This window comes from Hoplias malabaricus, chromosome 14 (assembly GCF_029633855.1).
Source record: "Hoplias malabaricus isolate fHopMal1 chromosome 14, fHopMal1.hap1, whole genome shotgun sequence".
In the NCBI taxonomy this organism is placed as follows: Eukaryota; Metazoa; Chordata; class Actinopteri; order Characiformes; family Erythrinidae; genus Hoplias; species Hoplias malabaricus.
Genome location: NC_089813.1, coordinates 40,059,841 through 40,169,906, shown reverse-complemented (window position 1 = coordinate 40,169,906; position 110,066 = coordinate 40,059,841). Strand labels below are relative to the sequence as shown.

At 41.2% G+C, this 110,066-nt stretch overlaps 3 protein-coding genes and 1 pseudogene across 5 annotated transcripts; all 4 read right to left on the bottom strand.

Annotated features, from left to right (window-relative positions):
• Nucleotides 1–1,264: 1,264 nt before the first annotated feature.
• LOC136666092 (guanylate-binding protein 1-like) lies at nucleotides 1,265–20,869 on the bottom strand. Of its 2 annotated transcripts, none has more exons than XM_066644090.1 (11): nucleotides 20,730–20,869; nucleotides 17,025–17,231; nucleotides 15,396–15,523; nucleotides 13,164–13,273; nucleotides 12,691–12,893; nucleotides 10,793–11,032; nucleotides 3,600–3,880; nucleotides 3,283–3,495; nucleotides 2,941–3,043; nucleotides 2,662–2,855; nucleotides 1,265–2,418 (listed from the first exon to the last, which is right to left on the bottom strand). In XM_066644090.1, the coding sequence occupies exons 2-11, from the start codon at nucleotides 17,224–17,226 to the stop codon at nucleotides 2,239–2,241; spliced, it is 1,854 nt and encodes a 617-aa protein (XP_066500187.1). In that variant the 5' UTR covers nucleotides 17,227–17,231; nucleotides 20,730–20,869; the 3' UTR covers nucleotides 1,265–2,238. The 2 variants fall into 2 exon arrangements, with proteins under 2 accessions (XP_066500187.1, XP_066500188.1); XM_066644091.1 differs by lacking the exons at nucleotides 1,265–2,418; nucleotides 2,662–2,855; nucleotides 2,941–3,043; nucleotides 3,283–3,495; nucleotides 3,600–3,880 and adding exons at nucleotides 4,270–5,404; nucleotides 5,580–5,773; nucleotides 5,857–5,959; nucleotides 7,128–7,340; nucleotides 7,440–7,720.
• Nucleotides 20,870–24,429: 3,560 nt separating this feature from the next.
• LOC136665944 (guanylate-binding protein 1-like) lies at nucleotides 24,430–45,292 on the bottom strand. The gene is made up of 11 exons (XM_066643831.1): nucleotides 45,179–45,292; nucleotides 42,185–42,391; nucleotides 39,628–39,755; nucleotides 36,933–37,042; nucleotides 36,464–36,666; nucleotides 34,086–34,325; nucleotides 28,593–28,873; nucleotides 28,293–28,505; nucleotides 27,204–27,306; nucleotides 26,926–27,119; nucleotides 24,430–25,851 (listed from the first exon to the last, which is right to left on the bottom strand). Exons 2-11 carry the CDS (start codon nucleotides 42,384–42,386, stop codon nucleotides 25,705–25,707), a joined length of 1,821 nt encoding a protein of 606 aa, XP_066499928.1. The 5' UTR covers nucleotides 42,387–42,391; nucleotides 45,179–45,292; the 3' UTR covers nucleotides 24,430–25,704.
• A 27,375-nt stretch (nucleotides 45,293–72,667) lies between these two features.
• LOC136665632 (guanylate-binding protein 1-like) lies at nucleotides 72,668–77,623 on the bottom strand (annotated as a pseudogene).
• On the bottom strand, nucleotides 77,195–106,304 carry LOC136665932 (guanylate-binding protein 1-like). 2 transcript variants are annotated; one of them, XM_066643811.1, is made up of 11 exons: nucleotides 106,217–106,304; nucleotides 103,727–103,933; nucleotides 101,911–102,038; nucleotides 94,225–94,334; nucleotides 93,594–93,796; nucleotides 91,865–92,104; nucleotides 85,177–85,457; nucleotides 84,707–84,919; nucleotides 78,478–78,580; nucleotides 78,197–78,390; nucleotides 77,195–77,818 (listed from the first exon to the last, which is right to left on the bottom strand). In XM_066643811.1, the coding sequence occupies exons 2-11, from the start codon at nucleotides 103,926–103,928 to the stop codon at nucleotides 77,702–77,704; spliced, it is 1,791 nt and encodes a 596-aa protein (XP_066499908.1). In that variant the 5' UTR covers nucleotides 103,929–103,933; nucleotides 106,217–106,304; the 3' UTR covers nucleotides 77,195–77,701. The 2 variants fall into 2 exon arrangements, with proteins under 2 accessions (XP_066499908.1, XP_066499909.1); XM_066643812.1 differs by having other exon boundaries at nucleotides 103,727–103,864.
• Between the last annotated feature and the right edge of the window lie 3,762 nt (nucleotides 106,305–110,066).

The following is a 110,066-nucleotide window of genomic DNA, read 5'->3' as shown; positions in this document are numbered from 1 at the left end:
AAAACCACGCACATGTTACAGGTGGTTTGGAAAAATAAACAGCCACACTGGCTCCTTGTGGAAGGTTTTTCAGTTCACACAAGAACACCTACTATACACCAAAATGTTTCCTCAACTCATTTTCAATGATAATGTATATTTCTCATTGTCTCATTTATTTTCTGTTGGCCTCATACATATATGTTTATCTATATTAACTTTAATAATTAACAAGAATTACTAACAGAAACTGAAAGGGCTCTTATGGGTCACAGTGTTGAGCTACAGGCTGCAATAATTTCTTACAGCCACCCGATGTCACTGTGTAATGCCTGAAATCTTTTTGGCACAAACAGGAAGATCTTAAGATTTGAACAAGGCTTTATCTACCCTTCACTACTGTTTAGTGTCATATTGAAATGAATACAATATATTTAACCTCTCTTCTCAGAGCTCTATCTTAGCAACTCTCTCTCTCTCTCTCTCTCTCTCTCTCTCTCTCTCTCTCTCTCTCCACACACAGGACAGTAAAAGAAAGAATAAACACACAGTTCAGCAGTCACTACTGGGATTTCATCATCATTATCTGTTCCCCTTGTCCTCTGTATAGCCGTCTTTTTGTGTAGCTCTATTATGGCTCCCATGTTTATCTCTGCTTGTTTTCCATATTTCACTTTGTCCATAAACCTCCTGCATTTACCTCCTTCCCTGCTCCTCATTCCTTGTCCCACAACCCAACCCCAACGTGACACCACCAGCTGAACGATGTTTTCCTGACAAATTTTATCTGAGTATTTTGTAAAATAATACAATAAGAATGTACGTATATTTAGTTCTACCTTATTGTAGACATTTTTGTTTTCAAAAAATGTTGCCAGGTTTGGAAACATTGAGTTGAGATAGATGTCTGATCTACTTAATTAGTTGATGGGGACAATTTAGGGTGAGTATTGAGATAAATAATAATAATAATAATAATAATAATAATAATAATAATAATATTAATAATGTGATTTTATGGAATATCTGGGGTATATTCTGTCTGCAGTTAAATAAAAGTCAATGGAATTTCCATACGGTCTTAACTGTTAATCTGATTTGATGTTTTTTAGTCATTTTGTAATGAAAGGCATGATACTGTACACATTTCTCTGGGTGTATATATATATATATATATATATAATTATCTACTATGTCTTTCCCAAAACATGTCATACATTAATCAGAGAATTTCAAAACAACAAAAAAGACAACTCTATGCATTAACAACACTTATGTTCACTGAGTGAATCTAATCTATTAATACATTTTGGGTCTAATTGCTTTATTTATTCTATTTTTGAAATGACTCTACCGCCTTCTTTAAATAAAAGAAAACCTGCCTCCAAACAAATGGGGTTTATATTTATGTAGTACACAAGGCTTTATCGGGGAAAGGATCACACAAGATACTTACAGCTGACTCCTCCCACCAACCCCATGTTCGAATACAGTCCACTATATACTCATCTTTGATTTTTTAAAACATAAACACTTTTAAAATATTTATGTGGAATACAAGATTTAATGTAAATTTTAATTTGTATATTTTTTGAGAATCACGGCTCTGGACCCACCGCGACCCTGAACTGGATAAGCGGTTACAGATAATGAATGAATGAATGAACTTTATAATGAATTAGAGCTGGATGATCAGGCCAAAATTTATATCACAATATAACATGACATCAAACATCAAACATAAACCTCTTGGATTTGTCTGTATTAACATTTTCAAAGTAACTTTGAAATTGAAGGCAGTGAAATGGGCAGCACCCTGTAATGGATGTCAGTTAGTGACAGATGCTTTACATATTAATGTAATTTGAAAAATGTTTTTAAAAATCATATCGTTGTTATTGAAACATCTGTTATATATATATTATGTAGTTATCAATGTAGAATAAACATTTATTCATTAAACTTTCACACTTCATCCTGATCAGGGTCTGGAGCCCAGCTGGAATCATTGGGTACAAAGCATCTAATAACCCAGGCAAGTTGATAGTTAAGTTGATAATAATGAGGTGCGTCTAAAAACACACACATCTTACCTCAGAAAATTAATAAATGTTTAATTTTTAATGTCAATATCTCAAATTCATAGCCTAATCATTCACTTATAATAATAATAATAATAATAATAATAATAATAACATTAATATTAATAATAATTATTATTATTTTTGTGTGTGTGTGTGATTCCTTTTGGCTTTGGTTCTAACTAAAGATGCTTGTAATCAGTCTTTCAGGCAGGTCTAGAATATCTAGAAAAACCCCCCCAATGGTCCCAAAGAAACCCTTTGATTTTTTTTTCTGTTCTTTTCTGAGCTGGTCCATCTGCTTCTGCATCTCCAAACTTTTCTGCTTGTATCCCTCCTCCACTCTCTGCATCTGCTCCTGAAAACGATAAAGAAATAGATTTTATCAAATAACAAAAAAATCCTGTGAGCTTCTAATAGATTGTTATTTAAGATAATTATTTGGCTGTATATTAACCAATCCAAATCGATTAAAAATGCTCAGAGATTATGTCTTGATTTTTGTGATCAACTTATCCACATTTGGTTTTAATTTTGGAAACTGGAAGGGAAGGTGTAATACAGGGCATTTTAATAATCCATAAATATTTCACATTATTACCTTATGTTGAGCATCTAGAGTTCTCTGAATCTCTTCTCTACTGCGTTCGTTCTCTTCTTCCATTTTCATCTTCAGCTGCTGAACGTGTTCCTCGTGGGATTTCTGCTGATCCACAATCAGCTGTTCCTGGATTGTTTTCTGTTCTTCTAGATATTTATTCTGTTGCTCCACAACATCTCTCTTAAGTTTTTCCTCTACAGGGAACAGAAAGTTTTACCATTACAAAAAAGCAACAGAATCTTACTTCTGTGTTTCTTTATCATTTTCTCTCTGTTTTACCGTGTATCTTCTGCTCAGCTTCACTAAGGGAGCGGTCAGCGGCCAGAATACTGCTCCTAACCTCACTCTTCTCCTTCAGATAAGCTGCCAGAACCTCTTCACTCTGAGAAAAACACAGGAAGATTATAACTTCAGTTCTAAACATATCCACAACTCATCTTGTAGCCAGGCTAGAAGCCTGTTTCAATTGTACAGTTTCCCTAATAAACGTATCCTTTCACCCTAAATTTGTATTTATTTACTTCAACATTACATTCACACAACAGGATTTTTAATTCCATTCCACTTCTTTTTTTATTTCTTTTTTTTTTGTCTGTAAATGTAGTAAGTATGAAGACTCACCATAAGACCTAGTCCTTTCTCCTGTTTGTACTGTTGAACTGCTGCCTCCAGGGCACAGCAGAAAGTGGAGTATCCTCCTGGGCGCAAGTAAGTTCCATGACTCAGCTCCTCCTCCAAAGGACCAAACACTCGAGCGATTACACTCCTGCTCAGTTTACGAGATTCCTCAATATTCTGTTTAACCAGCTCCCCGTACTCATGATCCAGCTGTGTCTGAAAACCACAGAAATGAGGAATGTTTGCAGATCATTCTCTTTCCTGCATTAGTCATCACTGACATTTAAATTAATAAAAAAGATCCCCATCTCATTTATTACCTTCAGCTCCTTCTGGTATTTCTGGTCCAGATCATTGAAGGAGTCTCTGATGAAGATGCTGATGGCCTCTTTCTCTACGACTGAGTGAAGGTCAGAAAGCTCCTGCTGAGTCTCTGTGGGGAACTTGACTTTTTTGATCATCTCACTGCGGTAAAAGTCTACGGCTTCAGTTATTGCTCGACTGTTCTGGATCTGAGTCAAAGACTCAACGGCGTTGTCCAGAGATGGAACCTGACCACTGCTGATCGCCTCCACGTACGTCTGAGCCAGAGTGGCCAACACTGAAACACAGATCATATGCATTAACAAGTGAGTTGCAGTTCTACAAATACAATCATTTAATACGCTACTTAGTTTCTGAAATCCTGTGATGGGAACTTCCTTTTCCATTTCCATTTCCAGTGGAAACCACAGATGTAATGTAATATTTCACCATTAAACACTCGGAGACCAAATTTAATACATGACTGTTTTTATTTGACATCGCTGGCGATAATCCCCAACTGTGTTGAATCACACATATTATTTGTTGATTGATTCGTTTTAGTGAATTCAGTCTTTGGTTAGTTTAAATTAATATTTTAAAGTCTGTACCTGTAATAACAATTCATCATTTTTAATATGTTGGATCTTGTGATGGGAAAAAATTTACATGGAAGCAATTTGGTTTGTAAATGAAAGCCACTTTATTGTTTAAGCAACTGTAACACACATTCGTATTTTCTCCATTAGCTTTACAGCATGACATTATCTCTACCTTTTCAACACAACTACATACTGAATTTCACAGTGTACCCAACTCATTTCCAACACTTTAAGCTTTGATACATTACCTCACACCTCCAAAAATAAGATGTTTAGAAGATAAACTCTGAAAGCCCAAACATGTCTGTGGGGTAGTAAAGAGGACATCAGGAATCTTGCTAAAACATGAATATTAGTAAGTGTCACACTTCCTGGTCTCCCTTCTGCCTCTGACAACTACATCTCCCAAAATTTCCTTCTGTTCGAAGACTGTCACAGTCTGTTTGAAGGTGTCAAAGCCTCCCAATCACAAACCCTTTTGCAGATCCTCCTCACCTGAATTCTGATTGTACAAACCTGTGACTCATTATCTCTTTTGTGTGTATTACCCTGTCCATGAGACTCTAAATTTGTTAATTACGTAGCCAACAGAGAGGTCCTTTCATATTGGTTTTCCTGTGCATGGATTCTTGCTAGTTGTATTGTTTCTCTTTCTTGGTTTTGTCGCTGGGGTTAGTTTGCTCATTCTTTGGTTCATCTGACCTCTGACTCTGGTTGTCTACTTGATTAAGCAACTGTCTCTGCCCGTGTCTGTCGTGGTCGCTCTTGTGACTGTATTATTATTGACAACTGTTTCTGTTAATCCTTTTATGTGCCTATATATTAAATTCCCCTTTTGTTCTATATCAGCAAGTGTGTGGTTTGTGGATCCACTGTTACAGTTTAATTTCTGTTCTGAATCAGTGCTAAAGCAGAATGGAAAAACATTCTACAAAACCTTCATGACAAATGGACAAGTAGAGGTAATTATAGTAGTAAAAATAAAAGGCTATTACATTGATGGCAGTTAAAAACTGTAATTTCTTTCACCTGAAAATTTAGGACACTAATGATAGTGTGACACTTAGATGAAAGCAGAACAATCTCCTGATTATTGAACAACAAGGTTAGAGAATAACACAAGGATCGTTATTATGATTCTGCTGTTGGATTCTGTACATCTCCATCTGCATCATTCGAATTTCCTCCTGGCGTCTTTGCTCCATGATCCTCATTTGTTCCTGAAAATATTAAACATCAAACACATAAGAGTCAGCCTGAGAGTGTAAAAAACATTTATTTAATGAACATAATTAATTCTTCTTTCACTCTTTTTGAATCACAAAATATAATAGTGTTTCAAAAACTGTATCAAAAACACACAGTATGCAGTTGACAGGGTGAAAAACTCATTACCTCATGTTCAGCCGCTATCCTTCTCTGCATCTCTGCCCTCCTGCGTGCATTCTCTTCTTCCGTTTTCTTCCTCAGCTGCTCGGCGTATTCCTGCTGGGCTCTTTGCTGATCCCGAATCCGCTGTTCCTGGATTTTCCTCTGTTCTTCTAGGTATCTATTCTGACGCTCCAGAGCTTCTCTCCTGAGTTCTTCGTCTACAGGAAAATGAACTGTTACAAAAATAGCCGTAAACTGTAACTCTAATTTTCCCCTCAGTTTTGCCACAATGTGTTTATACCCTTTTTCCTTTGCAGGGCTTCAGTTAGGGAGCGGTCAGTAGCCAGAATATTGCGTCCAACTTCATTCTTCTCTGACAGACAGGTTTTCAAAACCTCTTCACTCTGTTAACAAAGTGTGAATGTAATTTACTGGGAATACAGTCAAACATGCTCCGATTTCTTGGCATGCATGCAGAATTTGGAGTACACATATGTCTAAAACTTTGGCATATTTTCATAAGACTGTAAATCTCATCCCTGTTGATGCCACAAAAATCAGAATTGGCCATAATCTATAAATGGGTATGATGGCCCTAAGTGAACAGACATTTAGTAGTGCAACTTTTTAGACCTGGTTAGATTGCTAATCATAATTGCCATTACTCACATGCCTCAGGCTACAGTAATCAGTAATCATTCTTAACTTATGTTGTACTATTTCACCTTCTGAATCGGTTATGATTTTGATATTGAAAGTCATGCCACCAGCTTGTGGTAGGAACTGGAATGCAAAATTGACACAGAGCATTGGTTCCAGCATGTTAGATCTGAGCAGTCCTTGACTGTTCTGCAATATCTCATTAACCTCCTCAGTTCTGTCTCTTCGTGACTGGTGATGGAGAGCTATGGTGACTGACATTACCAGTGTTAGGTGCGAGTTTTCCCTGTGAGTTATTTCATAGAGCAGATTATCTGTAAGCATTTATGTTTAATTGTTGTTAGGTTAAAGCTGGTCAGGACATTTACAAAATATTTAAAATGTTTCTATGAAATTCACTTTTTGATGGCCACAGCCTGTAAAAAAAAAAATATTTAGATCCTGCAGTTTGCTGAAAGGTCCACATCTCTTTCGCCCAGTTGGTCTAGAGATGAACACTTCAGGAGGGGACAACTCAAAATATCAACCTGCCAATTGAATTCTTGCTTCTGAGTTTCACTGTTGTCTGTAAATATTACTACATGGTATAACTTCACAGAGTAACATGAGCAGAGCAAAATGATGAGAGTCCCCGTTCAGGAGTGTTTCAGATTCTAATGTCAGCATGAGTAGCATACTGGTGGCTAAAATCTTTAGATTGCTGTTTGCCAAAGAGGCTAGCATGCCAGTGGCTAACACAAAAGCTTGTTGTTAATATAGCCAGCAACCCAGCGACCAGCATGGTGAAATCTGTTCTCTCTCAGAAACATGTTTTTATCATCAACACGTGTCTGTGTGCACTGTTGGACTGTGCTGAACCTTATAAAACAGTGTTACTGTAATAATATTTCTGCTCTCTAAATCAAGACTCACCATAAGTCCTAGTCCTTTCTCCAGATTGTACTGTTGAACTGCTGCCTCCAGGGCTCTGCAGAAGTCTGAGTGCCCTCCTGGCCGCTGGTAAGTCCCCACTCGGATCTGCTCATTCAGGGGTCCAAACACTCGAGAGATAACACTCTGGCTCAGCTTAAGTGATTCTTCCTTATTTTGTGTAACCTGCTTCTCATATTCGTGATCCAGATGTGTCTGCACACCAAGGAACCAGAGGAATGTTCACAGCTCAATCTCCCTCCTACATCAGTCATCTCTAAGCTTTAACTTAAGATAAAACATCAAATTTAGTACCTTCAGCTCCTTCTGGTATTTCTGATCCAGATCATTGAAGGACCCTCTGATGAAGACACTGATGGCCTCCTTCTCTACGACTGAGTGGATGTCAGAAAGCTCCTGCTGAGTCATCGTGGGGAACTTGACTTTTTTGGTCATTTCACTGCGGTAAAAGTCTACGGCTTCAGTTATTGCTCGACTGTTCTGAATCTGAGTCAAAGACTCAATGGCATTATCCAGAGACAGAAACTGACCACTGTTGATCGCGTCCACGTACGTCTGAGCCAGAGTGACCAACACTGAAATACAGTTCAGCTTCATTAACCTGTGATTGGCAGGTGATATATTCATGGGAATAGCTGATGTCATATTGTAAATGACAGTTTTACAATAATATCCAGATCTGTCTCCTATGGTCATCATGAACAGGAGAATCAGATGACGGTGAGCACGCACAGTTGAGCAGGTGAATTTTTATATCAAGTGAGAACTCGACTCTCAAACTTCACTCACAAACCTGCAGCACTGAATCTCTACAGTTCCCAAACGCTTAATCAAAGTCAGTAAAGCAAAAGTGATGGAGCTCAGCAGGAAACTCTATCCTGTTGTCTTTGGAAGGCATTGGAGGCGTCAGATTCTAAATTTTTACAGATTTTCTGAAATGAGGCTTTAGTGTATATTTATTATTTCACCATTCATCATAATATTGAACTGACACTAGTTAGTGATAAAGTAAATCTAACTACAGCACAGAAGTGTATATAAGATTATGATTCATATAAGTAACAAAATAAAGACCTGTCAATCAGTAGTAAAACTAAACCCCATTTCTTTTCTAATCTCTTCAAATATTTCCTAAAATGTGTTCCTTCATTCCATCCAGCTCCTTCAGTTCCAGCCTCTTCTCATGTGAAATCTCATATTTATTAGTCTTAATAAAAAAGCAGTAGAACCTGGATTGATCTCTACATTTTGGTATTAATGAGGTTTATGGAAATGTTCTGGCTTCGAGATTTCTCCTGATCACTCTTGCTTTAGTTCTGCTCATTTACAAGAGCTTTCCTGTGTCCAAGGTACACTACAAGTACAAAAGTCTGTATCCAACCATTATTTTATTCAGCTACTTTAAGGTTCGGCCACTGCACACACACTTATCTCACACTGGAGTGCCTCACATCACCCAAACAAGGTTCTATTTCACATTCCATTAGAAGAAAAATTACTTTACTAACCAGAATTTCTCTATTAAATATGTTAGGCCATTGTGATAAAACTCACAGGTGCATGTCTTTATGCCTCATTATACATGTTCTGTCAGTGTAGTCTAGTACAGTTGATTTTTTTCCCATTTGTCTAAGACACAAGTGTTCTTATTCTTGCCTTCTTTGTTTGCTGTGTATATACAAACCTGATTCCAAAAAAATTGGGACACTAAAATTGTGAATAAAAACTGAATGCAATGATGTGGAGGTTCCAACATCTAATATTTTATTCAGAATAGTACACAAATCACAGATCAAAAGTTTAAACTGAGAGAATGTATAATTTTAAGGGAAAAAATATGTTGTTTCAAAATTTCATGGTGTCAACAAATCCCAAAAAAGTTGGGACAAGGCCATTTTTACCACTGTGTGGCATCCCCCCTTTCTTCTTACAACACTCAACAGACGTCTGGGGACAGATGAGACCAGTTTCTCAAGTTTAGAAATAGGAATGCTCTCCCATTCATGTCTAATACAGGTCTCTAACTGTTCAATCATCTTGGGCCTTCTTTGTTGCACCTTCCTATTTATGATGTGCCAAATGTTCTCTATAGGTAATAGAAATGGACTGCAGGCTGCCATTTCAGTACCCGGATCCTTCTCCTACGTAGCCATGATGTTGTGATTGCTGCAGAATGTCTGGCATTATCTTGTTGAAAAATGCAGGGTCTTCCCTGAAAGAGATGACGTCTAGATGGGAGCATATGTTGTTCTAGAACCTGAACATAGTTCTCTGCATTAATGGTGCCTTTCCAGACATGCAAGCTGCCCATGCCACAAGCACTCATGCAACCCCATACCATCAGTGATGCAGGCTTCTGAACGGAGCGTCGATAACAACTTGGGTTATCCTTGTCCTCTCTGGTCCGGATGACATGGTGTCCCAGTGTTCCATAAAGAACTTCAAATCGTGACTCATCTGACCACAGAACAGATCACCAGCATCCAGTAGAGTTTTACGGCCTTGACCCTTACGCACAGCAATTGTTCCAGATTCTCTGAATCTTTTGATGATGTTATGCACGGTTGATGATGATAACTTAAAAGTCTTTGCTATTTTTTTTTATCTTTCTGCACAACAATGGTGGAATTGGTGATCCTCTTACCATCTTGGCTTCAGAGAGACACTGACACTCTGAGAAGCTCTTTTTATACCCAAGCATGTTGTCAATTGACCTAATTAGTGTTAATTGGTCTTCCAGCTGTTTGTTATATGCTCAATTTCCTTTTTCCAGCCACTTATTGCTACTTGTCCCAACTTTTTGGGGATTTGTTGACACTGTGAAATTTTGAATCAACATATTTTTCCTTTAAAATGTTACATTTACTCAGAATAAACTTTTGATCTGTCATCTATGTTCTATTACGAATAAAATATTGACATTTGCCATCTCCACATCATTGTATTCAGTTTTTATTCACAATTTGTTTAGTGTCCCAACTTTTTTGGAATCCAGTTTGTATCTAATTAAGGTTATTTTCTGTGTTTACTTTTATTAAATCTGTGTTTGCACCTCAGCACATGCTTTCACCTCCATATTCCCTCTCATTCACCTGCTAAGATGAGTAGGATGGGTACACTGTGATTTTTTTGTTGCTCCAAAATGTACTTCCTCTTGCTTTTCTTGACACTGTCACTATTAGCTGCTCACAGTGGGTTATTCATTCAGTTCTTGTTTTAATTTTGTATTTCTGTAAAGCTGCTTTATAACAACATAAGACATTTTAATAAGTGCTATACAAATACATTTGAGACAAAAGTCTGTGTCTGAAATGACTTCATTCAAATGTAAAAGAGTTGGAGCTGGGCTGAAATATTTGTCGACATGTGAGACACCTCATTCAGAGCAACCGAAATATATGATTCTCATGTAGTCCCTTAATTTTTGTCTGTACAAATTTTATATGGTTCATTATTATAAATATTTTCTTGAATCAAAGATCAAAAGCAATGTTTTATATTAAGTGTCTCAAGTGATTTCTGAGAAAACTGGGGGTTCTAATTTTTTCATGGGAGAATACTAACACATTTGTCCACATCTGTATGTGATGTGTATATTTGACATGTATTTTGTGTGAAATTTATGTGTTTTTAATTAATAAACTCACTTCTCCCGGTGACTCCCAGGCCTCCCCTCAGGGTTTTAGGGTTAGAGTTGCTGTAAATATATGAACAGAAAGTGTTCGCCTCCTTCACAAAGTCCTCTTCCAGGTCAGCGTCGGTCAGACTCTCCATATTCATCATCTTCTTTGAATTCGCTGGTCGCTCAAACACAAAACACTTACGAACAGCAAAGAACTCTCGCACACAGCTCCTCGTCTTGTTCCTTATCTCATTTAGGCTGTCTCCTTTAAATTAAACACAACAATAATTATAAACATATGTTAAGAGTCTTTCTATGACACTGATTTGAATCAAGTGACATTCTGAGTCATTTTATCTTTTATTTTATATTTATCTAGACTTGATGTAGGTAAGGGCAGCACGGTGGAGCAGCAGGGAGTGTGTCTTTCACAGCTCCAGGAACCTGGAGGTTGTGGGTTTGAGTCATGCAGATTAGTGATTACAGACATTGAATGAATGAATGCTATAGATAAATTGATCAGTACAATGGAAGATCATTTGGATGTTGATGGTTTCGTTCATCACAAAATTTATACCAAATTGTCACTAAATATTTCTCAGAGTCAGAAATATTAAGTAGCTAGATATAAGATTGTTTTTAATTTGCCAAGATTCTGCTGTAATCACAGTGATTCCCTTAACCCTCTGGAGGCTGTGATCCTGCCGGCGGGATACATTAGAACTAGTTTTTGTCCCTGAAACATAATAAACATAGACTTTAAAGAGTCTAATTTTCAAATACACATAGGTTGAAAAGAAATACATTTTTACCTGGTTGTTAGGGAAACAACAAGAGCAACAAGAGGCATGTCTCTCTCTGAGACTCATATAATGAATCTTATTGGAGGATTAAGATGTGTGAAAATGCCCTCTTTAGTCAAATAAACAAACGTACATGGCTGTGTTTTTGGAGTTCCAAGACGACACAGTCACACATTTCAGCTGCTTAAGGAGGAACAGCTTCATGTAGTGATGAGTAAGTGAAGTAAATTTGACTCTTTTGTCTGCTGCACATTTGGCGCTGATTAGCATCAATGCTATGCTAGTTCAGTATATATTTCAGAAGGATTTCGTGAAGCTGATGGTAAATGTTGTTTGGGTGCTCTCTGCTGCCTTCGTTTGAAGGTCATATTTATGGCTATGATCCTTAAAAGAAATTTTTGTTGAAGCTAAATAACTAAAATATTAACATTTATATCCAAATGATTCAGTTGTTATCACTGATGGGGTGGTGGGGCTAATGGGCCATTATCTCTGACCGTGGGGAGGGGATTTCTCACCTTTGTTTCACATCTATCTCATAAACAGTCAATGTGTGAGCCACAGGTTTAGAACAGTGTCTCATCAGATTCATATCAATATAGAAGAAATTTAATTAAAATATCAGAAAGCTGAGTTCAGAGCTTTAAAAAAACTTCATAAATGTTTACAGTGTGTTTTTTTGTTTTGTTTGTTTGTTTGTTTGTATTTCACTGTATATCAGCACCTTTGGGTTTTTGGAAAAAAACAGTTTTATGTAGGTGCAATTTGTTAAAATATCAAGGCATGTCAGATCACCTCAGACATGGCTGAAATCCCCAACTTTATTTGCTCAGATTCTTCAGCTTCAAAGTTGATCAGGTTGTAAGTGTTAAGGAGAAATGCTGAAGCTCAATGTGGGACGAGCACTGGACAACCTGCACTGAAGGTGCTGACACTGAAGGAGCACTCCAGAGCACTGGGTGGCACTATGAGACACAGTATTGGTTCTGTTTCTTACTGGAGCACACGCCCAAAACATGAATGAAAGTTATTTTCAACTTTACATAATTACCCGGTTTGAGTTTGAGAGCATTCTCCAAGTATTCATCAGCAGTGATGGGTTTTATATTTAAATAATTACCTGGTTTGAGTTTGAGAGCGTTCTCCAGGTACTCATCAGCAGTGATGGGTTTTCCGTTCAGCTCCAGCCGCAGAATGAAGTCTCTCACCGTCCAAATGAAGGAGGGAAAGACTCTCATGAACTCTGTGGATGTGTTGTATGTTTCTTCACCATTCTGGGTGTTTGACTTTAATTTAATATTCTCTGTCAGTTTTGCCACATAGCTGTGTAAAACCGTTTTCAGGAAAACAAATGATACACAAAGCAATGAATAATGGATCTAATGTAGTGGGGAAAATAAATGTATGAATATATAATACATTTCATTGATAAATGTCCAGTATTTGTTCAATAATCTATTGCAGTTTCATGTGAATTACAATATTTAAAATATATTCCAGTCTGAAAGTATCTATCATATCTAAGCTGTTGTACACAATAGTTCTGTGTGTGTGTGTGTGTGTGTGTGTGTGTGTGTGTGTGATTAAGGATACTGTAGTTTCTCCAGTGCTGTGTTATCAATCGTTCCTAAGCTGTTGTAGACCAGAGTGCTGCTGAGGAGAACAGCCATACAGAAGATCCAGACATCATGCTTCTCATCTCCCTAAAAACGCATATTTCATCAGTGGGTCACAAATATTAAACACCAGAAGCATCACTGAACATACTGTACTAGCAGAGAACACAGTTTACTCTTGTATCCTGGTATTTCTCTTCTGGATTTGTGTCCAAATTTGTAAAGTTAATGAAAACCGTCTTATTAGCCTTGATCTCTTGTTTAGATTTGCTTAAATTCAAATTCGAGTTGTGTGCTCATTAGCTGACTAATGTCATCGAGTTTGCACCCTGGCCAAAGAGAGTGGCTGAAATGAGGAGGCCCTAATGGCAATATTTCAGTATGGGCTCAGTCGCAGAATGAAGGATGAGCATGCCTATCATGACCTATCCCTGACCTAGTTGGATTGTGCAAGGTGAGTATTCACTTTGACACCCATATGCACCAGAGGGTCCAGGAGCAGGCAAACAACACTCATGCCTTTGGGCATAGTTCATCTGGACATGCTCCTCCCATTTTGTCAGCAACACCAAGGGATGTCCCTGAGCCTATGCAGTCAGGGGCACTCACCTGCCTGATACCCCACTGATACCCTCCCTTTTAGGAACCTGGCATTGTGTTAATCCCTGCAAGTCGGGAAATGACTGAGAGGATTAGACTAGGGCACTTTCATGCTTTCTGCTTTAACCCTCTCGACAATGCTTAAATGGGAACTTCACTAGACCTTTGTAGACTACAAGTAGCTTAATTTATACTAAGTTTGCCATGACCCTTGGGCACCGCATTGAACATCCTTTACCTGTCCTTGCCATTGAAGGGCGAGCAGTGGGTTTGGGGTATATCACACACCACACCCAACCACTAACCCTTCACTTCAACTCCCATGTGTAACAATAGAGATCTAGCCAACACAGGCCTAACACAGGCCATAGTTTTGAGCTATCCTTGGCTTAAACATCACAAGCCCTGAATTGACTGGTCAACATAGTCAGTACTTGTTGTAGTCATGCCCTTACCTGATAGACCCCAGGACCTTTCTACTGGACCACGGAGGCACAGGTGACTTTTCAGGACATCAAGACAAAACTAACAGTACCACTGGTACAGAGGCCTGATCCTGAAAAGCCATTTGTCATTGAGGTATACACATCCAATGTATGAGTTGGAGCTGTGCTGTCTCAATGCCAGTAACCCAATAAGAAGCTACACACCTGTTCCTTCTTCTCACGTAAAAACTATCCCCAGCAGAATGCAACTACATCATCAGGGGCAGGGAACGTCTGGCTGTGAAACTTTCACTGGAGGAATGGAGGCACTGGTTAGAGGGGGCTAAACACCCATTTGATGTAGGGACTGATCACTAGAACCAGGCCAAGTGGCCAAACCCTGTTTTATTGGCTGTTTCCACTTCATGCTGTCATACAGGCCAGGTTCCAAAAACACTAAGCATGATGCCCTGTCCCTGCAGTTGTCACTCCCTGGATGTCACCAGAGCCCATCCTTCCAGGCCCACAGATTCTGGCTCCTCTTCACTGGGGCATTGAATTTGGCATAAACCAGGAGCCTAATCCCAAGGGTGAGCCTCCAACCGACAATATGTGCCTGCAAGAGTCCACCAGCAGTTTCTGATGAAGAGATCTTGATGAAGACAACTAATGATATTAACTATAGGTTAGGTGCAGTGTCAGCAGTAATACAGACTGCGCACTGAAATGATGTAATATAAATCAAAATGGTTTCAAGGCAGAGACTAAATTCACCCAAAGCATTAGTAAAGTGCCACTTTTTATTGTTCTGAAAATTTCAAACACCACATTCATATTAGTCTTAGAGAAATTTGGAATATCTCATATAGCCATAAAGGTGGCCTTATTTCTCCCTCTGCGTCCTCAAAGCTTTAGTCTTGCTGGTAAACCTTCCACCAGCGCACAGATGTCTTCACTGACATCTTCAATATCTCCCTGAACAGTGCTGTGTAGAGCATATTCCCTCATGTGTGCCCACATTTACAATAGATTTCGTACAGAACCTCTGGTATGTCCTGGTCATTACGTGTAGATGTTATGGCCATTTTATGACTGAAAGTATAATCACTGGAAAAAAAGAACGTTCAAGGTTTTTTTCTGATAACCTTTCATCATTTTATAATTTTTATGATTTCTGTCCCCACCTTGTCCACATCCCCTAGCCCCTCAGTGTCCAGCAGCACCAGAGTGTGGTCTTTTTTCTGAGGGTGAGGCACACACCACATCCAGATTCCCTTTGTCTTAGACTCAATAGTGTTGCCCAGAGGAAAACCTGAAATTAAATATAAAGAGTAAATAATATTGTATTCATTCATTCTGTAAAATTTTACCCTGAACAGGGACCCGGAGGGACTAGGGCCTACCCAGAATCAGTGAGCACAAAACAGGAACACACCCTAGACACACCACACAGTTACCCAGTCACTCATACACTCATCCCGTCACTCACACCTGTAGAAACGTTCACTCTCTCACTCAGTCTCTCTCACAAACACACCTGTGGAGAATTTCACATGCTCACTTAGTCAACTCACTCACAGCTGAGGACAGTTTCACTCAATCAGCCACACACACCTGTGGAAAATTTTACAAGTTATGGAGCATTTGTAAACTGTGATTTGAAGTTGTACATCAGTTTTAGAATATAAGCTCATTAAAGTGACAATACATAAGCAACTATGTGAGTAATTACTGAGGTATTTTTCATTCATAATATAAAATAGATTCTCAGATCAGCTTCTACATTATTTTGGTCAGATTGCTATGTGACAAACATTGTTTTTGTTCTACTGCTCCAAGAATTCCAGTTGTAAAAGCTGGCATAAAATCGGTATCTTACCTATAAGCTTTATTGTACACTCTTAAAAAAAAGCGTTCTTCATGGTTCTCCATCTTTGCTAAAGGCAATGGTTCTATATAGAACCACAAATTCTCAAAGAACTCTCTGAATACCTAAATTAAATTGTTTATATGAATTAACTCAATAAATAAAATTATTAGTATAATATGGTCTCCCATTATTTCATGAAGTGGTCTATGCAGTAAAATATTAAGTTTGTATTTTTTAAAGAATTTTAAAGAATTTTTTAAAGAATTTGAATGATTTTCATAGGGTTCTATATAGAACCATTTATGATGCTATAAAGAACCACGTTTTCATATTTTTTTTTTTTTTATTTAATTGCAAATTCTTTAAAAAATACAAACCCTTTAAAAAGGGTTCCACTATTATTACAAGCCAAAGAACCATTTTTTGGTACTATACAGAACCATTTTTGCCAAGAGTGTAGAGATATTAAAGTTTGTGAATGTGAAACTAGAAAGGCAGTTTTGAACTCTAGATCTGATCAAACATATTTGTGTCTCCTCTTCTTTACTGAATTTAAGGCATCTCTTTTTGCCAGGAAATTAAAAACATACCAGTGGAAATGGAAAACTATTACTTGGGAATGCAATATGGATAATCATTTTTCCCTCCCTTTAAGGGCAAAATATAAAATAAAATACTGCATAAAAATCTAATAAAATTTACAGTAATATTTCTATTTTCCACATATAAATTGGGCAGTAAGAATGTAGCATGGATACTGATTCCAGGATAAAAGGTAGAAAGCAGAAAGGTCAAACCTCTGGTGCCATTTACAACACCTATGCAACAAATTGAGAACAACATTTCTACATTTAATTGTTTTTGAGTTATTGATCCTGGAAACAGCAGAAGAAGAAGAAATTGATTTCAATACAGTTCTTTGTAATACACTATGACCCCTCACCTGTCTGTGCTTGTGCCAGTCGGTTCATGAGGTAGGACTTTCCAGTTCGGTACAGACCCACCACTGCCACCACCACCACAGGCTGAGTGATCTGATCCAGGATCTTCATCGCTTCTTCACACACCACCAGCCCTCCATCTTTCGTGTTATTGATGAGACATATTGGTGCAGACATTTTAATTGTAGTATCTCCAAACGCCATTGTGTCTGGAACAGAAAACATAAATACATAGGGTTTAATTCCCCCATGTGAGTGAACATGCTACACAAGAAAAAGTCTATGGACCAGGCTCCTAACACTAAAGCTGCCTACCTCTGGAACTGGATTAGGCAAGGCAAGTTTATTTATAGAGCACCTTTCATACAAAAGCAATTCAAAGTGCTTTACAGAAAAAAAAAAAAAACAGTTAAATTAAAAGCAAGAATAAAAATTATAAAAATCAATAAAACAATTAAAATTGCAATAAAAGGAAATACATAAAAAGAGTAAAATAAAACAGATAAAAATTATTAAAACAATTTCAAATGATACAATAAAAGAACAGAAATACAGTATCGTTACTGACTAAAAGTGAAGAGTGTTTTAAACTTAGATGTAGCTGCTCAAACAGGAATGTATTAAGTCTTTATTCAAAAGTGTCTAAAGTCGGGACTCTTCTAATATTCTCAGTCAATCTAGAACTTTATGTCAATCTGGAGAGATCATGTAATTAATTATACACTGATCCACCTTATCATTATTGCCACCCCTTTATTTCTTCACTCACTGTCCATTCTCTCAGCTATACTGCCCACAGAGGAGCGCTGTGTAGTTCTACAATTACAGATTGCAGTCCAGCCACAACTCTGTATATTTTTATCATTTTTTTACCCTGTAATTTGATGTTCAAGACCCCCACATAGCAGTATAGTGTGTGTTGTGCTGGTGCGAGTGGATCAGACACAGCAGTGCTGCTGGAGTTTTTAAACCCTGTGTCCACTCTCTGTCCACTCTGTGAGACACTCCTCCCTCGTTGGTCCACCTTGTAGATGTAAAGTCAGAGACAGTAGCTCATCTGTCGCTGCACAGTGTGTGTGAAATAATGCTTCAGATTAACCACAGGCGTATTAAGGAGGATGTACAGAGAATGTTACAGAAGGTCAGGTTGGGTTTGTGGGGTGTGAACCCATGTGCCTAACTCTCTCTGAAAGAACCAGTGAGAAAGGGGATTATCTTTTAAAATAAACATGTATGGATGTAGGCATGAACAAAATATGAACACACTGTGTTTACTGTGAGCTGAGGAGGAGAGTGATAACAGACCTATGCTGTAAGTGCCATAGGAAACAACTCCTTTTAGGTCACAGACTACAAAATTACATAAAAGTAAAGAGTTGAAGGATATTGCAGTGAATTTTCCAAACACATTGGTACCACTTTTAAATACAGTTATAAATGTATATAAATGGTTTAAAAACCTTTTTGTACATTGTTATTAATCAGGTTGTAAACACTTTAGAGGTCATTAAATATTGTTTGTAGCACAGAGAAAGAAAGTACATACCACATTATCAATGTCTTATTAAAAGACTCTCTGTTTGTGTTTAATACATTACATGTTTAACTATTAATAAAGAGATTGTAATATATATATATACTTTTATAAGTGCAGTCTTATTCTAAATTGATAAACAAATAAATACATTGATCACAAAAAAGCATCTCCTCTTTTTTTAGAGACAATTTCACCTGCTTTATTTTCATTTTAAACTCTTTTCCTTTGTTTTGTTTCTTTTTTGTTGTTTTCATTTGAGTGTTCTCTTTTTCATTGCCATTTTTCAAGGTATGTCAGTTCAAGCAAATTTTATTTCCTTTCCAACCATCTACAGTTAAATGAAACAACGTTTTTAAAGACCTAGGTGCTACATAAAATGACTCACGTAGTGAGAAACTGAAACTTGTTTTTATGTCAACTGTTTTATGGTTCTTTGTGGTTTCTTCTTTTTCCTTTACTTGGTTTTGTTCTCTTTTCTTGTCTGGTTTCAGAGAAATATAATCCTCACAGGAGTGTCAGGTGTGTACTTTCCTGGTATTTACTGTGTAATTTCCCCACATTTTATTGTGTATTCAAAAGTGATTGCAGGTGTGAGTGTGTGAGTGAATGTGTGAGATTAATGAAATATTTTTGTATACTTTCTCTTGTGATCTCTTCGGAAAACATTTAAGAGAAGGCCATATAAAGAGTGGGAAAAGAGACACACAGTGCAACTTCTCAGCTTATCAGCCATGACCACCTGCTCACTCAAGGTCAGCTGCTCCCTCTTCCTGCTCACTTTACCCTTCCCTTTCTTTCTCTCTCTCTCCCTATCCCTCTCTGCGCATGGGAACAGAAATACATGATCCAGACTGCTCTCTGTTATTTCACTGTATTTACGGAATAAAAGGAGAGAACAGCACTGACTTTGTGATTTCTTTATTATTAGTGAATAAAACCTTTGTATAAACTTTGCATGTGCTATTATTGTGTTATTAATATGTATATTAAGTGAGTTAAGCTTGCTTGCAGAATAAATGCATAAAACAATAACTGTTAGGGGAAATTACACTCAAAGTCCCCAAGTGAAAGTGCCAGCCCACAGTTGAAAAATGTGGGGTACATATTTGTACCTTTAAATAGGTATTTTTCTATATTAACTGTAGATGTTAAAGTTGTGCTGATGTCATTCGCCCCGTTTCATCTCCAGGACTTTTATTGTGTTCTTTTATTCTCCACAGTTGTATAATGAAAGATTACAGAGATCCCCCTCTCCTTCTGGAGAAGAGAATGTAATGAACCTTTAGGGAACACAACTGGACTTCAACACCACTGCTGTACCTTTAAAGATACACTACACTGTCTGTAGCTTTAGTGACTGTAATATACCTCTATTGGACCTTTTTTACTGAGAGTGTAAGCACTAAGTATTTTATTTAAACTGATTTATATAAAGCAGTTTTTCCTTAAGTTATGGGAAGATACACTGTAGATACCAGGTAAATTCCCTTTAAAATGCCAGAATGTACACATTAAAATGCAAGAAGATGCCCTGTACGTTACAGGGAAGCACAATTTAAAGTACAGACTGGTAGGTATTTTAGAAGTACTGATGAATATAAGGAAGTTATGGGAGGTTACACTGTAAGTACTGGAAGAACAAACTTTAAAATGCCATGAAATACACCATCAAACTTGTGAAGATACACAGTAAATGCTGGATAAACACATGTTAAGGTACGACTTTATTACAAAGTGTAACAAAATATTTATTCATTCATTCATTATCTGTAACCGCTTATTCAGTTCAGGGTCGCGGTGGGTCCAGAGCCTACCTGGAATCATTGGGCGCAAGGCAGGAATACACCCTGCAGGGGGCGCGAGTCCTTCACAGGGCAACACACACACTCACACACATTCACTCACACACCCACACTTACAGACACTTTTGAGTCACCAATCCACCTATCAACGTGTGTTTTTGGACTGTGGGAGGAAACTAGAGCACCCGGAGGAAACCCACTCAGACACGGGGAGAACACACCAACTCCTCACAGACAGTCACCCGGAGCGGGAATCGAACCCACAACCCCCAGGCCCCTGGAGCTGTGTGACTGCGACTTTAACCTGCTGAGCCACCGTGCTGCCCCAACAAAATATTTAATAAAAATTAAATAATTTTAGAGTTTACCGTATGTTGTTTGTTGAGGTAGAAGGATCTCAGTCCCTTGGAGTGGAGAGAGAAAGCTATTCTGTTTACAAACAAGTCTGCTGTAAATAAAAGAGTTTCTGTCAGTGCAGAGGGTCTACTGTGAATAGTGTCGTTGCAGTGATGAGGAAGAATGTGTCCAGAGCCTGTGAATGTGAGCTGTATTTATACGGGGAGATCAGAAACAGGAGGTGGGAAATTCCCTTCAGATTCAATGGAAGTGAAACTGAAAGAGAACTGAGGGAGTAAAACTGACTGTTTATAGTGTGGAGAACCTGGAGCAGGGAAAGTTTAATTCTGTATTAAACAGGAACTAATCCTAGTGAAAGCATTCCTGCTCTGATTTTATAAAAAGTGCCTTTACTAATAAATGCACTGTGAATAACTACTTCATCAGTGCTTTATTAGTTCATTACATCAGCAGGAGTGACACTGAGCAGCAGGTCTGAATAATCCAGATTAAAGTGTATAACCCTTTCACTAGCATTTCCACCTGGACAGTGACAGTAACTGGGCTCATGATCCCATTTGAGTTTTCTCTTTTTCATTGCCATTTTTCAAGGTATGTCAGTTCAAGTAAATTTTATTTGCTTTCCAACCATCTACAGTTAAATGAAACAACGTTTTTTAAAGAACTAGGTGCTACATAAAATGACTCCCGTAGTGAGAAACTGAAACTTGTTTTTATGTCAACTGCATGGGTTTTATGGATCTTTGTGGTTTCTACTTTTTCCTTTTCTTGGTTTTGTTCTCTTTTCTTGTCTGGTTTCAGAGAAATATAATCATCACAGGAGTGTCAGGTGGATAGAGGTGTTAATTAACTCCATGTCCATAGATCTGTGAAGCTGAAGGTGTAGAGTTACAGCTATTCCATGGCTTATCACTTATGTTTCTTGGAAAGAAAGCCTGCTAGTCTCTGACTCTGAACAGTGAGAAGCTTTTAGGAGTGAATCTATAATCAGAGGGGAATTTTAAACAAGTTCATCATGTCAGGTTTAGGGGCATTTTGACATAAACTCCATCTTCCTCAATATTCAACAATATATCTTTGGGAAAACCAAAAAAATATTTGATAACATGTTATAATACAGCCTGTGTTTTACAGAGTACTTACAGTATATCTTCCTGCATTTTGGGGTGTACTTTCCTGGTATTTACTGTGTAATTTCCTGCATTTTAAAATGTAATTTCCCCACATTTTATAATGTATTCAAATGTGATTGTAGGTGTGAGTGTGTGAGTGAATGTGTGAGATTAATGAAATATTTTTGTATACTTTCTCTTGTGAGCTCTTTGGAAAACATTTTAGAGAAGGCCATATAAAGAGTGGGAAAAGAGACACACAATGCAACTTCTCAGCTTATCAGCCATGACCACCTGCTCACCCAAGGTCAGCTGCTCCCTCTTCCTGCTCACTTTACCCAGATTTGGATTTTAAAGTCACACTTCAGAGCTGAAGTATCCTTCTAATGTCTCTGCTCTCTCGCATCCTGTTAGTTTCTGTCACATTTCCTGGTCTTTCTCCTGCCTCTGACTATAACAACTCCCATAATTCCCTTCTGTTTGAAGACTGTCATATGTTCAAAGCCACCCAATCACACACATATTTCTGGATCTTTCTCACCTCAATTCTGATGGTATTGTCCATTACACTCTGTCTTTGCGAAGTATTGCCAACTTACAAAGTGTACCGAGCGGTCCTTATCGGTTTTCCTGTGCTGGTTTTCTCGTTAGTTGCCCGTGTCTGCTGTGGTCACTCTTGTGATTGTATTATTATTGACAACTGTTTCTGTTAACCCCTATAATCTTCTATATATTAAAATCTCTTTTCGCTTTATATCTGCAAGTGTCTGATCTGTGTTACACTGTCACTGTTACAGTTTCACACATAATATGGTTTTTGCCTGATTTATCTCTGCAGAAAATATCAGTGGCAGCTGGTGAAAAATATTCTAGATGGCGCTGTTTGTGCCACGCTGTCAGTTTCAACAACCATCCCAATACACACACACACACACACACACACTGCAGGACACACACACTCTGTGAATATCAGTCTTTTTTAAATGATACTGAAATAAATCAGTAGACTAATAGTTATAAAAATGACTATAAACTGCAGCTCTAATGCCCTCAGATACACAGTACATTACATGTTTCACTAGAGTAGAGTGAGCTCAGAAACACATAGATGTATCAGCACAAACACTAATAAGACAATATTAGGAGTTTATACAGTGAAGTATTTTGCTGGTTCATACTTTATCTATACAAAAGAAAAGCTGGGCTCTGTGTGTGTGTGTGTGCATGTGTGTGTGTTTGTTGTGTGTGTGTATGGACAGAAGGGTGGTGGATTTCAGAGCACCTGGAGAAAACCCACACAGACACAGCAAGAACACATTACACAGTACCATTCGTCCAGTTTCTGTACTGTTCTCTCCAATTGTGGAGGGAAAAAACGTGATGCATTTAAATTTTCATGGCCTTAAGCAAAATCCTTAGTATTTCTTCATCAAATGGTCAAATCCGGACCACTGTGACCAGCTAACCAAACAGATTTCAGTATGATAATCAAATATTTGACTGACATGTAAAACTACCAGTCATTTGACACTATGTTAGTGTCTCATGCAGATGAAGAAACAAGGAACTGGAAAATTAGAGAGGGAAGTTTTTTTAAATAATTAAAATGAGGAAAAAACCACATTGGCTTAAAAATAGTTTTACAACCTCAAACTGAGCCTGCAGTGCCACTGTGACACCTGTGAAGAACCCAAAACCTTTAAAAGAACAGCTGAAAGGCAAATAACTGGTCTCAGTTTGCTGGAAACTGGCCTAGTTTCTCTTTCAGTTTTCACTTGCCATGTGACTTTTCTTCATCCTCAGACCTGGCGTGACAGATCTACAGAGGGGTGTGTGTAGTGTGTGTGAATCTAGGGAACAACAGGGTTACATAAGAGTTCAGTTTGCTGTCAGTGGAAACAGGACCTGACTGGATTTAGTCGGGTTTTAAAGACCTCTGCTCTAGAATCAGAATATGTTCTTGAGAGTTTGATGGCAGTCATGAGAGCATTAATAAGTTCTGGTTCTAATGTTGGATTGTTTCTGGATACTAGCTCATCCCAAAGCTACTGGATGGATCGCCATCACTCAAAAGAACAAAGTTCTATTGCTCGACAACACAGTGCTGGGGGAGATTTAGACACTTCAGGTGGATGTTTGACTCTGGGTCATGTGCAGCTGCTGCTGTGTGTCCCAACGCAGTACATGTTCTATAGAGATTTCCACCCAGGAATGGACACATCTTGAAGTGGATCATATTTGGGTGCTAAAGGGTTAACAAGCAGCCAGACAGACATTATATATCTTCAGTAAAAGCTGGTGATGTTCAAATGTTAGTGACAGGAAATGGTCTTTGTATGCTGCCTGATTTCTGACCAGACCAGAGATTACCCCCACATCACCACCTGTTATTATCAGTGAGGAGGTGGGACCATCCCTGCAATGACCAGTGTATTCTTTCTATAAACAGGGGGTGCTTGTGGGTTTTGGCAGGAATTTATCTGGCTATACCATGTTTTATGTACTTAAATCACACACACACACACAGCTTTGCTCAGAAGAGCTTCTGTTCAACAAACTCAGTCTTTATCTACACAGTCATCCATTTTCAAACCAAAGAAATGTGAAATAGTACAAAGGAGAGTTTGCAAACCAAAAGAAATCAGAAGTGAGTCTGTAACAAAACACAGCTGGTATCAATTCTCAGACCATTTTTTAAACACAACCTTTACATGCATGCATCTATCTATCATAAATAGATCCCTGAACGAATGGATGCTGTCTGTTGCTACTGGACACAGGTTAATTTGCTGTACATGAAAAAATAACATTTTCTTACAGTGAAGAATGTAACTTTCTACCTCTTCATTATATAAAAAAGAGCAGTTTGCTTCCACACTGATAAAACCACATATCCTCACTGCTCTACTCTGGTCAAAGATTGGATCTGAATCTGAAGCACAAAGCATATAAACGAACATAGATTTATTGATGGAGCTCACTACAGGAAATTTACTGTACATTCTCTCAGCTAAAATGCTCTTTGTTGATGAAAGTAAACAATCTGAATAACTCTACTCTCACAGCCAGTGATTTATCTGTTGCTCAATGAATGTGATATTTCCACATCGCTGCTCTTCAGAGAAAGCCCTGAGACTACATTGTCTCTATGTTTAGTTTTCTCTGTGTTCTGTGTGTGATCCCCACATTGTGTGAGTTTCAACATAAAAGATCAAAAGAAAAAGCTCAAAAACATAGAATTCAGTTTCACATGACATTATTTATCTTCACAAGTATTAAATATTAGAAATGCTTTTAAACTCAACCAAACAATTACTCTTGAGGATATTTGTGTTCTCTCTCTCTCTCTCTCTCTCTCTCTCTCTCTCTCTCTCTCTCTCTCTCTCTCTCTCTCTCTCTCTCATATATCTGCAGTTAAATGGTTTAAACCCTAAATGTAATTATTACCTGATATGAATGAAAACAGTGTAAAACTATTGTACATCCTCTAAACATCTGAAGACATTTCCTCCACTGAGATTAAAACTGGCCTGTAGTAAAATGATGTATAACTTGATTACATATAACACAACCTTATATAACGTTACAACACAAAAATCACTCCACAGACTGTAGCCACCGCAGATATTTTGAGATGAGGACCTGAGCCCTGCATGTTCCATTGTCTTATGAAGGCATATTATAAAATGTATAATTGTTAGGTTAAAAATAATGAGGTGTAATAAACTCAGACCGAATGGGCTAAATCTAACCTCAGAAATGAAGTTATAAGTATATTATTCTTTTTTTATTGTTCAGAAGTCTTGGAGTCAAAGCCCTAGCACCATTCATTATTTATTTTGGTTTTGCATTTGTTTTGATATTGTTGTGACATCTATTTAAACCAACTGCAAAACTTGTCAATCGCACTCCGAAAAAAACCCTTTTCTACTTTGTTCTCTTCTTTTTTGAGTTTGTTGATCTCCTTCTCCATCTCCTGACTTTTCTTCAGAAACCCTTCCATCTTTATCCGTGTCTGCTCCTGAAAACAAAATAAAAAAGAAGGAAACAGTAGATTATTTTTCTGTGGGATATGATAGAACTCTATCTGAATACTGTATGTATCTCTACTGTGTATGATGCAGTATTTTCAGGATTCTGTCTCTGTGCCACAACTAGCTGCTGCTGTACAGAAGCTGATAGAGAAATATATTTGCTTTTCTAGTAACATTTATTCTGCATTTTGTACAACTCATTATTTTGTATATTTTTAAGTATATACTTAATATATATCACCACTGTCCAATGAAAAACATGAATCTTCAAAACAGTAACTTTACAGAAGGAAAAAAATGACTTCTTAATTTTCAGTGGAAGTGAATGTAAAAGGATTATATTCAGAGTAATTTTGGAGTGTTTTTATTGGTCATTCATTATGAGATTTACACACAGTGTGAAGGACAGCTGCTGTGTTCAAATGTTGCAGTAAACCATACACACACACACACACACACAAACACACACACACACACACACACACACACACACACACATGTTTTTATTTGGACAGTGATGATATTTTATTGGTTGCCCTGCATACATTGTTAGGCCCCTTTCCTCCTGTTCCTCAGCGTTCAGGACCCCCACAGAGCAGGTGTGATGTGGTGGTGGATCATTCTCAGCGCTGCAGTGACACTGACGTGGTGGTGGTGTGTTAGTGTGTGTTGTGCTGGTGCGAGTGGATCAGACACAGCAGTGCTGCTGGCGTTTTTAAACTGTGTCCACTCTCTGTCCACTCTGTGAGACACTCCTCCCTCGTTGGTCCACCTTGTAGATGTAAAGTCAGAGACAGTAGCTCATCTGTCGCTGCACAGTGTGTGTCGCTCGTCCTCTAGTCCTTCATCAGTGACACAGGACGCTGTCGGCTGGATGTTTTTGGTCGGTGGACTGTTCTCAGTCCAGACACTGAGGGGTTTAAAAACTCCAGCAGCACTGCTGTGTCTGATCCACTCTACACCAGCACAACACACACTAACACACCACCACCATCAGAGTCATCACCATCAGACACCATCAGAGTCACTGCAGTGCTGACAATGGACTAAAAGTACCTCACCTTAAACTGAGCGTCTATTGTTCTCTGAATCTCTTCTCTGTGGCGTTCACGCTCTTCTTCCAGTTTCTTCATCAGCTGCGCTGTATGTTCCTCATAGGATTTCTGCCTATCCCGAATCTGCTGTTCCTGGATTTTCTTCTGTTCTTCTAAACATTTATTCTTCTGCTCCAGAACATCTCTCTGAAGTTTTTCCACTACAGGAAACAGAAAGTGGTACAGTTACAAAAAAGCCATACAATCTTTCTTCTAAGTTCTCTCTCATTTTCCCTCTGTTTTACCCTGTATCTTCTGCTCAGCTTCACTAAGGGAGCAGTCAGTGGCCAGAATACTGCTCCCAACCTCACTCTTCTCCATCAGATAAGCTGCCAGAACCTCTTCACTCTGAGAGAAACACAAGAAGAATATGAATCAACACTGGCTTTAGATCTGAACCCTTCCACAGCTGTCTGTGTCCATCCTTCCACTTTAAGAAAAATAACTCTGGGTCTGAAAGGATGTGGAGCTGGAGAGAAGAAACCAGCACTCTGAAAAGCAGACACACACAAAAGAAACTGAACTTAAACTGGACGGAGGGGGTATTTCAGTGATTCCTGAAAAGTTTACAATCTGGAATTAAGGTGAGGAGAGGAACAGGTAATAATCTAAGTGGTAATGTGATGTCATAATTAACACATTAATGCACTCAGAAATTTAAAACATTATTAATTAGCTTTTAAAAAAAGTAAAGTTACCAAATTTGGCCATAACACTGTTGCATTGACGTATTAGTGATACAAACTACTGATTTATTTTACTTTACACTGAAATATCCATTTTTAAAACCTTTAGCCTCCTCACAGAGAGTCACCCAGAGGAAACCCACACAGACACAAGGAGAACACACCACACTCCTCACAGACAGTCACCCGGAGGAAACCCACGCAGACACAGGGAGAACACACCACACTCCTCACAGACAGTCACCCGGAGGAAACCCATGCAGACACAGGGAGAACACACCACACTCCTTATACACAGTCACCTGGAGTGGGACTCGAGCCCACAACCTCTAGGACCCCGGAGCTGTGACAGAGACACCTGCTGCTCCACTGTGATGCCCTAATCATGATTAATATCAGAAAATTGTGCAGTCAATTTTTTCCATCTAGTTGTCAGCACTCACCTTGCTCTGTCAGTGTCTGACCTAAAGGCTGTTTTAATCTATTTGTACTCACTGGATAAAAATGTATAATGTGTACTGATATTTTTGTTGAGACTTCTGTGTCATTCGTTGCTGAAAAATGAAATTTCTGAGATTAATACAGTCATGTGATTTATGCAGTAAAATGATAATACAATTAAATTGTTTTGTCTAAAATGTGACTCACCATAAGTCCTAGTCCTTTCTTCAGTTTGTATTCTTGATTTGCTGTCTCCAGGGCTCTGCAGAACCTTGAGTATCCTCCCGGGCGAAGATAAGCCCCCTCCCTGATGCCCTCCTCAAGAGGACCGAACACTTGAGAGATAACACTCCTGCTCTTTTTACGAGATTCCTCCTTATTCTGTGTAAACAGCTCCCCATACTCATGCTCCAACTGTGTCTGCGCACCATGGAACGAGAGGAATATTTACTGCTCATTCTCCTTCCTGCATCAATCTGAGTTTTTAAAAAACACCACATTTAGTACCTTCAGCTCCTTCTGGTATTTCTGGTCCAGGTCGTTGAAGGAGTTTCTGATGAAGATGCTGATGGCCTCCTTCTCTACGACTGAGTGAAGGTCAGAAAGCTCCTGCTGAGTCTCTGTGGGGAACTTGACTTTTTTGATCATCTCACTGTGGTAAAAGTCTACGGCTTCAGATACTGCTCGACTGTTCTGGATCCGAGACAAAGACTCAACAGCATTGTCCAGAGATGGAACCTGACCACTGCTGACTGCATCCACGTACGTCTGAGCCAGAGTGGCCAACACTGAAACACAGTTCAAATGCATTAATGTGTGAGTAGCTGATGAATTATTTAGAGGAACAGCTGAAGTATTATTGTAAACAACATTCTCCTGTCTCCTATGGTTGTCATGAAGAGGAAACTGAGAAGACAAGTGAAACAGGGAAAACAGGCAACATTTCCACTCACAAACCTGCTGCACTTAGTCTCCTCAGTTACCAAACAATTAAATGGTGTCAATAAATTAAAGGTGATGGATGCATTAGTGGCTATCCAGTCCTTAGGAACGGAATGTGGACTTTGCTGGTCCATTTGAGGGGCACATGTACTTGGTCGTAGTGGACGCACACTCCAAATGGGCTGAGGTGCACATCATGGATAGCATCACATCCAGCAAAACCACCCAATTGCTTAAGGGACTCTTTAATCGCTATGGCATTCCACATGGTCTTGTAAGCGACAACGGTCCTCTGTTCTGCTCTGAAGAATTGAGCACGTTTCTGAAAACCAATGGAGTCAAACACATTCGATCAGCACCATTCCACCCTGCCTCCAATGGCTTAGTGTAGCGATTTGTTCAAACATTCGAGCACGCTCTGAAATCTTCCAGAGGAAATACACCAGTGCAACAGCGTCTAGATACATTCCTCCTGGCCTACCGCAACACCCCCATGCAACAACCAAGGAAAGCCCTGCAATGCTGTTCATCGAACGCAAGCTGCGTTCTCGACTGGATTTTCTGAAGTGTGGCTGGAACAGTGCACCAGTCACAAGTTGTCCTTCTTGCTCTGTGTGTAGAGTAATAATGTTTACTTAATAATAATAATAATGTTAACAATATGAAACATGTATTGTTCTCTGATGAGTCCACCTTTACTGTTTTCCCCACATCTGGAAGAGTTACGGTGTGGAGAAGCCTCAAAGAAGTGTACCACCCAGAGTGTTGCATGCCCAGAGTGAAGCATGGGGGTGGATCAGTGATGGTTTGGGTTGCCATTTCATGGCATTCCCTTGGCCCAATACTTGTGCTAGATGGGCGCGTCACTGCCAAGGACTAACGAACCATTCTGGAGGACCATGTGCATCCAACGGTTCAAACATTGTATCCTGAAGGCGGTGCCGTGTATCAGGACGACACTGCACCAATACACACAGCAAGACTGGTGAAAGATTGGTTTGATGAACATGAAAGTGAAGTTGAACATGTCCCATGGCCTGCACAGTCACCAGATCTAAATATTATTTAGCCACTTTGGGGTGTTTTGGAGGAGTGAGTCAGGAAACGTTTTCCTCCACCAGCATCACGTAGAGACCTGGCCACTATCCTGCAAGAAGAATGGCTTCAAATCCCTCTGACCACTGTGCAGGACTTGTATATGTCATTCCCAAGAAAAATTGATGCTGTATTGGCCGTAAAGGGAGGCCCTACACCATACTAAAAAATTATTGTGGTCTAAAACCAGGTGATTCACTTTCATTGTCCAACCCCCTTATATGTCCAATATATTGTAGAAAACACATATTGATTTCAGTTATTCAAAGGTTCACCCACTGCCCATACAGTTTGTATCACAACTTGTATCAGTGTGGCTGCACATGAGTCCAATCCCAATGATTCCATCAGAGACACAGATAGGATTTGTACATGGAACAGTGGAACTGAGTTTTCTGGAGTGCTATGGGATGAGTTGGAGTGGTGCATGTGATCCAGAATTAATTACCAACACCAGCCCCTGACCCTCACTGATGTTTATGAGGCTGAATACAGCCTTTCCAGATGAGCTGAGACTTACTGCATGTGTCCATGGACTTTCTGTACTGTAATAAATTAAATCTTGTATTTCATTTCACCTGACATACTTGCTATTTGCTGGTCAGAGGTGTTTCTGATTTTGACCCAAGTATGACACCTAAGACTAAATGAATGAGCATTTGCTGAGCTTGACTTTAAGATTATATTGATCAAAACAGGATACGACCAGGTCCAGGCAAAGTAGATGATGTTGAAATGTGGAAGAGAATATGACCACATATTTCTGATACAGCAAAATTAATTATAAATGTTGATCAATTAAAAATGAACTCCATAAGTTGTTGGAAAGTTCCAGAAGCATTGCACAACACAAACTACACCCAATAACATTATATAGTTTTGCAAAAATTTCTTTCAAACCTATCCTTTTCCATCATGTCTACTCTGTTGTTATCATTGGCTAAATCAAGAGTGCAGAACCATTTTGTCCCATTCAAGGAATTCAAAGACTCTTCAATAAGTAGAAGAAAATATGCAACCTTCTTCTTGATGGCATTCAATCACAGATAATCAGCAGATTGGCATAGACCCATCCTTCTTTACAATGACCAAGGGGAAGAGTAAAAGCTGCAATTTTCCCTTGTTTCCTTGTTTTTAAAGGAGCAATCTGTAATGTTGACACCAAGCATTTAAAATCTGAATTTTAATTCAGGTTCAAAACAATGGAGAGAGCTGTCTGCCTCCACCCCCTCCTCCCCAGACATGAAGCTCGACCAGGCTAGAGACGAGTTTAAGAACTAAGAATGTGCCATAATCGACATATTTACACAGAAAAGTATTCTATGTTTCAGTAAAACATCTACTTACACCAAAAAAGTGAACATGCGGCTGCCATTTCCCTGCATTTACAAGCCTTTACTGTCCAAATCCACCTTAAATACTTCAACTAGACAAGGCTGGTGTTACTTATTGATTTTCCCTTCCACCATAAATGTCGTTTAGGAGGCAGATCTTATCCATAATTTTTGTTGTCATACATTTCATTCCACCTTACATATATCCATTTAAGAGTGTTATTGGCGTTAGCCAGCTTCTTTAATTCTCAGTTCCACCTTAAGAGCTGAACCTAGCACTATAGCTTTTCAACCATCTTGAATCCACTGTTATAAACTGTTCCATTATATCCATTTAAATCGGTTGGGGAGGCAAGATGGCGCCGGTGTGTTCCATGGCAGCACGTCACTTCTCAGCCATATCCACTATGGCCACGGTGATTATTTACTTAACTTTTTCTGTTTTTGCACCTACTGCCTCATCTGCTCTCTCTTATGGCCGGGAGACTCTTTTATCAATACAGTCTACTATGATGCAGGCGTGCAGTAAGAGTTCTGGGGGAAACTGTCCTTTCAACCCATGGTTTCACCTGTCCTTACCTGTCAGTATTTGTAGCCTGCATTGTGACATCACTCATAGGAGGAGACCAGCTTATTCATCTTCTTTCCATGAATTGACTCCTCTCAACGTTTCATGTTTGAATACACCACGGGAGGCTGGCAGAGGTGGAGGACTGGTGTCCTCCTTCAACTCTCACTTTAAATGCCAGTTAATCCTGGTGTTTTGAGGTTCAGATATTCAAAGTGGAATTACTATCTTCCTTACACTGTGTCTAAATGCAACACTGAATTTATACAAGAATTTTTAGACTTTTTATCTCTGATTATTCCTACTACAGATTCTCTTTTGATCCTTGGTGATTTTAATATTCATGTCTGCTGACCCTCTAAGTCATTGGATACAGAATTTAAAAACCTAATGAACTCTTTTAACCTTCTCCAGTCTGTGACTAGTCCTACTCATCAGCATGAACACATTCCTGACCTTCATCAGGCTTCAGTTCTCATCAGGCTTCTCAGTATGTCATGTGGAAATACAGGATATCTGACTTTCAGATCATAGACCTGTTGTTTTTGATTCAGCACTCTTATTGTCATCATCTAAAATACATTGTAATACTCATCCTCATATATTAAACTCCTTTCCCGTTTGTTCATTGATGTCTATTTAGCTTCACCTTTTTACAGAGCTAATGAACGTTCTTCTTTGGGTCTGAATGTGGAAGACCTAGCTCCACTCAGACCGAGAAAGACTAAAGCTAAAAAGTCTTGGTTTAATCCTGAAACACACTCTGTTAGGTAGTTGAGCGGGTTAGGGTTAGGGTTAGCTACCTAACATATGCTGTGATGTTAGGTAGCAGAGCGAAACCTGAAACAAGATAAGCTCCAAATCTCATATGAAATATATAGAGACACTCTGGCAAAGTTCCAGCTCTCTGTTAAATCAGCCAGAGCCAAACATTTTTCAGAATTGGTCTCTACCCACTCAAAACATCCTAGGGCCCTGTTTTTTATGATGAACCTGTGTTTAAATCTGGCAGACACTCCTTATATTGAAGAATCCCCTGAATCATGTGAGAAATGTCTTACCTTTTTTGCTGATAAAATTCAATCAATCAGATCAGCAATTCCCTCAAAAGACTACGAGGCTTTTGCACTGCCAGCTCACTCTACCTTTTTGTCTCAGTTTGACCCAATCCCTTTGTCCCTTCTGACTGATATTGTGGCCATCATGAAGCCTGCTACATCTATATTGGACATTGTTCCATCATGTTTTCTTAAAAAAACATTTGGGGTACTATTGGCTCTAGTGTCTGTTCAATTATAAATTGTAGCCTTTAAAGTGGACTAGTTCTATCTTGTTTTAAACATTCAATTGTTCATTCGTTCATTCATTATCTGTAACCCTTATCCAGTTCAGGGTCGCAGTGGGTCCAGAGCCTACCTGGAATCATTGGGCGCAAGGGGGCAATACACACTAAAGGGGGTGCCAGTCCTTCACAAGGCAACACAGACACACACACACACACATTCACTCACACCTACGGACACTTTTGAGTCGCCAATCTACCTACCACTGTGTATTTTTGGACTGTGCGAAAAAACCGGAGCACCCGGAGGAAACCCACGCAGACACAGGGAGAACACACCACACTCCCCACAGACAGTCACCCGGAAGAATCCCACGCAGACACAGGGAGAACACACCACACTCCTCACAAACAGTCACCCAGGGGAAACCCACGCAGACACAGAGAGAACACACCACACTCTTCACAGACAGTCATCCAGAGCAGAGCTCTCAGTATAACATTGTAGTGTTAAACATTGAAGCCATTTGAGCTAAAATGCATATCATTCCAAAAGGTTAATTTGAACTTCTCAACTGTAGGAACAAAACCTTGTATCCAAAACTACACACTTGGAGGACAAGTAAATTAATACATGTATAAATATTTGATTTTAATTTTAATTTCATCTGTATTTGACAGATACTTGATATGTGTATTTTTCCTGTAGTTGATGTGTATATTTGACATGTATTGGATGTGTATTTTAAGTGCTTTTGATAATTAATTCATGTACTCACTTCTTCCGGTGAGCCTCATGCCTCCCCTCATGGTTTTGGCTTTAGCACTGCTGTAGACGTAAGAACAAAATTCTTTCGCCTCCTTTACAAAATCCTCTTCCAGGTCATCATCGCTCAGCATCTCCATTTTCTTCATCTTCTTAGAAGTTGCAGGACGCTCAAACACAAAACACTTACGAACAGCGAAGAAATCTCGCAAATTGCTCCTCGTCTTGTATCTTCCATCATTTCGGCTGTCTCCTTTTAATTAAATAAGGGAAAAAAAACAATTATTATCATGTTTAATGGCATTTCAAGATCTTTCAGTGATCTCTCATTAAGTGAAAAGGTAAAGGTACATCTGCAGTGGTAGACCATTTTGATTGTTTACAGCATTTTTTCTTAATATCATTAAACATTAGCACCTGATTTACTGAGATCAGTTCCCTTTCAAGTAAATATCATATAGAAATTCTTAATGCAGAAGGTCTTAGATACAGAAACATTAAATAGTTTTGCTTGATTTAATTTGTTTAATTTGTCAGGACATCATTATTGCTCTGATCATAGATATTCTCCTGAAAATCACCAGCAGAACAGTTTCAGACAAATGTGGACACAGTATCGAGACAGGTGGTAATGAGTACTTGTGAGAAACTGTGGAGCTCTGACTTTAGGTCAGCTGTGTTATTATCTCAGCACTCAGCCCAGCATGAGACGCCACTGAGACCTCCACTCAAACTCAAGAGGAGACACAGGGTCATTCCTGGACACTTTCTTTCAGGATAAACATCTGAGCAGCAGAAGACACAAGCTACAGGCTCCACTGTTGAGTAGCTGAAGGTATGAGTAATTGCCCAGGGGTAGAGCCAGGAGGGAGCTGGAGCAGCACTGAACCATTCCCAGTGAGTAATTGTACAGTCCAGGTCCAAGGCCTTGCTCCCAAAGTGCAAAACAGGGAAAAAACAGGGACCTTGGGGAAGCATGGCCAAAACAGGTGGGGCCCCTGAAAAGGAGGATAGTCCACATAGCAAAGAGGGAGCAGGAACAAAACCAGTGTTTGTGCCTGCCCTGAAATGGGGAAAAAGGGGGCCAAATCCTAGAAACCAGGAGCAGACTGAACCACAGAACCAGGGGCAGGAGGGGGTCTGTCCACAAGGGCCAGAGCAGGAAGCAAAGAGGTAAAATTATATGCTGAGCCAGGGGCCAGTGGGCTAAAGTGAGAAGCTGCATAAGGAGCTGGCACTAGACGAGCTGAAAAAGAACCTGGTACAGGAGCAGCAGCTGTGTCCAATACTGGAGGAAAGACTGCACAGGGAGTTGGTGCAGGGGAAGCATCTCCATGAGGAAACAATGCAGTAGAAGCAGCTGCAATGCTCTCTGAATCTCTGGGTGGTGAACTGGGGGATATATTACAGACTTGCTGACACTCTCCTGAACATTGGGTGACACTGTGGACCCAGTGATGGCTCACTTACTCTCTCTGAAGCATTGGGTGAAGCACTGTGGCACCCAGCACTATATATGTCAAATAGTAAATCTTTGTCTGGACAGGCAGGGGTCAAACACAGGCTGTCAAATACAAAGCAGGTCTACCCATAGCCAAAGTCAAATGCACAAAGCGAGTTGTATATATCACACACTCAGGATTTACACCAAGATTTTGCACCACAAGAATCAAAGAATGGGGGAATTTAAAGTACAGTCAATGAATGCATTTTCATGCACTTAATAATCAGATGATAATCTGAATTCTGCAGTTATTCTCATTATTTAATTGGTATTAAATCTCTAATATTTAAGTATTCTCTAATGTCTTAGATTGCTCTAAGTCCTAGAAATTCAGTTAAAAATCCAATAAATAGAGCTGAATTGTAGCTCAGTCATTGGATTTCTCAGTGCATATGTACCCTTACCCTGATTTCTTGGTCTGTCCATGAACCAAAGTACTATAACTGGAGAGAGTGTAGAACATGTACATGCACAAAAATCATAACCTGAGAGAGTGTATGCTGGGTCCAAGAACACTGTCTTGATGAAAAGAAACAGGTTTCTGTCTCTGCAGCAGTGTAGCGATAGATGCATAAAGGGCAGCACTGCATAAGATTAGAAACTATACTAATCCCTTATGTCACCATTTCTGTGAGATCACTGGCTGGTTACAAAGTAGAAATCTGATTATTGATCAGTTCATGTTAACCTGGAGATTTCCCAGGATCTGATTACCCTATAGCATGTAAATGTATTAATTATATTCTGGACAAAATAAGAATTTATGCAATTATTTAATTATGAGTCTACATAGATAGAGAGATATAATCTGGCCAAGGTTTTACATATATATATATATATATATATATATATATATATATATATATATATATATATATAATAGTTACCTGGTTTGATATTGAGAGCGTTCTCCAGGTATTCATCTGCTGTGATGGGTTTTCCATCTATTTCAAGCTCCAGAGTGAAGTCTCTCACCGTCCAAACGAAGGAGGGAAAGACTCTCATGAACTCTGTGGATGTGTTGTACATTTCCTCTTTACCTTTGGGTTGTGAGCTCACTTTAATGTGCTCCGTCAGCTTCGTCACATAGCTGTGTAAAAACTTTATTCAGGAAAAATCTTTGCATTTTGATTAAAAAGAAGACATGCAAAGCCATGAAGATGGAAGCCAAGAAGTAGCTGTGTTGTTATGTTGCAGTGTTGCACGATAGTAAGTCTCCTACTGAACTTCAGTACAATTATAAACCAATCACAAGTCACTGGGAAGAGAGTCACCAGCGCTGTTTTCCTTGACCAAAGTGCTGTGTGTGTGTGTGTGTGTGTGTGTGTGTGTGTGTGTGTGTGAGATTAAGGATACTGTAGTTTCTCCAGTGCTGTGTTATCAATCGTTCCTAAGCTGTTGTAGACCAGAGTGCTGCTGAGGAGAACAGCCATACAGAAGATCCAGACATCATGTTTCTCATCTCCCTAAAAACACACAACATATATGTCTTTGGTCTTCATTTCATTTAGATGCAACCAAACACTGGAACTCACTGCAAAAACTATTAAATTTGATAAATGTATCCTTTGGCCTGTAAAATTACTGTTGCAAACATTTAAAATGATAAATGCAGCTGTTGTGAGACTGATGTACACTGATGCCTTTTTAGTTTTGTTGTTGTCTTAGTGTTTGGTTTTGTAAGTGTTCTCTGTTGTCTTTCTTGTCACTTTCTTTACATTTTGTATAGATTCTAAGTTTCTGTGTATTTTCAGGAAGCTCTTATTTTGCCAAGCTGACACTGTAAATAAGAAGCTCTTCTTGAAAGGTTAACTATAAAAATTGTCTATGAATTGTTAATAATAATAAAAAAAAAAAAATAATAATAATAATAATAATAACCTTTCTTATATAAATGCAGCACAAAAATCTTCACAGAGTTCACTAGAGATGAATGATTAATTAGGAGACTAAGATGTAACCAGGAGGTCTGAGGTTATTGCCTCATAGCAGCACATTTCTTTGACTAGGTACAGATTAAGCAAAGCCACAAGGAACTGCTGATTTTAGAAAAAACTAAATGGTGAATATACAGCTACGGGTAGAAAAACAAAACTGTGTTATGAAGGTATCCTTAGTCATAACTTCAGGAAAGAACATAAACATCACTTCAGTCTGCCGCTAAATACTGCAGAGTTTAATGCATGAACATAACTGGCTTTTTCAGCAGCTTCCTTTACCTTCATCAATAATCGGTGTTCCTCTGCTACATAACGCTATTCTAGCTAGTGCCTCAGTGGCTTTTTAAATTGGCTAATTACAGATTGTAACTAAATCAATTAAAGTTTCTTATTTTCTTTTTTCTTGAAATGACATCACTGTCAGGAAACTCATCTTTCTGAAATCAAAAGAAGAAATGCGGAGGCCGGGGGACAAGTATGCACTAAATCTTTGTCAACTGTGTGTTCTTGTCTGTCCTCGTGTTCTCATGTTCTTGACTGTGCTTGTATCCTCATGTTCTTGTCTGTTCTCGTGTTCTTGTCTGTCCTCGTGTGTTCTTGTCTGTGCTTGTGTTCTCGTGTTCTTGTCTGTGCTCGTGTTCTCGTGTTCTTGTCTGTGCTCGTGTTCTTGTCTGTGCTTGTGTTCATGTGTTCTTGTCTGTGCTCATGTTCGCGTGTTCTTGTCTGTCCTCGTGTTCTCATGTTCTTGTCTGTGCTTTTGTTCTCATGTTCTTGTCTGTGCTTTTGTTCTCATGTTCTTGTCTGTGCTTGTGTTCTTGTGTTCTTGTCTGTACTTGTGTTCTTGTGTTCTTGCCTGTGCTCATGTTCTCATTTGGGTTTGATTCCCGCTCCGGGTGACTGTCTGTGAGGAGTGTGGTGTGTTCTCTCTGTGTCTGCATGGGTTTCCTCCGGGTGCTTCGCTTTCTTCCCACGCCCCAAAAACACACTTTGGTAGGTGGATTGTTGACTCAAAAGTGTCCATAAGTGTGAGCGTGTGAGTGAATGTGTGTGTGTGTGTGTGTGTGTGTGTGTGCCTGTGAGTGTGTGTGTTGCCCTGTGAAAAACTGGCGCCCCCTCGAGGATGTATTCCCGCCTTGAGCCCAGTGATTCCAGGTAGGCTGTGGACCCACCGTGACCCTGAACTGGATAAGGGTTACAGATACTGAATGAATGAATAATCATTATTAAATGTATCCTGTGTTTTCACCTGGAAAACCTCTCCTCGGGATACGTTCATTTATCGCCATAAACTACATAAACTTAACTTGCGGTTAAGACAGAATCAGCTGTACCTTTTTTTTTTTTCTTAATTTGGTTGCTAAGGTGTTTTGTGAAATGGTTTAATGAACTTTAATTAATTCTTTAAATGATAAGACAAAGATAAGGACAAAATTGTAAGTACAAAAGTGAACATTCTTAGGAAACCTTAAAGGAAAATACTTTTTTGTGCAACCATAATATTATCTTAAGGAAACCTTCATTTGGACTTTAAGAAAAATCTTAACTTAAGGTGTTTTGTGCAAACGGCTCTGGAGATTTAGGCTGTAGTGGCTGAAAACAGCCTTCCCAATCTTCAGCTGAGTTTTGGGGACCTATGACAACCCACACAGTGGTGAAAATATGCATTGTAAATATAACTATATACATTTTAAATAATACATAGTAATAATTATTGAAATACTTCCATTTTTTGGGTTTTGAAATATTGCATTCGCTTTTAGATGCCTCACAGTGGTTTGCTCCACTGCCTACAAGCAGTATGTTTGGAATATTGTCACATTTCGGTTTTAACTTTTTTCTAACACATCAATTTTCTGAGTTGCCCTAAAGGCACAACAAACAAACTGCTCTGTAATTCCTAAATTAAACAAGTGTATGCTCCATAGAGTATGATCTGTTGTGTGTGGGTGTGGCTAAATTTACAATAGGTTTAGTACAGTATATTTGATGTCTCCAGGCCTGTGTGGGTCAGTGTTATGGCTGTTTAGTAACAGGAAGAAAAAACAATTGGAGAAAAAACGGAATGATGTTTTACATATATTTTAAATACTTTGTAGGATTTCTGTCCCCACCTTGTCCACATCCCCCAGTCCTTCAGTGTCCAGCAGCACCAGAGTGTGGTCTTTTTTCTGAGGGTGAGGCACACACCACATCCAGATTCCTTTAGTCTTGGACTCAATGGTGCTGCCCAGAGCAAAACCTGAAAATGAGAATAAAGTAAATAATAATATTAATTAAACACTTCATCCTGATCAGGGTCACAGTTGGTCCAGAGCACACCCAGTGCACAAGGCAGGACCACACTCTGGAGAAAGCACTCACCCACTCATACACTTACACCTGTGGACCATTACACACATTCACCCAGTCACTCACACACTCACTCACAAATTTTGAACAGCCACTCCACCTACCAACCAGCATGTGTTTTTGGATTGTGGAAGTCTGCTGTTTAATCCCTTTACTCCACCCACAGCCAGTTTTAATGTCAGTTCTGAGGATTAAACCAGTGACCCTTCAGTCAGTTAAGCAACACTGGAATCACAACTGGACTTGTGGGTGTTTAGACAAGACAAACATTGAGTTATCTTTACATGCAAAGCATTGTCACATTTAGTAAAGGCAAGGGAAAAATATAAAGGAGCACCTCTTTTACCCACAGTACATCAGGGGGGTGGATCTTTTGTCTCGTAGCTGTGTTGCTGCCAGTACACTTTTTAGGGTCAGTTATGTAATGAATTCCATTTGATTCTAGAATATTTCAGATCAAATATCTGGTTCCCTCTGTCAGAGGATGAAACTGGGCTGACCATTTGGTCATTGGTCAAATCAGATGTGAAAGTCAACAAAGATATGATGTCAACTGCAAATCTAGGGATTGCAGTGGATCTTGCACAGAGATGAAAATCTGGTCTCAGACAAATAATCTGAATGAATTGAAAATATTCTGGAGGAAAAAGTGGTCGAGATCCCTCCATAAGTGTCTTCCAACTTTGTTGCACACTACAGACAGAGGCTGAGTGATACTGTTCTCACCATGAGATCCTATACAATATGCTGAAACTTTGGTACCAATAGTTTTGAAATCTGTTATTTATGGTCATTTGTGTCATTTGTACATTGTCTGTAACCCCTATCCAGTTCAGAGCGGCGTTGGGTCCGGAGCCTACCTGGAATCACTGGGCACAACGTGGGAACACACCCTGGAGGGGGCGCCAGTCTTTCACAGGACAACACAAACTCACACATTCACTCACACCTACGGACACTTTTGAGTCTCCAACTCACCTACCGACATGTGTTTTTGAAGCGTGGGAGGAAACCGGAGCACCTGGAGGAAACACATGCAGACACAGAGAAAACACACCACACTCCTCACAGACAGTCACCAGGAGGAAACCCACGTAGACACATGGAGAACACACCACACTCCTAACAGAAAGTCACCCGGAAGAAACCCACGCAGACACAGGGAGAACACACCACACTCCTCACAGACAGTCACCAGGAGGAAACCCACACAGACACAGGGAGAACACACCACACTCCTAACAGAAAGTGACCCAGAAGAAACGCACACAGACACAGGGAGAACACACCACACTCCTCACAGACAGTCACCAGGAGGAAACCCACGTAGACACATGGAGAACACACCACACTCCTAACAGAAAGTCACCCGGAAGAAACCCACGCAGACACAGGGAGAACACACCACACTCCTCACAGACAGTCACCAGGAGGAAACCCACGTAGACACATGGAGAACACACCACACTCCTAACAGAAAGTCACCCGGAAGAAACCCACGCAGACACAGGGAGAACACACCACACTCCTCACAGACAGTCACCAGGAGAAAACCCACGCAGACACAGGGAGAACACACCACACTCCTAACAGAAAGTCACCCGGAAGAAACCCACGCAGACACAGGGAGAACACACCACACTCCTCACAGACAGTCACCAGGAGGAAACCCACGTAGACACATGGAGAACACACCACACTCCTAACAGAAAGTCACCCGGAAGAAACCCACGCAGACACAGGGAGAACACACCACACTCCTCACAGACAGTCACCAGGAGAAAACCCACGCAGACACAGGGAGAACACACCACACTCCTCACAGACAGTCACCAGGAGGAAACCCACGTAGACACATGGAGAACACACCACACTCCTAACAGAAAGTCACCCGGAAGAAACCCACGCAGACACAGGGAGAACACACCACACTCCTCACAGACAGTCACCAGGAGAAAACCCACGCAGACACGGGGAAAACACACCAAACTCCTCACAGACAGTCACCAAGAAGAAACCCATGCAGACACAGGAAGAACACACCACACTCCTCACAGACAGTCACCCGGAGCAAACCCATGCAGACACAGGGAGAACACACCAAAGGCACTGTTCCTGAGGTGCATGCAAAATTGTATAGACATGTCAGCCAAGATACTATTGAGGGCCTTCAGTAACTCCAGGTGAATCTCATCCACTCCAGGGGCTTAGTCACTGTGTGGCTTTTTTAACCACCTCAGTCACCTTAGAATTAGCTTAATATTAATATCACACCATAATATCATTCAATACTATTAATAATACACCATGACCTCTCACCTCTCTGTTTTCTTGCCAGTCGGTTCATGAGGTAGGACTTTCCAGTTCGATACAGACCCACCACTGCCACCACCACCACAGGCTGAGTGATCTGATCCAGGATCTTCATCGCTTCTTCACACACCACCAGCCCTCCATCTTCCGTGTTATTGATGAGACAAATCGGGGCAGACATTTCAGCATAACTGCCTTCAAATGCCATTGTGTCTGGAAGACAAGACATTCCTAAATACACAGGGAGTGTAGCACAGCAGCTAAAACCTCTAATTTCAGCACGGCAGGTTAATTCCAAGTTTGGGTGAGCACACTACATCAATAGTGGCTCTTTTCCATGAACCTTAACTTAAACCTGTTCGCAAGAACCTTATACAGGAATATAAATGGTTTTATAAAACACACTTTTGTGCAGAAGCTGTTATTTTATAACATACACAGTGCTCTACATAGGGTTTAGGGAGATGTTTGTTATGCAGCCAACAAGAAACTCGGTTTGACTTTTGTATTTGTTTATCTCACTGTACTGATTTTCAGATTTTGCAATATTTCTGGTTTTGACCTTGCTCCAAATCTTGTGTTAAATTACATTGTTAATTGTTAAACACTGTTAAATAAACCAGTAACTGATTCTCATCCTCGGTTTGGAGTGATTAATGACATCTGGCTTTGATTTAAATGTTCTGTTCTGAAACTGAAGCTGCTTTGTGACAACGTCAGTTGTAAAAGGCGCTATACAAATACATTTGATTTGATTTGATTTGATCTACAGATCCGTAAACCATGTTATATTAATAAATTGTAGTCATTGCTGACTCTAACTAAACGTTACAAATCGTTTTGTTAATTCATAACAGTTCTAAAAACTGAAACAAGTGATTACTTACAGTCTCAAATATGCACAACAGTTAAAATAAAAAGTCTGCATTTCGTCTTGCTCGGTTTTTGTCTCAGAAACTTGAGATTCACTTGTTTTAGCTCAGAATGAATCTATCAAGGGCAGCATCGTGGTGCAGTGGCATAGGTCCTGGGACCTGGAGGCTGTGGGTTTGAGTCCCGCTTCGGGTGACTGTGAAGAGTGTGGTGTGTTCTCCCTGTGTCTGCGTGGGTTTCCTCCGGGTGACTGTCTGTGAGGAGTGTAGTGTGTTCTCCCTGTGTCTGCGTGGGTTTCTTCCCGGTTACTGTCTGTGAGGAGTGTGGAGTGTTCTCTGTCTGTCTGCGTGGGTTTCCTCCAGGTGACTGTCTGTGAGGAGTGTGATGTGTTCTCTCTGTGTCTGTGTGGGTTTCCTCCGGGTGACTGTGAGAATTGTGGTGTGTTCTCCCCGTGTCTGCGTGGGTTTCCTCCAAGAGACTGTCTGTAAGAAGTGTGGTGTGTTCTCCCTGTGTCCGCGTGGGTTTCTTCTGGGTGACTGTCTGTGAGGTGTGTTCTCTCTGTGTCTGTGTGTGTTTCCTCCGAGTGACTGTCTGTGAGGTGTGTGGTGTGTTCTCTCTGTGTCTGCGTGGGTTTCCTCTGGGTGACTGCATGTGAGAAGTGAAGTGTGTTCTCCCCGTGTCTGCGTGGGTTTCCTCCAGGTGACTGTCTGTGAGGAGTGTGGTGTGTTCTCCCTGTGTCTGCGTGGGTTTCCTCCGAGTGACTGTCTGTGAGGCGTGTGGTGTATTCTTTCTGTGTCTGCGTGGGTTTCCTCAGGTTGACTGTCGGTGAGGAGTGTGGTGTGTTCTCCCTGTGTCTGCGTGGGTTTCCTCCGGGTGACTGTCTGTGAGAAGTGTGTTGTGTTCTCTCCGTGTCTGCATGGGTTTCTTCCAGGTGACTGTCTGTGAGGAGTGTGGAGTGTTCTCTCTGTGTCTGCATGGGTTTCCTCTGGGTGACTGTCTGTGAGGAGTGTGAAGTGTTCTCTCTGTGTCTTTGTGGGTTTCCTCCAGGTGACTGTCTGTGAGGAGTGTGGTGTGTTCTCTCTGTGTCTGCGTGGGTTTCCGCCGTGTGACTGATTGTGAGGAGTGCGGTGTGTTCTCTCTGTGTCTGCGTGGGTTTCCTCCGGGTGACTGTCAGTTAGGAGTGTGGTGTGTTCTCTCTGTGTCTGTGTGGGTTTCCTCCGGGTGACTGTCTGTGAGGAGTGTGGTGTGTTCTCCTTGTGTCTGCGTGGGTTTACTCTGCGTGACTGTCTGTGAGGAGTGTGGTGTGTTCTCCCTGTTTCTGCGTGGGTTTTCTTCCGGGTGACTGTCTGTGAGGAGTGTGGTGTGGTCTCCCTGTGTCCGCATGGGTTTCCTCCGGGTGCTCCGGTTTCCTCCCACTCTCCAAAAACACATGTTGGTAGGTGGATTGGTGATTTAAAAGTGACTATAGGAGTGACTGAATGTGTGAGGGTGTGTCACCCTGTTTTGAAGCTGGGAGATTTGTTCAGACATGTTACGATACCATTCACACATAAACCAAAAGAATAGCAGATTTTCATAATGTCGTTGAGTAAAAAGTAAGATATTTAACGTATGAAAGTATGAACTGTAACGGAGTTAAAGTAAAAATTCTCCCAAAATGAAAATAGTTCCGCAAAATACAGATACACAAAAAACGACTTAAGTACAATAACGAATTCCATCAATTTCAGTACTATCCACCACTGGAGACAAGGCAGATATGTTAAGGGGTTCAGAGATGTTAAGAAGGAACTGCAGAGATGTTACATGGCAGACATTAATAATCTACTGCAGACTTGTTAAGGTGATAATGCAGATATATTAAACAAGCTCATCAAATCACCTTTAAGAACATTATTACATAAACTCAAACATATACAAATTCAGTAATATAAAACTATGGATGGTCACACAAATATTAAATATATTAAAACCATTAAAAATCAGATGATCTATAGAATGGAGTCCTATATATAAAAATGTAATGTAATTACTTTATTTAATTAAAACTCATTTGAAAAAAAGTTATATTTGTAAAAATAATTTAGAAAGGAGTTATGTATAGTTTGATGTATACTTAAATCTTACCGTATGTTGTTTGTACAGGTCTCTGTCTGTTGGAGTCGAGAGAGAACGCTCTTCGCTTTATAAACAAGTCTGGTGTGAATAAGAGTCTCTCTCAGTGCAGAGGGTCTACAGCGAATTATGTCCCTGCAGTGAAGAGGAAGACGATGTAGAGCAAGTTGATGGGAGGAGCACTGCAGCAGGGGGTGGAAAAGTACCTAATGATCTAAAGCAAGTGAAACTGAAAGAGAGCTGAGTGAATAAAACTGAAACTGAGCTTTTATAAGGTGAAGAGCTAGAGGAGATAGGATCTAAATCAAGTGATAAAGTAAAGTCATTTTTTTTCTGATTTAATGAAAAGTGCTTTTCTGAAGAAATACACTACTGTGAATCATTACTTCATCAATGTTTTATTAGTTTATTATAAATATTTACTATGCTATCAGTGTTTGTTTGTTCATGAAACAGAAACAGGCTTTTAACACATGCTGATTTTATGTTAAGTATAAAGAGTTAGCATATGTGCTGCTAATGTAAAGTCATCAGTGCTGAAGCCTGAAAAAACACCCCCTCATTTACATATGGACAAGAAATATACACATTTATAAATGTAAATAGAATTAAACAAATTAATAGATAAATATTATTTATTGCAGGGTCATGCAGATATTGCAGAGATTTTAAGGAGCCATTGCAGACATATTTAGAATCTACGGCAGAGTTGTTAAGGAGGTAATGCAGAGATATTAAACAAGCTCAATAAATCACCTCTAAGAACTGTAGTAAAATAATTATACCCCATGTTGCGACGGCATTAGTACTACATAGTGGAGTCAGTGATAATTAATTATTATTTGATGAATAATTAATTATTTAATTAATTTGGTTAAGCTCCATGTTTGGAAGCCATTAAGTAATATGTAGTGTCTTTACTGGTCCGATTTTAGCTTGGACATGTAAGTCATAATGTTGGATGACTTTACATATTATATACAGAATTAACTAGAATTAATTATTATTAATGAATTATGCTCATTGACCCACTGTAGGTTCTTGACACTGAAATTGAATCTGAACTAGAAGTAATAATTCCGTACAAGAATAGGACACACACAAACAAATAACCAAGGATTAGTTTTATCACACAACTGGTTTATTAATAATAATATCAAATAATGAATATTGATTATACATTCATAAAATGAAATGGATTACAGCACTATATGAGGGAGCAGGGAGATTAATATATGAGTGAATTTCTCTATGATAATTACATTAAATTCTAAAAGTACTATAGTTTATCACAGCAAAGCATTCAGCACCAATCTCCTGAGCTATGAAAGAAACTAAACCATGTGACCTTACGTATCCCTGGAGATGGACTGGAGATAGCTGGGAGTATGTCACTGATGTGCGGTGCTTTCCGGCGTGGGCTTCCTGGAGCATTGCAGACGCAGGCCTTGTAGCACTCCAGCAGCGGCCATTACTCTTCTCCCTTTTGGCCAGAAACACAGCGACCACTCCATCGGAGCTGGTGGTGTTCTGAAGGTCTCTGTGGGGATTCTCCGTCATCACTGATCTGCCTCCTGGTGAGAGATATGTCCATGCAGGTCTCTCCTGGGTTTTTAGTCAGAAGATCATTCTGAGGGAGCATGTGGCATTCTTCTCCGTTGCTGATCCTGAAGCTCTTGTGTGGCATTGAGCTTTGCTGGAATTAAACTGTAGCTTTTCTTAAACTATAGTTTTCTACTAGAAATAAAAATAAAACTTCTGGTTGGAAGTTCTGGGTTTGTTCTGTCTGGACCCTGCTTGTGGAGCCCAATAGTGTTTAAGAGAGAGCCATAAGAGAGTCCGGAAAGCTTCTGAAGAAGCCTGAAGAGAGCTGCAGAGCTAAACTCTGAACTGAGAACTCTAGAGAGAGCCAGGCTCTCCCTTAACTCTCTTATTATTTGATGAATAATTAATTATTTAATTAATTTGGTTGAGTCTAACTGAGTCTAACTGACTGAACTGACTGGAAAAAATGTCTCCATCTCTTCTTGTTCTGCTGTTCTTTCTGTTCTGCTCTCTTCTTTTCTTCTCTCCCTATATTTTTTTCTGTTCTACTCTTGTTCTGTTCTGTTCTGAGATCTTAGTTCTTTTCTGAGTTCTCTGAGTTTTTTTACACCACTGGTTTTAATCAGATATTAGGAAACCAAACTTGAATGCCTGATTGGTCCTCAGGGATGGAGGATTGGAGCATACCTGGCTCCTGATTGGATGTTTCCTGTACCCAATTTATGACACTTGACAAGACAAAGACTTAAGGAGGGTTCCTGTTGAATGAATATCCAGGATTCTTGTGTGTTTGTGTGTGCCTCTGCTATCACCAAAGATTCCTCACTTGACCCCATGAGACCTTGGGTCATAAAAGTTCTTTGGAGTTGCCTGTAGTTTGAGTTTTATGACTCTCTGATACAGACCTTAAGGCACTAATTTTGGGCCAGTGCTTGCTGGAAGGGTTATCTCAAATTACACTCTGGCCTTGTGTGAAGACCAAATGTCTCTGATAGACCAGACGAAAGTCTAAATATTAAAGTCAAATTCCAAAAGTCAAATTTCTTAATAGAAATTAATAACATATCTTCATCTCCACTACAATTTACATTATTAATAATAATGTAAATAATAACATTATTACATAAACTCAAACATTCTCAAAATTCAGCAATATAAACCTATGGATAAATTGTCACAAAAATATTACATATTTTAAAAACATTAAAAATCAGATTATAAAGACTCTTTATAAAGAAGCCTGTTGCAGTGAAGAGAGAAAACTCTTCTCTTTATAAACAAGTCTGGTGCGAATAAGAGTCTCTGTCAGTGCAGAGGGTCTACAGCGAATAATGTCCATGCAGTGAAGAGGAAGATGATGTAGAGCAAGTGGATGGGAGGAGCACTGCAGCAGGGGGTGGAAAAGTACCTAATGATCTAAAGCAAGTAAAACTGAAAGAGTGAATAAAACTGAAACTGAACTTTTATAAGGTGAAGAGCTGTATAGGTAGGAGCATTGCAGCAGGGGGTGGAAAAGTACCTAAGTATTTACTATGCTATAAGTGTTTATTTGTTTATTAATCGTGAAACAGAAAACAGGCTTTTAACACATGCTTAATTATTTTTATTTTAAATATAAAATATTAATAAATGCACTGCTAATGTGAAAGTCATCAGTTTCATAAAACTTCAAGATAATTAAAAAATAGATTATTGTCTTTCAATGCATTTAAAAAATGTCACAATTATTTCTGGAAACTGGGCTGTAATAAAATTACTTAGAACTTGACTACACATACCTCGGTGACATTAAGTTATTACTTAAAGTTATAAGTCACAAAAATCACTCAGTTCCATGCTGAAGCCCCTTGAGCAGTTTATTTTTTTTAGATGATAAACCCTTAATCATTTTAATATTCTGCTCAAAAATGAGACTTTAGTCCTGGACCATGTTAAACCCTGATTAAAGTCTATATGTATCCTAATATTTCACTGAAAATGAGAATCACTCTTAACTAATGATTATATATAATTATTGGTTTCATAATTAATTAAAATTGATTGTGATTACTACTCAAAGAACAGAATAAACATTCACTCATAATGCATAAGCACTTTAACCAAGTCAGGGTCAGGTTGTTTCTGGAGGCATCACTGACTACAAGAATAAGCAGAATTATTATTAGACTGAATGTGTGTGTGTGTCTGTGTTGCCCTGTGAAGGACTGGCGTCCCCTCCAGGGTGTATTCCCGCCTTGCGCCCAATGATTCCAGGTAGGCTCTGGACCCCCCGCGACCCTAAATTGGATAAGCGGTTACAGATAATGGATGGATGGATGGATTTTTAGACTGGGAATAGTTCATCTTTTCTGATGGCTCATTATATAAATGTTGTAAACATGAATTTGCTGACAATGAGCTGAATTAAAGGAACACTATTTAATATTTTTTACCTGATAATTAGATCTTTAAAATCATGGTGATGCTTCACTGAGCTGTAAAATGGAAAACCGAGCCTCTGTCATTGCTACTCTGGGCTCAGCACTGCAGAAACTGTGCTATGTAAGTTTTGAAGAAGAGTAGAAAACATTTTACATATTTACTTACATATATGTTTTTGTTTTTTTTTTTTATTTCACAAAAGAGCAGTCTTATGGGCCCTTATGGAAACCCGGAGAGAGTTTCAGCCAATTCTAGTCGCATCATCTCTTCTCTCTATCGTTCAGCTCACATCTCCCTGTTATATAGGGTTAATCTTTATCCAAATAAGGTAAGGTGTATGGCCCTTAATTACATTATCTCATTGTCATGTGGTGGGTGTAGGTGTGGTCAAGGAGCAAGGAACAGGAAGGGGGTAATTGCAGGAGACTTTATTAACAACCACAAGGAAACTAGAAAGAGAGGCTAGGGAACTAGACAAAGAGTCTAAACACAAGGACTAGGACGCTAAACAACTAAACAGAACGAAGGGGTTAAACACTAAACAAGGCTGAACAAGAAGGCTAAACACTAAAAAAGAATGTTAGAAATAAAAAAGAAAAACAATGACCCACAACCAGGAAACTCTGACAAGGACTATATCAAGACAACACAAAAAAGAAACAACTGGATACTGATTAAGACGTGACACTAGAAACACAAGAGAAGGGTATCATATGACCTGGGAACAAGTAGGAAGCAGAAACTAGACAGGGGGAACAGTCACATGACATGGGGAGCACAAACAATAAAAACAGTACAAAATAGAATACAAAACTATGTACGTTACATATCTCCCCCTTAAAGTATGACTCACTGAGGCATGCAAGAGACAAGACAGGACTCAGGACAAGACAGGATTGGAGACAGGAAATGGAGCTGGGGACATGACAGGACCGGAAACAGGCAAGTACTGGGACTGGATAGGGGACAGAAGTTGAACACTGGACGGGGACTAGACTTCGGACAAGACAGGATCAGAGATGGGACAAGACACTGGACTGAAATGGGGACTGGAATTGAGATAGGACAGGAGACTGGACTGGACTAGGCAGGGGAACAGGAACTGTGACATTTACAGGGACAGACATGAACACAGTGACAGGGACCAAAACTGGAACAGACACAGGGACATAAGCAAACATAGGAACCTTGGAACAAGCAGGAAGCAGATATAAGACAGTGGGAACAGTCACATGACATGGGAGCACAACAAGAAACAGTACAAATCAGAATACAAAACTATGTACGTTACACTCATGCTGTGGGACTGAGAGAGAAAGAAAGCTGAAGACCCTTTTCCTGTTCTTCACCATTGGACCAATTCACCCTTAACTTAATTATTTAATCCTCCATAAAGACAGAGGCCATATGGAGTCTCAAACATTTAGAAACATATGCATATATGGACAATACAATATATTCCAATATGAACTGGGTGTCTGTGGTTTGATGCAAACGGCTGAGCAATATAGGAGTCGGGTTTGCCAACCTGTCTTTGTCACTTCCCTCAGCTAGGACTGTTGACTGAGGGAAGACTGTTGCTTTGACCAGTGGTTGGTGTCTTTCTTTCACTGATGCTGATGGTGACTAGGGTGATCAGAACTGAGATGGTGAAAAAGAGGACGGGGGGTGGGGGGTGATGAGATCACGCCTCTCGCTGCTGTTGTATGCTTAGCTGAATCTATGTGTGCTTTTAGGTCCTTTACACCTTTATTTGCTACACAAAACATGGGAATTTTTTCCCAATTTTTTAATTTTTTAATTTTTTAATTCTTCAGAACTTAAATTTATGTTTTGGCATAGCTGCTCGAAATGAGGGTAGGTACATGAGCTTTGCCTGATGTAAACAAGGACTACTGCCGTGCAGACTGACCAAATAAATGTTTACAGAGAAGTTTATTGACCAATAACAGTAGCTCTACAGTCAGACCGTGCAATCCAAAGATTTTAGGCTACTTCACCACTCAGTGCTCACCGCAGTGAAGCACACAAGCACAAGGGAGATCATAATATTCACAATGAATCATGCTTACTCCAGTCAGTCACTGGAGTGTGACTTTGAAAACAAAGAGCAGAGAACAGCACACTGAGGGTATGTGACTTCATTCTCTGTTAAGGACGCCTTTACTCCACTGTATGCTCACACTGAAATTAGTTGTTTTCTCCTATAATCTTTTTTAAAATTTCAGATATTGCACATTTTAAACATAAAAAAAAACCTGAATGCTTACAACAAATACTTCCTCAGTGTTAAATACTAAAACAGAACTGTGTCTTGAAATTCTATATGGAGCTGTACAGTATGTGTCTGTGAAAAATAATTACATTTGACTGTGTATTTTAAAGACAATACCTACAATTGTGGGGAAATGCTCTTCTCATATTTGTTTACATTTAGAGGCTCTGCATCTTTTAAGGTGGAGCGGTGTGTGTGAGTAAGAAGCTACTGTATCTTGTTGGCGTCTGAAGTGTAACTTTTTTGTAAGTTTTAATCAACTGTTTGAATTTCCACAGAAACTATTTTTGTAGCACTTTCTCCCTCTGTTTACTTTCATGCAGTTACTGCTCTCTTGAATTTAGAGTATGTTCATTATATGTCATCCCTTCTAGTGAACAGACTCCATAACCTGAACTTAAAAACTCCACCTCCCTCTTCTGTTTGTCACATGACCTGGTCGTCCTATCACAACTCCAACTCTCCTGAGTATTGATTGAGTACACCTGCATTAGACCCTTTATTAACTCTCACCTTCCAAAAGTCCTTTGCGAAGTATCGTCCCTGTTCACAAAGCGTACAGAGCATTTTGTCTATCTATATTTTCTGGTTTTTGATCTATTGTTTTCTTGACTACGGTTTTGCCTCTCCCTTTTTGGACTTTGCTACTCTTTCTGGTTTCGACTATTAGGACTGCCTCTAGTGTTTACGTAGTTTGACAACATGTTCCTGTTTGCTGGTGTGTTTACTCTTTGTGTGTTCAAGACTACTCTATTGCTTTTCTCTTATTGTTAATAAACTCTTTAGCATCTTCTGTGCACGTTTGGTATAGTCTGAAAGCATTACATTCTACAGCAAAAAGAAGCAAATATTACCCCCATATGGACCAGGAATATAGCAAAATCCTCATCTTGGTTCAATGCACCATGGTTAACTGCAATGTACTCCTGGCAGGGAGCTTTTGCAAAGTGCTACACAAGCTTTAGTTAGTTTAAAATGCAGCAGCCAGAGTGCTTACTAGACCTAAATAAATTGACCATATCACCCCAGGTCTCCCATCCCTACACTGGCTACCTGTAACATTTCACACAGACCATAAAATACTCCTCTGTGCATATACTTCTCTACAAGTTGCAGTATCTTACGGAACTTCTCATTCTCCCATCTAAAAAGTCTACTCTTAGATCTTCGCATTAAGAAAAACACTGCAGGAGGAAGAGCCTTTTCTCACAAAGTTCCTCAGTTCTGGAATAGTCTCCAGTTACTCTTTGGGGCTCAGACACAGTCTTTAAATCTTTACTGAATATCTACATTTTCACACAGGCTTTAGGTTACTCTCCCACTTTCAGGTTACTCATTCTCTACTGGTTTCTGCTAGTTTAACATATCATCACTAATTTGTATCACTGTCCCACGTGTCTGTTGCTTGTATGTTGCTTTGCCTGGCCCCTGGATGCTTCTTGTAGGGAAATATGTCCCCTGATATACTGTGAACTTATTAACTGCCTTATTCCTTCCCCCTGTCTGTTTTTCTTTCTCCTGTCTCTCTTATGCCTCGAGACACACCGTTCCTGCTGCTCTCTCTGATGTTGTCCTGATTCAACTCCATCCTTGGTTTCCTGTACAAGAACTTGGTTTGTCTTACCTACAGCACCCTGATTGTCCATGCAAAGATGCCCAAATGGACTCTGCACTTGCTTTTACTCTCCCACAGAATCACTGACCACCATCTTCATCACTATTATTCTTTACCATAATATTACATATAACTCAATATCTCTATCAGTTCACTTTTTCTGTTCTGTTCTCTTTTGTGTCTCTGGTGTCGACCCGAGGAGGATGGGTTCCCCGTATGAGTCTTGGTTCCTTCCAAGGTTTCTTCTTCATGCACTGAGGGAGATTTTCCTTGCCACTTCTCATAGGAGGCTTGGACCCTGATCTCTGTAAAGTTGCTTTGTGATGAATGTCCATATCAGGACAGAAGAGAAAGCTGACAATTGCGGAACAGAGTAAACAGTTTTTAATGACATTATTCAAAAGAGTAATCACAAGGCAAGCAAGGTTCAAAAACAAGGAGCAAACAGTACCTCAGAAGATAAGCGAAAACCGTAGTCAAAAATCAGGCAGAGTTCAAAAACCGAAGAATACAGACAGTACCAAAAGGGACAAGGCAGGAGACGTAAACCGGGAAGACAGGCAGGAAGTAGGCAACAAGAAATCGTCAGACTGATAACAAGGGAATGCGTTGTAAGCTGGGATAAACCACTGCAATACTCGGCAGAGAAGAGTTCAGTGATAGGGGTATAAATAGGGAAACAAACAGGTGTGTGTAATTAGAACTCAGGCGAGGGAGACCAGTGGGTAGTCATGTGACTGATGGGTGCATTCTGGCAATTGGAGTCCTGGGATGTAGGCGTGACAGTACACCCCCCCCCCCCCTCCGAAGGCACCGGAGGAGGCCTGAAACGAGGACGGCTATGACGATGACCACCCAGCGGAACGGAGTTACCAGAGCTAGGGACTACTGCACATGCAGAGGGCTGAGATTGACGTGGGTTTCTGGATCGAGCCGTAGAAAGGGACGGAGCGGGATTGGAGACTGATCTTCTATGGCAACCTCTGGGACGGGGAGCCGGGTTCTCAGGATAGTGAGAGTGAAACGCCAACACGAGACCCGGGTCGTAGACGTCCTTTGCCATTACCCACGAACGCTCCTCTGGACCGTACCCTTCCCAATCAATAAGATACTGAAGAATTCCTCCACGTCTATGTGAATCCAGCACCTCGTGCACGGCATATGTAGAAGAGTCCCCAAAGTCCACAGCCGTGGGCAGAACGTCGTCGGGCAGCAACTCATTCAAAGGACCTGGAACCACAGGTTTGAGGAGAGACACATGAAAGGAATTAGAAATACGATATTGTGCAGGTAGCTCCAACTTATAGGTAACTTCATTAATTTTACCAGAAACACAAAAGACCAATGTACTTGGGCAGGAGCTTCCTGCACCTCCCCTCAAACCTGATATCCTTAGTAGCCAACCACACCCTTTCCCCAATCTGGAATGACGGAGAACTCAATCTGTTTTTATCAGCCTGTTCCTTGTATCGGGAAAGGGCCTCTGAGATGTGTTGATTAGTTTCTTCCCATACCTCCTCACTGCGTCTCATCCACGAGTCCACTGATGGAATTCCTGATGTTGCTGCAGTCCAGGGTGCCAACGGGGGTTGATAACCTAAAATACACTGAAAGGGGGTGAGTCCTGTAGTCGAGTTCACCAGGGAGTTTTGTGCTATTTCAGCCCACACCAAGTACTGGGACCAGTCTTGTGGATTCTCATGGCAATACATGCGTAAGAATTTTCCCAGTTCTTGATTGACCCGCTCACACTGACCATTGCTCTGGGGATGATATCCAGATGCAAGACTAACATTTACTCCTAAATGTTCAAAGAAGGCTTTCCAGACATGTGAAGTAAACTGAGGACCTCGATCAGATAAAATATCTTCGGGAATTCCATAATGATGAAAAATATGTGTATAAATAGCCTTAGCTGTATCCAGGGCCGTGGGTAATGATGGAAACGGTATGAACTTAATCCCCCTAGAGAACCGATCAATTACCGTAAGTACTGTAGTACTTCCTTCAGATAGAGGTAAGTCCGTGACAAAGTCAAGTGCTAAGTGTGACCAGGGACGTTCTGGAACCGGTAGAGGCATTAATTTACCTGCCGGAAGAGTTTTTGGTGTCTTTGACTGGGCACAAACTGAACAAGACGCAACAAACTCATGCACATCAGCTCTTAATGTCCCCCACCAATAACGTGCTAGAATAAGCTGTGTAGTGCATCTCTCTCCAGGGTGACCAGATGACAGGGACGAATGGGCCCAGGTAATCAACCTATTTCTAAATTCAGGTGGTACATACGTTTTACCTTCAGGACAAACTTCAGGCACCCCTTTAGACCTATTTTCTTGTGCAATATGTTCATCTAATTCCCATCTGATGGCAGACACTGAAATGGAAGGAGGTAGTATAAAATCAGTGGATTGTTCCCAGTTCCCCTTAATTCATTCTGATTTATACGAGAGAGCACATCAGCCTTAAGGTTACGACTACCTGGACGAAACGTGATGGAGAACCGGAACCGAGAGAAAAACAGTGACCACCTGGCTTGCCAAGAATTCATTCGTTTTGCAGTAAGGAGATATTCTAAATTCTTGTGGTCTGTTAGAACTGTGAAAGGATGTAGAGAACCCTCTAGCCAGTGCCTCCATTCCTCCAGGGCTAATTTTACCGCTAGAAGTTCTCTATCTCCGATGCCATAGTTTCATTCCACAGGTGATTATTTGTGTGAAAAAAAGGCAATAGGGTGTAACTTAGGAAGTTCTCCACTACGTTGAGATAGTACTGCCCCTACACCCGTCTCCGATGCGTTGACCTCAACAACGAAGGGAAGTTCGGGATCTGGATGCTTTAAAATGGGAGCAGTAGTGAAAGTAGTCTTGAGACGGTCAAAAGCACCTTGTGCCTGAGGAGACCAACACAACCGATAGGGATTACCCTTCAGTAAAGCAGTAAGTGGGTCTGCAATAGAACTAAAGTTCCTAATAAATCGTCTGTAAAAATTTGCAAATCCTAAAAAGCGTTGAAGATCTTTAACATTTTTAGGACATATCCTAAAAATGAAATGGTTTGTTGGTGGAATTCACATTTTCGCCCTTAACATAAAGGTTATTCTCCTTTAAACGCTGAAGCACCTGATTGACTTGGATTATGTGTGTTTTGACATCTGGGGTGTAAATCAAGATGTCATCAATATATGCGATTACAAATTTTCCTAACATATCTCTGAAAATGTCATTAATAAACTCCTGAAACACTGATGGAGCGTTTGCCAGCCCATAGCTCATCACCAAATACTCATAGTGACCTTTGGTAGTACTAAAAGCAGTTTTCCATTCGTCACCTTCCTTAATTCGAACAAGGTTGTAGGCACTACGAAGGTCTAACTTAGAGAGAATTGTAGCACCTCTAAGTTGCTCTAATGCGACCGGAATAAGGGGTAGGGGGTATGCAAATTTTTTAGTTATATCGTTCAGGGCATGATAGTCTATACAAGGCCTTAATCCACCATCTTTTTTCTTGATAAAGAAGAACCCTGATGCTATCGGAGACTTTGATGGTCGTATAAAACCTTGTGTTAGAGCTTCTTCAACATATTCCTCCATGACTCTCTCCTCTTCCAAATTCAAAGGATAAATACGTGATTTTGGTAAGGTAGTATCTTCTACGAGTTCTATAGCACAGTCATATGGCCTATGTGGAGGTAATTTTGTAGCTTTGGTTTTACTGAACACTTCTGAGTATTGGGAATATTCGGAAGGAATTTGTACTGATATAGTTGAATCTGGGCTTTCCACAGAAGTGGAATGGATAGAAATATGATTAAGGGCTAAACAATTGGTTTGACAGAAGGTGGACCAGGACATGATTTTGCGCTGACTCCAAGAGATAACTGGGTTATGAGTTTCTAACCATGGTAATCCTAAAATAATCTGAAAATCCGACTTGGGTAATACCAGAAACGAAAGCCACTCATGATGCAGGAAACTTGTTTGGAACCAAACAGGAACTGTCTCTTGTGAGATAGAATCTCCTCCAATGGGAAGGCCATCAAAAGCTCGGAAAATTATATTTGCACAACAGTCTCGTCTTAATTTTCAGCCGGGTGATGAGGGATTATTGAATGAAGTTTCCTTCAGCTCCAGAATCAATTAGTGCTGGAACGACAAGAGAAGTTCCTTGGCAGTACAATCAATCAATCAATCAATCAAATTTTATTTATATAGCGCTTTTCACAACAAAAAGTCGTCACAAAGCAGCTTTACAGAGATCCGGGTCCAAGCCTCCTATGAGCAAGCCAGGGGCAACAGTGGCAAGGAAAAACTCCCTCAGCACACGAGGAAGAAACCTTGGAAGGAACCAAGACTCATACGGGGAACCCATCCTCCTCGGGTCGACACCGGAGACACAATAGAGAACAGAAGTAAAAGTGAAGGGGTTATAGTAATATAAATGTAGTATATTAGTGATGATGGAGAAGTAGAAATGAAAATGGTGAGGATGATGATATTAGTGATGTATGAGTCTTAGCAAGGCCAGGATCTTGTACAGGACACGGGCTGGATCAGGGCAAAACCTGGAGAGCAGCAGGACATCTCAAAGCATGAGAGAGAGACAGGAGAAAGAAAGCCAGACAAAGGGAACAAATAAAAATACAAAAGGTTAGTAGGGTCATGGTAAAGAACGGGGAAATTTGTCCTGCGAAAAAAGCTTCCACTGGTCAGGCAAGAGAACCCAGCGACAGACAGCGTTGTTGGCAGGTACTACAAAGCTAACTAAGAATGCTGTAGCTATGGTGATATGACAGGATTAATACAGAACAGTGATAATATGAAAACCAGCCCGAACACCAATATAGAAGGAGTAACCTGAAGGTGAGTGATTAACCAAAAGCTTGTTTGAAAAGGTAGGTTTTTAATCTAGATTTAAAGATTGAGAGTGTGTCTGAGCCCCGAACAGTAACCGGAAGGCTATTCCAGAGTTGAGGAGCTTTGTGAGAAAAGGCTCTTCCTCCTGCTGTGTTTTTCTTAATGCGAGGAACAAAGAGTAGATGGGCATCCTGTGAACGAAGTGTACGTGACGGGCGATAAGGTATGAGAAGTTCAGTAAGATACTGCGGGCCTAAACTGTTTAGAGATTTATAAGCTAAGAGGAGTATTTTATAGTCAATGCGAAATTTTACAGGTAGCCAGTGTAGGGACGAGAGAACTGGGGTGATATGTTCAAATTTTCTAGCTCTAGTGAGCACCCTGGCTGCTGCATTTTGAACTAACTGAAGCTTGTGTAACGCTTTGCACGAGCTCCCTGCCAGGAGCGCATTGCAGTAGTCTAGACGTGAAGTTATAAAAGCATGCACTAGTTTCTCTGCATCTTTTAATGATAAAATATGCCGAATTTTGGCAATATTGCGTAGGTGGAAGAAGGCGGTTTTGACTGTATTGGATATGTGGGTATCAAATGTGAGAGTCGAATCAAAGGCTACACCTAAGTTTTTAATGATGGCATTGTGTTTTACTGTTGAATTATCAAGATTAATAGCAGCATTTCTGAGTGAATGTATCTGAGTATCTGTACCTAGTAACAAGACCTCAGTTTTATCAGAATTTAACATGAGAAAGTTTTGCATCATCCAGTCTTTAATTTCAGTTAGACATTCTGTTATTTTACGTAGACAAGCAACATCATTGGGTTTGGCTGATATATACAGTTGTGTGTCATCAGCATAACAGTGGAATTGAATCCCATGCTTACGGATTAGTCTACCCAGTGGCAGCATGTAGAGTGTGAACAATACAGGGCCAAGCACTGATCCTTGTGGGACACCATATTTAACTAAAGTATGATTAGAGGATTTATTATTCAGATAAACAAATTGGTAACGATCGGATAAATAAGATCTGAACCAAGAGAGGGCAGATCCTTTTATTCCTACCAGATTTTCCAGCCTATCAAGAAGCATCACATGATCTATGGTATCAAATGCTGCACTAAGGTCAAGCAGCACCAGAATAGAGATATAGCCCTTATCATGTGAAAGGAGTAAGTCATTAGTTACTCTTGTTAGAGCCGTTTCTGTGCTGTGATTTGGTCTAAATCCAGATTGAAAAATGTCATGAATGTCATTGTTTTGTAGGTAAGAGCACAACTGCTGTGACACGACTTTTTCTAGAATCTTAGCAATAAAAGGGAGGTTTGATATTGGCCTGTAGTTTGCGAGTACAAGAGGGTCAAGATTGGGTTTTTTAATAATTGGTTTGATTACCGCTAGTTTCAGAGGTTTTGGTACATATCCAATGTTGAGGGATGAGTTTATTATTGTGAGCAATGGTCTAATGACTTTAGGTAAAATTTGTTTAAATAATTGTGTTGGTACAGGATCCAGTAAGCATGTAGTTGATTTAGATGAGCTAATTAAACTAAGCAAGTCATTTTCATCGACAGAATTCAAGTAGTCTAAGTGCACCTCAGAGCTGGCAGGGGGTTCATCTACGAGAGCCGATGTGACTTTGGACTGATTTTGGATTTTGAGGCGAATGCAAGCAATTTTATCATTAAAAAACCTCATAAAGTCATTGCTACAGAAATCAGAGGGAACAATGGGGTTGATTTCCTTTTTGTTTCCAATTAGATTTGATACAGTGCTAAAAAGGAATCTAGGGTTGTCTTTGTTGTTTTCTATAAGGGAAGAGATGTACTGTGATTTGGCTTTAGATAAGGCATGTTTGTAGTCGGTGAGGCTGTGCTGCCATGCAATTCGGAAACATTCTAGTTTTGTGTGTCTCCATTTACGTTCATGGTTACGAGCAGCCAGTTTTAATGCACGCGTGCTGTCACTGTACCATGGAGCAAGCCTTTTCTCTCTAAATTGTTTGGTCTTGACTGGTGCAACACTATCTAGGTTTGTACACAATAAGTGGTGTAGGTTGTTTGTAATGAGCTCCAGGTCATTTGGGTGAGTTGGAAAAGAAATGGTGGTAAGGTCTGGAAGGTTGTTGATAAAATCACTAACTGTTGAGGATGTTATAGTGCGCTTTCTAATATAGCGTGGTTGTGGACAAATATCAAAGTTTAACGCAATTTCATATGTGATTAGATGGTGATCAGAGATGGTCTCATGTAGCGAGAGATTGGATAGATTCTTTATCTCAATGCCCCGTGTTAACACTAGGTCCAATGTGTGTTTGCATTGATGAGTGGGCCCAGTAACATTCTGAGTGAACCCTAGCGCATCCAAAATTGATTCAAATGCAATTTTAAGTGGATCATGGTCCTTCTCAAAGTGAATATTGAAATCACCAACAATTAAGGCCTTTTCTGATACGATAACTACACTTGAGAGAAAATCACCAAATTCACAAAGAAATTCTGTATAAGGGCCAGGAGGACGATAGATTGTGATGAGCATAAACGAGTGCTGCCTTTTTGATGCAGTGACTTTAAGAGTAAGTACTTCAAAGGATTTAGTATCATAACTAGATTTTTGTGTTGTGTCAATGGTAGGGTCATAAATTGTGGCTACACCACCACCACGACCAGATGTTCGTGGGCAACTGTAATAGCTGAAGCCAGGGGGAGTGGACTCATTTAGGGCAATGTATTCATTGGCTTTAGCCCATGTTTCGCAGAGACATAATGCATAGAGTTTGTTATCAGTAATAATATCACAGACAGTGAGTGCTTTGGATGTTAGAGATCGTATATTTAAAAGCCCTAATTTAATGCTGGAAGTGCTGAAATATTGCGTTCGCTGCAGTGCCTTGGTGTTAATTCTAATTAGGTTGTTAAAACTGATTTTTGGGCGTTTGTGATAACAAGCTTTGCGGGGAACCGACACAGTCTCAATGCTGAAAAATTTATTAGCGTTAATCAGAGTGGGTGACATGGACATGCTACTCATCATACTAGCAGTAGAGAGATGGTCAGGAGGAACATTAGGAATTTTAATATTACTTACCTGCTCGCTATCCATTCCACCTACCTGACTGATGTGACTGGGAATGACCAGTCAGTTCCGGCGCAGAACCACCTCAATGTTCTCAGAGAGAACTGCGGATCCTAGACGGCTCGGATGAAGCCCATCCCAACGATACAGGGCCGGACGCTCACGAAAGCACTCCCAGTTGTCGACGTAGTCCACGCCGACAGTGCCGCACCAATCCAGGAGCCAGGAGTGGAGCCCGAAGAGCCTGCTAAACGCCTCGCATCCTCGACGGTAGGTGGGCAGGGGGCCAGAGACGATGATCCTAGCATCTGTCTTCTTCCGAGCGGTATCCAGAAGCGAACGGTAGTGCTCCTTCAGGACCTCGCTGCGGCGGGCGGAGATGTCGTTCGTTCCCACGTGGAGAACGACGGTGCCGAAGTCCTCGCGCTGCCGAAGCGCCGACGGAAGACGCCTGGCAACGTCCAGGACACGTGCGCCTGGGAGACAAGACACGGTTGCATTACTCTTTATCCCCGGCACTTTTAAATGTCTAACTATTGAATCACCAATAATAAGAACACCGTCCTGTTTAGTCTTCGGCGCTGGAGCAGGTGAAGGCCAGGAGCTGAGCACCTCAAACCGGTTGGCAGAAGTGAAGACTGGCTGCGGTGGAGGGGGGGACGGCCTCGGCTTCCCACGCCCACGCTGGCGCTCCCATCCCGGTGCAGGCGTGTAGATGGGTACCCCCGCAAACCGCCGCGGCAGAGGAGCCGGAGAGGCGACGGCCACGTAGGAGGCGTCGCGGGCTGCCTCGAGTCTCGTCTTCTCCCGCTGGAGCTCCGTCTGCTTCTCCAAGAGACGCTGAATCCGGCGACCGAGCTGCTCGAGCTCCGCGCCGAGCTCAGAAAGGGCTCGTTCCTCGGCAGGCGCCATGAAGAGAGAAAAATAAACAATGAGAAATAATATGTACGAACAAAATGAAGTTAAGAAGCACGGTGGGTTAGGAATGATGAAGACAGCACACTAGGATAAGCAATGCCAAAGAATATGCAATAGAGATTGTAAATAAACGTCTAGAGGACTAAAACAGCGACAAACAGCAAACAATTTCAAATCAAGCACGCGAGTAGTCAGCCGGAAGTGACGTACCTGTGACGATTCCCAATCGAGACAGTACACTTTGACAGGTATGAGAAAGGATTTTGAAATTAACCCTTTTGTGGGTACACTCACCAAGTTAGCATGAGAAGTCCTCTCCGGATTTTGAATCGGGACTCGCTGAGGACGTCGTGTACAATCACGTCTAATATGATCGGATCCTCCGCAGTACAAACATAATCCACCGTGGAGACGACGATGGCGTTCCTCTTGAGAAAGCCGCAAAGTGTCGCACTGCATAGGATCCGAAGGGAGACTAGGACAGGGATCTTGACTGGAACTTTGTACCGGGCGGAAAGAAAAACCAGGAACGGATTAACGCTTGACAACATTTTGTCTTTGACACGGCGTCCGGGGCCGTTTCTGCAGGAGCTGGTCTAGGCGGATGGATAAAGAGATTAACTGATCCAAGGATAATCCGTCATCTCGACAAGCCAGTTCTGTAAGTATCTCTGGATTGATACCATTCCGAAAAACATTAATTAGTGCAGGTTCATTCCAACCACTTCCAGCCGCAATAATCCGAAACTCATACGCGGCTGCTGTTCGAGTTCCTTGCTTAAGTGTGAGAAGAATCTCACCACAAGAACGTCCTTCCGTAGCATGGTCAAATACCTCACGGAATGTAGTGACAAATTCAGGGTGTGTGTTATTGACAATATTGTCCCAAATAGCGGTGGCCCACTCAAGTGCTTTACCAGACAGACGGGAGACCAGAAAAGCGATTTTTGTCTGATCGTTACTGGGAGGTGAATTCTCAAAAAATATGGAACATTGTAATAAAAATCCGCTACATTTAGCCAGATCACCCTCAAAAATCTCCGGTTTACTGACAGGATAACGTGAAGTTGAAATAACAGACACTGTAGGAGGACTGGGGTTAGGGCTAGGAGCAGGAATACGGGCTAAAAGGGCGTTCACACTCTTCAACACTTGTTTCAGTTGGAGCTGTTGACTCTGTTGTTGTTGAGCGAGAGAGTCGACAGATTGGGTCACACTAGCTAACATTTGCTGGTGTTGACCAAGCATATGGCCCTGACTAGTAATAGCCATTCTAACGGCATCTGTGTCCGCTGTCTGCATGGTGGCCGAGTATTCTGTCAGGACAGAAGAGAAAGCTGACAATTGCGGAACACAGTAAACAGTTTTTAATGACGTTATCCAAAAGAGTAATAACAAGGCAAGCAAGGTTCAAAAACAAGGAGCAAACAGTACCTCAGAGGATAAGCGAAAACCGTAGTCAAAAATCAGGCAGAGTTCAAAAACCGAAGAATACAGACAGTACCAAAAGGGACAAGGCAGGAGACGTAAACCGGGAAGACAGGCAGGAAGTAGGCAACAAGAAATCGTCAGACTGATAACAAAGGAATGCATTGTAAGCTGGGATAAACCACTGCAATACACGGCAGAGAACAGTTCAGTGATAGGGGTATAAATAGGGAAACAAACAGGTGTGTGTAATTAGAATTCAGGTGAGGGAGACCGGTGGGTAGTCATGTGACTGACGGGTGCATTCTGGGAATTGGAGTCCTGGGATGTAGGCGTGACAGTCTACAAGTGCAAGGAGTTTTATTAAACCAGAAAAAAGCATAAACACAAAAAGCACCCGAAATGTGACAAAGAACAAAACATGCAACAAAATGAAGACAATAACTCACAACCTAGAACTGGAAACACATATTTAAAAACACCAGATAATGACAAACACCTGGAAAGCAATTAAGAGATCTGACAAAGGAGTGAAATACCAACATGAGAAAGATGATGTAATGAACATATAGCAAAGAAAGCATACACAGACAACACAAGGGGAACCAAAAATAGAAGAGAAATGGGGATAACCAAACCAGGAGAACAAAACTAGCCAGTACATGTACTCTGTATGTGTTCAGTGGTCACAATTTCCAGACAGCATCTATTCATGTTTGTGAACCGATCTATGACTGGCTGGTACCCGTGCTTCCGGACCAGCCCGCTATACACCTGAAGCCTCAGCGGAGAGTCCGAGCCAACAGCTGAGGAGTTAATCATTGTAATCACAGAAAACTGGAACACACACCATTACTACAGTCTCAGTCTGTGTCTATACACATGACACTCGTAAACACTCGCTCCATCTACAACAAGACTTTCATTTTAAATGATTATTTTACTATTCATGGCTTAGACTTGTTGTTTCTAATCGGAGACATGGGCTTCCGTAGGTGACTCCGCCCCTTTTTTGGAACTTTTCCCATTAGGCTGTGGATTCCTCAGTGCTCCCCGAAATAAGGGTAGAGGCGGAGGAGTAGCAGTGGTTTTTAAACAGTGCCTTCAATGTCAAATGCTAAACATTCAAAAGTTTTGAAGTACTGGTTTTTAAGGTTCACTCAATTTTCACATTATTCTGTGCAGCAGTATATAGACCTCCAAAACCATACAGAGATTGTATTACTGAATTATCTGAGTTTCTGGGCTTGATTGTACCCATGTCAGACAATATTTTACTTATGGGTGATTTTAATATACAGGTTTGCTGTCCTGGTAAATATCAGAGTAATTAATTTTGCCAGCTATTGGAGTCCTTTCATTTCATTCAGCATATTCATGATCCCTCCCATGTGCAGAACCATATCTGGTCTTTTACTGGTTAATGTGAAGATTTTAATAACTTTTTTTATTGGAAAGATTGAGAATATTAGGTCTCATATCCCATCCTTGGGTCTAGTTGTTCCACTTTCTCCACTGTGCTCAGGTGTCTTTAGTGAATTTGAGAATAATTCAATGCCAGGATTTAAAGAATTAGTGCTGAACACAAAGCCGACAACCACAACACACGATGTCATGAACCCCTGGCTGATTAAGGAGACATTGAGGTACTAGAACCATTTGTTCTGAACATCATTATATGTCCCTTATTACTGGTGTGGTCCCTGCCAGTTTTAAATATTCTGTAGTCATTCCTCTGCTTATGAAACAGAGTCTTGATGCTGCAGTAGTCAGTAATTATTGACCAATGTCTAAATGGCCGTTTTAGCTAAATTAATGGAAAATGTTGTTTATTCCCAGATTTTACCATGTTTAAGGTGCAATAATATTTTTGAGACTTTTCAGTCTGGTTTTGAGGCTATGTACAGCACCCAATTTGCCTTACTTAAGGTGACAAATGACCCTCTGCTTTCTGTTGATTCAGGAAATTGTGCTAACCTTATGTTGTTGGATCTGAACTCTGCTTCTGACACAGTCGACCACGATATACTTGGTCGCTTAGAAAATGTGGGTGGGACTACAGGGTGTGGTCTTACGGTGGTTTAGGTCCTATCTAAAAGACAGAAAGTTTACAGTGAATTTTGGTGACTTTTTATCCTCCTCTGCTGCTGTGATATGTGGTATTCCACAAGGGTCTATATTAGGCCCAATCCTTTTCTCATTATATATGCTACCATTGGGGCAGATTATTAGGAGGTACAGGGTCAGCTTTCATTGCTGTACCTTCTGATTAGAGCTAATGACAAGAGCTCTTTAATGTCCCTAAAGAATTGCCTGGAGGACATTAAGAGGCTGTTAATTTACAGCTAAATGAGGGAAAAGGTCATTGTTTTTGTTGCTCCCCACATCATTAACAATGCCTCCAATAACCTTGGCCATCTATTATCCTGTGTTAAGTCCTCAGTGAAAAATCTTGGTGTAGTCCTTGACTCAGACCTCAGATTTTTTTAAACAAATCAACTCTGTGGTAAAAAGTAGTTTCTATCAGCTCAGAAATATTGCAAAGTTTAAGACTTTTCTCTGTTTCTCTGATCTGGAGAAAGTTATTCATGCATTAATTTTCTCCAGAATAGACTACTCTATTTCTTTGTATATAGGGATTAACCAGTCTCTAGTGCAGTGGTTACAGGTAGTCCAGAATGCTGCTGCTAGGTTACTGACTAACACAAAAAAAAAGAGACCATATTACACGGGTCATTGCTTCACTTTACTGGCTACCAGTACAATACAGGATTCAATTGGAAGTGTTTTTATTTGTTTTTAAATGGTGTTGCACCATCATATATCAACACCTTCCTTTCACCTGCAACTTCAAATCGCTCACTGAGATCATTTTCTCAATCTCTGCTGGCCGTGCCTCGGGCACACTCGTCCTTTTTGCAGTTTATGCTTTGAGTTTACTTCTCAGTATACAACAAGCCAGTTCTATCTCTATTTTTAAGTCAGTTTTAAAAACATATATATATATACAAGCATGCTTTAGAGCAGTGAGGGATTGTGGTAATGTGAAGTGTTCCAGGGTCTGTGTTTTACTGCGTCTCACTTTGTGTGTTTATTACTTAGCTTAATTGTTTTATCTTACTTTGGTCTAAATTATTTAAGAACAGCACCTTGGTCAACATGTGTTGTATATAGAGTGCTTTATAAATACATTTTACTTACTCTTGAAAGCACTCGTGAATTAAATTAAATCAAATTATTTTCTCTTTTTTGGAGCTATATTTGAAGGGCTGTATTTTAGCTGGAATGTATCAAAAATACTCTCAAATAGAAATGTAGTCTTTGTCACATAAAGAGATTCTCTTAAAAACACATTGGTGTGTGATAGTTTGGTGCCAATCAAATGGTGACAGTAGCCTGAGGTACTCTGTAGAACAAGCTGTCAGTAAGAAAATAATCTGCTACTTAAAACAGCTTTAATGTTGGATGAAGTAAGTTATTAATGCTGAATGTTGTTTAATGACTGTGACTAAGTTTATAATATTACTGTAGATAAACAGTAATAAATGGCAGATGTAAACGGTAGATGTGTACATGGTATGTACTGTTACTTTTTAAATCACACTTAGTGTAAATAGCATGGCGTTACCTGTAAATACCAGTATTATATTATTCATTCTTTCATTCATTGTCTGAAACCTTTATCCAATTCAGAGTCACTGTGAGTCCGGAGCCTACTCGGAATCACTGGGCACAAGGTGACAAACACACACACACACACACACAAATTGTGCTATTCTTATGTTGTTGGATCTGAACTCTGCTTCTGACAGACGACCACAATATACTTGGTCGCTTAGAAAATGTGGGTGGGACTACAGGGTGTGGTTTAGGTCCTATCTAAAAGACAGAAAGTTTACAGTGAATTTTAGTGACTTTTTATCCTCCTCTGCTGCTGTGATATGTGGTATTCCACAAGGGTCTATATTAGGTCCAATCCTTTTCTCATTATATATTCTACCATTTGTCCCCTCAAAGCTGGGAGGCAAATTGAATACAACTCAGGGGAGGTTCTCTGTAACAAAAGGCAATGAACTCTACCAACATTTAAATGAAATTAATCCCATAAAATTTAAAAATGCATTTATTAATATGATGCGTTTAGTTACACTCATTAACACAAACACCTACTTTGGGTTTACCAGATCCTGACAAACCTTTCTTTCAGACAGTGAATGAGAAAAATGGTTTCATGACTTCTGTGTTGCTGCAAGAGCATGGGGGTCGTAAGCGCCCAGTGGTGTATTTCTCTAGCAAAATTGATTCTGTAGCACAAGGGTTGCCTAAGTGTCTGCGTGCAGTAGCAGCAGCAGAGAGAGCAGTTTTAGCTTCCCGAGATATTGTGTGTTACAACCCTCTGACATTGTTGGTTCCACATGCAGTTTCAATGATTTTGTTGAAGCAGAAAACATCTCATTTGTCAGCAGCGAGATGGTTGCGGTATCATGTTATGCTGCTCGATTCACCCAATGTCACTATTCAGCGTTGTACCATTTTCAATCCAGCAACTTTACTCCCTACATCAGATGATGGAGAACTTCATGACAGTTTAGCAGCCATTTCACAGTTGTGTTCTCCCAGGCCTGATTTGACTGATGTTTCAATTCATAACGCTGATCTCAGTTTGTATGTGGACGGATCCGCGTCTCGCAATGACTGTGGAAAAAACAGAGTGGGATTTGCAGTTGTAACCTTGCATGAGTGTTTGTGTTCTGGCAGGCTTTCAAGTTCTCTATCAGCGCAGGCAGCAGAATCGGTGGCTCTCACAGAAGCATGCAAACTGGCTGAGGGTAAGACTGTAAATATTTGGACTGACTCCAAATATGCATATTCCTGTGTGTTTGATTTTGGAATTATATGGTCCTACAGGAATTTTCTGACATCCACAGGGAAACACATTGCACATCACACATTGGTGGCAGCATTATTAAAAGCACTCCTGTTGCAAAAAGCTGTTGCTATGATTAAATGCCAGGCTCACACAAAAGACACTTCAGAAGTGGCACGAGGAAATGCTTTTGCAGATGAAGCAGCGAAGAAAGCAGCCGATAATGACCTAATGTTTTCTCTTTTCCAGGAATCCTGTGTTCCGGAGCACCACCCTCTCACACTCTCACACACAGAACTAACCTCGCAGGCCTCAGAGGCAAAGCGTTCTGCTTGGCGCAAAGCAGGATGTGTTTTCAAGGACGGAATGTGGCAAGCTTTAGATGGTAGGCCTTGCCTGCCCTCTGCTTATTTTCCCTATTTTGCAAAATTGTCTCATGGAAGAGATCATGCATCTAAAGGGGCTATGGTATCTGCAGTACAGTGAATCTGGTACACAAAAGGGTTCACTATTTTTGCACAAAGATTTTGTGAAAAATGTCTTTTATGCGCCCAGCACAATGCAGCTCAAGGCATTAAAATAACACCAGGGGCACATCCTCCACCCAAGGAGCCATTTGAACATTTGCAGATGGATTTCATTGAACTCAACCAGTGCGAGGGGAAAAGGTATTGTCTGGTGGTAGTGAATATGTTTTTTAAATGGGTTGAGTGCATTCCTACCAGCAAACAAGACGCTCAGGCAGTGGCCAAAGTTTTGATTCAGCACATTATTCCTCGACGCATTGGGAGTGACAATGGACCAGCTTTTATCAGCACAGCACTCACTCAGCTGGAAGAGAAATTGGGCATTGATGTGAAATTACACTGTGCATATCATCCACAGAGTGCAGGAGCAGTCGAGAAAGAAAATGCAACAATCAAAAGCAAGCTTCAGAAATGTTGTGTAGAAACAGGGCTCAATTGGGTGCAGGCATTACCACTGGTTTTGATGTATATGCGGATGCGAACCAGAACCAAAACTGGTTTAACACCTTTTGAAATTTTGTTTGGCAGACCACCGAGATGGGGTTTGGATCCACCAGGCCACATGGACGACATGGGACTCATGGAAAACCACATGTTGTCCTATTGTAAGAAATTACTAACAATTTTGCGTTCTGTTCACTCACAGGCAGCAGCAGCCTTGCCTAAACCATTGGAGGGGAAGCTACACTCTCTAGAACCAGGAGATTGGGTGGTGATAAAGGATCACAGGCGTAACCACTGGAAGAATCAACGGTGGTTGGGGCCTTTCCAAGTCCTGCTCACTACTGAAACTGTGGTGAAGGTCGAGAGACACACACACTGGATCCACGTGTCGCACTGCAAAAAGGCACCAACCTTACAGAGGGATGACAGCGACACCGCGAAGCAAGAATGAAAGATTACCAACTGTTAATCATGTGGGTGATGTTGTAGGCACCGGCATTGGCTGGGTCATTTCCAGGTTCAGGCTATCCCAGCGGCACCATACGTTCAGGTACAAATCTTTGGTATCAAAAAGCTAAATACGCTGTCACAACAGCCATAAATTCATCATGTTATGTCTGTATGGGGGCACGGGACGTTCCAATTATCATGCCGTTTCCTTACAATGCTTCCACTTGTGCCAAAATACATGAGAAAAATGCATCCAGATCCATTAAAGGTAGAATGCTTACTGCAGGGGAATAAAGATAAAATGTGTAAGGATGAAGCTATCCTACATCAGTCAATAAAGGGGGGCTTTATGTGTCCTAGAGCACTGCTGGCTCCAAAACATTCAACTATTCAGTTATACATCGTGAATGTCCCACATGGCTTAAGTCCTTCTTGTCCCCCACAGGTATAATTGAAAACCCAGATGATTATGTTGACAATTTGAACGCTCCCTATGAGTGTTACACTAGAAACTTGTCAAAAGATGTAATGTGTGTTGTAGCAAACCGCTTGCGCCCCTGCGCGATAGAAGTGGGACATTTTCCAGGGCATTGCTCCATCATGTGGGTGGTTGATCAAAATCAAAGGGTGTTTCAACTGGGGTCTGATCACACAACTACATTTCAGAACATGTATACTCTCTATCCCCCACGCTACACGCTCCTGGTGACCCAATGGAGACCAAGGGCTGACATATTTTGGCAGTGTGATAACGGAGGTCGTCTTAGATCGACCCTTCTTTCAAACTGGACAGGTACATGTGCTCTGGTTATGTTGGCAGAGCCAACACTTATTTTCCCTGGATCCAAATTGTCTAACCTTCCGACTAAAAAGGTGATTTACAGGGCCAAGAGAGATTTTTTGGGGGACCGTTTGATCTACTTAGATGCAATAGGCATTCCACGTGGGGTCCCCGATGAATTTAAAGTGCGGAACCCTATAGCAGCAGGGTTTGAGTCTATTTTTATATGGGTAACGATGAACAAAAATGTGGATTGGATAAATTTCATATGGTATAATCAACAGCGTCTGGCTAATATGACTCGTGACACACTGAAAATTCTGGGGGAACAGTTGCATTACACTTCACAAATGACATATCAGAACCAAATTGCCCTAGATATGGTTTTGGCCGAAAAGGAAGGTGTATGTCACGTGTTTGGTGATCGCTGCTGCACTTACATTCCTAATCACACAGCAGCAAACGGGTCATTCACTGAGGCAATGAAGGAGTTAACTTTTACTGAGGAGTTGTATGAAGTGTATGAATTTTCAGGTATAAATAATGACTGGATGGCTTGGTTTGATTCCTATTTTGGCAAATGGGGAGCATTGGGGCTGAAACTGGCTGTCACGCTAATCATTTCTCCATCAGTATTTGCACTAATCAGATGTTGTATTATTCCCTGTGCCAGAAGCCTAATCATCAAAATTATTGAACAAGCTGTTGGTATGCAATTCAGTATGGTGAGTGCAGATGTGTACACGGAGCTTGACCCTGCAGCCGAGAAAAATCCGCTGGATGAGATGCCTCTTGAATTGCCCCAGCCACTCCATGCCTCATTTGATGAGAAGTAAATTTTTATTTAATTTTCATAAATGTTTTTCATTTATTCACTTTTGATTTATTGATGCTGATTTCAGGTTGATTTTATGATTTTATACATTTAAATAATCATATGATATAATCATTCGACATGTAATCATATCACGTGTAATCATTTAATATGTGTTTTTTTTAATGCATGAGTTATGATGCCTAGACTGAAAGCTTAGCTATGGTTGATGTTATCTTTTGCATTTTCTATTTGCAATATTATGATTAAAGATTTAAATCATAAAAAGAGAGGAATGTAATGGAAAAATGCAGATTAACACTAATGAGTAATGTTTTATAATAACTAATGACAAAAGATATGGGGTTTTGATTAATCTTGGTTAATTCTTAGTCATATAGTAGGCCTTAGTGCTTGAAGTTGTGGTTACGGTGACCTGTGGAAAATTACAGGTCTGAGCTGTTATGTGTTGTCTGAATGTCTGAAGGACATTCTTACCATTTTTCCACCAATAAGGGAATGTTTGGGTTAAAACGTTGCTGGTGTACGTGACTGGGGCTCTATATGTATGACTTGATTTGTTCAATAAACTCGTGAGATAAGAGAGAATCTTTGACTGTGTGTCTTATTCCTTTGTTCTCCCCAAAGAATTCTTTGAGCAATTCATCTATCGATCTTCCCTTCTGGTTTCATTTATTAAAAAGGAAAATTTCCATAACATTCAACAAACTCAGTCTTCATCTACACAGTCATCCATTTTCAAAGCAAAGAAATGTGAAATTTTACAAAGGAGTGTTTCAAACCAAAAGGAATCAGAAGTGAGTCTGTAACAAAACACAGCTGGTATCAATTCTCAGGCCATTTCTGTAAACACAGCCTATACATGCACATAAATAGATCCCTGAACGAGTGGATGCTGTCTGTAGCCACTGGACATGGGTTAATCTGCTGTACATTTTCTTACAGTGAATAATTTAACTTTATACCTCTTCATTATATAAAAAAGAGCAGTTTGCTTCCACACTGATAAAGCTACATATCCTCACTGCACTACTCTGGTCAAAGATTGGATCTGAATCTGAAGCACAAAGCATATAAATGAACATAGATTTATTGATGGAGCTCACTACAGGAAATTTACTGTACATTCTCTCAGCTAAAATGATCTTTGTTGATGAAAGTAAACAATCTGAATAACTCTACTCTCACAGCCAGTGATTTATCTGTTGCTCAATGAATGTGATATTTCCACATCCCTGCTCTTCAGAGAAAGCCTTGCGACTACATCGTCTCTATGTTTAGTTTTCTTTGTGTTCTGTGTGTGATCTCCACATTGTGTGAGTTTCATCATAAATGGTCAAAACAAAAAGCTCAAAAACATAGAATTCAGTTTCACATGATTTTTTATTTATCTTCACATTCATTAAATGTTAGAAATGCTTATAACTTCAACCAAACAATTACTCTTGAGGATATTTGTGTTCTCTCTCTCTCTCTCGCAGTTAAATGGTTTAAACCCTAAATGTAGTTATTACCCTGATATTAATAAAAACAGTTTAAAACTATTGTACATCCTCTAAACCTCTAAAGACATTCCACTCCACTGAGAGTAAAACTGGCCTGTAGTAAAATGATGTATAACTTGATTACATATAACACAACCTTATATAACGTTACAACACAAAAATCACTCCACAGACTGTAGACACTGCATATAATTTGAGATGAGGACCTGAGCCCTGCATGTTCCATTGTCTTATGAAGGCATATTATAAAATGTATAATTGTTAGGTTAAAAATAATGAGGTGTGTTAAACTCAGATGGAATGGACTAAATCTAACCTCAGAAATGAAGTTATAAATATATAATTTTTGTATTTATCAGAAGCCTTGGAGTCAAAGCCCTGGCGCCATTAATTAATTAATTTATTTATTGATTTATTTATTTGGTTTTGCATTTATTTTGCTATTTGTGACATCTAACTAAAGAAACTCTATCTTGTCACCGAATCTCTGAAATATCCCCATTTTCTATTTTCTTCTCTTCTTTTTGAGTTGGTTGATCTCCTTCTCCATCTCTTGACTTTTCTCCAGAAACCCTTCCATCTTTATCCGTGTCTGCTCCTGAAAACAAAATAAAACATAAGGAAACAGTAGATTCTTTCTCTGTGTGATATGATAGAACTCTATCTGAATACAGTATGTATCTGCACTGTGTATGGTGCAGTATTTTCAGGATTCTGTCTCTGTTCCACAACTAGCTGCTGCTGTACAGAAGCTGATAGAGAAATATATTTGCTTTTCTAGTAACTTTTATTCTGCATTTTGTACAACATGTTATTTTGTATATTTTTAAGTATATGCTTAATATATATCACCACTGTCCAATGAAAAACATGAATCTTCAAAACAGTAACTTTACAGAAGGAAAAATTACTTCTTAACTTTCATTGGAAGTGAATGTAAAAAAGATTTTATTCAGAGTAATTTTGGAGTGTTTTTATTGGTCATTCATCATGAGATTTACACACAGTGTGGAGGACTGCTGCTGTGTGCAAATGATGCAGTAAACCACACACAAACAAAGACACACAAAGACACACACACACACACATGTTTTTATTTGGACAGCCATGATATTTTATTGATTGCTCTGCATACATTGTTAGAACCCTTTCCCCCTGTTCTTCAGCCCTCAGGACCCCCACAGAGCAGGTGTGATGTGGTGGTGGATCATTCTCGGCGCTGCAGTGACACTGACGTGGTGGTGGTGTGTTAGTGTGTGTTGTGCTGGTGTAGAGTGGATCAGACACAGCAGTGCTGCTGGAGTTTTTAAACCCTGTGTCCACTCTCTGTCCACTCTGTGAAGTCATCTGTCCACATGTAAAGTCAGAGACAGTAGCTCATCTGTCGCTGCACAGTGTGTGTCGCTCGTCCTCTAGTCCTTCATCAGTGACACAGGACGCTGTCGGCTGGATGTTTTTGGTCGGTGGACTGTTCTCAGTCCAGACACTGAGGGGTTTAAAAACTCCAGCAGCACTGCTGTGTCTGATCCACTCTACACCAGCACAACACACACTAACACACCACCACCATCAGAGTCATCACTATCAGACACCATCAGAATCACTGTAGTGCTGAGAATGGACTAAAAGTACCTCACCTTAAACTGAGCGTCTATCGTTCTCTGAATCTCTTCTCTGTGACGTTTTCCCTCTTCTTCCATTTCTTCTTTAGCTGCTCTTTATGTTCCTCATGGGATTTCTGCTGATCCCGAATCAGCTGTTCCTGGATTTTCATCTGTTCTTCTAAATATTTATTTGTCTGCTCCAGAACATCTCTTTCAAGTTTTTCCTCTACAGGAAACAGAGGGAAAATGAGAGAGAAGAAAGACTTTATGGCTTTTTTGTAACTGCACCACTATATGTTTTACCTTGTATCTTCTGCTCAGCTTCACTAAGGGAGCAGTCAGCAGCCAGAATACTGCATCCAACCTCACTCTTCTCTCTCAGATAAGCTGCCAGAACCTCTTCACTCTGAGAGAAACACAAGAAGAATATGAATCAACACTGGCTTTAGATCTGAACCCTTCCACAGCTGTCAGTGTCCATCCTTCCACTTAAAGAAAAATAACTCTGGGTCTGAAAGGATGTGGATCTGGAGAGAAGAAACCAGCACTCTGAAAAGCAGACACACACAAAAGAAACTGAACTTAAACTGAACAGAGGTGGCTTTATTACTTTATATCTGTTTTACTTTGAAGTGTGTAAACTTGCACAAAGTGGGTCAGATCATCAGAAGGAGGAAGTATCACCTACTTCAGAGTTTTGGAGGTGTGACTGCAGATATTTCAGTGATTCCTGAAAAGTTTACAATCTGGAATTAAGGTGAAGAGAGGAACAGGTAATAATCTAAGTGGTAATGTGATGTGTATAAAAATATAATAAGCCTCACACTTACACTTCCTCCTCTCTCTCACAAACATACATACACACACATGTCTGTTAAATATTTTATCTGATGCTAAAGTTTGTCATATACATCAAACTTATTTTCTCCTACCAAATAATACTACAAAGCACGTTTACATTATCAATGTGATTATATATTTAAATTGATACAAACTACTGATTATTTTACTGTACACTGAAATATCCATTTTTAAAAGCTTTAGCCTTAATAATGGACCATGTGATTAATCGTGATTGTTCATTCATCCATCCAATGTCTGAAACCCTTATCCAATTTTGTTCAGTAGTGGGTCCAGAGCCTACCTGGAATCACCGGGCGCAAGGGAGGAACACACTCTGGAGGGGTCCTTCGCAGGACGACACACACTCACACACTCACACCTACGGACACTTGAGTCTCCAGTCACCTACCAACATGTGTTTTTGGAGCGTGGGAGGAAACCAGAGCACCCGGAGGAAACCCACGCAGACACAGGGAGAACACACCACACTCCTCACAGACAGTCACCCGGAGGAAACCCACGCAGACACAGGGAGAACACACCACACTCCTCACAGACAGTCACCCAGAGGAAACCCACGCAGACACAGGGAGAACACACCACACCCCTCACAGACAGTCACCCGGAGGAAACCCACGCAGACACAGAGAGAACACACCACACTCCTCACAGACAGTCACCCGGAGGAAACCCACGCAGACACAGAGAGAACACACCACACTCCTCACAGACAGTCACCTGGAGGAAACCCACGCATACACAGAGAGAACACACCACACTCCTCACAGACAGTTCTCACATTACCTGCTGCTCCACTGTGCCACACTAATCATGATTAATATCAGAAAATTGTGCAATCAATTAGTCACGTGTACTGATATTTTTGTTGAGACTTCTGTGTCATTCGTTGCTGAAAATGAAATTTCTGAGATTTTTACAGTCATGTGATTTATGCAGTAAAATGATAATACAATTAAATTGTTTTTTCTAAATTATGACTCACCATAAGTCCTAGTCCTTTCTTCAGTTTGTATTTTTGAACTGCTCTCTCCAGGTCTCTGCAGAAGCTTGAGTATCCTCCCGGGCGAAGATAAGCCCCCTCCCTGATGCCCTCCTCAAGAGGACTGAACACTTGAGAGATAACACTCCTGCTCAGTTTACGAGATTCCTCCTTATTCTGTGTAACCAGCTCCCCATACTCACGCTCCAGCTGTTTCTGTGCGCCATGGAACAAGAGGAATGTTTACTGCTCATTCTCCTTCCTGCATCAATCTGAGGTTTTAAATCAGAAAAAAACACCACATTTCGTACCTTCAGCTCCTTCTGGTATTTCTGGTCCAGGTCGTTGAAGGAGCCTCTGATGAAGATGCTGATGGCCTCCTTCTCTACGGCTGAGTGAATGTCAGAAAGCTCCTGCTGAGTCTCTATGAGGAACTTAACTTTTTTGATCATCTCACTGTGGTAAAAGTCTATGGCTTCAGTTACTGCTCGACTGCTCTGGATCCGAGACAAAGACTCAACAGCGTTGTCCAGAGATGGAACCTGACCACTGCTGATCGCCTCTACGTACATCTGAGCCAGCGTGGCCAACACTGAAACACAGTTCAGATGCATTAACTTGAATGTTGCAATATTAAATATATCATAATATACTGCTTAATTTCTAAATTCCAATGATTTCCACTCCCATTGACACATTCAGTATGGACCACTGAAGTCAAGGAGTTGTAGGTTTGTCCAGAGAATCTACATGCAGAAGCTAACACTGCTCTGAATTACCAGTGCATTAAGAAGTGAATCACCCTGCAGCTCTGACAACACAACTTCTGAAGTCAAAACACAGTTGAACCATATCAGAAAAGGCTTGATAATTACCTTTAGAGCCAGGTCCCATTGGAATGAACTGGATTTCAGCACAAAAACCTCCCAAAAATGTTTTATTTAACATTACTGGGGACAGCCCCCAAATCTAGTGAATCATGCACATTATTCAAAATATGTTTATGTATAGTTTAGGTACACCGTGTGTTAGTACATTTGTAGACACTTTTTTATGAGCGCATACAGCTATATTTCTGTTCCCCATTGTGGAATCAGATGTTCCACTGTCAACAACTTTTACTCAGAATTTGTACTTTGAAATGTGAACTTGCAATTTAACTGTGATTCATTTACAAATTTTAATGTGTGTGTGTGTGTGTGTGACCTTGTGTGAGGAAATATGGAAGCTTCCACATGGAAGCTTTTTTTTGGTCAATGACAGAAATGCCTTTATTTATTTTTACCAACTTAAACATACACTGTAAAAAAATGTCAAAATGTATAAGAAATTACAGTACGTTACCTACATCTTAAAATTCTGAAAAAACATTTAATGGCAAATGGACTGAAAGAAATGGTTAAATAGCTTAAATAAGCAGCTGTTACATTAACTGATATTGAAAGTAAGGACAGTTTTGCCTTACCCATTTCCGCAGTATTTAGGAAAACCATGTTACTGTGGCATTGAGATAACAGTAGATCAATACCTTAATTGTTGAACTAGAGTTAGTTAATAACACAAGACCCATTATTTTTTTGTCTCTCTATCAGAAGGCGGTCAATTTGCCTCTGCATCTCATTATTTCTGTCCTGAAGTCCTTCATGTTTGCGCCGCATTTCCTCCTGAAAATAATACATCAAACATGAAATACAATAGAGTCAGTCTGAGAGCATGCAGTACATTCACTTAAAGCTGGAGCAGGAGATTTTGCAGAAACCTGTGTCATCATTATTACAGAAACACAGCCAGCTTTAACACTACAGTTACAATCCAGCCACACAGTCATCTTAGATACCATAGCAATCACCTAGCAACACCTAAACAATCAATACCTTAGAAATCATAGCAGCCACCGAACAATACTTAAACAATCACTTTAGATACATATGCACACACAGCTGGTAAAACGTGTGCATGAATCTTTCAGCAATGAACCTCAGTCAGTGACTCAGTAAGAGTTTAAATTTAAATATATAACCTGTAACATTTTTCATTATTACCTTATACTGAGCATCTAGAGTTCTCTGAATCTCATCTTTATTGCGTGCTCTCTCTTCTTCCAGTTTCTTCTTCAGCTGCTCCTTATGCTCCTCATGGGATTTCTTCAGATCCAACACCATCTGGTCCTGGATTTTCTTTTGTTCTTCTAGATATTTATTCTTCTGCTCAAGAACATCTCTCTGAAGTTTTTCCTCTACAGAAAACAGAAAGATGTACAGTCATGAAAAACCCACAATATTATAACTGTATTTCTCCTTGTTTTCCCACTCTGTTTACTTACCGTTTAACTTCTGCTCAGATTCACTAAGGGAGGTGTCAGCAGCCAGAATACTGCATCCAACCTCACTCTTCTCTAACAGATAGGTTGTCAGAACCTCTTCACTCTGAGAAAAATAAAGCAAAGATGTTGGGTTGTATGTTAAAATTTGAACACCACTGGGCAAATTAATACATTGATGTTTCACTTTTATGTTGAAATGTAATGTGAATACACTGGGAAAATATTCTAAATTTTCTGCCTAATATTTCTGTCTAAGAATCTGTTCTTTTTTCAGGTGTGGTAAAAGGAGTTGAATATAAATGTGAGGATATTTTTAAGAGCAGAAAATGACTAAAACTATAACAAACTGCCTGGGCATGGTTCTCTTATCCTTCTACTAAGTTAAATCAATGAATGTTTCTGATTTGAGTATTTAACATCGTGGGCCCACATGTGTTAAAATATCTTTTAAGATTATATTTTATTCCCAACATTCAGCACTCTTTCAAAGGTGTGTTATAACAAAGCTCAAGTACACTCTTCACATAAACAAAGGGTTGTGTTTAAAGATGTGATTCAGTGAAAACTGAATCAGTAATTGATTTCTAAAGCAAAATTAGGTACTTATCCTAGGTGGGTTTATTCTCAAATGCAAACTGTGTAAAAATAGGGTGTAAATTGGGAATCTACTTATTTGAGTAATGTTAAATATTTAACCAAAGATTGATAAAGCCATAAGAGAAGGCACAGGTATAAACACTATAATACATGTTTGAAACATTAAGTAAACATTAAATATTTTGTACGTGTGTATTGGATTGTTATTTCGCATTAAGTTGTTTTTACTTTGTTATTTATTTATATAGAGGAAGAAGGGGGAAAATAGATCGAATCACAGAACACATTTTTGTAAAACTGCTCGCTGAGCGGCTCTGAAAATACATTGAACTCTATGGGAGCCGAAACCCTCTCGTGATGACATCACATGCGCTTGCCATCCCCCACTCAAGTGAATGGAGAGATATTGAAGGAGGGATTAAACAGGACGTAAACAGCACATTTTCATTGTGTTGGGTCTCGGTGTGCTGGGGTCTGACAGTCTGAAATCTTGTGGCCATAGCTTCAAAATTGGTTGATTTGGCCAATGCATTCCTATGGAAAAAATTCCCACTTTGGAAGGGCATAGGATGTGTTTCGCGGCTATAGCATGAAAACCCTAGGAGGAGTAGCATTTTACATTTTGCGAATATAATAATAATAAGAAAGAAGAAGGAAGAAGAAAATGGAATAATACGATTTCGAAGAATAGCAATTTGGCTTTGACACACCAAATTAATGATACTCTAAAGGAATATTGCAAGAGAGGGAGAGAGTACAGAGAATGTGCGAACAATGCGTGGTCAAAATTAATGATGCACCACATGAATTACACGTTTGCGCACTATAATGTTTGGCTTTTTTGGGTCACGGTAACCTAGGCAGGCCTTTTATATGGAATCAAAACATTTCACCACCCAGCTTTTGAAAAACACGAGAAGAGTAAAGAGCACATGAACATACCACAAACTGTAGATAACAGGTGCAGCCTTGATTAGAAATCCAATCACCCCCTGGACAGGTGGCAGGATAAACTCAATGAAGAACAGTGTCAAGCACTGTGTATTATTTTTTCTGATTTTCACAAAACAAAGCATGCCCATCCCATGCGTTCATATGAGGAGAACATTGTGCTTTTTAAAAGGCTTGGAGTGAATGCTGGGAATGGATATCATTCACAAGAATGGAGAGCCTGCATCATGCAGTGCATTGGACAGTCAGTCAGTTCAGAACTGAATGAAAAACTGAAGGTGGCTGAATTCTGGGGTGTGTTTTTGATGGATCAGAAGACATAACAACACTGGAGCAGGAAATTGTGTACACTGTGTCTTTGTCTAACAAGGGAGAGATTACCTCCAATTTCCTTGGATTAACTAATCTGCGTGTGAACTGAACGGCACAGGACGTAGTGAATGGTCTTCCATGCTTGTGGTTTAGTGTTAGGGGCGCGGGGTGCGGACTGAAGGAGGGCGGACGCAAACGCTTAGAACACAGACTTTAATTACAAGAACTTCACGAAACAAACACTAACAAACTAGGGGGCATGAAGCGGGCATGAAACGAGCACGAGAAACGAGGCAAACAACACGGAGAAGAATACAAAGAACAAAGCGAATATCACGAAGAACAACTAACATAGCAAACCATACGAAGACCAATGCTATAATCTGAAGAACAGTACAAAGAATAACAAGGGAGCAATGCACACGAAACAACGAACAGAGAACACGAAACCAGGAACCGAGAACATGGGACAAGTAACTAGGAACAATGAACGACAAGAGGAAGTGAGACGAGAGGGCTTAAGTAACACAACAAACGAGAAACACCTGAAGACAATAACAAGGGTGACGTAAAAGAGGCGGAGACGAAGGTAATAAACAAAACAAAGCCATGTGCGGAGAACGAAACAAACCTGACGAGACGTGAGTGTGACAGTTGCCCCCTCCTGAACGCGCAACTCCCGGGGCGCATAACCTAGACCCCCCAGAAGCTGGCGCAGGAGGGAGCATGGAAAACAAGAGACTAAGACAAGGAACCGTGGGGCTGGAGACAAGAGACTAGAATAAGGACAGAACAGAAGACTAAAGACGGGTGGCAAAGCGCTGAAACGAAGAGAGCGGACTGGGGACAGAACTAGAAACAGGGGACGGGAATCGTGAGAGGAAGGAAGACAAGGCAGGAGCAGACACACATGACTGGACAGTGTGCTGGACATGAGGCACAGGGGACCGAACATGAGACAGGACAGAAGGTTGAAACGGGGACTGATGCAGGACCGGGGCAGAGACAGGGGACTGAAACTTGGATTGGACAGGAGGTGGGACTTGTGGCAGGAAAGGACTATTCTGAACGGGAGTGCTTACGTGAGACAGGACGGGAGTGGACAAATGTGACTGGACAGGCTGCTTAACATAGGAAGGGAACGAGGACTGGACAGGGGCTTGAAAAGGGGCCTGGACAGAACTAACAGGGGACTGGACCGGAGTGGAAACCGGGGGAGAGACACTGGACTGGAACATAGACTGGACGGGTGCTGAGACGGAGGATCTATACTGGGAGTGAGCAGGGGACAGGACATGAGTATGTGCTTGGACAGGGCTAGGCAGGGGAACAGGTACCAAAACGTTTACGGGGACGGACACGAACACGGTAACAGGGACAGGAATAGAAATGAAATCAGACACGGGTACAGGGACAAGCACAGAGACAGGAACTAGGACAGGTACAGACAGTGGCATCAAAATAACAAGGGGGTGCCCAGGACTGGCAAATGTCTGCGGGGCAGTCCGGGGAACCAGCCTGGGCACAGCTCTGGGGATCGACCCCAAAGTCCTTGGGGCCATCCTCCGGGTACGACCAGAAGTGACCATATCTACAGTTACCGGGGCAGACACGGCCGTAGCAACAGTCTCGGGCAGAGGAGCGGCTGGTCGCGCCGCTTGCACGAGCAGAGGAGCAGCTGAGGGAGTCGCACCCATGGAGACTGGAGATCCTGCGACGACGTCCACGGAGACAGGGGAACCTGCAGCGACGTCGTCCATGGAGACAGGGGAACCTGCAGCGATGTCGTCCACGGAGACAGGAGAAACTGTGACGACGTCCACGAAGGCAGAGGAATCTGCGACGTCTTCCACAGAGACAGGAGAAACTGTGACGACGTCCACGAAGGCAGAGGAATCTGCGACATCGTCCACGGAGACAGGAGAAACTGCGACGACGTCCACGAAGGCAGAGGACTCTGCGACGTCGTCCACGGAGACCGGAGAAACTGTGACGACGTCCACGGAGGCAGAGGAATCTGCGACGTCGTCCACGAAGGCAGGGGAACCTGCAGCGACGTCGTCCACAGAGGCAGGGGAACCTGCAGCGACGTCGTCCACGGAGGCAGGGGAACCTGCAGCGACGTCGTCCACGGAGGCAGGGGAACCTGCAGCGACGTCGTCCACGCTGAGAGGAGCGGCTGGCTGCGCCGCTTTCACGAAGAGGGGAGCGGCTGGCTGCGCCGCTTTCACGAAGAGGGGAGCGGCTGGTTGCGCCGCTTTCACGAAGAGGGGAGCGGCTGGCTGCGCCGCTTTCACGAAGAGAGGAGCGGCTGGCTGCGCCGCGTTCACGAAGAGAGGAGCGGCTGGCTGCGCCGCGTTCACGAAGAGAGGAGCGGCTGGCTGCGCCGCGTTCACGAAGAGAGGAGCGGCTGGCTGCGCCGCGTTCACGCAGAGAGGAGCGGCTGGAGGTGCCGCGCTCTCGAGGACAGGAGTTTGTGCTGCTCGCCGGGCTCGCGCTGGAGCTGTAAAGGGTTTAGGGGGTTTCACAGGCGCATCCTTTAAATCCCTCAGAGGTGCGCCCCTGTTAGCCCCAACGCCGTCGTCCTGACGTTGGAGACTAACAGCCCCTACCCTTAACCCCCCCCCCAAAAATTTCCCCGGACCTAAGGGGGTAATCCACCGTCGAAGGGGTGACTCCAGCATGCTTCTTCCGCCGACTTCTCCGACTCCCGCCGGCGCAACTACTCGATTCACGAGTCGACTCCTCCGGTTTAGGAATCGGAATAGCGCCAGGCAGGAGCTGGAGCCGGCAACTACCGCTGTAGCAGTCCTTCTGTCCATAATTCGGCTCCTCTGAAGTCCTAGAGGCTACCATTGCACGAATTATGGACGCTTGGACTTCTCCTAGCCTCCGAAGGTAACTGTCTGTGCTAGCTGCGTCCTGGTGGTCGTTCATTCTGTTAGGGGCGCGGGGTGCGGACTGAAGGAGGGCGGACGCAAACGCTTAGAACACAGACTTTAATTACAAGAACTTCACGAAACAAACACTAACAAACTAGGGGGCATGAAGCGGGCATGAAACGAGCACGAGAAACGAGGCAAACAACACGGAGAAGAATACAAAGAACAAAGCGAATATCACGAAGAACAACTAACATAGCAAACCATACGAAGACCAATGCTATAATCTGAAGAACAGTACAAAGAATAACAAGGGAGCAATGCACACGAAACAACGAACAGAGAACACGAAACCAGGAACCGAGAACATGGGACAAGTAACTAGGAACAATGAACGACAAGAGGAAGTGAGACGAGAGGGCTTAAGTAACACAACAAACGAGAAACACCTGAAGACAATAACAAGGGTGACGTAAAAGAGGCGGAGACGAAGGTAATAAACAAAACAAAGCCATGTGCGGAGAACGAAAACAAACCTGACGAGACGTGAGTGTGACATTTAGGGGATGAGTGGAAGATAATAGTTGGTTTCCATATGCACAGACAGTTGCTGTGAACATTGGAGTTTACAACAGGGTCCTTCCCAAATTGCATCAAATGGTTGTGATCGGGGATTCACTTGTGCATAGCCTGTGTATCTCCCACACATTCGAGTATTGCGCTAAGTCAGCTAATGGTTCCATACTGTGAGACATTTACACAGTCTATTGTAAAGTTGTTAAGCTTCTATTTGCAGAAAGGGGCTGCAAAAAGGACAGATAAACTGAAGAAAATGTGCTGAGAAGGTCAATCACTTAAATCGTGTGATCAATTTTTGGCAAATATGAGAAATATGAGGCCAGCTTGCCTGTTGACAGAGATGCCACTCTAAGAGAATGGCTGCATTTACAGCAGTCAGGGAAACTTTTGGCAGCCTCCTCTGTGCATGACATGGTCAACATAGTGAAGATGAGCAATCCAGATATTTACTCCAGCATTCACAAAGTCGTTCTGTTGTCCCTTACACTGCCCTTGAGCAGTGGGGCATGTGACAGGGAATATCTCCATATGATAAAAAATAAGTACAGATCCTGCCTGTCAGACTTGTGAATCTCATCGCTGATGCACATCCACTTGTCTAAGATTACAACAGAGACATTTGACCCAAAGGCAGCTGGTGATCTATGGATGATCACAGCTCATCGTAGGCTCAATCAGGGAGAAAGAAGTCAGCCCTCATCATCCACCATGTTTAAAAGGGAGGAAGAGGGTGATGAGAGCAGTCAGGAGGGTAGTGATGAGGAGTGCCTGTAGTATTTTCATGCATTGTAAAAGGTGAGCACCAAGCAACATCTTCAGGTTTTCCTTTGAGAACTAGACCAAAAATGTTATGTGCACCCGTGTGTGTGTGTGTGTGTGTGTATAGTTTTGACTAAATGAACACTCACCATAAGTCTTTTTCCATTCTCCCGTTTGTATTGCTGAACTGCTGTCTCCAGGGCGTTACAAAATTCTGAGTATCCTCCCGGGCGGAGGTAACTCCCTTCCTTCACCTTCTCCTCCAGAGGACCAAACACTTGAGAGATAACATTCTTGCTCAGCTTACGAGATTCCTCCATATTCTGTTCAACCAACTTCCCGTACTCATGCTCCAGCTGTGTCTGAACACCAAGAAATAAGAGGATTACAGCTTGTTCTCCTTCCTGCATCAGTCATCTCTGATTTTTAAATTTAGATAAAACATCCCATTTACCGTGGATATGAAAAGTCTAACCACCACTGTTTAAATGCCAGAATTTTCTGACAAAAACATAAGGATAAACATATAATTTCAAAACTGAAATTATTTAAAATCTGAAATTATTCTTCTTGGTCTTCTTGGTTTTATATCACATAAACCTGGCATTGACTATAGTACCTGTAGCTCCTTCTGGTATTTCTGGTCCAGGTCGTTGAAGGAGTCTCTGATGAAGACACTGATGGCCTCCTTCTCTACGACTGAATGGATGTCAGAAAGCTCCTGCTGAGTCTCTGTGGGGAACTTGACTTTTTTGATCATCTCACTGCGGTAAAAGTCTACAGCTTCAGTTACTGCTCGACTGTTCTGGATCCGAGACAAAGACTCAACAGCGTTGTCCAGAGATGGAACCTGACCACTGCTGATCGCCTCCACGTACGTCTGAGCCAGAGTGGCCAACACTGAAACACAGTTCAAATGCATTAACTTGATTGTTGCAAATGCATTAATGTGTGAGTAGCTGATGATTTATTTACAGGAACAGCTGAAGTATTATTGTAAACAACATTCTCCTGTCTCCTATGGTCGACATGAAGAGGAAACTGAGAAGACAAGGGAACATGGACTGTTGAGCAGCTGAGGTCTGGTATCGAGGGAAAACAGGCAAAATTTCCACTCACAAACCTGCTGCAATTAGTCTCCTCAGTTACCAAACAATTAAATGGTGTCAATAAGTTAAAGTTGGGCGGCACGGTGGCGCAGCAGGTAGTGTCGCAGTCACACAGCTCCAGGGACCTAGAGGTTGTGGGGTCGATTCCCGCTCCGGGTGACTGTCTGTGAGGAGTTGGTGTGTTCTCCCCGTGTCCATGTGGGTTTCCTCCGGGTGCTCCGGTTTCCTCCCACAGTCCAAAAACACACGTTGGTAGGTGGAATGGCGACTCAAAAAGTACCCGTAGGTGTGAGTGTGTTAGTGAATGTGTGTGTTTGTCTGTGTTGCCCTGTGAAGGACTGGCGCCCCCTCCAGGGTGTATTCCCGCCTTGCGCCCAATGATTCCAGGTAGGCTCTGGACACCCGCGACCCTGAATTGGATAAGCGGTTTCAGATAATGAATGAATGAATGAATGAATAAATTAAAGGTGATGGAGTTAAGTGGAAAACTCACCTCTGTCCAAAATTTTCATTCATTAGATTCTAAATGTGTTAAGACATTGAATGATCACTAGATTACACAATGTCCATTTCATCAGTTCCGTTTACCTTATAGAAACACTTTGTATATGGTTTGGGTTACTCTATCACTGAGAATGAGCCTGCTCTGTGGGGGTCCTGACCATTAAAACACAGGGTGAAAGAGTGCAAACAATATATGCAGGAAAATAGATTCAAGATTCAAGGGGCTTTATTGTGATGTCAACTATATACAGAGTATACAGTGAGATGAAATAACGTTCCTCCAGGGCCATGGTGCAACACAAAACGTAGAGTGCAGGTGGACTACAATGTATAACTATAGAACGTCTATATGTAAGTGAAACTGATAAAATGGACAATAAGTGTAGACACAAAACAGTTTTTAGAGACAACACTGGTAATTTGAGCTTTTGTTGAACAAAGCTTCAGGAAAATTAACACAACACAGATTCATGTTTTTACCCCAGTTTACAGAGTGTCTGACATTTTGGGAAATGTGGTTATAGATTATCATGGCTATTATTTCAAAATGATCATTAATTTAACTCCTGTTCACGGAAGCTAACACTAGCTAGTGATAAAGCGAGTCTAATTACAGAACAACAGTCTAAATAAGTGTATTATTCAGGCCAATTACAAAAACAATTACCTGGTAGTCGTAAAAACTAAATCGCCGTCTCTTCAAATCTCTCCGGCACTGAAATATGTTTTCCCTCTTTCCTTCCAGCTTTGTCCAGTCTTTTCTAATGTGACATCTTCTTTAAATGTTTATTTATTGAAATAAAACTTGGACCAGTTTCTGTGTTTAGTTTTATATTAATTATCTTTGTGGAAATGTCTTCATCGTTTCTGCTCTGGTTCTGTTAATCCACCAGAGATGTCCTTTGTTCTAAGTATACTATATGTCCAATATATTGTAGAAAACACATTGATTTCGGTTACTCAAAGGTTCACCCACTGCCCATACATCTTGTGTCAATCTAGTGTGGCTGCACATGAGCACAATCCCAAGAGTCCATCTTAGACATAGATAGGATTTGTCCATGGATCAGTGGAACTGTGATCTTGCGAGTGCTCTGAGATGAGTTGGAGTGGTGTAGATGATGCTGAAATGTGGGAGAGAATAGGACCACATATTTCTGATACAGCAAAATTACTTATAAATGTTGGTCACTCAAAAATGCACTCCATAAGTTGTTGGAAAGTTCCAGGAGCATTGCACAACATTAACGCCACCCAAATTATATAGTTTTGCAAAAAGCTCTTTCAAACCTACCCTTTTCCATCATGTCTACTTTGTTGTTGTCATTGGCTAAATCAAGAGTGCAGAACCATTTTGTCTCATTCAAGGAATCCAAAGACTCCTCAATAAGTAGAAGAAAATATGCAACCTTTCTCTTGATGGCATTCAGTCACAGATAATCAACACATTGGCATAGACCCATCCTTCTTTACAATGACCAAGGGGAAGAGTAAAAGCTGCAATTTCCCCTTGTTTCCTTGTTTTTAAAGGAGCAATCTGTAATATTGACACCAAGAATTTAAAATCTGAATTTTAATACAGTTTCAAAACTGTGGAGAGAGCTGTCTGCCTCCAGCCCCTCCTCCTCAGACATAAAGCTCGACCAGGTTGCCAGTTTGAGGAAAACTGAACAAACTAGCAAGAGATGAGTTTAAGAAATTGGGCCTTAATCACTAAAAAGAATGTGCCATAATCAGCATATTTACACAGAAATGTGTTCAAGGTTTCACTTATACATCTGCCTACACAAAAAATTGAACATGCGGCCTTTACTGTCCAAATCTACCTTAAATATTTCAACTAGACATGGCTGGTGTTACTTATTGATTTTCCCTTCCACCATAAATGTCGTTTGGGAGGCAGATCTTATCCACATTTTTTGTTGTCACACATTTTGTTCCACCTTACATGTGTCTGTTTACGAGTTTTATTGGCATTATTCACCAGCTTCTTGAATTCTCTGTTCCACCTTAAGAGCTGAATCTAGCACTATACATTTACATGTATGCATTTGGCAGACGCTTTTATCCAAAGCGACTTACAAAAGAGGATCTAACATTCGAACTACAGCACAAATTATACAAAATACCTTACATTAAGTGCAATATGCCAGGAAGTAATAAGTGCATTAAAGAAAGACATTCAGTGCAAAAGATACTCTCGGAAGAGCTGGGTTTTCAATGATTTCTTGAATGCGGAGAGGGTTTCTGTTGCTCTGATAGTGCTTGGAAGCTCGTTCCACCAGCGTGGTACCAGAGATGAGAATAGCCTCAACTGACCTGTACGGGGGGTTGGTCGTGTTAGTTGGCGCTCCTTTGAGGAACGGAGAGGGCGGGCGCTAACGTATGGTTTTAAGAGTCTATTGAGGCAGATGGGAGCAGAACCAGTGAATACTCTGAAGGCCATCATTAGTGATTTGAATTTGATGCGAGCAGCTAAGGGTAGCCAATGCAGCTCAACTAATAGGGGCGTGACATGTGCTCTTTTTGGTTGGTTGAAGACCAGGCGTGCTGCCGCATTCTGGATCATCTGTAGTGGTCTCACAGCACAGGCCGGAAGACCTGTCAGGAGGGCGTTGCAATAGTCCAGACGGGACATTACTAACGTCTGAACAAGGAGCTGTGTTGCATGTTGAGTTAGGTATGGCCTAATCTTCCTAATGTTGAATAGGGAGAAGCGGCACGATCGAGCTACAGCGGTAACGTGATCTGCGAAGGTCAGCTGGTCATCAACCATGACACCTAGGTTTCTTACAACCTTGGTGGGAGCCACTGATAGGGACTCTAGCTTGATGCTGATGTTGTGGAGAATAGCTTGCTTGGCTGGGAGGACCAGTAGTTCAGTTTTGGATAAATTGAGTTGGAGGTGATGTTCCTTCATCCATGTAGATATGTCAGAGAGACAGTCAGAGATTCGAGTTGCCACTGAAGTGTCTCCTGGAGGAAAGGATAAATAGAGCTGTGTGTCATCTGCATAGCAGTGATAGGAGAAGCCGTGCGAATGTATGATTGGGCCTAGAAAGGTGGTGTACAAGGCAAACAGGAGTGGTCCCAGCACTGAGCCTTGGGGCACATCTGTGAGGTGGTGTCGCGCTGATGTTTGTCCAAGCCATGACACACTGAAGGATCGTCCAGTGAGATAAGACTCAAACCAGGAGAGTGCATTGTTCTTCAAGCCCATGTCAGTGAGTTTGTTTAGTAAGATGTGGTGGTTGACCGTATCAAATGCTGCTGATAGGTCGAGCAGAATGAGAACTGAGGATTGACCTGTTGCTTTGGCATCTTTAAGAGCTTCCATTACTGACGGAAGTGCAGTTTCCGTCGAGTTGCCGCTCTTGAAGCCGGATTGGTTCAAGTCAAGAAGGTTATGTTGGGAGAGGAATTTTGTTGCCTGCTTAAAGACAGCTCTTTCAATGATTTTAGACGGGAAGGGGAGGAGAGAGACTGGTCGGTAGTTCTCTACTATAGAAGGAGCAATAAAAAACTATAGCTTTTCAACCATCTTGAATCCACTGTTATTAACTGTTCCATTTTATCCATTTAAATCGGTTGGGGAGGAAAGATGGCACCGGTGTGTTCCATGGAAGCACGTCGCCTCTCAGCCATATCCGATATGGCCACGGTGATTATTTACCTAACTTTTTCTATTTTTGCACCTACTGCCTTATTTGCTCTCTCTTATTGCCGGGAAACACTTCTATCAATATGGTCTACAATGATGGAGTAAATTCCCCAAATAAAGTAGCCTAAAATTATCTTAAATGTCCCATACCTGTGTCATGCTTTTGCCCTATTTTCCTGCTCTGTCTTTTTGTCTTCTGAATTCCCTTGTCTGCCTTGTGCTAAAAGAGCACATGGCTCTGCTTGTTTTGTTCTAGTCTCATTCCTTGTCTCTGCCTTAGCCCCGTGCTCTCATTATTGTTCCCACCTGTGTCTCTTTAGTAATCCGGCCCCTTTGTTATGTTCCCAGGTGTTCTTTGTCTCTGGTCATGGGTGTACATATTCCCCCTTGTTCTCAGTGCTCCTTTGTCTAGTCTTGTGTGTAAATGTGAGTTCATGTATGTTTTATATTTGTTTATGCCTACATCAGTTCATGGATATTTTTTATTTGATTCTGTTTAGTTTCTGCTTCAGTAGATTCTAGTTTGAGTTTCCTGTCCTGCTTGTGTTTTTGGTTTGGTTCATGTTACCTGTTTATTCTTTGTTTGGTTTTATTTGCGAAAATAAGTTGCTTGCACATACATGTTCATCCTCGTCCTCCCTTCAACCATGACAACCCACACTCTGGACAGGGTGTCAGTCCCTAACAGGGCATCACACATTCACATCTATGGACATCTTTGAGTTCCCAATCCACCTACAAATGTGTGTTTGAACTGTGGGAGTAAACCATTCAGAGGAAACGCACACAGATACAGAGAGAGTACACCATGCAGGGCTCAAACCCACAACTCCTGGGGCGGGAGACCCTGAAGATGTGCAACTGTGAAACTACATATTGCACAACTGTGCCACCCTAACCACTGCTCCAGACACTCCTATTTCCTCACAATGGGTGAAAGCTTCCATCCATCTATCCAAAGGAAACCCACACAGACACAGAAAGAGTACACCATGCTCCTCACAGCCAGTCACCCGGAGCAGGGCTCAAAACCACATACCCTGGGGCTGGAAACCCTGAAGCTGTGTGACTGTGACACTACGTATTGCACAACTGTGCCACCCTAACCACTGCTCCAGACTCAGTGGGAGAAACCTACATTAGCCTACCTACAGTACACTCCTCACAGTCAGTCACCCGGAGGAAACCCACACAGACACAGGAAGAACACACCACACCCCTCACAGACAGTCACCCAGAGGAAACCCACACAGACACAGGAAGAACACACCACACCCCTCACAGACAGTCACCCGGAGGAAACCCACGCAGACACAGAGAGAACACACCACACTCCTCACAGACAGTCACCTGGAGGAAAGCCACACAGACACAGGGAGAACACACCTCACTCCTCACAGACAGTCACCCGAAGGAAACCCACACAGACACAGGTAGAACACACCACACTCCTCACAGACAGTCACCCGAAGGAAACCCACACAGACACAGGTAGAACACACCACACCCCTCACAGACAGTCACCTGGAGGAAACCCACACAGACACAGGGAGAACACACCACACCCCTCACAGTCACCCGGAGGAAACCCACGCAGACACAGGGAGAACACACCACACTCCTCACAGACAGTCACCCGGAGGAAACCCACGCAGACACAGGGAGAACACACCACACTCCTCACAGACAGTCACCCGGAGGAAACCCACCCAGACACAGGGAGAACACACCCCTCCCTCACAGACAGTCTCCCAGAGCAGAGCTTTCAGTATAAGTTTGTAGTGTTAAACATTGACAACTGTAGGAACAAAACCTTGTATCCAAAACTACACACTTGGAGGACAAGTAAATTAATACATGTATAAATGTTTGATTTTAATTTGTAAATTAGCAAAAAGTCTGCAACAATTTGATATATATATTTCACCTGTATTTGATGGATACTTCATATTTGTATTTTTCCTGGAGATGATACATATATATTTAACATATATTGGATGTGTATTTTAAGTGCTTTTGATTCATGTACTCACTTCTTCCGGTGAGCATCATGCCTCCCCTCATGGTTTTGGGTGCAGCACTGCTGTAGACGTATGAACAAAATTCTTTCGCCTCCTTTACAAAATCCTCTTCCAGGTCATCATCGGTCAGCGTCTCCATTTTCTTCATCATCTTAGAAGTTGCAGGACGCTCAAACACAAAACACTTACGAACAGCGAAGAAATTTCGCAAACTGCTCCTCGTCTTGTATTTTTCATCATTTGGGTTTTCTCCTTTTAATTAAATAAGGGGAAAAAAAACAATTATTATCATGTTTAATGGCATTTCAAGATCTTTCACTGATCTCTCATTAAGTGAAAAGGTAAAGTTATATCTGCAGTGGTAGACCATTTTGATTGTTTGCAGCATTTTTTCTTAATATCATTAAAAATTAGCACCTGATTTACTGAGATCAGTTCCCTTTCAAGTAAATATCATATAGAAATTCTTAATGCACAAGGTCTTAGATACAGAAATATTAAATAATTTTGCTTGATTTAAGACTGTTTAATTTGTCAGGACATCATTATTGCTCTGATCATAGATATTCTCCTGAAAATCACCAGGAGAACAGTTTCAGACAAATGTGGACACAGTATGAAGACAGGTGGTAATGAGTACTTGTGTGAAACTGTGGAGCTCTGACTTTAGGTCAGCACTGTTATTGTCTCAGCACTCAGCCCAGCATGAGACACCACTGAGACCTCCACTCAAACTCCAGAGGAGACACAGGGTCATTCCTGGACGCTTTCTTTCAGGATAAACATCTGAGCAGCAGAAGACACAAGCTACAGGCTCCACTGTTGAGTAGCTGAAGGTATGAGTAATTGCCCAGGGGTAAAGCCAGGAGGGAGCTGGAGCAGGACTGAACCATTCCCAGTGAGTAATTGTACAGTCCAGGTCCAAGGCCTTGCTCCCAAAGTGCAAAACAGGGAAAAAACAGGAACCTTGGGGAAGCATGGCCAAAACAGGTGGGGCCCCTGAAAAGGAGGATAGTCCACATGGCAAAGAGGGAGCAGGAAAAAAAAACAGTCTTTGTGCCTGCCCTGAAATGGGGAAGAAAAAAGTGCCAAATCCTAGAAACCAGGAGCAGACTGAACCACAGAACCAGGTGCAGGAGGGGGTCTGTCCACAAGGGCCAGAGCAGGAAGCAAAGGTAAAATTATATGTTGAGCCAGGGGCCAGTGGGCTAAAGTGAGAAGCTGCATAAGGGGTTGTCACTAGACGAGCTGAAAAAGAGCCTGGCACAGGAGCAGCAGCTGTGTCTAATACTGGAGGAAAGCCTGCACAGGGAGTTGGTGCAGGGGAAGCATCTCCATGAGGAAACAATGCAGTAGAAGCAGTCTCTGCAGCAGTGTAGCGAAAGATGTATTAAGGGCAGCATTACATAAGATTAGACACTATACTAATCCCTTATGTCACCATTTCTGTGAGATCATTGGCTGGTTACAAAGTAGAAATCTGATTATTGATTAGTGCATGTTAACCTGGAGATTTCCCAGGATTGGATTACCCAAAAACATGTAAATGTGTGGATTGAATTCTGGACAAAATCAGATTTTATGCATTTATTTAATTATGAGTCTACATAGAGATAGATAGATAGATAGATAGATAGATAGATAGATAGATAGATAGATAGATAGATAATTTGGCCAAGGTTTTACATATATATATATATATATATATATATAATATTCATTTATATATTTAAATAGTTACCTGATTTGAGTCTGAGAGCGTTCTCAAGGTATTCATCTGCTGTGATGGGTTTTCCATCTAGTTCAAGGTCCAGAGTGAAGTCTCTCACCGTCCAAACGAAGGAGGGAAAGACTCTCATTAACTCTGTCGATGTGTTGTACGTTTCCTGATTGTCTTTGTGGCATGAGCTCACTTTAATGTGCTCGGTCAGCTTCGTCACATAGCTGTGTAAAAACTTTATTCAGGAAAAAAATCTTTGCATTTTGATTAAAAAGAAGACATGCAAAGCCATGAAGATGGAAGCCAAGAAGAAGCTGTGTTGTTATGTTGCAGTGTTGCATGATAGTAAGTCTCCTACTGAACTTCAGTACAATTATAAACCAATCACAAGTCACTGGGAAGAGAGTCACCAGCGCTGTCTTCCTAGACCAAAGTGTTGTGTGTGTGTGTGTGTGTGTGTGTGTGTGTGTGTGTGTTTAAGGTCACTATAGATTCTCCAGTGTTTGTGTGTGTGTGTATGTGTGTGTGTGTGTGTATGTATATGTGTGTGTGTGTGTGTGTGTGTGTGTGTGTGTGTGTGTTTAATGTCACTATAGATTCTCCACTGTGTGTGTGTGTGTGTGTGTGTGTGTGTGTGTGTGACTAAGGATACTGTAGTTTCTCCAGTGCTGTGTTATCAATCGTTCCTAAGCTGTTGTAGACCAGAGTGCTGCTGAGGAGAACAGCCATACAGAAGATCCAGACATCATGTTTCTCATCTCCCTAAAAACACACAACACATATGTCATCAGTAGGTCACAATTAGTATTTTATTTAATTCACTGACAATCTGGATGTTTGTTACTCTTCAGAAACAAGACGTACTGTACAACTCTGCTATACGGTTTGCCGTAAATAATCCCTTTAAAACACATCACTGATCCCTTTACTCCTCTGTAAATTGGCAGTTGTTACACACACACTTCTCTATCGACTGGTACACGCTCATTTACAAAACCCTTCTTGGTCTGTCTCCTTATTTGTTTCACTTGTTGCAGTTTTCGTCTTCACCTTTAACACTTGTGCTGCCCGTCTGATCACACTGAAAGTCCCTAAAACACATACAGTCTTTGGTCTTCATTTCATTTAGATGCAACCAAACACTGGAACTCACTGCAAAAACTATTAAATATAAATGTATCCTTTGGCCTGTAAAATTACTGTTGCAAACATTTAAAATGATAAAAGCAGCTGTTGTGAGACTGATGTACACTGATGCCATTTTAGTTTTGTTGTTGTCTTAGTGTTTGGTTTTGTAAGTGTTCTCTGTTGTCTTTCTTGTCACTTTCTTGACATTTTGTATAGTTTCTAAGTCTCTGTGTATTTTCAGGAGGCTCTTATTTTGCCAAGCTGACACTGTAAATAAGAAGCTCTTCTAGAAAGGTTAAATATACAAATTGTCTTTGAATTGTTAATGATATTATTATTATTAATAATACTACTACTAATAATAATAATAATAATAATAATAACTTTTTATATATAAATGCAGCACAAAAAGTCTTCACAGAGTTCACTAGAGATGAATGATTAATTAGGAGACTAAGATTCAACCAGGGGGTGTGGGGTTATTGCCTCATAGCAGCGAATTTCTTTGACTAGGTACAGATTAAGCAAAGCCACAAGGAACTGCTGCGTTTAGAAAATCAAAATGTTGAATATACAGCTACGGGTAGAAAAACAAAACTGAGTTATGAAGGTATCTGTAAAGTCCTTAGTCATAACATCAGGAAAGAACAGTTCAGTTCAGTCTGCCCCTAAATACTGCAGACTTTAATGCATGAACATTTTAACTGGCTTTTTCAGTAGCTTCCTTTACCTTTATCAATAATCAGCGTTCCTCTGCTACATAACGCTGTTCCAGCTAGTGCCTCAGTGGCTTTTTAATTTGGCTAATTACAGATTGTAACAGACATCAATCAAAGTTTCTTGTGTCTTTTTTCTTGAAATGACATCATTGTCAGGAAACTCATCTTTCTGAAATCAAAAGAAGAAATGCGGAGGCCGGGGGACCACTATACACTAAATATTTTTAGACTGTAGTCAATCAGATAAAACATTTTTGTTGTCAGACATTTATTAAGCCAACTGCCATCAGGACGTTCAGTGCCTGTCAGTAGCCTTTTTGAAAAATGACAAAGCAGAATCTGTTGAAATCTGTTTTGCAAATACTGTATTAGCCGTGGGTGGCACGGTGGCGCAGCAGGTTAGTGTCGCAGTCACACAGCTCCAAGGACCTGGAAGTTGTGGGTTCAATTCCCACTCCAGGTGACTGACAGTGAGGAGTTGGTGTGTTCTCCCCGTGTCCCCGTGGGTTTCCTCCGGGTGCTCCGGTTTCCTCCCACAGTCCAAAAACACACGTTGGTAGGTGGATTGGTGACCCAAAAAGTGTCCGCAGGTGTGAGTGAATGTGTGTTGCTCTGTGAAGGACTGGTGCCCCCTTCAGGGTGTATTCCTGCCTTGCGCCCAATGATTTCAGGTAGTCTCTGGACCCACCGCGACCCTGAACTGGATAAGGGTTGCAGACAATGAATGAATGAATGAACAAATTCATCTGTGGTGTGTTGAGTCTGTTCTTGTGTTCTCATGTTCTAGTCTGTTCTTGTCTGTGCTTGTGTTCTCATGTTCTTGTCTGTGCTTGTGTTCTCATGTTCTTGTCTGTGCTTGTGTTCTCGTGTTCTTGTCTGTGCTTGTGTTCTCGTGTTCTTGTCTATGCTTGTGTTCTCATGTTCTTGTCTATGCTTGTGTTCTCATGTTCTTGTCTGTGCTTGTGTTCTCGTGTTCTTGTCTGTGCTTGTGTTCTTGTCTGTGCTTGTGTTCTCGTCTGTGCTTGTGTTCTTGTGTTCTTGTCTGTGCTTGTGTTCTCGTGTTCTTGTCTGTGCTTGAGTTCTCATGTTCTTGTCTGTGCTTGTGTTCTCGTGTTCTCGTCTGTGCTTGTGTTCTCGTGTTCTTGTCTGTGCAATTTTCTCATGTTCTTGTCTGTGCTTGTGTTCTCGTGTTCTTGTCTGTGCATTTTTTTCTCATGTTCTTGTCTGTGCTTGTGTTCTCATGTTCTTGTCTGTGCTTGTGTTCTCGTGTTCTCGTCTGTGCTTGTGTTCTCGTGTTCTTGTCTTTGCTTGTGTTCTCGTGTTCTTGTCTGTGCTTGTGTTCTCGTGTTCTCGTCTGTTCTTGTGTTCTCGTGTTCTTGTCTGTGCTTGTGTTCTCATGTTCTTGTCTGTGCTTGTGTTCTCGTGTTCTTGTCTGTTCTTGTGTTCTTGTCTGTGCTTGTGTTCTCATGTTCTTGACTGTGCTTGTGTTCTCATGTTGTTGTCTGTGCTTGTGTTCTCATGTTCTTGTCTGTTCTTGTGTTCTTGTCTGTGCTTGTGTTCTCATGTTCTTGTCTGTGCTTGTGTTCTCATGTTGTTGTCTGTGCTTGTGTTCTCATGTTGTTGTCTGTGCTTGTGTTCTCGTGTTCTTGTCTGTTCTCGTGTTCTAGTCTGTGCTTGTGTTCTCATGTTCTTGTCTGTGCTTGTGTTCTCATGTTCTTGTCTGTGCTTGTGTTCTCATGTTCTTGTCTGTGCTTTTGTTCTCATGTTCTTGTCTGCATTTGTGTTCTCGTGTTCTTGTCTGTGCTCGTGTTCTTGTGTTCTAGTCAGTGCTCGTGTTCTCGTGTTCTTGTCTGTGCTTGTGTTCTCATGTTCTTGACTGTGCTTGTGTTCTCGTGTTCTTGTCTGTGCTTGTGTTCTCGTGTTCTCGTCTGTGCTTGTGTTCTCGTGCTCTTGTCTGTGCTTGTGTTCTCGTGTTCTTGTCTGTGCATTTTTTTCTCATGTTCTTGTCTGTGCTTGTGTTCTCGTGTTCTTGTCTGTGCATTTTTTTCTCATGTTCTTGTCTGTGCTTGTGTTCTCATGTTCTTGTCTGTGCTTGAGTTCTCGTGTTCTTGTCTGTGCTTGTGTTCTCGTGTTCTCGTCTGTGCTTGTGTTCTCGTGTTCTCGTCTGTGCTTGTGTTCTCGTGTTCTTGTCTGTGCTTGTGTTCTCGTGTTCTTGTCTGTGCTTGTGTTCTCGTGTTCTCGTCTGTTCTTGTGTTCTCGTGTTCTTGACTGTGCTTGTGTTCTCATGTTCTTGTCTGTGCTTGTGTTCTCGTGTTCTTGTCTGTTCTTGTGTTCTTGTCTGTGCTTGTGTTCTCATGTTCTTGACTGTGCTTGTGTTCTCATGTTGTTGTCTGTGCTTGTGTTCTCATGTTCTTGTCTGTTCTTGTGTTCTTGTCTGTGCTTGTGTTCTCATGTTCTTGTCTGTGCTTGTGTTCTCATGTTCTTGTCTGTGCTTGTGTTCTCGTGTTCTCGTCTGTGCTTGTGTTCTCGTGCTCTTGTCTGTGCTTGTGTTCTCGTGTTCTTGTCTGTGCATTTTTTTCTCATGTTCTTGTCTGTGCTTGTGTTCTCGTGTTCTTGTCTGTGCATTTTTTTCTCATGTTCTTGTCTGTGCATTTTTTTCTCATGTTCTTGTCTGTGCTTGTGTTCTCATGTTCTTGTCTGTGCTTGAGTTCTCGTGTTCTTGTCTGTGCTTGTGTTCTCGTGTTCTCGTCTGTGCTTGTGTTCTCGTGTTCTCGTCTGTGCTTGTGTTCTCGTGTTCTTGTCTGTGCTTGTGTTCTCGTGTTCTTGTCTGTGCTTGTGTTCTCGTGTTCTCGTCTGTTCTTGTGTTCTCGTGTTCTTGACTGTGCTTGTGTTCTCATGTTCTTGTCTGTGCTTGTGTTCTCGTGTTCTTGTCTGTTCTTGTGTTCTTGTCTGTGCTTGTGTTCTCATGTTCTTGACTGTGCTTGTGTTCTCATGTTGTTGTCTGTGCTTGTGTTCTCATGTTCTTGTCTGTTCTTGTGTTCTTGTCTGTGCTTGTGTTCTCATGTTCTTGTCTGTGCTTGTGTTCTCATGTTCTTGTCTGTGCTTGTGTTCTCGTGTTCTTGTCTGTTCTTGTGTTCTAGTCTGTGCTTGTGTTCTCATGTTCTTGTCTGTGCTTGTGTTCTCATGTTCTTGTCTGTGCTTGTGTTCTCATGTTCTTGTCTGTGCTTTTGTTCTCATGTTCTTGTCTGCACTTGTGTTCTCGTGTTCTTGTCTGTGCTCGTGTTCTTGTGTTCTAGTCAGTGCTCGTGTTCTCGTGTTCTTGTCTGTGCTTGTGTTCTCATGTTCTTGACTGTGCTTGTGTTCTCGTGTTCTTGTCTGTGCTTGTGTTCTCGTGTTCTTGTCTGTGCTTGTGTTCTCGTGTTCTTGTCTGTGCTTTTGTTCTCATGTTCTTGTCTGTGCTTGTGTTCTCATGTTCTTGTCTGTGCTTGTGTTCTCATGTTCTTGTCTGTGCTTGTGTTCTCGTGTTCTCGTCTGTGCTTGTGTTCTCGTGTTCTCGTCTGTGCTTGTGTTCTCGTGTTCTCGTCTGTGCTTGTGTTCTCGTGTTCTCGTCTGTGCTTGTGTTCTCGTGTTCTTGTCTGTGCTTGTGTTCTCGTGTTCTTGTCTGTGCTTGTGTTCTCGTGTTCTCGTCTGTTCTTGTGTTCTCGTGTTCTTGTCTGTGCTTGTGTTCTCATGTGCTTGTCTGTGCTTGTGTTCTCGTGTTCTTGTCTGTTCTTGTGTTCTTGTCTGTGCTTGTGTTCTCATGTTCTTGACTGTGCTTGTGTTCTCATGTTCTTGTCTGTGCTTGTGTTCTCATGTTCTTGTCTGTTCTTGTGTTCTTGTCTGTGCTTGTGTTCTCATGTTCTTGTCTGTGCTTGTGTTCTCATGTTGTTGTCTGTGCTTGTGTTCTCGTGTTCTTGTCTGTTCTTGTGTTCTAGTCTGTGCTTGTGTTCTCATGTTCTTGTCTGTGCTTGTGTTCTCATGTTCTTGTCTGTGCTTTTGTTCTCATGTTCTTGTCTGCACTTGTGTTCTCGTGTTCTTGTCTGTGCTCGTGTTCTTGTGTTCTAGTCAGTGCTCGTGTTCTCGTGTTCTTGTCTGTGCTTGTGTTCTCATGTTCTTGACTGTGCTTGTGTTCTCGTGTTCTTGTCTGTGCTTGTGTTCTCGTGTTCTTGTCTGTGCTTGTGTTCTCGTGTTCTTGTCTGTGCTTGTGTTCTCGTGTTCTAGTCTGTGCTTGTGTTCTCATGTTCTTGTCTGTGCTCGTGTTCTCGTGTTCTTGTCTATGCTTGTGTTCTCATGTTCTTGACTGTGCTTGTGTTCTCATGTTCTTGTCTGCACTTGTGTTCTCGTGTTCTTGTCTGTTCTTGTGTTCTTGTCTGTGCTTGTGTTCTTGTGTTCTAGTCTGTGCTCGTGTTCTCGTTCGGGTTTGACTCCAGCTCCGGGTGACTGTCTGTGAGGAGTGTGGTGTGTTCTCCCTGTGTCTGCCTGGGTTTCCTCCGTGTGCTCCGCTTTCCTCCCACACCCCAAAAACACACATTGGTAGGTGGATTGGTGACTCAAAAGTGTCCATAGGTGTGAGGGTGTGAGTGAATGTGTGTGTGTGTGTGTGTGTGTGTGTGTTGTGCCAGTGAAAAACTGGCGCCCCCTCCAAAGTGTATTCCTCCCTTGTGTCCAATGATTCCAGAATAAGTGGTTACAGATAATGAATGAATAAATGAATGAATGAATACTCATCATTAAGTGTATCCAGTGTTTTCCCCTGGGAAATCTCTCTTCAGGATACGTTCATTTATCGCCATAAACTACATAACTACATAAACTTAACTTGCGGTTAAGACAGAATCAGCAGTACCTTAATTTGTTTTTGGTTGCTAAGGTGTTTTGTGCAATGGTTTAATAAACTTTAATGGATTCCTTAAATGGGCGGCACGGTGGCGCAGCAGGTAGTGTCGCAGTCACACAGCTCCAGGGGCCTGGAGGTTGTGGGTTCGATTCCCGCTCCGGGTGACTGTCTGTGAGGAGTTGGTGTGTTCTCCCCGTGTCCGCGTGGGTTTCCTCCGGGTGCTCCGGTTTCCTCCCACAGTCCAAAAACACACGTTGCAGGTGGATTGGCGACTCGAAAGTGTCCGTAGGTGTGAGTGAATGTGTGTGTGTCTGTGTTGCCCTGTGAAGGACTGGCGCCCCCTCCAGGGTGTATTCCCGCCTTGCGCCCAATGATTCCAGGTAGGCTCTGGACCCCCCGCGACCCTAAATTGGATAAGCGGTTACAGATAATGGATGGATGGATGGATTCCTTAAATGGTAAGACAAAGATAAGGACAAAATCGTACATAAGTACATAAGTGAACATTCTAAGGAAACCTTAAGGAAAATACTTTTTTGTGAAACCGCAATATTATTTTAAGGAAACCTTAATTTGGACTTTAAGAAAAATCTTAACTTAAGGTGCTTTGTGCAAATTGCCCTGGAGATTTAGGCTGTAGTGGCTGAAAACAGCCTTCCCAATCTTCAGCTGAGTTTTGGGGACTTATGGCAACCCACACCATGGTGAAAATAAGCATTTTTTTTTTATAATAAATAGTAATAATCATTGAAATACTTCCATTTTTGGGTTTTAAAAGATTGCATTCCCCCTTTATACGTCTCACAGTGGTTGGCTCCACTGCCTATAACAGCAGTTCCCAGGTCCACATTTTTAAGCAATTATTTAGTTTAAGCAGTGTTGGTCACAATTTTTGTAGTCACAGGTTGTGTTTTTTTTTTGTTTTGTTTTGTTTCTTAAGTTATTTAAGCTGCTCACTGATCTTGTCTCTCTCCAATAAACCTGTTTAATAAAGAGAAACTGCCAGTTTGTCCCTTTGTTTAAGATGGTTTTCCATTAAAAATCTGTTAGATGAGATCACACCACTATGTCCTATTTAAAGGCACTGCTTGGTGTCACTGGTTGAACATACTACAGCAGCCCCCCCTCAGGGATTGCTCTTGAGAAATGTTATTAATTATTGTCCCCCCAACATTGAAATGAAATATATACCCCTGGACCCACCACTGGCAAGGTCCAGACTAAGAGTACAGTGTAAATATAAATGTGTATTCATTATGATTAAGAATCTTACCACAGATAAGGAAAGGGTTTCTAATTCTTAATCTTTGGAATATTGTCACATTTCAGTTTTAACTTTTTTCTAACACATTCATTTTCTGAGTTGCCCTAAAGGCACAACAAACAAACTGCTCTGTAATTCCTAAATTAAACAAGTGTATGCTCCATAGAGTATGATCCGTTGTGTGTGGGTGTGGGTACATTTACAATAGGTTTAGTAAAGTATATTTGATGTCTCCAGGCCTGTGTGGGTCAGTGTTATGGCTGTTTAATAACAGGAAGAAAAAATAACTGGAGGAAAACTGAATGATGTTTTACATATTTTTTAAATACTTTTTAGGATTTCTGTCCCCACCTTGTCCACATCCCCCAGTCCTTCAGTGTCCAGCAGCACCAGAGTGTGGTCTTTTTTCTGAGGGTGAGGCACACACCACATCCAGATTCCTTTAGTCTTGGACTCGATGGTGCTGCCCAGAGCAAAACCTGACAATGAGAATAAAGTAAATAATAATATTAATTAATTAGACACTTCATCCTGATCAGGGTCACAGTAGGTCCAGGGCACAAGGCAGGACCACACTCTGGAGAGAGCACTCACCCACTCATACACTTACACCTGTGGACCATTACACACATTCACCCAGTCACTCACACACTCACACCTGTGGAAACTTTTGAACAGCCACTCCACCTACCAACCAGCATGTGTTTTTGGATTGTGGAAGTCTGCTGTTTAATCCCTTTACTCCACCCACAGCCAGTTTTAATGTCAGTTCTGGAGATTAAACCAGTGACCCTTCAGTCAGTTAAGCAACACTGGAATCACGACTAGACTCGTGGATGTTTAGAGAAGACAAACATTGAGTTATCTTTACATGCAAAGCATTGTCACATTTAGTAAAAGCAGTAGAAAAATATAAAGGAACGCCCCTTTTACCCACAGTAAATCAGGGGGGTGGATCTTTGTCTCGTAGCTGTGTTGCTGCCACTGCGCCTTTTAGGGTCAGTTATGTAATGAATTCCATTTAATACCAGAATATTCCAGGCCAAATACCTGGTTCCCTCTGTCAGAGGATGAAACTGGGCTGACCATTTGGTCATTGGTCAAATCAGATGTGAAAGTCAACAAAGACATGGTTTCAACTTCAAATCTGGGGATTGCAGTGGATCTTGGACAGAGATGAAAATCTGGACTCAGACGAATAATCTGAATGAGTTGAGAATATTCTGTAGGAAAAAGTGGTCAAGATCCCTCCATAAGTGTCTTCCAACTCTGTTACAAACTACAGACAGAGGCTGAGTGATACTGTTCTCACCACGGGATCCTATACCAAATACTAAAACTTGGGTACCAATAGTTTTGAAATCTGTTATTCATGGTCAATTTGTGTCATTTGTTCATTCATTCATTGTCTGTAACCCCTATCCGGTTCAGGGAGGCGTTGGGTCCAGAGCCCACCTGGAATCACTGGGCACAACGTGGGAACACACCCTGGAGGGGGCGCCAGTCTTTCGCAGGGCTACACACACTCACAAATTCACTCACATACTCACACCTACTGACACTTTTGAGTCTCCAATTCACCTACCGACGTGTGTTTTTGGAGCGAGGGAGGAAACCGGAGAACCTGGAGGAAACTCATGCAGACACAGGGAGAACACACCACACTCCTCACAGACAGTCACCCGGAGGAAACCCACACAGACACAGGCAGAACACACCACACTCCTCACAGACAGTCACCCGGAGGAAACCAACACAGACACAGGGAGAACACACCACACTCCTCACAGACAGTCACCCGGAGGAAACCCATACAGAAACAGGGAGAACACACCACACTCCTCACAGACAGTCACCCGGAGGAAACCCATACAGAAACAGGGAGAACACACCACCCTCCTCAAAGGCAGTCACCCGGAGGAAACCCACGCGGACACAGGGACAACACAGCAAAGGCACTGTTCCTGAGGTCCATGCAAAATTGTATAGACATGTCAGCCAAGAGACTATTGAGGGCCTTCAGTAACTCCAGGTGAATCTCATCCACTCCAGGGACATTTCCATTGTGTAGCTTTTTATCCACCTCAATCACCTTAGAATTAGCTTAATATTAATATCACATCATAATAGCATTCAGTACTATTAATAATTCACCATGACCTCTCACCTCTCTGTTTTCTTGCCAGTCGGTTCATGAGGTAGGACTTTCCAGTTCGATACAGACCCACCACTGCCACCACCACCACAGGCTGAGTGATCTGATCCAGGATCTTCATCGCTTCTTCACACACCACCAGCCCTCCATCTTTCGTGTTATTGATGAGACAAATCGGGGTGGACATTTCAGCGCAAGTGCCTTCAGATGCCATTGTGTCTGGAAAACAAAATATTCCTAAATACACAGGGAGTGTAGCACAGCAGCTAAAACCTCTAATTTCAGCACGGCAGGTTCATTCCAAGTTTGGGTGAGCACACTACATCAATAATGGCTCTTTTCCATGAACCTTAACTTGAACCTGTTCGCATGAATCTTATACAGGAATATAAATGGTTTTATAAAACACACTTTTGTGCAGAAGCTGTTATTTTATAACATACGCAGTGCTCTACATAGGGTTTAGGGAGATGTTTGTTATGCAGCCAACAAGAAACTCGGTTTGTTTTTTGGATTTGCCTTTTGTACTTGTTTATCTCACTGTAATGATTTTCAGATTTGCAATAATTCTGGTTTTGACCTTGCTCCAAATCTTGTGTTAATTTACATTGTTAATTGTTAAACACTGTTAAATAAACCAGTAACTGATTCTCATCCTCGGTTTGGAGTGATTAATGACATCTACAGATCCGTAAACCATGTTATATGAATGAATTGCAGTCACTGCTGAATCTAACTAAACGTTGCAAATTATTTTGTTAATTCATAACGGTTCTAAGAACTGAAACAAGTGATTACTTACAGCCTCGAATATGCACAACAGTTAAAATAAAAAGTCTGTCTTTCTTCTTGTTCAGTTTTAGTCTGAGAAACTTGAGGTTTACTTATTTTAGCTCAGACTGAATCCATGCAGGGCAGCATCGTGGTGCAGTCACTTAGCCCCTAGGACCTGGAGGTTGTGGGTTTGAGTCCCACTCCAGGTGACTGTCTGTGAGGAGGGTGGTGTGTTCTCTCTGTGTCTGCGTGGGTTTCCTCCGGGTGACTGTCTGTGAGGAGTGTAGTGTGTTCTCCCTGTGTCTGCGTGGGTTTCCTTCAGGTGACTTTCTGTGAGGAGTGTGGTGTGTTCTCCCTGTGTCTGCGTGGGTTTCCTCCGGGTGACTGTCTGCGAGGAGTGTGGTGTGTTCTCCCTGTGTCTGTGTGGGTTTCCTCCGGGTGACTGACTGTGAGGTGTATGGTGTGTTCTCTCTGTGTCTGCGTGGGTTTTCACCAGGTGACTGTCTGTGAGGGGTGTGGTGTGTTCTCCCTGTGTCTGCGTGGGTTTCCTCCGGCTGATTGTCTGTGAGGAGTGTGGTGTGTTCTCTCTGTGTCTGCGTGGGTTTCCTCTTGGTGACTTTCTGTGAGGTGTATGGTGTGTTCTCTCTGTGTCTGCGTGGGTTTTCACCAGGTGACTGTCTGTGAGGGGTGTGGTGTGTTCTCCCTGTGTCTGCGTGGGTTTCCTCCGGCTGATTGTCTGTGAGGAGTGTGGTGTGTTCTCCCTGTGTCTGTGTGGGTTTCCTCCAGGTGACTTTCTGTGAGGTGTGTGGTGTGTTCTTTCTATGTCTGCGTGGGTTTCCTCCGGGTGACTGTCTGTGAGGAGTGTGGTGTGTTCTCCCTGTGTCTGTGTGGGTTTCCTCTGGGTGACTGACTGTGAGGTGTATGGTTTGTTCTCTCTGTGTCTGCGTGGGTTTCCTTCAGGTGACTTTCTGTGAGGAGTGTGGTGCGTTCTCCCTGTTTCTGCGTGGGTTTCCTCCAGGTGACTGTCTGTGAGGAGTGTGGTGTGTTCTCCCTGTGTCTGCGTGGGTTTCCGCTGGGTGCTGCTGTTTCCTCCCACGTTCCAAAACCACACGTTGGTAGGTGGATTGGAGACTCAAAAGTGTCTGTAGGAGTGACTGAATGTGTGAGGGTCTGTTACTCTGGTGTGGAGCAGGGCGATTTATTCAGACATTTTACGATTTTATTCACACATAAACCAAAAAAAATAGCAGATTTTTATAATGTCGTGGAGTAAGAAGTAAGATATTTGACTTTGAAATGTAAAAATAAAAGTCAAAATTAAAATAAAAATTCTCCCAAAATGGAAATAGTTCAGTAAAGTACAGATACACAAAAAACTGCTGAAGTACAGTAACGAATTCCATTAATTTCATTACTGTCCACCACTGGATCCAAGGCAGAGATGTTAAGGGGACACTTATATTAAACAAGCTCATTAAATCGCCTTTAAGAACATTATTACATAAACTCAAACATACACAAATTCAGTAATATAAAACTATGGATGGTCACACAAATATTAAATACATTTAAAAATTTAAAAATCAGATGATCTATAGGATGGAGTCCTACATATAAAAATGTAATGTAATTACTTTATTTAATTAAAACTCATTTGAAAAAAAGCGATATTTGTAAAAATAATTTAGAAAGGAGTTATGTATAGTTTGATGTATAGTTAAATCTTACCGTATGTTGTTTGTACAGGTCTCTGTCTGTTGGACTGGAGAGAGAACGCTCTTCTCTTTATAAGCAAGTCTGGTGTGAATAAGAGTCTCTGTCAGTGCAGAGGGTCTACAGCGAATAATGTCCCTGCAGTGAAGAGGAAGACGATGCAGAGCATGTGGATGGGAGGAGCATTGCAGCAGGGGGTGGAAAAGTACCTAATGATCTAAAGCAAGTGAAACTGAAAGAGAGTTGAGTGAATAAAACTGAAACTGAGCTTTTATAAGGTGAAGAACTGGAGGAGATAGGATCTAAATCAAGTGATAAAGTAAAGTAAATGTTTTTTTTTTTCTCATTCAGTTTTTCTGAATGAAAAGTGATTTTCTAGCTTCATAATTACATTAAATCCTTAAAAGTACTATAGTTTATCACAGCAAAGCATTTAGTACCAATCTCCTGAGCTGTGAAAGAAACGAAACCATGTGACCTTACGTATCCCTGGAGATGGACTGGAGATAGCTGAGAGTATGTTACTGATGTGCGGTGCTTTCCGGCGTAGGCCTTGTAGCATTCCAGCAGCGGCTGTTCCTCTTCTCCCTTTTGGCCAGAGACACAGCGACCACTCCGTTGGAGCTGGTGGTGTTCTGAAGGTCTCTGTGGGGATTCTCCATCATCACTGATCAGCCTCCTGGTGAGAGACACGTCCATGCAGATCTCTCCTGGGTTTTTAGTCAGAAGATCATTCTGAGGGAGCATGTGGCCTTCTTCTCCGTTGCTGATCCTGAAGCTCTCGTGTGGCATTGAGATTTGCTGGAATTAAACTGTAGCTTTTCTTAAACTATAGTTTTCTACTAGAAATAAAAATAAAACTTCTGGTTGGAAGTTCTGGGTTTGTTCTGTCTGGACCCTGCTTGAGGAGCCCAATACTGTTCAAGAGAGAGCCATAAGTGTCACGCCTACATCTCAGGACTCAAATTCCCAGAATGCACCTGTCAGTCACATGACTACCCGCCGGTCTCCCTCGCCAGAATTCTAATTACACACACCTGGTTGTCTCCCTATTTATACCCCTTTCAGTGAACTGTTCCCTGCCAAGTATTGCTTTGGTTCACCCATGCATACAACGTGTTTTCTGGTAATCTGTCTGATGGTTTCTTGTTGCCTACTTCCTGCCTGTGTTCCCGGATTACGTCTCCTGCCTTGTCCCTTTTGGTACTGTTTGTATTCTTTGGTTTTTGAACTCTGCCTGTTTTTGACTACGGTTTTTGCCCATCCCATGAGGTACTGTTTGCTCCTGTTTTTGAACTTTGCCTGCCTTGTGATTACTCTTTTGGATAACGACATTAAAAGAACTATTTACTGTGTTCCGCGACTGTCAGCTTTCTGTTCTGTCCTGACAGAATACTCGGCCACCATGCAGACAGCGGACACAGATGCCGTTAGAATGGCTATAACTAGTCAGGGCCAGATGCTAGGTCAACACCAGCAAATGTTGGCTAGTGTTACTCAATCTGTTGACTCTCTTGCTCAACAACAACAGAGTCAACAGCTCCAACTGAAACAAGTGTTGGAGAGTGTGAACGCCCTTATAGCCCGTATTCCTGCTCCTAGCCCTACCCTCAGTCCTCCTACAGCGTCTGTCAGTACGAATTCTCGTTATCCTGTCAGTAAACCGGAGATTTTTGAAGGTAATCCGGCTAAATGTAGCGGATTTTTATTGCAATGTTCCATATTTTTTTGAGAATTCTCCTCCTAGTAACGATCTAGCAAAGATCGCTTTTTTGGTCTCCCGTTTGTCTGGTAAAGCACTTGAGTGGGCCACCGCTATTTGGGACAATATCGTCAATAACACATATCCCGAATTTGTCACCACTTTCCGTGAAGTATTTGACCATGCTACTGAGGGACGTTCTTGTGGTGAGATTCTTCTCACACTTAAGCAAGGAGCTCGAACTGCAGCCGCTTATGCGTTAGAGTTTCGGACTATTGCTGCCGGGAGTGGTTGGAATGAACCTGCACTCATTAATGTCTTTCGGAATGGTCTCAATCCAGAGATACTCACAGAACTGGCTTGTCGAGATGATGGATTAACATTGGATCAGTTAATTTCTTTATCCATCCGTCTAGACCAACTCCTGCAGAAACAGCCTCGGACACCGTGTAAAAGACAAGACGTTGTCAAGCGTCAATCCGTTCCTGGTTTTCCTTTCCACCCGGTACAAAGTCAAGCTCCCTGTCCTAGTCTTCCTTCGGATCCTATGCAATGCGATACTATGTGGCTTTCTCAAGAGGAACGCCTTCGTCGTCTCCACGGTGGACTATGTTTATACTGTGGAGGATCTGATCATGTTCGTCGTGATTGTACAAGCTGTCCTCCGCGAGTCCGGACTCAAAACCTGGAGAGGACTTCACATGCTAACTTGGTGAGTGTACCCACAAAAGGGTTAATATCAAAATCCTTTCTCTTACCTGTCAAAGTATACTGCCAAGGAACTTCTCTTGTCGTTCCAGCGTTAATAGATTCTGGAGCCGAAGGAAACTTCATTCAACAGTCCCTCGTTACCCGGCTGGAAATCAAGACGAAACAGTTGTGCAAACAGATCCAAGTCCGAGCTTTTGATGGCCTTCCCATTGGAGGAGATTCTATCTCACAAGAGACAGTTCCTGTTTGGTTCCGAACCAGTTTCCTGCATCACGAGTGGCTATCATTCCTGGTGTTACCCAAGGCGGATTTTCAGATTATTACCATGGTTAGAAACTCATAACCCAGTTATCTCATGGAGCCAACGCGAAATCACGTCCTGGTCTTCCTTCTGTCAAACAAACTGTTTAGCCCTTAAACACATTTCTATCCATTCCACTTCCGTGGAGAGTCCAGAGTCAACTATGTCAGTAAAAATTCCTCCTGTATATTCCCAATACTTAGAAGTCTTCAGTAAAACTACTGAACTACTAAACTACCCCCACATAGGCCATATGACTGTGCGATAGAACTTGTAGAAGGTGCTACCTTACCTAAATCACGTATTTATCCTTTGAATTTGGAAGAGGAGAGAGTCATGGAGGAGTATGTCGAAGAAGCTCTAACACAGGGGTTTATACGTCCATCAAAGTCTCCGATAGCTTCAGGGTTCTTTTTTGTCAAGAAGAAGGATGGTGGATTAAGACCTTGTATAGACTATCGTGCCCTGAACGACATAACTAAAAAATTTGTATACCCCCTACCCCTTATTCTGGTCGCATTAGAGCAACTTAGAGGCGCTACAATTTTCTCTAAGTTAGACCTTCGTAGTGCCTACAATCTTGTTCGAATTAAGGAGGGTGACGAGTGGAAAACTGCTTTTAATACTACCAAGGGTCATTATGAGTATTTAGTGATGAGCTATGGGCTGGCAAACGCTCCGTCAGTGTTCCAGGATTTATTAATGACATTTTCAGGGATACGTTAGGAAGATTTGTAATCGCATACATTGATGACATTTTGATTTACTCCCCAGATGTCAAAACACACATAAAACAGGTCAGTCAGGTGCTTCAGCGTTTAAAGGAGAATAACCTTTATGTCAAGGGAGAAAAATGTGAATTCCACCAACAAACCATTTCATTTTTGGGATATGTTATCAGTGTGTCTGGTATAGTCATGGACGACCAGAAAGTTGAGGCGGTTGTGAACTGGCCAGTCCCAACTAACGTTAAAGAGCTTCAATGCTTTTTAGGATTTGCGAATTTCTACAGACGATTTATTAGGAACTTTAGTTCTATTGCAGCCCCACTTACTGCCTTACTGAAGGGTAGTCCCCATCGTTTGTGTTGGTCTGCTCAGGCCCAAGGTGCTTTTGAACGTCTCAAGACAGCTTTCACTACTGCTCCCATA

What these genes read in the sequence shown, in the direction of transcription:
- LOC136666092 (XM_066644090.1), bottom strand. Translation starts at nt 17,226, where the DNA reads ATGGCGTTTGGAGATACTACAATTAAAATGTCTGCACCAATATGTCTC. An exon ending in AATACCAGAAGGAGCTGAAG is followed by an intron (nt 3,496 to 3,599) that starts GTAATAAATGAG and finishes TGTGGTTTTCAG; the next exon opens with ACACAGCTGGATCATGAGTA. An exon ending in CTCTAGATGCTCAACATAAG is followed by an intron (nt 2,419 to 2,661) that starts GTAATAATGTGA and finishes TATCGTTTTCAG; the next exon opens with GAGCAGATGCAGAGAGTGGA.
- LOC136665932 (XM_066643811.1), bottom strand. Translation starts at nt 103,928, where the DNA reads ATGGCATCTGAAGGCACTTGCGCTGAAATGTCCACCCCGATTTGTCTC. An exon ending in ACTGGCAAGAAAACAGAGAG is followed by an intron (nt 102,039 to 103,726) that starts GTGAGAGGTCAT and finishes TCTCATTGTCAG; the next exon opens with GTTTTGCTCTGGGCAGCACC. An exon ending in CATGATGCTCACCGGAAGAA is followed by an intron (nt 85,458 to 91,864) that starts GTGAGTACATGA and finishes ACTGTGTTTCAG; the next exon opens with TGTTGGCCACTCTGGCTCAG.
- LOC136665944 (XM_066643831.1), bottom strand. Translation starts at nt 42,386, where the DNA reads ATGGCATTTGAAGGCAGTTATGCTGAAATGTCTGCCCCGATTTGTCTC. An exon ending in ACTGGCAAGAAAACAGAGAG is followed by an intron (nt 39,756 to 42,184) that starts GTGAGAGGTCAT and finishes TCTCATTTTCAG; the next exon opens with GTTTTGCTCTGGGCAGCACC. An exon ending in CAATAGACGCTCAGTTTAAG is followed by an intron (nt 25,852 to 26,925) that starts GTGAGGTACTTT and finishes TTTTGTTTTCAG; the next exon opens with GAGCAGACACGGATAAAGAT.